The sequence below is a fragment of the Cololabis saira genome, chromosome 5 (assembly GCF_033807715.1).
Source record: "Cololabis saira isolate AMF1-May2022 chromosome 5, fColSai1.1, whole genome shotgun sequence".
Taxonomy (NCBI): domain Eukaryota; kingdom Metazoa; phylum Chordata; class Actinopteri; order Beloniformes; family Belonidae; genus Cololabis; species Cololabis saira.
This window is the reverse complement of record NC_084591.1, coordinates 21,053,540-21,197,718: the sequence shown is the minus strand read 5'-3', so window position 1 is coordinate 21,197,718 and position 144,179 is coordinate 21,053,540. Positions and strand designations below refer to the sequence as shown.

The window sequence follows — 144,179 nt, the reverse complement described above, 5'->3', positions numbered from 1 at the left end:
ACCTGTTTTCTGGACTGGACATAATATGTAGTTCTTGGACTGTGTTCCCAGGTGTCTTTTCTGCTCTCTCAAAAGATGTGCATAGATGAGTCTATTCACCGTTGTCAGGGGAGTAGTGTGTGTGTACTTCCAGTATGGCAACAATCCTTTCATAACCATGGCAACTCACTGTTTGGTCCTTCCTCCCCTTCTTTTCACCCTCCAACCCCCCTTCCTTTCTCTCTCTCTCTCTCTCTCTCCCTCTGCCTCTCTTTCGTCCTCCTTCAACTCTCCAGGTATCCAGTCATATCCAGGTTTTGGCCAGAAGAAAATCCAGGGAGTTTCAGTCCAAACTAAAGGTAAAGGTTCTGCGAGGAATCCACAACATTTTGTGCTTGAAGTCTGATTGATTTTTGTCCTCGTAAAAACGCTGTTGCTCACAGGAAGTGCTGTGTTTTACAATCCCAGTTTGTTTGGAACAAACGGAGCTGATTAGTGGAGATTAGAGCTCATGACTGCGCTGGATGAACAGGCTGAGAAGCCCCTGCCACATAAACGTAGACGGCTCTAATGCTCACGAACGAGCTGGATGCAGTGTTTGTCTCTCCGTGGGTCTGGAAGGATGCCTGTCACACTGACTCTAGTATCCTAGGTGTCTAATTAGGTCTGCTTAGGTTTTCCAGCATCTCCCGTCTCCTCCCACTCCTTCCTGTCGTCCTCCTCCGTCCCTACATACATCCATTGGTTCTTTATCTCTTCCCCCCCTTCTCTTCACTTTCTCCCCACCTTTCTTTCAGTCTATTAATCTCCTTCCCTCCTCGTCTCGTCTTCCCTCTTGCCGTCTTCCTTCCTCACTGTTGGTTGTAATTAACTTTCTGGGAGGCAACAAAGGAGCGCTTGTTTTCCCAGAAGGCCGGTCGGTACTCTGACCCGACGCTCGCCGTCATAAAATAATTGACAGGGGGTTGATTAAAGTCGCGAGTAACGATTACATGAATCGGTATAACTCTGACATAAACTTTTATATTTTTTGCGTAGACAGTAGTGGTGTATAAATATGTTTTATTTCAAACAGCAGTTTGGTGTAAAAATGGAAATTTGATGATGCTTGGAGGAGATCTGTGGTGAATTAGTGCAACTTAACTGAACTGAATGCAAAGTAGCCTTTTGTAAAAGCTAAGCTACTCCACTTTTTATTAAAGAAAGTGTATTCTTTGTGCACTTTTCTAATTGCGTGTCAAAAACATACCGTGTTACGTGATCCTCCCTATTCTGGTGGCGATTCAGGAGCTTAACCTGAAACCGGGCCGGCTTGTCTGGAGAAAGTTCAGGTCAAAGATGCTATCAAGCCCTTCTGGTTCCTGGTATTTGATATGAAAATCCAGCATGATTGCCGTCTCGGTACCTTCGGTAACGTCATTAACTCTCCCAGGAGGAGATATTTCTCTCGGTGCCAATTAACTTGAGCGAAGCTGCCAATTAGTGATTCTCCAGCTACTGCGGTGCCTCCAGGTCCATTTCATTCTGCTGCTTCTGCTCCACGTCGCCTTTCAGTTCAGATTTCATACATGAGCCCACGAGTTCGATGGCTGTAAAACAACCAATCTGCAGGGTTTAACTCGGGTCACGAGTGGCCATCCCCCGAGTGGATCAGCAGTCCAGTCCTCAGAGATGGTGATGTGGTTCACTTCCCCTGCCGGGCTCACCGGGGCTCACTCCCTCCATGGGGGGCACTCGGTATAATAAAAGCCCACTCAGTGAGAGGAAAAAAGCTTTTAGGGCAAAGTCATATTCACCGTTCAGCTGTTAAACCGCTCCAGCTGCTGATGTTCAGCGTTGCGTGAGACACATTTACCTCTCACTCGGGGCTCATTATTGATATTTCCGTGAGTTTTAGCAGGAATTAAAACATTTAAAAAAATCAACAATCTGTGGAATGTCATGACGGCGCTGCGGAGTGAGAGATGATGACGATGGTGCTGTGGGCTCTGTGTTGACGTGCAGGACCAGAATGCCAAGGAAAAGGCTCTGCAGAGCATCTCGTCCATGTCCTCGGCTCAGATCGTCTCCGCCACTGCCATCCACAGCAAGCTGCTGCCGGGGATAGTGCGGGCCAGCTTCCCTGGCAATGCACAGGTAACACACACACACACACACACACGCACGCACGCACGCACGCACGCACGCACGCACACACACACACACACACACACACACACACACACACACACACACACACACACACACACACACACACACACACACACACACACACACACACACACACACACACACACACACACACACACACGTGTATGCACACACACACACACACACACACACACACACACACACACACACACACACACACACACACACACACACACACGCAGAGTGGCATGCTGCATTTATTTTGTACAAATAAATACATGAGGAAAGACATTAATATTATTACAGCACCTTCTGGCAACAGGTTGTAACTGCATTATCCTCGATAACAGTACAGCATATTCCAGTAAACCCTCAAACACTGATTTTAAATGATATATCCACAATAAATGCTTCACTATGTCATAAACAAATTTGGCTTGCTGGCCTAACAGCAGCAAAAAAGATAATTGTAGTAAGATGAAAACCACCACACACGCTCAACATCTCCCATTGGTATCTGAATTTTCTTGATATTATCTATCTGGAAATATCTACAGCCCCAATCCAGAATGCAAAACAACAAAATATTTTATTTTGGCTTATGGCAGCAGATCAAATTAAAGCTAAACTTGAAAGATGTATTTAAAATTGATATAGAATACCTTGTTGCAGCTATCCTTGTCCAGCTTTTGATTTTATTATGTTTAGCCTTTGTTTTATTTTGTCCTTTTTCGTTTTGTTTGTTTGTTTGTTTTTTATTGTTGTATTATCTTTTTTTTTTTCTATTTTCCTTATTATTAATTATTAATTGTTTCCATTGAATGCTTAGGTCCGAGGGCTGGGTTTGTTTGACATCGTTGTGGATGCCACCGTTTATTATAAAAAAGAAAGAAATATAAATAAAAACATTTACAGCAATATGTTGTATAATCTGGTGGTCACATAAGCGTGCTCACACACACACATACACACACACACACACACACACACACACACACACACACACACACACACACACACACACACACACACATCCTGGGCCCGGTGCATTAACGTGTGTGTGTGTGTGTGTTTGCAGCTGTGGCAGGGGATGATTCCTGGAGGACAGTCCAGCTCCACCACAGAAGAGTGAGTCTCGCTCAGATTACACATTCCTGTCCAACATGAAGCGCTCACGTCTGCTCTTATCTGTGATTGACAGGCTCTTTTCACTAAACGCTTTCCTCCTGCCAGACCGTTTGCTCGTCTAACTCCCCTCAGTCGTCTCAGACGCTTGTTTTTAGCCTGTTCAGAGTCTGTAAAGGAAACTTCACAGCAAATAAAAGCGCGACTGACAAAATCGTCTCAGCCGGAGAACGAGAAGCACTGATGCTGGTGAAGGCGGGTAACGTGAATGATTTATTTAAGTTCCCGTCTACAACATTTTGGGCGATCTATTGACGGAGTGGGTCACGTGTTTCTGGGTTAGCACTGTTGCCTCACAGCAAGAGGGTTCCCGTTCAGATCTATTGCCTGTTGCGTGTGTTTAATTAATGATTCTTACTGTGAGGCAACAGCCACTGGGCTTCCCGGTCTTCTTGATCAATGTATTCTTAGCCAGTTATCAGTAATCTTGCTGATTATGGTGACAAATTATTTATCGCCAGTAAAATGCTCCGTCACGGTCCAGTGAATCTTTTTCAAGCGTCTCGCTTCCTCTGATCGGCCAACCAAAGCTCCGAAGATCTTCAATCTACTACCCCGACACAATTACTGATGATGCTCTCCGTTTTTTCATTGATCCGTTAATAGTTTCATCCTGTTCTGCTGATCGGTAGTGAATAAAACAGCAGATTCAAAGTAGGAATGGGTGATATTTTACCGTTCACGATAAACCGTCAAAAAAATTCTCCACGGTAAGAATTTGTCATCTCGCAGTAAAAACGATAAATTCCCGTTGATGACGGAAGGAAGGAAGAAATGAGCCAGAAAGAAAGAAAGAAAGAAAGAAATGAGCCAGAAAGAAAAAAAAGAAAGAAAGAAATGAGCCAGAAAGAAAGAAAGAAAGAAATGAGCCTGAAAGAAAGAAAGAAAGATAGAAATGAGCCAGAAAGAAAGAAAGAGAAAGAAAGAAAGACAGAAAGAAAGAAAGAAATGAGCCAGAAAGAAAGAAAGAAAGAAAGAAAGAAAGAAAGAAAGAAAGAAAGAAAGAAAGAAAGAAAGAAAGAAAGAAAGAAGGAAGGATAAATTCCCGTTGATACGTTTTTGTGTAACAAACATGGCGGAACGGGATCTTTTATTAATTCAATTTAATTGGTGTAGTTTAGTAGCATTTAGTATTCTTTTAGAGCAGTGATTTGGCTCCAAAGACTGAATGTGGTGATAGATTTATAGTTACAAAGGTGGATTGGTATTTTTTTATCGTCATTTTTATTGTTATTGGAATAAATGCCAGAAATTATCGTGATACATTTTTTAGTCCATACCGCCCATCCCTAATTCAAAGCTTCAGTGTCGTTTCCTTCAGCAGAGCAACACGTTGATGTTGTCAGGTGTAAAACTGGAGCTGGTCCACTTTTGGAGTTGTAAACATTTAAATGTTTTTTTTTGTTTTTGTCAGAATCTCATCAGCCTCGTTGATTAACGTTACTGTACCAGCCAGCTGCATGTGCACATGCATGACTGTCTCACCTGATGATGGTGCATGTGATTAACTCGCCTCACCGCCACCTGGAGTCCGTCCGTCCCTATTCTGGCAAACACCGATTACCGTTACTGTCAATATGAAGACCGCCCGTAGGGTTTTAAATGTGTCGGCGGCGGATGTTCAGGCGGCCTCTCGCTGTTCTCTGTCACACACCGGCGCCTGGTCACGTGGCCCGCAGCGGCGCTAGCAACCGCTGCGACGTGTGAATGAAATGATGATAATGGTGGTAAATGGGGCTGCGTCTGACCTCGGAGCTGCTCTTGACCTCAGCTCTCCTGCTTCTGTTCACACCACACCCCATTTTTCTCTTCTCGCTGTAATGCGGGTCCAATAAGACGGATCCCACTGCGTTCCGTCTTCCCTGCATGTAATGGTCTCCTGTCTTGTCTCTCCGCCTCTCAGCATCAAGCCGTTTTCCCAGCAAGCCTACTCCGTGCAGACAGCGGGGACCACCACCATCTCAGGTGAGAGACCCGGGGATGGTAATTGTCTTCTATTCAGGGGACGGGTGGGCTCTCTCTGGCTCCTGCCATTTCTGCTGCTTCCTCGCCGCGGGGGGGGGGCACCGCACCTGGAGCTCGAGCACTCCTTTCTCTGACTTGAGAAGAGGTCAAAAAGAGGGAAACAGTGTCAATCTGACTTCTGTCACACAATCTATGACCATTAAGTCTGGCTTAGCTCTGACAGCCTCATTGAAATATAAGATCTGAGCACAAATCTCCATTAAAAGAAAATAGTTATCTCTTTTTGTGATCCCCACCTGCTGCATCGTCCCCGTTGCCTTGTGTAGTTCTTTTGCATATGCCAGCGTCGCAGTACTTAATCTTGTATACTGTAAGCTGTTTAGGATAAAAGCTAAATGACTAAATGTGAACTGACACATCTGAATATCGAGATCATCATTTCCACGTCTGACATCTGACTTCCGAGCCGAATGGAGCGGACGACAAGTGCTGCCACATACCATATACATCACATACGATTCTCCCGTATGATCAGATTGACTTCAGATTGATCGTCCACGGACGACTCCCGGATGCTTCGGCGTTCGCCCCCAACTCTGTGTTACCTGTCACATTAACGGCACTTATCAAATATTACAAATGCAACGTTTAGTTCAACGGACATTTGAGGAAAATCCTGAAACCAGCCTCATGTCACATGTGCTGGCTGCAACCTACGACGGAGTATTAGGGCCAAACTAAGACAAAAAAAATTGGAAATTATGAGAATAAAGTCATAATATAATGAGAATAAAGTCGTAAAATTACGAGAATAAAGTCGTAATAGAATAAAGTCGTAATATAAGGAGAATAAAGTTGTAATATTAGGAGAATAAAGTCGTAAAATTACGAGAATAAAGTCGTAACATTACGAGAATAAAGTCGTAATATTACGAGAATAAAGTCGTAATATTATGAGAATATAATTTATGAGAACTCTAACAGGATAAGCTTCTTCTCGCTGTGTTAAAATGAGGAATATTGAGCATCTTGTGAAGTTATATTTATATATTTATAATATATTACGACTTTATTCTCGTAATATTATGACTTTATTCTCGTAATTTTACGACTTTATTCTCGTAATATTATGACTTTATTCTCGTAATTTTACGACTTTATTCTCGTAATATTATGACTTTATTCTCGTAATTTTACGACTTTATTCTCATTACATTATGACTTTATTCTCGTAATTTCCTTTTTTTGTTTTTTTGTTTGGCCCTAATACTCCGTCGTAGCAACCAGTAGTCGTTGTTCATGTGTAAATGTAACCGGCGACGCCCACGAGGACTGAACCGCTCGGAGGTGGAGAACGTGTTGTTGTGCTTGATGCTCAGCAGAGAGGCCTTTTCAAGCAGGTTCACTCATCACTAACCGGACATGATGAAAGCTGTGACTTTATGTTAAACTGTGTACGTGTGTGTGTGTGTGTGTGTGTGTGTGTGTGTGTGTGTGTGTGTGTGCGTGTGTGTGTGTGTGTGCTGTTTAGCGTACGAGCCTCCGGCTGCAGCCCAAACGCACCGAGAGCCGGCGTGGCACGGTCGCTCCATCGGCACCACCAAACTACGACTGGTGGAGTTTTCATCTTTCCTGGAGACACAGAGGGACCAGGAGGCAGTGAGTGCACACACACACACACACACACACACACACACACACACACACACACACACACACACACACACACACACACACACACACACACACACACACACACACACACACACACACACACACAGTAAAAACACAGCTCCAGTGTACAATAAGCACTCCCTATTGTCCCATAAACAGAGATGACAGATAACCTTACAGCGGAGAACAGCATTGAAGCCCTTTGTGCGTCTGCGTGTATGAATAACCTTTGTAAGGCTCTATCTCTCCGTCTGCTCCGTCCATCCGTCATCCTGCCACTCTGTGGATTCATTGTCATTTTTCGACATTAAACTCTGAGACAGCTGGCATTCATCTTGTTGCGTTCTGTTTGGACATTACATGAATATGTTCAACAATGACTCTCAAATAGATTCTGTTGTGAAAGGCCTTCATGTTTCTTGCATGATTCACACAACTGTAAATAAACCCAACCGAGGAAGCACAGAAAAGGATGCTTATAATATGAGATCCAACGGTTGACTTTAACTCGTTATACTCTGAAGCCTCCGGTACAGGGGGCACATTCCATATAACACTGTAAACCTGAGATTCATTTAAGGCGTAAAGGGTTTAACCTCTTATTGGAAAGCTGATGGCGCCGTTGAACAGTTTGTATTAATTAGCAGAAAGATATTTTCTCCTGCTGCCATCTGTAAATACCTGTACACCTGCATTGGTTGCATTTCACCTCATGTATTTAAATGGGTTAAGCAGGAGTGTTCAGGAGGGGGAGCACCCATCCGGGATTCATTTACCGTACCAATCCACCCCAGGAAGTCAGAACTGAATAAGAAAAACAAGCCCTGAATGACTGACAGGTCCTGAAAGTGTGATTTCACTTAGTCCTCGATGTCTTGTGTTTTTTAAAAAGCAAAAATAAAATGGTCAAGTGGAAATGGAATAAAGTTAAAGCTGGCTGACTTTAATGTGAACCAAGAATAGGATGCTGGTGAATTTACTGACTTTGCTTTTCTCTTATTTGTTCCTATACTATTTTTTCAAAGCATCAGTGTTTGGAGTTATAAATACTGATTAATTCTGGCTGGTTTTGAAGAGCAGCCGTGGACAGAGGTGCTTACAAGCATAGCTGCTCTGTGGGTGTTTGAGTTTAGTGGCGCCAGATGATTGTTGTTCTCCCAGAGACTCATGTTCTGGGTCTCTGGGAAAGCACCTAGAGACAACTTCTGTTGTAAGAGACGCTATATAAATAAAATTGAATTGAATTGTTGTCCCACAAACAGCTTCAGGTTTGAGTCCGTTGCAGGTAAAGCTGTAGGTTCTGCTGGAGCTTCTGCTGGAGCTTCTGCTGCTCTTCCTGCCAGAACCACGACGTTTTCAGACTTCTAGCTTGTAATATAACAGTTTTATTTTCTTCCCTTTTTGGGGTCCTTTACTCTGAATTTAGAGTCGATTGATTCTGTTACTCTTCTTTAAAGCCTCTCATTTCTGTTTGAGAGTGCAGGACTGAGAAACCAACGAAATCAGACCTTATCCCTCACCTTCACCAGCAAGTGTTTCAATGTCACGGTTCCACATTTTTGCTTTTGTCATCATTTATTTTGAGTTTAGCTGCAGGCATGGCTGTCAAAGAAATTTCATAAAGACCAGGATTTATACAGGACAACCACACTTATGCAAAGCTTTTCAAAGACAGGATGCAAATAATGTTTTTGTTTTAGTGTGTTAGTCGTGAAACAACAATTTCACGTACCTGGTGACTCCCCAGGTGTTGAAAAAACAACGTCGGCAAATTGATCAGTGTTGAACGTACATTTGCTGATGACATTAAAAAAGAACCAAAAGAAAACAAAAATGGTTTCATGGCAGAAGTTGAAGCTTTTTCTGAGCCATAAATATTGTTGTTGAATAATTGATTCTGATCCTTGACATTAGCATGTGATTAGAATAATGTAAGTGTCTTTCAGGTCTAAACTACGTAATTATCTTTGGACGGACACCAACGCCACGGTCAGAAGACTGAAGCGCAATAATGAAGCTCTAATGACAACTAGATTATATTATTGGATTTGTATTTCATGACGGAATTTAAACATTTCGGGGGAAAAGAACTCTAGAGCGTTTGGTCCCAGCTAGTGGTCAACAGTGGTACTGCAGCGTGACTCAAACTCAAGTTGTAAAATAGATGCACATGATGATGCAGGAGAAGATGTATTTTGTTTCCCCCCATGCTGAATTTGGTTGCCTTTTTTTCCTTCCCTTTATTGCACCTCCATCTAATTCACACTCGTCTCTGCTTTTAGTACAACAAGCACCTGTTTGTGCACATCAGCCAGAGCAGCCCGAGCTACAGCGACCCGCTGCTGGAGTGTGTGGACATCAGGCAAATCTATGACAAGTTCCCGGAGAAGAAAGGCGGTCTGAAGGAGCTGTTCAGCAAGGGCCCACAAAACGCTTTCTACCTGATCAAGTTCTGGGTAAGTGAACGCTTAATCTACGTCACGTACACGGGGATTAACTAAAGGTCTGATGGGAGAATCCTAATGCTTCTGTACGGGAACGAGCTCCTTTCATCCACCCGATTGCTTTCTTGAAACTATTCTGGCCATCAGCACGGAGCCCAGTCCAGAAGTCTATTTTTCCGTGCGGCGCCGCGTCTTTGTCTGCTGCTCCAGGTGTGTGTCTGTGCTCCGTCTTTCCACCTGGGATGCAGAGGTGGTGGCTTGATGAAAGCTCGCTGGCTTTGTTTGAACACCTGCTCACCTCCCGACTCACAGGTTGCTCGGTTTCCACCTTCAGGTTGTTTGTGTGCCACTTTGCAGGTTTTTCCTCAGAACTGTTCCGAGCTTAAAAAGCAAAAAAAAACAATTGTCTCCAAATGACAATAACAAACAGCCGGTTGTTCTGGGTAACGTTGCTCTTTGGGCAACCCTGCATATTCAGGATCCAACAGAGAGCTGCATTGAATTCCATGTGTTTTGACACAGATTTTATTAAGAGCTCAACAAATTACATCAACTGCTTGAAAAACTGTTTTCTTTACATATATTCTGCATCATGAGCTCAGGACACACCAACTGTTGCTACAGTACTGAGCATAGTAGTATCTAATGGCTGATGCAGGCACTCTGGCTACATACAAACTTGTTGTATGTAATATTTGTCGTAAGGACAGATCCATACCTGTGGAACTAAATAAATGATCTTCATGTCTCAGCATCTCTGCAGCTGTGGGCGGTAACCTTGTAATGTGAGGATGTTTGTCTGTGAGAGACGGTGCATGCTTTCCTTATACTTGTTGCTGAAGCGATAAATGATAGGAAGGTAATAAACCCTGGGTTGTTGTTCATACACCGGCTCAAACAAGAGAAGAAACTCGAATCTTGCAGGCTTGATGTGCCTGGTTACGGTTGCTAGGGCATGATTGGTAAATCTCTATTCAGAGGCGGGGTTTATTGAGCGGCTGCACAGAGAAGAACATGAGCTGGTGAGGCGGTCACATCATACAAACAATGCCGAGGAGAGCAGGAACCTGTAGGGCTGTGAAGTGGCTTCAGAGTTCAGTCGGTGCAGAAGCGATGAGGTGTCCTCGCAGCATGAAAAACAAAGTGTGTTTGTGTCATGTAGAAAGCCTTTCCTCTGAATTTAATTAAAAAGCTCTCAGATCTACCACAATGGAGCATGTTTCTGATAATCTGCTACTTTAATAGAGCCGCTCCGATGTTTGTGCGCGGGGTTCACATGTGGTGCTTGTGTGCTCAGTCCCGAGACGCGGCGCTCCTTAGGGGACTCATTACAAATGGTACGAGGCTTCATCCATTTCTCCTGGCCTGTAATTCAGCTGCTGCGCGTCTTCACTGCTGATGAAGCATTTTTCTGCTTTATTGATTACATCGGAATATTGTTTAGGTTCGCACATTGTAGGTTGTGGATCATAGTTTTGTTTTTTTCCTCCCACTGCAGATCATACAAGTGTTTGTATAACAACTATTCAGAAAGATCTTCAAGCCAAATTACATTCAAAATACTTTTATTCATGAGAGTAATTGGTTTTATTTGCAGATTGTTACATCTCTTTCTTTAGAGATTTCTCCAAACCCACAAAAGTCCATGTTAAAGTCTTTTTAGCAGGTAGCTAATGTGTTCATGTGCAGTGTTATATTATTGGAGGTGTGAGAAACAGGACCCCGAACATCCTGAAGGTTTCCTTCTTTAGTTGTGCTGGAACCATAAAGCACTGTAAGAACAATAAATGAGTGTAAAGATTTTGATTAATGAGTTATTTTGCATGAGCCTGGGTTCTTCCGTAGGTAAAAGAGACAAAAGTGAAAAGAGTTTGCTTTTGTTACATACATTTCAGAGGCAGATAGATTAGATAAAAATGAGCAGAAATATTAAATAATTACACATTAAATCCTCGTTATATTTAGTTACAGATAAGGAGTTAAATATATCACTGTTTAGTTATTTTATTTTCACTTGAATTGCAGTTATTTCCTGAGTTATAACTATAGTGCAGACACTCCAGACGCCAGCAGAGGGCGCTGCTGCTCAACCTCATCACTAGAACAGAGGCAGTGCTGCTTGTTACATTTCCTGTTTCCAAGATCTGCTCATAGACTTTTATCACCCTCTTTACTGAACTTATAGTCCCTTTGTTGCCGTTTTGCTTCCAGGCGGACCTGAACTATAACGTGCAGGACGACCCCGCGGCCTTCTACGGCGTGACCAGCCAGTACGAGAGCTCGGAGAACATGACCATCACCTGCTCCACCAAGGTCTGCTCCTTCGGCAAGCAGGTGGTCGAGAAGGTGGAGGTGAGGATGAGCGCTGGGGCTCAGAGCAGCACTGAAGGGAGCAGTACGGGGTGTTTTTGTGGAAATCTGTGTTTAGTAATTAAATCCAACAAGTGATGATGGCCTGGGATCAACTTAAAACACCTCAAACATCACCTTAAACTGAAAAGAGGGAAACACCGTCTCAAGTAAGAAAGGGCCTCGTCTGTACTGATATTGAAAATGGAAATAAAATGCGGAAGAATACGCAACTGCTATGTGCCGTTTCTTATCAGTTCGATTACCCGGAAAGCCGTTACACACATTAACAGTGTTTGTATAAAGTTATTTTCCTAACTGCCGGAGCCCCGTGAGGCCGTCAGAACACTGGATCCTCACACTGTCACTTCACAAGAACTGAAAGCATGCATCCATGCTTTGTTTTATCAATAAATGAAGAGTATGAAGACAATGAAGACTTTAGGACTCGTAGATGTCCATCATTCATTACGAGGAACAGTTAACTAATGTTCAAACCCGAGCGACTCAGTAAACACAGGAGAAGCTGCAGACTGTGAGGAAGAGGAGCTCTACTCTTGACTGGACAGGTGTGACCTCCAGCCTGCAGAGCACGTTACCCTGATACGTTACCCTGATACGTTACCCTGACACGTTACCCTGATACGTTACCCTGATACGTTACCCTGACACGTTACCCTGATACGTTACCCTGACACGTTACCCTGACACGTTACTCTGACACGTTACCCTGACACGTTACCCTGATACGTTACCCTGACATGTTACCCTGACACGTTACCCTGACATGTTACTCTGACACGTTACTCTGACACGTTACCCTGACATGTTACCCTGATACGTTACCCTGACACGTTACCCTGATACGTTACCCTGACACGTTACCCTGATACGTTACCCTGACATGTTACCCTGACACGTTACCCTGACATGTTACCCTGACATGTTACCCTGACACGTTACCCTGATACGTTACCCTGACACGTTACCCTGATACGGTACCCTGACACTTTACCCTGACACGTTACCTTGACACGTTACCCTCACACGTTACCCTGACACGTTACCCTGACACGTTACCCTGATACGTTACCCTGATACGTTACCCTGACACATTACTCTGATACGTTACCCTGACACGTTACCCTGACACGTTACCCTGACACGTTACCCTGATATGTTACCCTGATATGTTACCCTGACACGTTACCCTCACACGTTACCCTGACACGTTACCCTGACACGTTACCCTGATACGTTACTCTGATACGTTACCCTGACACGTTACCCTGATACGTTACCCTGATATGTTACCCTGATACGTTACCCTGATACGTTACTCTGATACGTTACCCTGACACGTTACCCTGACACGTTACCCTGATACGTTACTCTGTTATGTTACCCTGACACGTTACCCTGATACGTTACCCTGACACGTTACCCTGACACGTTACCCTGATACGTTACCCTGACACGTTACCCTGACACGTTACCCTGATACGTTACCCTGATATGTTACCCTGATACGTTACCCTGACACGTTACCCTGACACGTTACCCTGATACGTTACCCTGACACGTTACCCTGATACGTTACCCTGATACGTTACCCTGATACGTTACCCTGACACGTTACCCTGACACGTTACCCTGATACGTTACCCTGACACGTTACCCTGATACGGTACCGTGATACGTTACCCTGATACGGTACCCTGATACGTTACCCTGACACGTTACCCTGACACGTTACCCTGATACGTTACCCTGATACGTTACCCTGATACGTTACCCTGATACGTTATCTTGACACGTTACCCTGATACGGTACTCTGATACGGTACAGTGATACGTTACCCTGATATGTTACCCTGATACGTTACCCTGACACGTTACCCTGATACGTTACCCTGACACGTTACCCTGATACGTTACCCTGACACGTTACTCTGATACGGTACAGTGATACGTTACCCTGATATGTTACCCTGATACGTTACCCTGACACGTTACCCTGATACGTTACCCTGACACGTTACCCTGACACGTTACCCTGACACGTTACCCTGACACGTTACCCTGACACGTTACCCTGATACGTTACCCTGACACGTTACCCTGACACGTTACCCTGATACGGTACTCTGATACGTTACCCTGATACGGTACTCTGATACGTTACCCTGACACGTTACCCTGACACGTTACCCTGATACGTTACCCTGATATGTTACCCTGATACGTTACCCTGATACGTTACTCTGATACGTTACCCTGACACGTTACCCTGACACGTTACCCTGATACGTTACTCTGATATGTTACCCTGACACGTTACCCTGATACGTTACCCTGACACGTTACCCTGACACGTTACCCTGATACGTTACCCTGATACGTTACCCTGATATGTTACCCTGATACGTTACCCTGACACGTTACCCTGACACGTTACCCTGATACGTTACCCTGACACGTTACCCTGATACGTTACCCTGATACGTTACCCTGATACGTTACCCTGACACGTTACCCTGACACGTTACCCTGATACGTTACCCTGACACGTTACCCTGATACGGTACCGTGATACGTTACCCTGATACGGTACCCTGATACGTTACCCTGACACGTTACCCTGACACGTTACCCTGATACGTTACCCTGATACGTTACCCTGATACGTTACCCTGATACGTTATCTTGACACGTTACCCTGATACGGTACTCTGATACGGTACAGTGATACGTTACCCTGATATGTTACCCTGATACGTTACCCTGACACGTTACCCTGATACGTTACCCTGACACGTTACCCTGACACGTTACCCTGACACGGTACCGTGATACGTTACCCTGACACGTTACCCTGACACGTTACCCTGATACGGTACCCTGATACGTTACCCTGACACGTTACCCTGACACGTTACCCTGATACGTTACCCTGATACGTTACCCTGATACGTTACCCTGATACGTTATCTTGACACGTTACCCTGATACGGTACTCTGATACGGTACAGTGATACGTTACCCTTATATGTTACCCTGATACGTTACCCTGACACGTTACCCTGACACGTTACCCTGACACGTTACCCTGATACGTTACCCTGATACGTTACCCTGACACGTTACCCTGATACGTTACCCTGACACGTTACCCTGACACGTTACCCTGATACGTTACCCTGACACGTGACCCTGACACGTTACCCTGACACGTTACCCTGATACGGTACTCTGATACGTTACCCTAAACCATCCCGAGCCCGTCAGGAGTGGAGGTCACGCCGTTCCAGTCTGGACTGAAGCTGCACTTTACCCCCCTCTGCAGGAACATCCTCTGGAATAGCAATGACTGAAAGGGAAAGAAGGGAAAAAGTTAATGAAAGAAACAAATGACAACAAAAATAGAGGAAGAATATAAAGAAATACAAGACCAGAAATATAAACGAATAAATAAAATGTTATTTGCTCTTATTTGTTGTCATTGTTGAGACATTTATTGATTCTTTATTTGTCGTTATAGACTACTTCCTCATTGACTTCCCTTTACAGATTTTCCTTTAGTTTTGTGGCGCTCCTGTTGTTCCATATTCTGGAGCAGAAGACAGTTTTACGTCGTGTTTTCACAGACTGAACAGGAAGCCTTTCGCTGACAAAGTCATTTCATCTGGCAGTGACCGTTTCCTTCTCCCTCTTCTCTGGCAGACGGAGTACGCGAGGTTTGAAAACGGGCGGTTCGTCTACAGAATCAGTCGCTCTCCCATGTGTGAATACATGATCAACTTCATCCACAAGCTCAAGCACCTGCCCGAGAAGTACATGATGAACAGCGTGCTGGAGAACTTCACTATTCTGCTGGTGAGGACGGCGGCCGGCGCGTGTGCTGGCACAAACCCAACGTTGCCACTACGTTTGCTTCGTCCTGCAGTCATTCATATGCTTCATTTGTTCCATTACATTTGTGTGAATGAAGGTTGGCCACACTCATACGGTACTTGTGGTTGTGTGTCCAGGTGGTGAGCAACAGGGACACTCAGGAGACCCTGCTGTGCATGGCGTGTGTGTTCGAGGTGTCCAACAACGAGCACGGAGCACAGCACCACATCTACCGACTCATCAAGGAATAACACACAGTCTCTTAAGCAAACACATCTATGGCCTTGGCTTGGTGATTTATGGTGAATATTGGGGGAAGAATCCCCCCTGAAACACAGAAACTCTCCGACAGCCCCGTGATTCACTGAGGAACGCTAATGGCTGCATTTTCACTGCTACTCACGAGGAAATAAGTGATGATGGATCATTTAGAGACGGCACGCACTACAGGAGCATTTCATCTCAAAATATTAACCACAGACTCACTATCAGTAGTTCAGTAGTTGTTTTAAATTAAAAGAAGCACAGTGACAGTGCAGCCATGGAAACCTCAGCAGAAATAACTTGGGTGGTTTTCCCAGAAAAAAAAAAAAGATACAAATCCCGACTCTCATGCAAGTTCTCTCACTCAGCCGTCTCTCCGTCTCTCAGCACATCCGGACTTTGCTGCTGTGATGACGGAGATCAAAGTGATATTTCTGTCATGTGATTTTTGGGAAAATCAACCCAAAGAGAAGAAAATAGACAAAAACAAATCTTGTGGCTTTCTCCCCCCTGACCCCCACCCCCCCCGTGACAAAAGCGTGTGCTATCTGCAGAGAGACTGACGCACGCTGAAGGTCAGACCCTGTGCATCATCAATAACCGCAGGAAGCGGCTGGCGGAGGACGTGACACCGCATTAGCATATAGTAGGATACACCGTAGAGGCCGGCCTGTACAGACACAAACTCAACATCGTGCAAGTTGAATTCTTGCACAAAATAAAGTTTTCCCAAAGAAAAATAATCAAATTTTTACCTTTTTGTATGTTTTCATTAAAAGAAAGAAAAAAACGCCTCTAATCTTTGGGAAATTGTTTATTGATATTAGCATATAGATTATATTTTAAGTCCATGAACACTAGAAATTATGTTAATAAAGTATAACTGAGAAATTCAGGTACCTTGTTGTGCAACAAGTGACTCATCTAAGATTTAAACAAAAAAAATAATACAATCCCTAATATTTCAGTATGAGCTGAATTGGCTGCAGGAGAAAAGTCAACAATGAGATATGGAGGCTTGATTACACGCGGGGAAGGAGAGTTTGATCAATACGTGTCGATACAGTGAGTGGCCTTCGCTTAAACATGTCAATCAGAAATACGGATCGAAGAGGAGAATCTAAGGATGCAGTTTTTGAATTTATTGTTTAGTCCTTGGACTCATTCATGGCATTCGGACACAAACGTTTTCTGTCAGCTTAGACAGAAACATCCCTTTCTGATCCTGCTGCAGGTGAACTTCACCTGCCAAAAATGTTGCTTCGCCCACGTTTCGGTTAGATCGCTCTGAACAGAAGTGTCACGTTCACCGACTAGAAAAACAGGTCCGGCTGAAGTTGTTTCCGAGTCAGAAACCAAAAAACTGCCGGAGTTCACCGAAGCGGGCATGGTCTGGTTCGTCTGTCACGCTCAGCAGCTCGAAGTGCCTTTGGCTGGAAACGGGGGACAGTCCTGTCCTGTTCCACTGCACCCCCGATGATGTGGTGTTGTAGACGATGTACAGAACCAAAACACGATTTCATGTACTTTGATAACAGTTTTGTCTCAGTTGTCTGCCCTTTTATTTCTATCAGGTGTCAGCGAATGTGCTCCCGGGCCGCCCGTGCAGGTTGGGTTTACCGGTTTCTTAATGCTCTGAAGTTGATGCCACTTTCATGTTAACAGGTTCATGTGTAGTTTAACATTAAGACTTGAACCAAGGGGAGCAATAAGCCCGACTCTCTGACAGAAACAGTTAATTGTTCCTCTAAATCAAACTAAGATGATATTCAACTGAGTTGTGTTCAGATGGAACCAAAGCATGTTTTCAAGGCACTTCACCTTGTAAAGTGAATACTTTACATTATATATATATTCTGGCAGATCAAGCACTTACAATTATTGGGGGGGAGGGGGAAACATACTTTACAGAAACATACTTTATCATCCACATGTTTCTGAACAAAATAAATCTGGATGTTAAAAACAGGCCCCACTCCTCCCTCTCAGTAACCAACTCAATATTTCCATATATCTACGGGACAAATCGGCTTTAATTAACATTAACATTTAATTAACATAAGCATATTTTCCTGAAACTTTGCTAAAATGTCCAACCGAAGTTAACTCAGTCATTACTGTGCTGGGTAACATCCCGGATGCTGTATCCTGCACCTTCTGGAACCCCACTTTAATCCATTTTTAATAACATTGTTTGCATTTTCTTTTAATCAACTCCTTAAATTATTGGCAAATAAAATCTGCCCAGAAAAAAGGATTTAAATTGATAAGCTTATCATTTGTATATCTTCCCCCACCACATTGGCCATTCTCACCTGTTTTGAATCGCCTGATATTCACTGTGTAAACATGAAAGTCGTATCACTTTTCTCAACGTGCAAGAAGGTTTATGTGAGCGTGCAGCCAAGCCGGCTGGAAGTGGACATTTACTGAGGCATGCGGGTGACTTCAGCAGAGTCAACAGAGCGCTCGGGCAGTTCCCCAGTGCTAGAAATTCCTGCCAGACTTTAAGCAACGGTGCAAGATTTTTCTTTTTTCTTCTCTCTGGCTGGAAATATTTCTAACCAGGTGAACTCAGAAATGTTGAAGGTAACATGACATGTCTGTAAATGAACGAAGCTCAGAGGCTTTCACGTATCGTACAAAGCGCCAACGCTGGCTTGTTGTATCCAGAAGATTCAGTAACTGCAGACCTGAGCATTTGATCTCATCTTTGGAGGTAAAAAGGTTTTTAGGTTTCTGAAAACCATTTCCTTTAGACTGTGTTGACCTCGAGACCCCTCCGAGCCTTTCGAGCCTTCCTGAGTTTGTTCTCACGCTGCAGCAGCTTGTTTAGACAAACCGCTGCTCCTTCGGGGCATCGACATGTGACATGCAGGTGAAAACCTAACAAACAGCCTCGACGAGGCTAACGTTGCAATAATGACTGTCTGGACATCGTCTACCACCTGCTTACCAAAGACAGCCATCATGTGACAAAATACGCAGGAGAAGTAACGCGAACTAGACGAGCCTAGAAACCCCATCTGAAGACATTTAAAACATAAATGGACAGCTCTGCCCATCTCAGTTGGCAGACTGAGGATGGACTTTAGCAAAATACTCTAAATGTTTGCCAACCGTGACCCTAATAATCCAGAGCCTGTCCCGCTCCGAAGGCGTACTCTGTGTGACCTCCATGCCTGAAGTCTCAGAGTCCAGTCAGCTGTAGAGCTTCTCCGTCATCGTCGTCTGTGTTCTTAATGTCGTCTTGTTTGTGTAAGTTGGGTATTTATCTTGTATCCCGGACCACGTGTGGCGCAGAGACCCCGTCTGTGATCGATCTCCAAAACGGCCTTGAATCTTTTCACTCCGGTGCGCGAGCAGCGCGCCTGCTTGTGCACGGAGGCTTTTTGATAAGGTGCTTTGTATAAAAGTGACAATAACGTTTATTACAGATGTTGTGTATATCTTTGATATTCTAATGTTTATCCTATTTTGTGAAGAAGAGAGAACATTTAGAGAAAAAAAAATCCAGAAAACTAGTCATGTTTGTCTATTGGTGCTGCACAGGGTCTGATCTTTGCTCTTTAACATCCCCTCAATATGGCTAAAAGTATGTTAGATATTTTCTAGCTTTGTAGAGACTTTGTACGCATATGCTATTCAGTTTAAATAAATGGTCAGTTCTACGCTGTGTTCTTGTCTTGTTTTTATTCAGTCACCTCGAGAAGACGACGGGCTCGGCTTGAACGTTTTAAAGGAGGCGGCTTACAGATTCTTCTGTCTGCTGCCTGACCTTTCACAACATCAAGAACCGTGAGATCAAACAGACTTTACATTCAAGTAAAGCTTGAATCTAAAATCACTTATGAGTGAGCCAATAACGGGTCAAGGGCAGGACTTGTGGGCTGATTTGATCAGATTTATCAATGTTCAGGTACGCCCCGGCCACTGGCGTCTCTGAAACACTAGGTGTCGCCACAGATGCAGTTTGACCTTTTAAGCAGGTTTAAATGTTTCTGTTACATCTCTGCATTGTTGGGTTTTAAAGGGTTCTGATGCCTTGAGATGGACCTGCTCCTCTCTTTCCTCCAGCTCTATCTGGTTTTCAAACATGCCCTTCATGCAGCCCATAGTAAGATTCAGAAATCAATAGGTTCACAATCAGTGATCTACTTAATGCTTTTTTTTTCTGTGATTACTTAAAATGACAGGAAATGTTTGCCACATACTGTACATCAGCCTTCAAAGCTCTCCTCTATGGAAAAACTACCAGTGGCCCACCAAATTTAAAAAAAATATACTTTTACCTGCCATTGATTATGTTATGTTTATGTACTAATTACTCGGGGGTCATGTTCTGGGTCTCTGGAAAGATCCTAGAGACAACTTCTGTTGTAATAGACGCTATATAAATAAAATTGAATTGAATATCACTGAGAACCCTCCCCACAGCCGGGTGCGTAGAAGCAACAGAAACTGGTGCCACTCAGTCCCCCAGTGACTTTACTAAGGTTGATGCAGGGAACAGTTACCTCTGGGACTGGGATCGAGTCTGATAGGTCAGACCCACATCTGGAAAGATGTGGGTCTGAAAACGATGCATAGCCCCCCAACGGTTGCATAAAAAACTGCCTTTGCCTGCAGTTGGTCGGCACCACGACCAATCAGAGAGACAAGCAAGGTGCTGTGTTCAGAGCAGTCTTTAACTGTCGATGCCAAAGCTGATCAGACGCTAGTCCTCAGCTGCAGCCGTCTGCACCGTCTACATCCAGATCACGCCACCGCTCCACCGCCATCGTGTTAGGCCCAACCAGAGACTGATCTGATTGGCTCCCCATGACTCTGCAGCATAGTTAATGAGCTCCACAGCATGGTAGCTGGAGGTACCTGCAAAGAAAATTAAAATTTGCTGGTGGTTCATGTAGATTTCTGAGCTTGTTGGGATTTCATTACCAACTACAACACGTTGGACGAGATTTTTAAGTCACTGTTGAGTCTAGCAGAGAAGAAAAACTCAAATTGACTGACAAAGAATGGACACCAAATAAAGCAGCAGCCCGACTGTCTGGCTGCATTACAGCTGTCCACTGAAGGGGTTTCACTGATTTCATTGTTCTGGATCAGGTTTGGTAGATTCTTGGAAATCACAGTAAAAAAATGAGGAGAAACTGGAGGAACCTTTTTTGATGACATGTCTGATTCATGTGTTACCATCGATGCTCAGAGACAGTTTCAGCAAAAATGAAAAGAATGACTTTTATCCAGGTTCTACAATACAGTAAATATCAGGTGGTCACCGACTATTGGGTCGCTGCTTAGAATGTGTCCATCTTTGTGATTTGTAAACTAGTTAAAACATTGTGTTTTTGATTTAACTGTTTTCTTGCTACTGCAATAGATGCTGTTTTTAATTAATTATTTTTCTAAGATCAATAAGTTATTTAAATTTGGAGAAACAAACAACTGCTAGGAAGCCAGAATCGTTTGGTCTGCACCATCTCAAAGCCGGAAGACCAGAACCTGGTTCAAGTACAGCGTGAATGGAAACTCAAAAAACAAGCCAGCTACAGTGGTCTGGGTCTGGATGCTGCACCTGAACCAAGTCTTTGCCAGCAAACATTCACATCACCACCCAGTGACATGGGTTGGTCTGGATACGAAAGAGTTTTCTGAGTCTAAATATAATGTTGTTCCAGATCCACGGCCACAAACAAAGCCAAACCCGGCGTAAATGACGGAGATGCCACCACAGACACCTCCGGCCTCCTGTTGCCCTAACAGCATGAGACACATGTCTGTATGCAGTTTGTTAAAAGTTGGTAAATTAAAAACAATGAATGCAAATAAAAGCCTTTGGTTATTTTGTCAGTGTTATGAAGCATTCAGCTGCTCTTCTTTTCATGAGTGCAACTGGTCCAGATGAAACTCCTCACCCCCCCAGGCCTTCACTCTCAGTCTGCACACTAAGATGTAATTTTCAATCCAAACAGCAGAGGGAGCCATTCTCAAAGAGTTCACGGCTCCAGCACAACTCTGGCGATACACGCACCGCTGTCTCCATCAGTACGCATTTACAGACCTTTTTATCATCATCATTTCTACGGATTGGTATTTATGAATAATGTATTCATTTACATTTTACACATTATGTCTCAGTAAAAGTCTGTGTTCTATCAAGGTGTTTAATTTCTTTATTTTCTCCAATCTAGAAATCTAACCTCTCTTTAAACATCTCTGCTGGCTGTGTGCTCCTATGTCAGGTGTTAATGGAAAGAAAAGTCAAATTCAACATCCCATAATATGTTTGAGGGTAGATAGGTCTGGTGACCTCACAGGAAATGAGACCAAAGATAAGAAAAGCGTTCTGCTTTATCTCACATCCCAGACGTACCTCCTACAATCCTCTTAACCCCAATCTCCTGTTTCTATTTCATTCCGACAATTTATGTGTCTGCAGATGCTGTAGAGAGGGATTTTGAATGTGTGTGTGTGTGTGTGTGTGTGTGTGTGTGTGTGTGTGTGTGTGTGTGTGTGTGTGTGTGGCGTGTGCACGTGCACTCGCATTCAAGTGTGCGCCCTCACGTTCCCAGATGGTTTTCTAAGCAGTTATTTTACAAACAAACTCGACCTGAGCAAAGGTTACAGAACACAAACACACTAATGGGTCATGTGAACACTTGTAGTTAATGTAATGCTGTATGCACACACACACACACACACACACACACACACACACACACACACACACACACACACACACACACACACACACACACACACACACACACACACATGCAGAAAAAGACCCTTTTAGAGTGTGGGGGACCATACAGGGCCTGAAACAGTTGAGAGAGCAGCTTACTGGGTCAGACCTGATGTGGAAACAGGCTGGAACCGCTTCTGCTCGGTGCTCGGTCCAGCTGAGCTCCGGAACATGCAGCCAAGTGGACATCATGAAGCTGTGCAACAACGCACAGCGCGGTCCACCTCCACCACCTCCTCCATTCAGGTCCGGGACACTTCTGACCCAAACTCAGGGCGAGGCAGGAACAATTAAACCAGAGCACTGATATTGATGACGTTAACTTTCACAATCTGCCACTTTCAAGCAAAGAATGCAAATCTGTCTATGCAATACGCAAAAATATGAGATTATAACCAACTTTATTACTTTCCTCAGGATGATAGAGAACTATGAACGAAGAGCTCGTTAGAAAACCAGCAGAAAGGCAGAGAGTTAAGAAGCCTGAATGGAACCAGGGGACGATCCAAGACCCACGCTGAAGCCCTGATTTGGCCAACATTGGTGACCATGAGGAGTATCCAGTGGTGGACAGTAACTTACTGTCCACCACTAGTAAATTTACTTGAGTACTGTACTTAAGTACATATCCAGAGGATTTGTACTTTACTTGAGTATTAGATTTCTTTGGTACTTATTACTCTTACTTGAATACATTTCCAAGACAAATATTTTTACTTTTACTCGAGTAAATTTCTAGGAAGGCTGAAAAGTACTCGTTACTTTCAGGTCTGCTCTTTTTTCTTCTTCCCTAAAATCCTATTGGACACAAGCTGTTTTTGTCAAAGAAGGAGACCTATCACAGTGCACGCTCTCCACTGGGATGTACGTAAAGCGGAAATACGTCAAGCCTCCTCAAAACGATACCGCCAAAGTAGCCTGCGTTTGTCAAGACAGAGCCGCAACAAGTCAAGACATAGCAGAGACAAAGCAGAGATGTAGTTTTTTGTAAAGCAGTGGTCTTTGAGGGGGATCCAGACTTAGTTGAATGGTGCAGGTTCATTTGGTTTCAGTTCATGATTGTTAATAAACTCTGCATCATCTGCTGTCCTCTTATGATCCCATTCATTTGATTTGTTTTTGGTGTTTCTGCAGGTTTTATATAACATTGTGGTTCTAAAAGCAGCACATCAGTGCAGCTGGTTTCAAAGAGTTAATTCTCAGAAACAAGAGTTAAAAGATCCTTAAATTAATTTAGAAAGAATATAGTAATTTACTGATGTGGAAAATAAGAAATTTACTCTTACTCTTACTCATTTACTTTTGGATACTTAAGTACCTTTAAAAGCAAGTACTTTTCTACTCTTACTCGAGTAATATTTTGACTGAGCTACTTTTACTTGTAACGGAGTAAATTTTGACCAGTAGTATTTGTACTCTTACTCAAGTACTGGGGTCGAGTACTCTGTCCACCTCTGGGAGCATCACACTTCAAATAACACAATACAGTTCAATAATGATTGATATGGGGCAGGTATTACCTCTAAACTGTGTTGGATATATAATGTAAACTGGCTGTATTTTACACCGCCGCTGCAGAGACATCGGTAACAGGAACGTGTGCTTCAGCATACTTTATCAAATAAGTTTAAGAACTGGGGTGCTAAAGTAACAACTCGTGTGCTACTTTTGCAGGGTCGATTTTTTGCATCTGTGTTTTCACCTGCTTGCCTCTCTGGTTCCGAGCGTCACAGCTCCTGAAACCCGTCCAGATCTGCGTCACGTGGCCGCTGCAGAGTCGCTGCCGTCAGTATAATGTTCTGCAGAAGCATCAACGCATTTGAGTTATTTGGAATAAGTAATATACCAGTGTAAAAACAATACACTTATTTTTATAAATTAGGGGGGGAATAAAACGATGCTCATAAAAAAGAGACTAATTGACTCGTCCTTGAGCAGCAGAGTAGAGAAAGTGGCACATCAACAGTTAACAGAAAACACGCTCATCGGAAAATCCTGTTTAGAATCTGTGGGATAAGTGTGAAGCAAACAAGTGTGGGAGGCAGCTCCCTCTCATTCATCCACCTGCACTTACACAGGACTTTCACTGTCTCAGGGCAGTTCCGTGTGTGTGTGTGTGTGTGTGTGTGTGTGTGTGTGTGTGTGTGTGTGTGTGTGTGTGTGTGTGTGTGTGTGTGTGTGTGTGTGTGTCAGAGAGAGACGGGGAGGCGGTCCCAGCTGTTCCTGCACTCCGGAGCGGCGCGTCCTGACGCACGGACGCTCTCCTCTCCTCTCCTCCTCTCTTCTCTTCCTCTCCTCCTCTCCGGCGCTCAGACCGATGCGCCGGGAGAACGCACGGAGGTCCCGGCAGCAGCAGGGATGTCATTGGTTAAAAGGACCAGTCTGATCGGAGCCGGGTCCGAACCCGGGATCCCTGAGCGCAGTGACAGGGAGACCTGATGACGAGGACGGGACTGCTGGACATGTTTCTGGAGCGTTTGACGCTCGTTATTCCTCTAAACATCCACTTTCCAGTGTTTTTTATACTTAGAAGTGAGAGGAATCACTAAAAAAACACTTTTTTCTTCTTTTTTTTTATTTTGGATTCTTTTTCATTTGTGTCTCCGGCCATGGAGCCGGAGGAGGGGAAGATCTCGGTGTGGGTGTGCCGGGAGGAGAAGCTGGTGTCGGGGCTCACCAAGCGCACCACGTGCGCGGACGTGGTGCAGGTCCTGCTGGAGGACCAGAACCTGCAGCAGGGGGTCTCCGCCGCCATGCTGTCCGGCTCCCCGCAGTCCTACTGCGTGGTGGAGAAGTGGCGGGGCTTCGAGAGGACTCTGCCCAACAAGACCAAGCTGCTGCGGCTGTGGGCCGCCTGGGGGGACGAGCAGGACAACGTGCGCTTCGTGCTGGTCAAGCACGACGCGTCTCTGCCCAACAGCGGCCCCCGCAGCGCCGAGGCCAGGGTGGTCCAGAGCCGGGACGAGTTGCTCAAGGGCACCGGCATCATGAGCAGCAGGACCTGCTGGACCGCCGCCTCCGCGGCCGCAGCCGCCAACGCCAACAACAACCTGTCCCAGGACAAGCAGAGGCGCATCGTGCGCAAGGCCTTCAGGAAGCTGGACAAGATGAACAAGAAGAAAGAACAGACTTTGGTTTGGAAGGATAAGAGCTCGGTGGAGAGGATGGAGACGCTGGTGCACCTGGTGATCTCGCAGGACCACACCATCCGCCAGCAGGTGCAGAGGATCAGGGAGCTGGACCGGGAGATCGAGCGCTACGAGGCCACGGTGCACTTGGACCGCATCAAGAGGCACGGGGTGAACTATGTGCAGGACACGTACATGGTGGATTCATCTGCAGATAATGCTACTGCTGCTGCTGCAGCTGCAGCTGCTGCTCCGGTGCGCCAGGACGCGGAGGCGATGGCGCAGTTGGAGGATTACGCACGGCGCTGCGAGGAGGTGGTGCGGCTGCAGGAGGAGCTGGTGGAGAGGGAGGCTCTGGTGGAGAGCATCACCGGGGAGATCCAGGAGGAGCTGAACCGGAGGTGGATGGCGCGGAGGAGGGAGGAGGAGACGGGCGCGGACGCGGCCGAGGACGCACATAAATGTGCGTCCTCGGCCGTCTCCTCCTCGGAGCCCAAAGCGGAGTCTCTGTCCGAGACCGAGCTCGGGGTGGAAGAGGAGGAAAGGGTGAAAACCCAGCTGGACACCAGTCTGTACATCGGCCTGAGGCTGAAGACGGACCTGGACGCCGTCAGGGGGGACCTGGAGCTGAGTCTGGCGCTCTGGGAGACTAAGGAGAGCGAGCTCTTGGAGCTGCTGGCCAAAGTGGAAACCATGGAAATAGAGCGAGCAAACACGACTGTGGCCGAGCAGGGGAAGGGGGAGGAACTGGGGGCTGAGTCGGGGTCTGCAGAGGACGGTGGCGGCTGGGGGGAGCAGATCCGAGACCTGGCAAAGGCTTGTGACGCCAACGACGAGGACTCGGACACGGGGCTGAGCTCCATGCACAGCCAGGACTCGGACAACCCTCCCGTGTGCGAGTCCCTGGTGTAGACTAAAGTCTGACTGCAGGCATGGTGGACCCTGATGTAACTCCAAGCCACGGACTCAGGGGGCCAAGTGTTGGCAGGAGCCCCCAACTCAAACGCATCTCTGTACTGACTGCAATTCTAGAGCAATAATTTCTATATGTAGTCTTTGCACAATAAGCTAGATGGGTCAGCATGCACAGATGGAGGGTTGAGAGCTGTTGCTGCTCCTTGTGTGACCTTTAAGCTCCATGACGGAAATCAGCAAAGCACATCTTATGAGGAGAAGTAGTCCAAAAGAGTATTATAGCAAGCCGCTTCTGATCTATAGTCCCGGGATAAGGATAAACATGATCCCAGTTTGCAAACAGATAACAGCTGTCTTTATTATCAACGTGTTTCAGCAGCTAAAAAGCAAGGCAAAGTGTTATTTAAGAAGAACTTTGTGGGAAAGACGGCCAGCAGGCGTGATCTCTAACAGGTCAACATCAAGTATATGTTCATGTTCAGTGCATAAAGTAGTCTCTCCATCCCTGTACAGGTCAACACGTGATATAAACGCTCTCTCGAATAACGGCACGGTCAAAGTGGGGTCATTTACTGCAGCTGCGAGTGATTTTTCTGCAGATTTTCTTATTGTTTAAATCCAGAGCAACACGGACCCCCAGCTCACACATCACTGTTCCTATGTGGAGTCTGTCTCTTACGCATAATAAGCACCTAAAACAATTAATAAACACGCATAGAAGTGATTGGAGGTATTCCTGCAACACATTTATTTACAAACTTCTTCTCAAATCTGTTATTTTGTCCTCACAGTTCATCTGGGACTCTCGTTCACAGTCGTGTTTCTCAACTTTGTGAAGTATTGAGCCTTTAAAACGTAAGCTGTCTATCGTCTTACACATTTCTATATAGACTAGCACCATTTCAATGAAGCACAGTTATATCTGCTCTGTTTGTTATAATCACATCAAAGCAATTATATTTGAGGGAAACATTCAGTAACAGTGGACGTCTCGGAAAGAGATGTCTTTTAAAAACAGATGGAAGCAGCAGAGGCTGAGACATTCGGACTAGTCGCCGGCTTAACATCCTCACACTGTGGATCCTACACTTCCTATAATGCCGGCATGTGAATTAGACGCTCATGCTGCCTCAGTTCCCAGTAAGAGACATCACAGGAAACGTCACCAAGCTACTTAGCTGGAGTGAGAAAACACCAGACATCTGCTCTCCCACCCCGGAATGACTGTTAACAGATGAGTTGAATTGAATGAAATGACATTTTTAAAGTTCCCCTTTAAATCTTTTATTTGAGGGCGGGGGGTGGGGGGGGGATTATTGTTATAACATCAGATTGGCTGCTCTAAAGGGCTTTATTTCCACGAAAAGCTTCTTAGTCAGCCATAATCAAATAATCAATGTGAGCAGAAAAGAAAAGCCTTGTGTTTATATCGAGAATGAAAGCATGGACTTATTCCTTATCAGAGGGATGGGGCATGTCGTCGTGTAATTTCAAAAGCACTCGGAGTACAAGTGCAAGTCTGAACATTAGGATTCTGCCATGCAGATCATGTTATGTCTAACCAAGACGTTTATGCAAACATACTATGGAGAGTTACCTAATTTTGTCTTCTTTGGCTTCCGTAGTTCCCTTAATTCCCAGCGTAGATGTAACCGAACAAAAGTTACACTTATTCAAAGCAATAAAAGTGAAAAATGACCTATCTGGGTCTCTGCAGCTCTGGACGAGATGGGACTTTCACGTGCTTCCAGGCGAAACGGCTCCGTTTTGAAACCCCTGAACGCTGAGACGCCCAGAGGAAACACCTCAGGAGTCGGTTTACTTTTTAACTTGAAAATAGTGGCTGCAAAGCAAATGTCTTCCTGCTGCGCCTCCAGGTCCAGCGGGCAGACAACGGCATCGAGATCACACTAGAAGCACACACATGTTTTAGCATCACCTTTCTGTGAAAGCCTGTGTGTTTTGTCAGGATGTTATGTCAAACTGCTCGACTATAATAATAATGTCCTTGTAACACCTCGAACAAACCGGTGATGATGTTTCTGTGGAACTAGCTGTGTCCGAATGCTAAGATGACCTGTGTGTAGCTCGTTTCTATCACTTCATCAGCAGCAGTTTGGGCTCAGGCTGTGCTTTTTTCCAGGTGTGTGGCTGTAGATCAGCGGTTCAGAGACCGTGGCGAGAGAAGTCGCATGCACTGTGTGTAAGCAGCGTAACGCCACTCAGCACATTATCACACATGACTGTTAGTGTTGAAATAAACTGCAAAACCTGGATTAGTGTGTGGCTTTATTGGGTGTGACTGACTGCCCTGGAAGCATTTGTACGTGTGAGAAGCTCAGTGCGTTCACACTTAACCTGAGGTCCTCCCACCCCCCACCTACCTCTTGGCTAAATGTCTTCGGTGCACAAGCCCGAGTTTACGTCTGTATGTTGAGAGTGGAAAGATGGTTTACATACTTGAGCCCAGCAGAGCTCAACAATGCGCACGTGTTTGTATAATGTGCATTTCCCCTCCTGTTCCCAGGCCGCCGCGCTCAGCATGCATACTCGCGTTTAATCGCTGCCTCCTGATCACTCTGGCGTGAATTCCTGCATTAATGATGAGAGGATGAAACAGAGTCCTGGATGTACAGAGCGCAGCTGTAGCGCTCAGGTTACAGTTTAGTGACACGTCCCTTCACATGCTCCTCAGGGGGAGTGGAAGGGGGTCACAGTTCACCCACCTTTAAAGTGCCATTCTCCATCGCTGACCCCCCCCAGATCAATGGATGCTGCTCACAGCAATGATAAACTACGTCTTACGTTTTCAGCATGTTGCAACACATGTACCTCTGGACAATCAGCCGGCTCTTTTGTTTAAGTTTTCTTCAGGAGAAACAGAGGGCTGCAAGTCAGCGATGCTATTTTCACCTCCATCACATTTTTTCCCGCCTAAAAACAAAAACGTGAGCATCTACAAACTGAAAAGATTCAGACAATCTGCTTCTGCTTTTTGACGTTGTGCAGAGTTTCTCAGAAATGGTAAAGTTCTCTTGGACTAGCTTTTTTCACGCTGCTTTCAGAGGGCTAGAGGTACTAATATTAATCTGTACTTCCTTTTCATGTCACCGTTCGGACAGAGAAGTAAACTTGTTAGATGTGCAGACACGTGCACGCTCCTTGTTCATGACTAACAAGTGAAACTGCTTTCAGGCCGACCAAGGGAATCTCAGAAATTCGGTGGCATCTCTCCTTCGCTGTGGAAGCAGCTCGTGCTCACAAAACATTTCTGGAGGCCTCAGTTAATAGAATCACACAAACTGTCCAAATCTTCACTTGAAAACTTCAGCACAAGTTGGACAAGTTTAGCCAAGATAGTGAAAACTTAAAGGATAAGAAGAAACATCTCAGGTTTATGAGTGTAAACTTTCATTGGGGACCAAATCAATGTGAACTGAAGTAGTTTTGAGATTAAATGAAATTCATGTTCTCAGCAAAATGGCAATTATTATTAACACCTTTGGGATGCACAAAAACAGCCTCTCTGCTTCTGACGAGACTCAAGTCATTGCACTGAAGTGAGAGTCTGGGTTGGGTCCCGACAGATGAACTAAAGTCATTTCAACTTTCTGGGTGTACAGGAAGTGCATACAAAGAGTTATGTGTACAGGAATCTGTCTGTTGTAGATTCATGACTAGATAGTGCCAGACAATCAACTCCAGACGTCATGCAGGCGTCTGTGAATAGATGCCAAGGCAGGAGCGTTAGACGCCTCTTCCTTCAACACTTGCCCTCTTTCCATAAATGTCTTATTAATGATCCGGCTCTACAGAAGCAGAGGTCATGACCGCGCCTCTTTTTGGGTCTATTGACTCTTTGCGCGACATCGGGAGTCGACTTGCACTGACTTATGACAAAATTGAGAAAAAAGGGGAAGATCTACCTGTAGAAACATTCTTTATGATAACTTTTTATGCATTTACAAAAGTTTGTCTTGTCACTTAAAATAGTATTTTGATTTATTCTGATATTAATTGCCCTGTTGCTGCAAACATATACCCAATTTTTATTCAAAACTATTTTGATTCACCTTAATTTGATCCCTAATGAAAGTTTTCATGAATCACCATCTAATAATAGACCCATGGTTGTTTAACAGAAACGTTGCTTCAGGTTGGAGTGGGCGCTGAATGACGACAACTGATAAGATGGTGTTTGCTGAATATTCAGCCCCGGATGAAGCCGGCGGGAGACAGCTGCCGTTTAGACGTGTGTCTGAATGTCAGCTATCTCAAGCTGAAGTTCAAGGACTGGACGGGGTGATATCATCAAAGTGAAAAGAACGAGTTCAGTTCAAACATTTAGAGGCTGAAAGAGAAGTGTGACAGGTGTGTGTAGTAACACTTTTGATGTTTGGAAGAGCTGAAGAAATCTAGTTCCAGCCATCTAGCATCTAGTTTAGGCACTGAAAGTAGTTAAGGAGTTAATATAAGAGAGAAAAGCTACGAAAACCGAGCCCAAAAGTAATCACTGAAGGCAGTTGGTGCTTTATTTCCAGTTGAAGATGCAAGTGGAAGCTGTACTCCAAAGAACTGAAGGTTTTCATTTAATTTCTGACAAATCTGTAAGGTATGAAAATGATTTAAACTCGACAGTCACTTGACAGGTTTAAATCCTGAAAGGGACAAAAGTGACGGTTCAAGTTTGGCCACTTGAGCGTCTTACGTAATGTATATCCTCTATCTTGGTAACCTAAAGGAAGTATCATGTTGTTATTACATGAATAAACGTCTACGTGGTTCTGCAGTAAAGAGTGAAAGAGTGTCACACTTGTACTCCGTCATGTGTAGGAGATATTTTCCCAGAACAACCGTCTCTCGGCAAAGTCAGCCGTTACACCACTGATCTGCGTCTTGTCCCGACTTGTCACGCGATACACCTGCTGTGATCTGATCTACTTTTCATTTACAGAAATGTTGTTAAACCTGCACATGCTCTAATTACCTGCTTGAATTCCTCAGTACTGCAAGCCTCGTCTTTGACTGACGTGACTCGCGTTACCTCCATCTGTTTTCATTACTTTGTCAAGCTTTGACAAGTTTGTTTATTTATTAGATTAATGATATGAAAGCAAATAATTTGTCCTTGTCTTTCTGCAGTCATCCTCCATCAGCACCAGGTTCTTAGCAACATGTTTGCTCCATTATTTTGGCTCCAGGTAACAGGCCAGGTTTTTTTTTTAATACAAAAAGTGCTAACTTGGTTTTTCCAGCTAGTTGGATCAAAAACAATGTTTTATATTTGACTCAGCAAAGCTGCAAAGTCCAGTGGTCAGCAGTGGTCTTGGAGAGGACTGTGGGCAGCGATTTTGTGTTAACCAAACAATGTCCCCATCTTGCGTAACAGTAAAAAGGCTGAATTTGAGATAGCTGAGGAGCTGGCGGAGGCTGCGTTCTTGGCAACGGCGGCGTCTGATCTGCCAGAGCTTGTAACTGATAGGCCGGCAGAGTTTCAGCCGCCGCCTGCTCGGAGCATTAGCAGCCGCCGCGGCCAGTTACCGGCTCCAGCCCCTCGGAGGATCAGACGCCGCCTTCAGCGTCGCCCGCTTTATCGTCCTGCTCCGTCTCTTTGGCTGTGCCATAGATGGCAAACAAATGTCAAAGGTCACCACGTCAAAAACTGTGTGTGCCGAGTCACTATTAAGAAAATCAAATCTCCCAACAGTGAGGTTTAAACCAGTCTCCCCTTATCTGTATGTGCAAACCTTCATGTCTATCAAAACTGACCCAAATACTGAAAGAGAGAAAACAAAATAGATAAACCTCTCAGTCCACAACAGCTAAATATCAACAAATATATACTTGGCAAAGAAAACAGAAAAAATATCTGATGAGATGACATAACTTGTTCATTTGTCGTCTATGACCATCATGCGTACCGAACCACCTTCCATATGTGTTAATCACACAATTTATTCAGAAAAGTACCAAAAGATGTACAGTAGCTTGTGGGAGAAAAAGTTATTTGCTTTCATATAATTAATCTAATCAATAAACAAACATGTTAAATGAGCCACAGAATACAACTTATTCTCTTAGTTTGACTAATTTTTTTTTTTTTTTAATTTAACCTTTATTTAACCAGGTAAGTCAGTTGAGAACAGTTTCTCATTTACAATGACGACCTGGGCAAGAGGCAGCACAAAGAGTCGAACACATACAATCACAGTGAAACAAACAATCAAACAATCAAACACGATATATAAAAACACACAACACATAAAATAATATGAATAAAAAGTGGCAGCGCTGGTCCGGAAGAGTTACAAACGTGCAATAATCACAGATTAGTGTTGGGAGTGTATTTTTGAAGGAGGAGAATGGGATGAATGTGTGAAGTTTAAGTGTTTGCTGCAGATGATTCCAATCACTAGCAATAAATAATAATCAATAATAATAATAACCATTAATCAGTGGGAGTAACACACTACTGTATGTTGCTGCTGGAAGTTGAATCTCTCCTCTGTGTGTGTGTTCAGTTGGACTGAAGCTGGCGTTCACGCCCTGCACATGCTCTGCAGTTCCTGCCCCGAGCTTTGACCCCAAACACGAACAGAAGAAGGTGCTAACAAGAGAGGGAGGAAAGGTTTCTGAAGACAGCTGCTCCTGCAGCCCAGGCTCAGTCCTCACAGGGAAAAGCAGACCTGTTAATGCTGCTCCAACAAACCCATCACTGATAGGATGCATAAACTCTCTCACTCTTTAAATATGCATGGATTTATTTTCTTCTTCTTACTCTGACTTCATAATTGTGGATCTTTGACCTCCTGGTGCCGAGCTTGGCATAAATCACTGCGCGATCATTCATTTTACTTGGAACGCTGGAAATAATGTGACTCGACATGCGGGCTGGAGGGACACACACACACACACACACACACACACACACACACACACACACACACACACACACACACACACACACACACACACACACAACAGCCAACAGAGGAAATGAGAGTGATCCGGCTGCGTTATGCAACCCCGTCTGTGTGAGCGCTGGACCCCCTGGTGTGTTTGGCAGGAACGGCGTTGGGTGCTATGACGCCAGCGAGCAGCAGCTGCTCACATTACATATAAAACACTATGATTTATATAACCACAACTACAAACACAAGCTGCTGACAAAACATGGGTGTGTGAACGATACTTACATGACAAGCCTTTACCATAAACCCAGAGAACGTCAGAACAGCGTTGTATAAGCATCTTATTAGCATTTCACGACAACAGAAGGGCTTTCATGCATGAGATACAACATTAACGTGTTCGTTAAAGGCAAAAACATGCTTTAATCTTATGTATAGATGGAAAAAAGACATGTTTGTGCTCTTCAAAGACCTCACCCCGAAGCCTCAGCATCTGATTGTGATGCAGGATTCAGTTCACTCGTGCTTCCATCAGTCTGTCCAGTCCTAATGCGCGCGGCTTTAAGCATACTGTATATGCAGAGGTCAGCGCGTGCGTGTGATTACAGAGGAAGGAGGGGATAACCATAGTTCAGCAGTATAGAGTCAATGGAAAACCTTGCCAGGGAAAGCTGCAACAAAGAAGCACACAACAATAAAACAAAGGCTTACGACTACACGGAGAACTTCATAAATGAGTTTCCCAGAGTCCCTCGGGGCTGATGACATGAATACACAAGCAGCTGTCCAGCCCGGACCAAAGAGGATAGTCTACACGCGTGCACGTGCTGTTGTGTGTGGAGTTAATCCCTGGCGATAGCTCAAACACAACTGCGTGGGTTTGGAGTTCAGCACAAGTCGCACTGACGTCCCTGCGTCTTCAGATCCATTATTTCATGTTCCAACAGGACGTTTCGGAGGAGAAGCATGTTATCCACATCTGAATCCTGCAGAATACTGTACCCAGAAAACACGCGCACTCTCATTTGTCCCTCTAAGCTGTGTGGATGCGAGGACGACTGCGAAAGCGACACCAGCTTGTCACACAGCTGGTGACGGATGCAGCTTAATTGATGCTGCTGATTAAAACAGAAAAGTCCTTTCCAACTAGCCACCTCTGTTAAAAAAATGAAATAAAGCAATGATAAAAATCTAATAAAAAGCTCTTTAACGGAAGAGGACATGTGATATTTTTTTATAGCGTCCTAACTGACGTTCAGATGTTTGTTAACAGATGTTTGAGCAGACTGGCCGTGTAACACGGCAGGTTCTGCAACAGCAACTTTGCAAACGGTCCATGTTAGAAACTCTCCATGTCCACAGTCCAGCATGTTTGTGTTACCTAGAGATGGTGTTACCTGGAGATGGTGTTACCTGGAGACGGTGTTACCTGGAGATGGTGTTACCTGGAGATGGTGTTACCTGGAGATGGTGTTACCTGGAGATGGTGTTACCTGGAGATGGTGTTACCTGGAGATGGTGTTACCTGGAGATGGTGTTACCTGGAGATGGTGTTACCTGGAGATGGTGTTACCTGGAGACGGTGTTACCTGGAGATGGTGTTACCTGGAGATGGTGTTACCTGGAGATGGTGTTACCTGGAGATGGTGTTACCTGGAGAAGGTGATGGTGTTACCTGGAGATGGTGTTACCTGGAGACGGTGTTACCTGGAGATGGTGTTACCTGGAGACGGTGTTACCTGGAGATGGTGTTACCTGGAGACGGTGTTACCTGGAGATGGTGTTACCTGGAGATGGTGTTACCTGGAGATGGTGTTACCTGGAGACGGTGTTACCTGGAGACGGTGTTACCTGGAGACGGTGTTACCTGGAGATGGTGTTACCTGGAGATGGTGTTACCTGGAGATGATGTTACCTGGAGATGGTGTTACCTGGAGATGGTGTTACCTGGAGATGGTGTTACCTGGAGATGGTGTTACCTGGAGATGGTGTTACCTTGAGACGGTGTTACCTGGAGATGGTGTTACCTGGAGATGGTGTTACCTGGAGACGGTGTTACCTGGAGACGGTGTTACCTGGAGACGGTGTTACCTGGAGATGGTGTTACCTGGAGATGGTGTTACCTGGAGATGGTGTTACCTGGAGATGGTGTTACCTGGAGATGGTGTTACCTGGAGACGGTGTTACCTGGAGACGGTGTTACCTGGAGATGGTGTTACCTGGAGATGGTGTTACCTGGAGACGGTGTTACCTGGAGATGGTGTTACCTGGAGATGGTGTTACCTGGAGATGGTGTTACCTGGAGATGGTGTCAGCTTCTCGGGGCCTGGAGGCCTCTGGGATGCAGCGTCATTGGCGATGTGTGTGTTGCATACCTGTCAGGTTTTGGATTTAAAAATAAGGGACATTTTCCGCCGCTGTCCCACCAGCCCAACCGAGGTCCTATTTTTTAAGACAGGTTTACAAAAAAATCTAAAATATCAACCTGTCAACCACTTACAAACTACAACTATGTGCTCAGAATCTGATAATCTGACCTTTGTTGACACTGAAATGCTGTGGACATCCCTGTGTATGTAATTCCTATAATAGAGCCTAAATGAAAATGCAAAGGGGAATTAAAGCACATTTATTTATTTTGAATATTTTCAGTTTATATACACATTGATTGTCTTCAAGTGAAACATTTAATTTGTCATTTTCACTCTTGTGGCTCTCTGGTGGATATCGTTTCTTCCCCGTGAGAGACAGTAAAAACGCAGTTACAAATCTTTCAGAACGGGTAACTGAGCCCCATCCTGCTCCTCTTTAGGAATAAAGAGTTCGGTTTCCCATTTTTAGAGATATTTACACAAAGTCTTCGCTGTTTTGGCAGAAATGTCTTCTCTCTCGTTACATCCATCCATCTCTGATTTGTTCCCGTTGTTGCCACTAACCTTGTGAGAACTGCCACTCAGGCTACAGCAAGTGGCAGATCAGTTTGTAGAGGCACAATAATGCTTTTTATATATATTATTATATTATAAAAAGGGAAATTTACGGGAAAATATTGATGCGGGAGGACGGCGGGAAAGACGGTAAAATACAGCCGTTTCCCGGCCAAAACGGGAGACTTGACAGGTGTGGTGTGTCGTGGTCAGATGAATCGATGTGACACATCTGCAGTGATCCTCCTAACATGGTGACATTTACCAGAGGCCTCATGTTTGATGTTCATGCTCATAGGTTAGTCTCACTCTGAGACTCTTGAAAGGGCCCTAGAATATAGAAATACATGGAAATTAACAAATAGTGTAAAACACAGAATCTTGGATTACGTAAAGAGAAGTGAGAGCTAGAATGAGTGTTATGTCAGAGGACAATTTACAAACACACATCCTGCGTACAGCAGGAGGCATTTGGAGAATGTTGACTGACAGTGGTTTCTGCCTGGGAGGCTTTTTTTGTTTTTAATCAACTTGATAGATGTCTGCAAGTTTGGTTTTCTCCAAGTTAATTTGTCAACAACTGCAGAAGGGGTTATATTAACTTATATGGCAATGAACCATGCGAGTTTGAGACCAAAACTGTAAACCTGGAGGTGGACGGAGAAACCACCCAGAACCAGTTACTGTCCAAACCAAAAATATTGTCATTCAAGTTGATCCAAGGTTTGAAAATATCAGGCTTGAAGAAAGAAAAAACAGAAGAGCTTGGGCTGGATCCTAGGCAGAAAGCAGTGACCCTGGCACATTAGCTCCCCCTCCATCATTAGCCTTTCCTCGGAGCTCACACCGAGCACTGACCCCTGAGTAACTAGTCGCTGAGCTTGTTATTTATTTATTGAGATGGGTTCTAACCCCGGGACACAATGTGTCTAAATACAAATCCTCCATGAAGTCCTTCACTGACTAATGAGTAAGAGGCCAAGATCATAAATAATGAGTCCGGAGCAGCTTGCAGGGCCAGAGCTGCTGTTCTGCCACGTCAACTCTCATTAAGACGTGGATTGACAAGAGAACGGAGCGCGATCACACGCCCGGGATCGCAGCGTGGCAGCAACAGCGTAAGCGAAGCTGTTGGAGTAAAGAGTAGCGCAGCATCAGAAGTCGGAGCAATAGTTTACAACCTTCAACGCCAAGATGCTGGATGGAAAGAGTCCTTCCTGTGAAGCTGTTCGGCTCCAGGTGTCATCACAACTTCTCTTACAAAGGTGTCAAAATCCATTAAGTTTATTTAACCATCCCATATAAAGCATCCATTTCAAAAAATGGTACCAAGAAAAAACAATAAACCAAATCCTTCATGCAGATCCATCTACTGAGTTTGATCCTGAGGCCAACTTATATTTTCTGTGATATTTTTGAGGAGAATTAATGTTATGATGTAGATAATCCAACAATTCCCCCAAAACTTCACATTTCAGTAATTTAAGTGGTTAGACACCAATAGAGAAAGAAGAATATACATAACCCCGCTTCTGTGGGAAATTATCTTTCAGCTTTACAGTGTGAGGTATTTATAATACTTGTCCACATTGAACATTTAGTTATCCATCTCCAGAGGTGGAAGACCTTCAGAGCAATGGTTTTCTACCAGGCTCTGCAGAAACATTCAAGCTTAAGTCCACACTGACCTGCTGTAGAAGTTCAATTAAACTTATTCCATATTAAAAACAAATGGGAGCTGGAGTTAAATATTATAATTGAGGAAGGGAAACAATGTGCATTGCATGTCATAAAGTTATCAATAGTAACATGTGGAAGGAGTTTGATTGGAAGATGAACACTAGGTTCTTTAAGACGCCCGCTGTGGTCTCTAAATTTGCAGGGAATCCAGCGGCGATATACTGCTGGATATACTGCTTTTTGGAAGGGGTTAAAGAGTGAGACAGATAAAGTTATGGGAATTAATATATTATTCAAGTCAGTTTCTTTTTGATCTGACTCCTGAAGTACACAAGAGACCAAGAGCACTTGTTACATATATACATTGACTGCTAGGAAAATGGTAACAATAAAGTGGTTGAACACACAGTCACCTACAGAAGCTAAGGGAGGTGTATGGAGGCTTTAACTGCTCAATTACAATTAAGGTCTGATGTTTTTGTGAGGAGATGGCTCCCTATTGTAAGTTACCTCTCCAACGGAGGAGAACCCCGGGTACGCAGAATGTCTTAATTGTCCATTTATCTATTTATTATTTTTCAGTTTTATTCAACTTTCTAGGCCCCACTGGCCCCATTTTGTTATTAATTTTAATGCTGTCATGTATAATTTGTGATGTTGTCAAGGAATGTCTGTTTTTTTCAATAAAAATAAAGTAAAAAAAATAAATAAAAAAAATAAACTTATTCCTACAATTATATTATTCTCATTTTTTAACCTAATAAGACTTCAAATCATCAAGTAAGAGAGGTCAAAAGATTTAAAATTGTGTAACATTGTGGTGGTTTCAGTGTAAAACTCTGGGTTTCATGTCTGTGTTAATACTGTGCGAGACTCCCGCCATCTGTCCCCGATCTCTGCACTCACGACACGAGGCTCGTGCTGGTTTCTGCCTCAGACAACAAGCTAGAAGTAAAAGTCTCTGGACAGCAGGACCTCACTTCTGACGACAGAGGGGAGAGACTTTAATTACAGCAAAGTAACTCAGACTCTGCTGCAAAGTGCAGCTTCAAATTTACACCCAGCGTATTAGAGTTTAACACGATGACCTTTGGATTGGATTGTTCCAGTTTGTTTTGCTGAAGTGCTCTGTCAGTTTAAGTCTCATTATCCAGAACAGGATGGTGTATAAGAGAGAGAGAGAAAACTAGCAGAGTGTGAGGAGCGAGAGCAGACGATAAACAACAGTGATTTATTCGGGAGGAGGAGGGAGTCCGGCCCTGACGTTTATGAACTCGAGGAGCCGGTTCTGCACTTTTCTGCTTTGTTTTATTCAGCCGCCTCGGTTATATGTAGTTTCTTCCCTCGTCTGCTAGTCAGTTGAGGCTCATGACAGGACGGAGGGATGATCACCGTTTCATGAAGGCCACTCGTCCAGACAGACGGAAGTCAGACTTCAGATGAACAGCGACGGGCTCCAGATCTCCAGATTTGTTTTAAACTGTGTGAATAAAAACAAACTTACCAGACCTGAAAACTGAACAGTCTGTTCTTCCTTCACACACTCTGAAGGATTCTTTGAAAGTTGTTGGCAGTATTTTAGATCTGGTTTCTGAGTAAAGACGATGAAATCTGGAGTGAACAGAGTTCTTGAGATCTTTCTGATCCTGTGTACGGAGCGTTTCCTGAGTCTGATCATCAATCATCTGATCACAGTTATAGTCGGGGCTCATCACAACCCACAAAACATTTGGATGTTTTTAAAGCCATCTTTTGATTTAAACTAAATAAACTGAAATCAGCACTTAATTTGCTGGGATAAATGTGCAATATGTCAAAATAATGTGAACCCTTTTTTTAATCATTTTTCCTTATTTATTTATCCTATTTATTTGGCTGTTGTCTCTTTCCTAAAATAACCATCATTCTAGAAAACCATCATACTCTTACACACCACACATAAACGCCCTAACACACACCCACATACACGGCCACATAGAAGAAATCTGAGCAAAAACATTAATTTTGTGGTTTTGTACTGGTTTTTTTGTCTGTTTGTTTTCTAGTGTCCCCTCTTGTCTTGTACCTGTATGCGTTTTTGTTTTGCGCACTTGTATTGTTACCCGTTTTGTATTATTAAAAAAAAAAAAAAAAGATGTGAACCACTTCTGCTCTGAAGGTCACAACCAATTTTAGTGCTTTTGGAGCAACGCTGAAGTAAAACAAGCGTAGTCTCTAGGTGTTGCATTCACAGCTCATAAAAAGACCCGAAACAACAGTCAGCGTGTGCACAGTCCCGTCAACCGCTGTTCCCTTAACTATCCTGTTGAACACACATCTCTTCAGCACAGCTGGAATTAACAATTTTCTCTATAGAAGTGTGTATGTTTTGTTGTTTTGCCAGTAGAGTATCACACACACGATGAAAAACAGAGGTCCTTTAAAGCTGAAGGTTTTGTGCAGAACTGTCTCCAGACACAAACAGTATATTACTTAGATTATTATTGATCTTCATATCTGAAAGAAATGTGGAGCCAGTAAGATGACATGTGACACATGAAAAGTTGTTTCCATCTCATCCTCTTTCTTGCCCCTTAGCTGAGAGGGTGAAGAGCTTGGACTTTACTCGATGTGTCCGCTGAGGGCGTTGGAGAAGCTCTGCCTCATCAGCTCCATCACACGAGGCACTGAGGCTTCACCTGTTGGAAAAAAGGAAAACACCAAAAGAGGAAAGGTGGAAAACTGGAAATGTGTGAGAACAGTTCATTTGGCGTTGTCCTCATCACTGGGATCACAGGAAGGACATCTGTTTCATCTATTTCAGTAATCAGTTTTCCATGTGGGAAGGGCTCAGTCGGAGTGGAACAATTACCGTCACTTTTAAAAGGAAATAAAGGGAGAAAGCAGAGGTGATGTAACTGACACAAACCTCTGCAACCTTTAAGGAGCCACATCATTTTCAGGAGTCCACTGCCATGTTTAGTTTTAGTTTCGTATGATTACATTTAGAAGTGTTTAGTAGTATTTTAAAAAGGTATTATCAAGAAACAGCAGCCATCATAACTAACATCACCAAACATCGCTTGTATTATGATGATGAAGAAAGTTGCAATAATTGGGCCAAAAGCAATTAAAGAGGGAAAAAAAGCATTTCTTGACCTTGGTGAGCACCTCAAAATAAAGATACCGTATACCACAGAGAAGCAAGGCAGTGATCCATTAGTACAGTTAACGGCACAACAAGCAATATCTCTTAAACCAGAGTGATAATGCCGTCTTGGCTCCTGAGTTACAGTTCAGATGTCAAAATGCACCAAAAACCCTCTGCGCTAAGTTAAGATAAAGTGATAACAGCTAGCTGTACCCCAACCATAGACCCATAGACTGAACAACAGTGGAGGAAGAACGAGGTCACGTGACCCATCGGTTTCTGAAGAGCCACTTTGCAGCTTTTGTGGAAAAACCCATCAAATGCTCTTTAATGTGTTCTTCCCAACTAGATGAACAACTGGCCTGAAACTGAGCGTCTAAGTTATCAAGAATAAGACTTGAGAGATGATCCAGATTTCAGTAGATTTAATTAAACAGTTGCATGCAAAAGAGTCAGAACATCCATGAGGCGTCTTGATGCAGAATGACGATGAAACAAAGGAAGCATAATGATTTTAAGGCTCAAAGGATGATTCATTCTTACGATTCGAGTAGACAAAAACATCTTTAAGGTCAGTGTTAATCTTTTTGGGGCAGAGTACCAGTCTGTACATTTAGCTGTGCCAAGGCTGTTATTTTGCTGCTCCCAGCAGTTTGGGTTTAATCAAGTGGCCAAGGCTGAATTTTCCATCACAGAAGCCCAGTTTTCTTTGTGCGGTAGCCAGGATGCTCGAGTCCGGAAGCCAACATGTCACGTGTCAATCAAAGTCCTCTTTGAGCCACCTGTAGACGTTTACAGCAGTATATACAGTTTCATTTGTTCTCGTGGGAAATCAGAAATGACTGTCTCATTTAGCCGATGCTGGGTTTGTACGGATGGCTGGTTGCTTTGCTAAGTGTGATAGCAACAATTACGGGGGAGGATGTGATAGTTGCTAGCAAACGTCTGAGTCAACTTTCAGTCTTATTGGTTGATAAAGTGCGTTTCTCCTGGCCTGGTACAAAAAAAACATTACGGTCAAACTCGTTTTTGGAACCAGTTCCTGGTGGTGATTCAAGGAACTGCAGTTTTCCATGATTCTAGGAATCATCAGCTGAGGAAGCTGGATAGCAGGAATTCATGCAACCAATTACAAGATGCAAGTCTGTACTTTAAAAACAACCAATTGCCCTGTACAAGCTTAACGGAGGGGCAGTTGAGATCAGCTGCTCTCAGTTGCAACGTCTGTATTGATATGGGTTAATTTTCCTCACTCCTATCAGAGAAAATACATCTGCACGTTTCAGCTTTTCAAGCTTTACCAGATTATAATATTTACCAGATCTGTGTGCTCGTGCGAGAGACGGTTAGTCTGGAAAGGTAAATAAGTTAAATGTTCCTACAAGGAAAAGGGAAGAGATGACAGGCTGCAGCAGAGAGAGTGTGTGTGTGTGTGTGTGTGTGTGTGTGTGTGTGTGTGTGTACACTCCCATGAGTTCCCACAGGTGGGTGTAATCAGAGATGAGCAGCAGAAACTTATCAATCATTTTCTACTGATATTTGAAATAGGTAATGATGCCTGACACCATCTGTGACACACACACACACACACACACAAACACACACACGCACACATGCACCCCTGCATTTCATTTACATCCATTGATTCTGTGAAAGAAGGTTATTTTTCCCTCAAGCAAACATAGTACTATATCTAAAACTAATACTACAGTCACAGATATAATAAACACAAACATAAAAGGCTCAGATTCTTCAGAAACGAGTAGACATGTTGAAACCTGGTGGGACCAGTGTTTGCGTGGTCAGTGCCTGCAACCGTGCTGTTAACATCAGTCCAACATCTGTCAGCCACCTGCCCTTGCAGGTGCTTTGATCCAACTCTTTATGTCCACTCTGTGGTCAGAGAGCGAGCCAGTTAGAGCGGCACCAGAGTTACTGGGGAACAGGAAACACCCACTCCAAACACGTTGTTCTGAGTCACTGATGAGCCACCGGACAGTCCAACAGGTCAAGAAGTAACTTTTGTTTGTCAAGCACCTTTCACAGACACCAGTCACAAAGTGCTTTACAATTGTCTTCTTTTCGAGTCCGTTGTAATCTCACATGTGGTTCTGCCAGTATCTGGTGCAGGTCACAGCTGTTGGGGTGGGTTTGTCCAGGTCCTGGGGGGGGGGGGGGCATCGTAACAGTCCAGTGGGTGGGATGTTGTCTGTACTGCTTCTGTCTGGTAGCTCCATGCCTTCATGAGTGCTTTACAATACAATTACAATGCTTTACAATGAAATGGCTGCGAAACAATCCTGTTTCGTGTTCTGAAGACAATTCTTTTGACTTCATGTTTGGTTTGTGTTGCAACATGCACTGCCAACTGTGAGAGCTTATATAGACAGGTGTGTGTCTTTCCAAATCAAGTCCAATCAACTGAATTCACCACAGGTGGACTCCGATTAAAGGCTGAATTATGCTTCTGCGTCAAAACGACGCCGTGTCTACGGCGTGTGGTTTTTGTACACGCAGAGGACACGCCGTCACATGCGCCGTCAGTGACGTGCACCTCCCGAAAATTGTAACTACGCGTCGAGGAGACGCCGACCACACGCAGACCGAGAGGGCTGTGATTGGTTCGTTTGAAAGCGAAGCATTTCCGGTTTCCGGTTTGAATCAGTAGTGAACTTCCAGGGCTTTTTTCTTCGTTTATATGTGATTTTTTTTGTTTTTGTTTTTTGCACAATAGTTGTCCTTATTTCTTTGATTTACTGTGACCGGAAAAAGTCGGATAAACCATTCAGAAAAAGATCGCTAACTAGTGGCCGCGGGGGGTACTGCACCGCGACCAAATGGAGAGACGGAGAACTCTGAACGATTCGTGACGGCGTCACGGGTGCGCCGTGTGCTCTGCGTGTGTGTGACGCAGAAGCATACCCGCACCTTAAGCTGTAGAAACAACTTGAGAGAGATCAGTGGAAACAGAATGAACCAGAGCTCAATTTTGAGCTTCATGGCAAACGTTCTGAATACTTACGCACAGGTGATATTTATAGTTTTTTATTTTTTATAAATTTACAAAACTCATAACAAAACTCCTTTCATGTTGTCATTATGGGGTGTTTTGTGTAGAATTCTGAGAAAAAAAAAGAATTTATTCCTATTATCAATATGGCTGTAACATGAATGTGGGAAAAATTAAGCGTTCTGAATACTTTCTGGACTGACTGTATGTTCGGCTGTTGGGCTGATTTTAGTTCCAAAACAGACTCCTGTTTCTACGCAGTTTTGGTTTTCCTACTACTAATGCTACTGCTACTACTACTACATCTACTACTACCACTACCACTACTATTTAGCAGACGCTTTTATCCAAAACGACCTACACCTGAGAACAAACACACCACACCAGTTTTCAAGTCATATTGCTTTGAAATTTCTCTCGTTTCTTTGACTGTCTATCTGTACCTGTATTCCCTTTTTACAATCTCTCCTCTTCGTTTGAGGATCAACTGGCATCGTTTGTCTCACACGCACGTTAAATTACCTAATTAATTATTATTTTTTTATTTTCTCAACTGACAGCCGTCTTGTTGGGTATACGTTTCCCATCAATCAGGTCGGTGCAATGGTACATTTTTAATAAAAAAGAAAACAGCTCATTTACCAGCCTTCAGGAGGCAGAATTCCCTTTGTTTTTGTTTCATTCATTTATTTTTTCTTTTTGCTTGTGATTGCAAAGACAACAATGTTCTGCTCTCCGTGTTTTCAAGGTGCTGGCACACAAGTCTGTTTCCTTTGGACAGACGGACGAGCTGCTCTCCCAGTGATAACAGAAAGCTCAGCTACCTGGCCGCGGCTGTAGCTACAGAAACACGACTGGTGCCAGTACTCTCATATAACTTTCAGAAAGAAAACACAAAAAAGCTAAAAAACATATTGAACATATTGCCAACGTTGAGCTTTTGCTCTCTTATTTAGCCCCAACAACCCCAACTAGTTATTATTTTGTACAAATTCCGAATTTGCAAGAAACCATGACTGTTTCCACCAAACCAAGGTACACATGTGCAGAGCTGCACATCTGGCCAGAAATGCTGTGGACAAGGGGCCGAGGCAGAGCGGCAGGCAGGATGTTCGCGTTGTCAGTGGCCTCACCATCTTATTAAACAGCAAATGAATAGAGGGAAATAGATGCCGCCTTTCCTCTTCCTGTCTGCCACTTCCCTTTTACGATACATCAGCTGCATGGGTGCATATGCATCATGTGGGAGTTTACAAGCTGCACCAGCACAGCTGGAAGTATTTCAAAACCTGAACTACACGTGTCTCTCTCACTCAGCCGTGGCTTCTACGAGTACCGGCATGATTAACCTACGGACAAATTTAGATAAATCACTTTCACACAGCCTGAGAAGACCAGCTGGGATTGAGATGACGAGCTTCAATCATGCAGGTTTATCTAAAAACACATGACATCATACTAAATATTCACATGAACTGCCAGAACCAAGAGTCAGAATCAGAGAATTTGGAGGGAATCCCAGAGGCATCAGTGAAAGTTGAGTCTCCTCCTGCATTGGACCCGGCGATGACTGCTGGTAACGGGTCACTTCAGACACACTGAGCCGTCTGGGTTTGTAGAAATGATACGCTTTGTGCTGATTTGTATGTGGAACAGGGACTGCAGCCTGAGTTTAAATGACCTCATGATCAGCGCCTTAGTGCTCAGCCTGAAACAGCCGTGGGTTATTCGGATCAAGTTATGGCGTGCAAACGTGAACTGACTAAGGCACAAATAACTCGAACTACAGGCTTTGGAGTAATCCGCTGGAGTTGCCTACAAATCATCTTAAATTAGCCAAAGACTCCTTTCTCGACAGTGGTGACGTTTCCTTTCTGCAAACCTCTGTTATACACTTAAGAACCCTCAAATCTCTCATATCTGTCATGTCAGCACCCTAAACCTATTATGCATTACACATTTAAGGTACTTATATCTGCTCCTGTGATGTATAAAGCTGTTCTGAGGGTTGGATCACCGTACAACTCACTGGCTGTGCTGCAGGGATCCTGAGATCAGAGGGACGCCCCTCCACTTTCTCCTGGAATAAAGACTGTGACTGCAGGTTAGTTCAACAGGAAGGTCGTCAGGAAACTGCTAGAAATCATTAACATCCAGTTACTATCCAGTTACAGATTACTCTCATTCTCTCAATTCCTCTCACATAGTTGCAGCCGGTAAATATTTATGACACTAAGGATTTTAATGCAATTTAATACAAAACTCTCACAAAATGATGACAACATTCAAGCCAATCTTAAGTTGCACATTAACGATATCATTGAACACTGTAGTACTTTATACTGTACCTTGACAAACTTGTGATACTGTGTCAGCAAAATAGTACTAAAAGTTTGAAGAGTTCCAAAGAGATGAGTGCGACAGAATCAATACTGTAGATAAAGCTGTTAATGTTTAGAAAGAGGCCTTGTGTTACCCGATCCATCCAGAGGTGTCTGGGCTCTGAGGCAGCACCCAGGAGAAATGTGTGTTCTGGTCTGGCAAGTAAGGACTGCAGATCTTTTTTTTTGTGTTTTTTTTTTTTGAGAGATGTTTAAAAAGTTTGTTGAATTTTTTTATTAAAACATTGAATGCAAACTTTGCACTCTGGACAAAAGACAAAAAGACCCATCCAGATTGTTGTCGGTGAAAAGCCCCAGAGCCAGAGTGATGGTATGGGGTTGCATCAGTGCCCTCAGCAACGGCCATTCACACATCTGTCATGGCAGCATTTCTGCAGAAAATTAATGTAATGTCATTGATTTTTTTTTTTTTTATAAAATCCCAGCTGTTTCTGGTGTGGTGAACACACTGGAGCACAGTCCAACACTCAGACAACGGCTCAACGATGTTTCACACAAAAACAAGGTGCCGCATTTCATTATTGCACAAAGCTATCTGAAAAAACATGTGCTGCTTGCGCCAAATAAAGAATGAATGGGGGCTGTAATGTAGGAGGAAACCCCCGCATGACATGGTGGGGGGGATGGATCATGTACAGTAAGGCAGCTGTACTTCTCATTACATGAATCTGAGGAACCTTTACACATCTTTAGGCCACAAAGGTAAAGATCAGAGGAAGAAAACAAAATGCTCCTCAGAAATGTTGGTGAGCAACATGAAGAGACAAGCTTCCTGTCCAGGAATCCAGCAGAAAGGAATTTTACATGTTCGCCTGGCGATTCTGCTAGGCTGTTTAGTCAAAAGTAAAGTGCTTTGTTAAGGGTAATTTACTAACTCAATGGTCCATGACTTGTGCTTTGACTAGCGTTCTCTAAAGGATATTCATCCCTGTAGAGATCTGACGGCTACAGTCACAGACAAAAAGGGAACAAACCCTTAAACTCTGGTGGAAGCAGTAATGACGTGTTCCTCGTCTTGTATCCATCTCCCCAGACAGCCAAAACAGTAATTTTCTACTGGGATTTCTTTTTTATGTATTTATTTCTATGTACATCACAAAGGCAGCACACATCTCATAATGGATCCCACTGGAAAGGAAATGTCATGCATGACATCTGGAATATAAACATATTCACTTTGATGCCAAATTAATTATTACAGCCGTGAGTCAGCTCGGGGGTTTTAAGGCTTCCCCCAGTCACAATATTTCAGGAACTACAGGGAAATGGGAATAACGCACCCGAGTTAATGTTTGACTACAGTTTGATGCGTTTGACACGTTACCTTGGAAACATTTAGTTTCCTGTAAATGCAAAAACTAAATGCCCATTTTGACTTATTTAAATTTCAAAGTAGGAGCTTCAAGTTCCTCTTACAGTCAGTAGCTTTTACACAATGGTTGCTGAACGTGTGCAGCCTAAGTGAGCACAGGTATGTGCCTGTGCCCCCCCACACCCACGACATTCCTCTACTTTTAATGGTTAACTACTGAAATATCTCACGCTGCATAAAAAGACAGTGAGAACTAAATTGTTAGTTAAAGGAAGGGATATAAATCAAGAAACAAGTTCCCACAATCAGTAATTCAGCAGGCTCTGGAACTACTGAACCAAGTAAATTGTTTTGCGTCATCCATCCAATCCAAATCCAATAAAGTTTGTTTTCTCTCTCTCTGAAACCATGCAGAATAAAAGACGGAGGAAACCAGCAGTGACATTACTGTGTTTTAAGTAGTGTCAACACCAACGTATCATTATGGTGTTGACAACTAACACACAAGCATGACAAGCAGTCATTACACTTTTATGGCAACATGGCATGACAGGTTTTCTGAAATGACCCACGACTCCTCAAACTGAGATCGGTGGCTACGCTTTCTGAAACACTGTCAACAACTGACTTGTGCAAAGTGCAGTCGGTCTGTGGAAGAGAAAAACAAGAGGACAAAAAAAAAAAAAAAACAGACCAGCAGTTGAATTATTCAAGTCTGTTGCTTGTTTGGCAAATATTTATTTATTTAACAATCTCTCTGCATTTCCAGCCTTACAGGATCATTTGTGCCGAACATCACATGATTTAATTAGTAGTTTTTACTGAACTACGGTGTCGACTTTAATCTAGGCACCCTTAAGTATGAGCAGAGATAGACAACACAAGCACATGGTTGTTAGGGGTCTGATTTAAAGCGACACTACGTAACTTTTCCACCTTAATATCATATTTCCAGAGTCATTGTGATGGTACATCAACTTCCAACAGGTTTAATGAACCTCTGTCATGGTCTGAGGGGGTCTGTATCACCTTCACTGGCACTATGTAACTTTGAGGAGCATGGTAGGAACCCTGCCACACTAAAAAACTACAAATCTTTACGGCTTTGACTGCTTTACGGCATAAGTCACTTCCCCCTCCTTCCCGATTCGCAGTCGAGATGAAAATGGGCGGGGCGTGGAGCGCAGAGCTCAGCAGAAGCTGGTAACCCGTTGCTGTGTTGTGGCTGCAGCAGCTCCACACAACAGACGTGGGGAAAGGATCGCTAATGGTTTAACTTTTCACCGGTTTCCTGCTCGGAGGCAGAACCACGGAGGCCAAGTTTCTGATATAGTGAAAGAGTCGTCGGCTCACTTGGATCGCGGCTGTAACGACCAAACACCTTCCACACAGTAAACCACAAACACTCACACAGACCGGGTCGGATAAAAACACAGGTTTTATTCCCCACTTCTCCAGCTAAACCCAGTTGCTGGCCAGCTCTCTGCGGTGCAATTAACCCCAATCTTCAGATAAAACTAGTTTGTTGAGGAAAAAATATTAACTCGATTTGTAGCTGCAGAGGAAAAAAAATAATCTCACGAGGAAAACAAAAATATTGCTCACGCCTCGGAGCCTCTTCAACATAATATAGCAGTCAAAAAAAAAAGAAAAGAGAAGTAAGAGGGATACTAAACATGTACTGTATGTTGTACTATTATACTAATTTATTGAAACACATGGCGAGTCAAACATTTACCAAAGCAGCTGCCAAACACTCCTAAACAAGGTAGTAAGACGTGGGTTGTGCAGAACTGCGGCAGTAATCCCTTATAAAGAGTGGAGCTCCGACGAGGGGCTCCATTCTTTAGTAGGGATTTCATATGGATCCAAACCGTTAATAATCATTATTTTCTCCATATACCGCTCCCTGGCTTCCTTGTTTAAGGTATCCTGGTAAATTCCAGTTCCTTTCCAGCAGTTTAACATCTTTTTTTTTTGCGTTCCGTCTAGTCACTTGGTGAAACAGAAAAGTAGTTTTGAAAGTCCGTCCCGTCTTCATTCACTATCAAAACAAATGCACACGACGGGACAGGATCTTTCCGGCAGTACGCGCTGGTGCTCATGGGAAACGTAGAGTTCTTTCTGGTAAAGCACTACCGCTTTTGTCCAAAAGATGCCGCCAAACTCAGGAAAGCTGGAAGTTACGTTGTGCTGCTTTAAAATGTTCCATTTTTGACTCAAAATGTTTCAATTACAGAAACCCTGTTTATAACAGAACAGAAACTTAAGCTTGTGTGTGTTTTCCCCCCAAAAGGTTGTCACATTTTTCAATAGTTGGTCAGTAAACTAAGCTCTTCTGTCCCCTACTTTGAAACCATTTGCATAAAACCGTCATTACTGAAACCTTACAGACTGAGTCAGCCGAGACACAACTGAACTGGAAAAAGCCAGTTTTCATCTGGAGGCCGACTGCTCCAGGATAAACCCAAAACAACACAATTAAAACAACCTTGTGTTATTAACACAAACAGTCCGTGACAAGTGCTGTGTACTGCAGCTCTGAGGAAGTTCCTACGGTGACGGAAGATAACTGCATGGTGTGATTTGTTTGTGTAGACATGCATCACGCACACGCCTAAAGCACAACATTCCTAAAAAAAGCAACGGCTTTGAATCAATAACAAACCACTAGAAACATCAATATTTTATTTGTGTCAATTATCTAAAATAACTTAAAAAAGTCTTCATTCTTTATGAATCAATTAGAAACATCAGTTAAAAAACAGTTGTGGACTTAACACACATGAGTGTGTGTGTTAACATAAGACAACATGTAATACACAATTTAAAAACAAAGACTTTCTTGTCTCGCTTTACAGCACAACAACATTTAGGTAAGAAAGTTCACAGTTATATTACATTCCTCTCCGTTCATCGGCGTCAGATCAGCTTCGACTCTCTGATGTTCCTGAAGGGCACACTGGTCTGATGTCTGCATGATAACTCTCTGAAAGAAGAAAAAAAGAAAAGGAAAATAACTAAAAATTACATTTTTCTGAAAAAACAAGACGGGCTTTAACAATTATATATTTTTATCCCGATTTTTTTCCCATTTTATCACCCAGTGCTTCTACCTAAGTGACAGTCCTGGGCATTGCCATCCTCTACCAAAGCAATTAACAATTATATTTGACCAGTTATGCCTATGATTCCTTTCAACTGGTCCAACATTAATTCAGAATTAAAAATGCTTAAAGGGATTGTGACATGAAAAACACATTTTTCTTGATTTTTTGTGTTTTGTTGGGTGTCTTGACATCAATTACACCCAAAAAACAACAAACTTTTAACATTCAGTGTATTGTGTGCTTTCTGGGATCCGCATAACTGTGCAAAAACGGCTCATCTGGTTTGGTGGCGGATCGTTACGTAACGATCCGCTAAATCACCGCCCCCTCCACCCAGCTCCCTGCCTCCGCTCCTCTCCAGCGCACCATAAAGGCTGATTTATGGTTCCGCGTTACACCGACGCAGAGCCTACGGCGTAAGGTTACGCGGCGACGCGCACCATACGCTGAACCCTACGGCGTAGGCTCTGCGTCGATTTAACGCGGAACCATAAATGAGGCTTAACAAGGAGCTGTTTAGAGCCTCTTTTGTTCTAATCACCGGAGGAAAACTGCTAAGAAGACCTGCGGCCACTGACTGGACTTAAGATAAGGGGACAGTGCTGCTTGCATGCCTTTATTTTTATGATTGTTTGCTGTGGTTCGCCCTCCTGCTTTTCCGTGCATGCTTCGCCTGTCGCTCTCGGCTTAATGCCGCGTTCCATTTACCTCGGAAATCGGAACTGGGAACTGGGAATAGCAGCCATCTTTGAATGGTAACTCGGGGGTGGTGAAGCTTCTCCCACTTTCCCAGTGGGAAATCCCACTTCGAGGGGCGTTTCAGTTGAAAATTCCGACTGGGAACTAGTAAATCCCCACTTCCGAAGACAAATGGAACGCGGCATAACTCTCCGACGCCGCTGTGAGCGTATGGCTGGAGGAGGAGGAGGTTTGGAGGAGGAGCGGAGCAATGATTGACAGGAAAGGGGGGAAAGGAAGCATTTTTCACGGGGCAAAAAAACACTGTAATAAAAAGCCAGGAAAAGAGTACTACAGTGAAGTTTTTCTTGTTACACTCTTTTAGACACATTTGAGGGATGTTGGCCAAGACTTTTAATAGTGTTAAAAGCATGTTAAAAATGATGTCACAATACCTTTAAAGATGGTGGATACATAAATGGAAAAGTTATATCATGCTTAAAAAAGTTAATTGGTGGAACCTTTCATAACTCAGATTATTCATAATATAATCATGTACAGGACATAATTCAGTAGCTTTCATAACCACATTTAGCAGCAGCAACTTAACATATTTTCTTTTCTTGTATGATGTGGAGGAAATCTGGCCACCTGTTTAAAATGTTGCTCTACTTCATTGAGGTTTGAAGGCGTTCCTTCGTTGCTTCATGCTGAAGAGGCTTTCGTACCTGGATGTTGGTGCTTTTGTCAGGCATGTGTCATCATTTATCTGATTTAATTCATTTTTTTCCCCAAAGACCCCAATACGAAGACAACGGACCATGAAAGTAAGCACATTTTCTTTCAAATGAAAGTGATATTTTAGCATGAACATGCTGCTTTAACTGGTAAAGTCCTAGGAGTGAAAAAGGGGTTCTTCTTCACATGACGGTAGAGGACTGTAGGAAAGTTGGACACTGTTCTGTTATGTGAATGCTAAGTAATTTGAACTGGAAACCATGTTTGCTGCATCCTTTGGGTGGATGAGGAGAAGACCTCTTGGCTTGTTGACATATTGCAGGTAAACTGAGTAATGCAGTGCTACTTATTTTGTGTTACTTCCTTGTTCTAGTTCTCAAAACTTCCAAAGAGTGGATTTAATTGTTTTCCATTTCCTGCATCTGTTTCAGACATTATTTACATCTCAATGGCACCATACTGCTCTGGAAGGACACCAAGACATTTTCTCAAGAGCTCAAATGGCGTTTTTCCTGCCAAATACAACTAAAATTCTCAACTACAAACATTTGCATAGATATCCTACAGTGCAACCTGGAACTACTCCAAAACTCCTAAAACAATGTGGAGTCACATACACTTGTAACAGTCTCTGTTGGGGGGGGGGGGTCTCTGCCCTGTCAACAACTCATAACCCAGCCTGCCATACCATGAACAACACTTTTGTTTCTTGGATTAAAATGTAAAGACGGCCTTTGTGAGTTTGAGTCCGTCTGCTCAGCTGAGAATGTGTTTCAGTGTGTGAGGAGTGATTATCCTGAGCGGGTTGGCCACGGTGGCTTTAGCTGCATGAGTTTGGAGACAGAATCAACCTGCTGCTAAAAAGCCTTTCACTGTGACCAACACTCAGTCTGGCTCTTCTACCAGTCAGAGACGTAACTCAGTGGAAGAATAGACACTATGGTCATTGTACTCAGACACCAGTTCCAGGACACAAAAGGGAACAAGTATGTCTGACTTTACATCCACTCAATTCTTCCTATAAATACTACAACCCTCTAGAGTAAAAGCGAGGGGGGACCACACATGGACCAGTTTTCCACATCTTTTTGGGATAGGATGATGCTGTTTTAGGTAATAATATGCAGATGAAATGCAGTCACTTTAGAGAACTGTTTTATATGTAGATTATAAGCCAAACTTGGGTCAAAAATAACTCTGAAGTTCATAACAGGAGAAACTTGAACTCAAAGCAAAGTCATCCAAAGTATTCATATGGACAATAAGTATCTGATATTGTTAGGGCCAAATAATTCACTCAGTTTCTGCTAAAATCAAAAGTGGAAAACTGCCGGTGAACCAGGTTTTGCCTCCATGAGCAGGTAACTCTAGTCAGTGGGGAGATCCTTGGCTTTCAGAGATAAATGAAGCTGGTGTGGTCAGCATTACAAGGGAATATGTCATTTTTCCACATCATGTTACCCAAAGTAGGCAATGAAGAGAGAAGACTCACATATACAAGCACTGTTAAGTGAGAAAGAATAACCCAGCGGATCACTGGCTCCAGAACAACATGGATAAAAAACTGTTTTATAAAAGTTGACAATTATTGGAAAGATGGTACAGAAATGTCTTTTATTTAAGATTAAATCATTAAAACTGTATTTTTTAAATGGGAAACTTAGTGTAAAGTAGAGTAAAAGAGTAAAAAAAAGACGACAAGCACCTACAGTAGCAGTTTCAATGTGTTTTTATGTGACGAGTAGCAGAGTTTTAATAACATCTTAAATGTAGAAGGAAGAGGAACAATTTAGGAAAATCTTACATCTCTTACTACTCAGTGTTAGATGTGTAGACTGGTACCAAAGAAATGTTTGAAATAGAGTATGAAATTAAGAGCGAGCTGACAGCAATCTTATCAACTAACAGCAAGATTAACTAGGTTTCCTATTTAAATAGGAAACCTAGATATTACCTTTTATGTCTTATAACCGTTATTAACTACATACGTTAACTTGAGAATGAGGCCCAGGAAAGCCTGTGACCTTCACTGGTTTTGCTTTTAGCCTCTTAGCCCTCAACAGTGACAATGCTCAGCAGAGTGATGCTGTTTGAAGTGTTGGATCAACTTTGTCAACTCAATTGTTTTGGATACTCAATGAGTTAAGTTTTTGACAAAAAAACACAACCTCATCATGCTCACCAGGGACTGTCATTATGTGGTTATTAAAATGTAGGATTTCTCAGTATTCTCTAAGCTGATAAATTTGTCGTGTCACGAGTGAGGCCCCAAAATAAATACGTTAATAAGTAAAATTAGACTTTGTCATCGCTGGGAATATAATATGTATGCTGAACGAAAGAAATAGCCAGTAGAGAGAAATAGCCGATATCAGTCACCAGTATGGGCCGATATCAGTCACCAGTATGGGCCGATATCAGTCACCAGTATGGGCCGATATCAGTCACCAGTATGGGCCGATATCAGTCACCAGTATGGGCCGTTACTGGTCAGGGCAGATCAGGCAAACAGCATCTGAATGATCGTAGCATCTCTGCAGCGAATGCAGTTTCCACTCACAAGATGAAATGATAGAAGTGCTACAACATTTATGGAGGGTGTCAAGTTGAGCCCACACCCCCGTGGGGAGGGAGTTAATCCAGACATGCCTGGACAACAGTAAGGCGAGGCTTTTCCTTATACGCACACACACTTGCTGAGTCGGCCATGTACAGTCTATGGTGTGCTCGTGTGTGTGTGCATGTGTGTGGGAAAGTGTTATCTAAGAGAGCATCAGTCAGGTTCAGGTGAACCAAGCTCAGGTTGCTTCAGTTACTGTGAGGCTGTTTGACAAAATGTGCACACAACTATAAATATAAAACAACAACAAAACATACCTGCAGCAAACACACAACCCAGACTGTATGTGTAGCTTCATGAATACAAAGACATCATGTTGATGTTGATAAAGCTTGAGAAGATTACCTCTCTACTCCTGCAGTTACACTGTAAATAATTTATATTCAATTACACTGCAGGGCGATGCAGGAGGCTGGAAACACTAATGTGCTGCACCAGTAAAACCATTTTCTAAGCTGTGACCAAGAGAATGGACTCGGTTACTCAGCTCTTTCTGCCTTGACTGACCTCAGAGCAAACAGACACCCGAGACCAAGGGCCAGCTCACTCCTGAGGTGGCTGTTTAAATGCAGTGTAGTACCGTGGACCAACCAAGAGTTATCCATCATGCACCATATTGACTTCTTTCATCATCGACTTAGCTGGAGACCAAAGTCCATTACATTTTTTATAGACTAAAATGTCCCATACAAATGTTGAATACCAAGTGTTTGATTTATCTGAACAGTGAAGACTAAAGTGATGCAGTCTGTGAGGCTGTAATTCAGTCTCACGTACCTAAGAAAAATGCAAAGCTGCAAAAAACTATTCAACAAAACATTCAAAACTATTGTTTTTGGCGTAATACATTGTTGGGCTTGAATAAATAAGTAACTCCATCCTAACTGCAGCTGTGGGACTTTTCAAAAGCCTACACCCTAAGTTTGTTAAAAACGATGGAAGCAGTGAAAAATGCAAAGCAGTAAAAATAAAATCTTTTTCCCTCCCATGGTCACTTGTCTTATTAAGTGAATTGTGCTGGTTAGAGAAAAAAGTGATCAAAAAGACAAGAAAAACTGCCTTAAATGTATAAAACCAGACCCGATAGTGTATGTGAATGAAAACTTCACACAGTTTCCCCGATATCAACCTGATATTAACTTGTCAAGCCTGTCCCGTCTGTCTATGTAATAACATGTAAAATTCAACAATGAAATCAGAAACCAACATTGGTTAAAAACACTGCCAAACTAAAGTCCCGACATACTGAACATACTGTAGGAGTGAAAAGACAATGGCTCAAGCTGAGGGCTGAACTCAAAACAAAAGTGACAGGAAGAGGGTAGAGGAAGATAAGGAAGCGCAGGGTCGTGTTACTGGGGGTTCCTCTTTAAAAGAAGAAGAAAAAAAATCCTTTCTTTGATGGTCCTCAGTGACGAGGACCACTCACGACTATATCTTCTTGATGTTTTGTCAAAACTTCCCTTCCTTACCTGTCTGCTAAGTTAGCTAACGTATATCCATTTGACAAGTCAGTGACAAGTCGTGCCTTTCTCAAGCAGAGACAAAGGACCCAGTCATACACCGCCAAGCTTTACAGCAGCATCTCCCTCATCCTGTCCTCAGCAGGTGTTCACAATAAGATAGCAGGTATCAGATACAATCTGAGGTATGGGATATAGGAAGTAGTGGCAAGTCACTAAAGAACTGCAGCATGACAGTTTATTTAAAACAAGAGAAGTGCAGATCAGGGTAAGCACAGGCGGAGTGGATGTCTGCAGCCACTTGTAGTGGTACCAAAATACAATCTCTGTTCACTTCTTCACTGGATTTGCTACTTGTTGAAATATGAGTAATGTACAAATCATAACAAGCTTGCTTCTTCTGCCCATACAACCTCCAACTCATAGCTAGCTCGCTAGCTACATACATCCATCCATCCCTGGAGGGAAAAACTGTTAGGACATTATATAAGCTCATCAAACGATGCCACAGCAAATTCACGCCACAATCAAAGCTAAATGTGGATCAATGAGATGTAAAAAGTCAGACTTTAAAGGGGACCTATTATGAAAAACACGTTTTTTCTTGTTTTAACATATATAAAGTGGTCCTCCCTCACCCTGCCAATACAGGGGAGACAAAATACCATGAAATTCTGCAAGGTCTCTGACCCCCACCTTACAGAGTCCCCCAGTGTCACGTGACCTTTTTTTGAGCCATTCTGAATCTGCGCCTATGGTGACGTCACCATAGGCGCTCATTTCCATAGGTTCAGCCTCCGCTGCTGAAACCACGCCCACAACCAGCTCTCTCTGCTGCTGGAGCGGCGCTTCCTTCAGCCAGTCGGACGCGGCGCCGCGGATCCGGGTTAAATCATCCAGGTTCCCGGGTGGTTTGGGAGCTGGGTCCTCGGGGATCTGTCCCAGGTCGGACCAGCTTCACCCTCAAAGATTTTCAGCCAAATCTGTCGGTTTGATCACCGGTAACGGGCGATGCGCCGCGGATGCGCCCCAGAGCCGATCTGTGCGCCCGCCGTGGGGTTGCGGCGCCCGTCGCGCAGCATCCGCCGGGCAGATCCGGCTGAAATTCCGCTGGAGTCCCTGCTACTAGTCCAGGCCGGTTCCTGCGGTCCCGGCCGGTCGGAACCGGTCATATTCCCCGGTTAAAGCCGCGGTGATGCGCGCTGCTCCAGCTTACTTTCTGGTTCCCAAAGCGCGGTCCGTCCGACTAAATTGTCCAGGTTCCCAGCCGCTTTGGGAGCAGGGATTTCTGGGGTACGTCCCAGGCTGGATCAGCTTCACCCTCCGAGATTTTCATCGAAATCTGTCGGTTTGATCCCCGGTAACGGGCGATGTGCCCCGGAGCCACGCCGGGCGTGGCTCCGGGGCCAGCGTTCAGCATCCGCCGGGCAGATCCGGCTTAAATAGTGCATAAATGTTATTTATATACAACTCATATTTTATTTTTTTAACAATAAAGTTGCCATTTGTGAAAATTCAGTGTTGTAATTTATTTACAGGCTCGGGCTGCTCTGGCGGAGCGACGTTTATTCTCCTCCCCTGCTACACGTCATTCAGGGAGCCAATCAGCACAGAGCCTCATTATCATACCCCCCCCTCCAGCACAGAAAAAGGGGTTAGAAGCAGTAAAACTAGAGACAGGGCCCACAGGCTGGATTTCTGATTTATGTAGAAAAAACAAGCTTTAGATTGTTTTTAAGACATTCAAGGCCTGTTTAAAATATACATTAAATGCCATAATAGGTCTCCTTTAATCTATCTTTTTTTGGACTGAGCTGTAAAAGCATTCCAGGTTAAAATTGTGAAGGTTCAGAGTTGCTGGCGTACTGCACCAATTCCCTGACTTCGGTCAATGCCAAATAAAAGCAGAAGCTTCATTTTGTGTTATGTTTATCTAGAAAGAAAAAAAATCTGTTAAACTGCAGCTTTAAAAGACAGGACAAGGTCTTCTAAGTACATACCTGGTAAATAAAAACACAAAAAGGACTAGAAGAAAAGCTGATAACTTATTTAATGCACACACAAGACCTGATGATTCTGGTTTTAACAGCTGCATACTGTAACAGAAACTTGTTTTATTTCAGCTTTTGTATCGAGAGCCAAGTCTCGTCTGTGCTGAAGCTCAGGGCTGTGGGGAGCTCAATAATGAGCTTTGCCAACAGCTTTACTTTATTCTTCTGTTAAAAATTCAAGAAAAATTGGGGGGGCGGACTATGTCCAAGTAAATTAATCACCAGAATATCTGCTTAACATGATCCTCGGTAGCGCTCAGGTCTAAGCAGGTCCCATAGCCTTGGTTATACACCAGTCAAACGTTTGCTGCTGATAAGTTAAAAAAAGGAACTAAAATGAGAATGATGATTTTTACTTTCAATAAAAACTGATACACAAATGAAGAGCTTTGTCCAAAACACTATTCTTTTGCACCATACTTAGATGATGAGTTGTCTCTTTATCTGGGCTCCATTTCCTCTAATGTTTATACCCTCTAAGGTGTTGGCATAATAGCCATTAATTCTGACCTTTTCCATTCACCGAGGTAACTGGCACTGAAACCAAACCCCGCCATTCTGAGGATAAGCAACAACCTGTGACATGTTTCTAGGTGCTACCACAAAAGCAGTGCTCTTTCTAGTTTTCAATGGGGGATGACAGATTCTTTGTCACACTTGAAGAAAAATGAAGAGTACTTCACACTCCATCTATTTTATTCCCCTCCTCGACTGTAGACACGAGAGGCAACCCTTTCCATTCAGCTCTCAAAACACAGTGGGGTGTGGTCCCTTCATGGCTCACTCATTTTTACATGTCAGTCCACCTTTCTACATAAATAGTAGGTGTGGTAAAATTCACTTACAGTATTTTTTGCTGCTGCTCCGAGGCTGAACCCTTTTCAGTCCAAGCTTAACTGGAACTCAGGTGTTACCAGAAATCTGGTCATAATCTTTGGGTTTTCCATACTAGTCTGATTAAAATTTAATCACATATCCAATTTCATGACTTCACTCATGCGATAACTAATATATTACATAAATGTTCTCTGTGACTGAAGGAACACAAAGTTCTGAACTTGTAAAACCTGTTTGGACATAAAAATGAGGTGCAGTGGAACAGCCACAAAAACAAAAACATTTGGAACAACAAACTTAATGACAATGACACCGAGTTGCACTAACTGCACAGTTAGATTACTTGTTATAAAAAAAACAACAAAGAGATTAAAAACGGGTTTTAAAAGACTGCAAAAATGTGTTTTCAAATAACTAAGTGTACTCAGCTAAAATGAGGAATTCAGTTTTATAATGGAATCGGTTGATGAAATGGATGCACCATGTCAAAAACTCAAATCAGAAAAAGGTTGGCATTTAAACATATACAGCGGTTTTTTATTGTTATACTCTATTTGTTAATATGACGACAATTACTTAGACAAGGTAAGACGAGGTAATTCCCCCTTGCTGTCCATGTTCCTGAAAAGGAAGGGAGGTTTTCTTGGTTGTGTGCGTGTGTATTTCTTTTTCCACTCATATGTGACCCTGGGAACATTATCCTTCACATAATTAACATGTAATGTGGTTTAAAGATGCTGTATGTAACAGCTGGGGATCGCTGGGAACCTGGATCAGTATCATGAATGATTCAGACTGATTGGTGTAGATAGTATCAAGGCAACCATAAAAAAACAAAGCAAACAAAAGATTCCAGCACATTTGACAAAATCCAAACTGGTAAATAAATGGAAGGTGGAGTGATGATGATACAGTATAATTTCTTCATAAACTAAAGCCATAACATATCCCACGTGAATGTGAAATCAACCCAGCTCGTTTGTTTTTGTCAAAGGAACAACAGGAAAGATGAGGAGAGATGTTTATATGCGTTCAAAGAAGTAGAAGGTATTTTAGTGTTGCCTATGATATAACATTTTACCATTAATATGATTAAATTACCAAGACTTTACACCCGCTTACGTAGCCACTTACACACCATCTCCTTCTATTTGTTTTTGTTTGTTGGTTTGTTGTTCGTCCTGCCTCGTCTTTTTACGGTTGTGTAACCTCTGTCTGGTCTTTTAGAAATGCATACTTTATTACAATAATTGTATGTTTTAATTTTACCAGGGATGCCTTTATTTCACAAATGAACGACCGTGTGAATTAATTTTGTTAGGGGTTTAAAGAACAAACCAATTTTGCAAATGTTTTTACAGTAAATTCAGCACTGTTTGTCGCACACAAAACCGATTTCCACCATTTATGTAAATGTGATTATTGACCATAAAAATGTTTTTCTAATTATATCACTTTTAAATGACTGTACATTGAACACAGATGAAAAACATGTCTTATAATTCTGACTTGTTTTCATAAAATGTGTCCTGTTAGCAGTCAGTTATGCTGTAATAACATGTCTACTCTTCATTTGCTTAACAAGCTGTGAGTGTGGTCACTCATCCATCCTGTACCTTTCCATGCCTGTTCAATAACACCACTACATCTGCACTTCATATACACTCCTCAGCCACCAACCGAGGTAGCCCTGGTACGCTGATGAAGTGGCCAGTGAGCATATATTCCAGTAGGTGATATGAATTTATAATCGACATTTTCACAAATATACAAATCTGGATCTCCCTTTGCATCCTTCCCTGCTACATGAAGCATGATCAACCCAAAGGCACAAGTCCATTAGCGTGCTCATAAAACATGTGTACACAAACAGATTTCCCCCGAGGGAGGTGGTAAGAGGTGAGTACAGGATGTGATAGTAGCTCCCATACTGCTGAGCAACAACACGGCGGGATCAGATTACAAGATTAATTTCTCTCACACACGAGAAACAGACACCCAAATTAGGATATTGCATTAACTTTCACTTTGCACAGCCTTCCCTGGAACCTGATCTCACACCTCAGCTCTAATTCTAACCAGGGCCATGCTTGGGACCAGAACCTCAAACAGTTTGCACTGTCACCCCCCCACCCCAAAACAAAAAATTATTAAAAATTTAAAGGAATAAAGAGTATGCACCCTTCTTGGAGGCAGCAGAGCCTCATGTGCTCTGATGTTATAATTTGGTAAAACTAAATTGCTCTAACTGGTTGAAGTAATATTGTTGTCCATATACACGTTTGAAGCGCTCTAGTGTTAATATCATCCATCTAAATATTTTGTAATCACTGGTCCAACTATCTACCCTGCACTGTGGCGCACACATGCACGTACCTACCCCTTTGATACCCCATGAGTACACTGGTCTCTTTGTAAAGCTAGCACAAAAGCTTGGATGTCTACCAAGCCCAAGTCTCAGTCAAGTATATCCGTCTTATCAAGAAATGGATGAGGGAACTAAAAACAAATAAATCAAATAAAGAAAGAATATGTAAGCAACTCAGGTTGTAGCTTGATTTAACTGAAGAAACATTCAGCTTGTGTGAAAACAAAGACGACATGCATGCATGAGGATTTATTTCAGTGCATCGCTGAATTGAATAAAGACGTAGATGGGAATTCATGCTGACATAAAACATGCCCTATACAGAATATGAAACACTCCAGCAACATACAGTAGTCAAGATCTGAAGTGGATCAAAAACACACGTTATACAAGAACCTTCTGATCTCGTCTCAGGTCAACTTCGCATGTACAGTATTCAACATTTGAAGTGGATTAACCCTTTAAAGCCTGACATATGAAATAACACACACACAAATATATCCTGAATTTCTTTTCATTTGAAGTGTTGATTATAAAATTCTTGGAACCAAAAACACTTCATATTTTGTAATAAAACAATTTCTAAATATTTTTTTTCGTTATTTATGGATACGTTAGGTAAATGTATGTATTTTTTTCTTTAGTTATTTTATATTTTATTATTTTTTGGGATGCTACAAAAGGTCTCAGAACTTCATGTATGAAATATGATACATCTGGCATTATAGGGTTAAAACACATCTTGCGTAAGGGCAGCGTGTGTTCAAATCACAGAACATTGAATGCAGGTAGAACAAGTTTCTTGGAACCTTGACAGTGATACTAAATCTTTATCTCATCTGTAAAGCTTGATTACCTGCCGACCAGTCTGTCCATCACAAACCTGTTAATGTTTTCACATTCGACAGGTTTGTCTGGCAAAAGTAGAGTAGCCTACTGTATATATGACATATTACAGCAGTAGTTGTCTGATAGTCTTATGTAGAACCCCCCCCCCCTCATCTAATTCTATTGTAGACAAGTAAAATGAGTATGATTGTTATGCATCTTCTGAAAGTGCAGCGCTATGCCAGGAAAACATGCGTCTTAACTTTGATATCAGGCACCTTCCAGGGGGAAACACATTATTGATAAATAACATTTAAAAAATAAAGTATATTTTTTATTTACATTTTTTAACCCCTTGTTAGATGCAGGAGTGTTTAAAGAAAATGGAATAGAAGCATAACAGTGATGCTTGCCATTATATTATAGTATTTCTTGGTAAATTAGACTATTTTCCTCAGTAATGCGACAAAATCCATTTTCATTATCCCTCATTCTCCCATGTACAATGCACCTCAAACCTTTCTTAATCTTTACTCTTAATATTAACATTTACATTAAAAGAATTTAGAAAATATAAATTAAAAAGCCAGTTTGTCCCCCGATGACGTCCTTGTCTGTGTGAAGTCGCATCGAGTGGAGGCTTTATTTCAGGCCCGGTGGGCCTCCCTCTAAAGATAGAGGGGAACTTTGCTCATCTTCCTGTGCATGTCAGTCAGATTTCCTTTTTTCCCCCTCTTCACACAAATGGAAAAACTGCATTCCAGTAATTTTTTATGCTAACAGGTTTACCTACATATATTTGCAATACAAAATCTACATATAAGAAGGATTAAAAGAATTTGGAACAGCTGTCACAAAGTTTACATGGCTCTAATACCAAGGTGTGTAACCCACTAAACAGGAAAAATCTATTTTCAGGATGTGGTGTCCCCACCCTAGAAATGCCATGGAAAACACACACACACCACACACACAAACACGATGTGGACCAATCAGGCTGAGGGTTACTGGGAACTACAGCTAGGGTTGACAGGGGAGCAGATGATTGGGCTGGGTTGATCTGCGCTTTTCATTTTTGCAATTCCAACTGGTACTGTCATAACTAGAAAGTCATTGACAACATTTTATTTTTTAAATCAAAATAAAATCTCTGGAAGGTCTTGGTAGGCCTGCTCTTTCAAAATCTTTAAACATAGTGCACCTTTTAAAATGAAAGCCATAACAACCTACAAACTGGGTATATGACAGCTTCAGATAATTTGAAATGTTGGGACTTATTAGCCACCGACTACACGTCTGTGTGATGATATTTGGAGCAAGAGAGTATTTGTGTTCAAACTGAGCACCAATATTCATCTTAATGGCTTGCGTCCTGAAAATATGAAAACTGCAAAATGATAAAGCGATTTACTGAATAATATCTTTATTAAAAAGTGACAGAGGTGGAAAACATGCAGCGACACCATTGCGGTCAGCACTTAAAAAAAAAAAAAAACCCTACTTCAAGCAACTACTTTTAGAGGCTGTAACAGCAGATAATCATATTCTACATTTGATTTGGCATAGATTTTGTTTTGGTTGCCTTTCCCGACACAATCTTGCCATTTATCCTGACTTGGGCCCAGCACTGTGAGAACTCTGGATTGTTGATTGGCTTTTTGCAACCTGGGGTTCATTGCCCAGCCCGAAGCCGCTTCCATACAAGACAGAGCTTGGCATCGTTAATCGAGCTTCTGAAAGGTGACTGACCATTTTAATCAACATCTACTTCAACAAATGCAGTCAAAATGTTTTGTTGTTTGATTTACAATCAACTACATAGCAAGTTTAGGTTTAAGATCTTATATATAATGATAACCATGCTAATATTGATAATGACTACAATTATAACAATCTCTTTTGACTTTTTATGTAGTACATTTTTACTAATTTAAATTTTTTTCGTGGGCCGTGTTTGATAGCATGTCTTTAAATATCACATCTTTAGCATTTTTTTTTTAACATTTTAAGTACATTTTTGTCTGTGGTTAATGCATTTAACATACCACTTACTGCTACTAGATGAGTGTTAAGACCCAAGAAACATGGGACAAGAAAAAAAACCAACAACTGACGTTTGGATGATAAAACGTGAGAAAAATCAGCATCATATGATGTCAGAACAGCACACCACCATTTATTACTAAACTTTAAAATTTACATCTGTATTTGCAAATTTGAAATCTAACATTTCGATTTAGTGTTGAAACTGGACATAGAAATATCAGTTTGGTACATTTTTAAATACTAATATTGTATAACAGGATTTTGTCGGATGTGGTGTTGATAAATATTTGTCATATTATACATATTAAAACATAAAAAAAAAAAGTTCAGACGGGCAGAAGAGATCCTAATCCCGATCCTGCAATTTTACTTTTCAACAAAAGCTAAGAGAAAAAAACCTAATAAATAAAGAGTGTGACAGTCTGTAAATCAATACATCAAAATCTTCTAAACCAGAGTCCAAACAAGCCAATGAGAAGGAAGGTTTCCTCTTGTTTCCATACTGACTTTAAGTTTGAAAACAGCTTTCTAATATACCGGTCAATAAAAAGGTTTATTTGTGAAGTTTGATCATTTTATGACCAGTTAAATTGTTCCCACCTTGTCTGTAAATCAACAACAACGTTAATAAATAATATCACTTAGCAATGTTAGCATGCATCTTTTGAGAAACTTATCCTTGCTAAATTGCAATGTCTTGCAATTTTGGATACAACCTATATACAATCTATAACAGCAGACAAAAGATTTGCAATTTTTATCAAGCAAAACACATTTTTGAAGTTATGTTATCTTGATATGTTTCTAATCTCTGACAAAATATATGTATTTCCAAAACAGGATGAGAGCTCTAAGCCAATGTAAAGATCTAAACCAAAACAAGTGAGGTCAGAAAACAGTCAATGGAACCCAAATAAAAGAGATGCTATTTTTACATTTTAATAGGTTTGTTACAAGGACATTTTTCCTCCACAGCAACATGTGTACTCAGTAAGCAGTACCTTTATTAAATGTGCTCATTGGTTAATTAAGTCCCAGTAGGAGGATATTTAAAAGTTAAATTATTGCTTGAGTCCAAGCATTAATTCATGCCCTCCGGCTGTGTAGCAGAGTGTGCTTTCCTCAAATTCTACTCCAAAACTGTGGTGAAAAACTATTTCACAAGAAACTAATGTCTTCAGTGTTAATCATACTGTAAGGGCTCTACCAGAACACTCTACCAGGAGACTGTAAGGTGCTTTTTACTAGTAGATCTGCTGAAAGCATCATATTGGATTTTGTCCACATGATACAAGAAAAATTCATTTGTGGATCTTACCTGATGAGGGCCGTGTTGGTCGTGTCATGTTGCCCTCCACTTGGAGAAGCACCAGTGGTTTGAGCAGTTGAAGCGGGGATGGAGGATGATGGAGGAAGGGTAGATGGCCACAGGGATGAAGGGAGAGGAGAGCAGGGAGGAGTTTGGCTAAGTGGGCCCTTTCCATTTCGGATGTGACGGAGGGACTTGGCTCTGACGTGATGGATGACGCTGTGGTTGCTGGACCGCAGGGCCGCCTTGCCACCAGGTCCTGAAAAAGATCTCTTCATGGTTTGTTCACATCTGGAAACAAAAACACAAAGTTCTTTTGTAGTTTCAAATGATTTCCAGGATATATTTCTGCAAACATATGAACTCTATTCTGACCCAGCAATTGCTATTACAATACAATCAACTAGCATACCCTGGTAACAGTCTAAGGCAGGATTACAGCTTTATTCCCACCTTGTTCTGATATGCTGTATGAGGTGGCAGTAAGCAACAGCAAACACTTCCATGAAATACAGAGCATTTGTTGTACGCATAATAATTCCCTGTAATGAGGCATCAGCTGGTCACGTCCATTTAGAATCTCCAACACACCGTTACAAACACATGAATGCATTCTGAATATGAACACAACTGACGCTAAATCCAAATTACAATTACAGTCAAGTAACAAAACTATGCTAAAAAGCTCTCATACTTGGATACTAACTGTAATACTTAAACTCACTTAAAAACAGCAGAAAACTACTTAAACTACTATGAATGCCACATATCTCATTTCAAAGTGAGAACTGCTCACTGTTAGAATGACTTCCCTAAAAATGGATATATTTCTTGTGGGGGCTGTAAGCAAACATTTTGAGAAGACATGCATGTAAAATAAAATATAATGGCCTTTTATCTGGGGATAAAACATGAAGCTGTGGGGAAACGATGCAGTTCCTTATACAGTTCTTCAAAAGGAAAATACCACAAAGACATCTCATAGCACATCTGGGTCCTGATATGAAGATAAAACGTATCACCCGACAGTCAGTGTACAAAGTCCATATGAACCTGCTGAGGCAAGTAAGAGAGCAGGGGAAATTCTCAAAGACAAATCCCACAAAAGGAACGTTGTGAATTCCTACTATTGTTATAACGTTCTCCTCCTGTAACTTTCCTGTTTTGTCTACCAGTTTCCAAACAAATTCAGCCTGGGGCCCTTTTCAAACAGGAGGCTCAGCCTTACTATCACTCTCAAAATATCCTTGTGGTTAATTAGCAAACATGTGTGTCAAATCATCTTCCATCGCTCTTTCCTTCTTTGAACTCAACAAATCAGTCCCTGTCTCCATCTCCAGTGGCACATGCAAGAGGTTAATCAACTTCCATTAAAAGGTCTTTTAAAGGCAGGGTGAGTTTTAAAGTCCTGGCACGGATGAATGTCCAGTCCCATCATCTCTGGCTAACTTGCTGCTTAATCACAATAATCCCTTCGCTGACCCCTAGCAGCCCCTGGTGACCCGCAGCTCAGTTCAAACAAGCTGAAGCACTTGACACAAGGAGCAAAGCTTCCAGGAATGACAAGTGTGCTGGAAACATGCGCACAAAACACGTGCACCCACACACACGGAGAAGGCTCCACAGACAAACACACACGTCACTAACACTTTTTTATGACCGGCGTGCTGATTGGAGGAAAAAAAACAACATTGCAATGAGAGGATTAGAAGACTCTTGTGAAATTCTTAATGCCACTGGAAAACAAAGTGGTTTTATCATGAAGAAACTGAACTGAAATAGCTGACATTTCTAGCCTTAAAATACCTGATTCACAAAGAAGGGTGAGGGTCCAGCATGTTCATTTGTTCTACCAGTGCACGTGCTGCATTACTGTCTGCATGTGCATGTAAGTTAGGTCTGCTGGGCTGACGCATCTTCATGCAGTAACAACTGAGAAAGGTAGGAATCATCAGGTAAAAAAGGTAAACAATAGTAAAGCAACGGCATTTCTGTAGAACAAGAAACGACAAAGAAATATGTAGCGAGTGTAAACAGTAACATGAACAATGATTGAGCTACAAAAACCATGTATTTACTTCAAATCTCAAATAAGTATGTTTTGTAAAACACAAGCAGAAGATTCCTGAAATGATAAAAGGTTTTCTGAATAAGCAACTAAATGAGGGATGTAAGTTTGCCAACACTTTATAAATCTGTCTCAAGTTGTGAAAACGGGACAGATCAGGTCTGGGTGCCTAAAAATAAAATCTGGAACAGTGCCCACATGTGTGTGTTTGCATGCAAATCAATTACACTCCTAATCAGCCAATCACATGGCAGCAACTCAATGCATTTAGGCATGTAGACATGATCAAGACAATCTGCTGCAGTTCAAACCAGCATCAGAATGGGGAAGAAAGGTGGTTTGCAGAAAAGCATCTCTGAACCTTGAGGTGGATGGGCTACAGCAGCAGAAGACCACGCCGGGTCACTCCTGTCAGCTAAGAACAGGAAACCGAGGTTGCCTGGTCTGATGATTCTCCATTTCTGCTGCGACATTCGGATGGTAGCATAGGCGCCGAATTATGTTTTTGCTGGTGGGTGCTGAATGTCATGTAGTGTAGTGTAGCAATTCAGCAACGTAGATTTAACAGCGGTAACGGACATGAACGCTGCACGCACACACACACAGACACACACAAATAATAATCAAATTCTAAACAAATTCGGGTGTTCATCTGAGGAAAAAGGAGGCTATTTTTCTATAGTTCATAACCAAGATCATTCTTTCTTCCATCTTGATCGTTTCTAATCTACAACAGTAGAATTTAATTTTTTTTAATTTCACCGTGCGCCCTGTGACGGCATCTGGGCGGTGTCCAATAGGAGAGAAGGTGGAGGGAGATAAAAAAGTTGCAGCTTGTAGATCAGAGACGATCAACATGGAAGAAAGAATGATCTTGGCTGTGAGTCTGTGAGGACCTGTGGGATGAGACTGCAGGCCTATCGGGACATCAATAAAAAGGGACAAAAGTGGAGAGAAATCTCCCAGAATTTGGACACACCTGGTGTGTTTAAAAGTGGTAGAAATGTGATATACTTTTGCTCTTTTAACGATAAAATGTTAATTTAAAATAAAATATAGCATTTCCATGCCTCATCTGGGGATCAATTGAATCATTGATCAATATATGGTTATGAAAAGACCACGTGTCAATACTTTTGCAAACTGAAGCACTACAGGTCCGCTAAAATGACTGACATGAGCTAAAAAAAAACAACATAGTTCAGAAAGGTTTTTTAATAAAATATGATTCATCCTGACCTGGCCATCATGGAGCTCCCGAACGAGCCTTTATTCCCCCAAATCCTGTCTTCATGAGGATTTCATGGACCCATCCCCTCCTTGCTGCTGCTGCTCGTCTCCTCCTCCTCAGAAGAAGAACTAAAGCCAGGGCTTTTCTTTGAATCAGGGACACATGCATTTTGCAAACCGAGCTGTACGTCCAAATGAGTGGGAAAACGGCGCCAGACCGGAAAAACTTTTTTTCAGTCGCCAAGCAACTTGCAACAAATGTGTACACAGGTGTATGCGCGCAGGCTCTGCGTCACTCAGACCCTGCGCTCTTGCGCAGCGGCAGTATGTATACACTTGAATGGGAAAGCCGGCGGCGGCTGTGCGCCCTTTATTTGAAAACCGCTTTAGCCAATCAGTGATTGTTGACATGGGGTCTCCCCTACTCTGCTCTCCCCGTGGGTGCTCGGCCATCTCCGTGGGTGCTCGGGCCCCGAAGCACCCACGGTTCCGGCGCCTATGGATGGTAGGGTCAGGATTTGGTGTCACAGCCTACCTGAGTGTTGCTGCTGACCAAGTCCATCCCTTTATGACCACAGTTTACCATCTTCTGATGCTACTTCCAGCAGAATAACGCACCATGTCATAAAGCGTGAATCATCAGACTGGTTTCTTGAACATGACAGTGAATCATGTTCAAGTATATATATTACATACACACCCCCACACACACACACACCCCCACATGAAATACCAAAATGCAAGCTTACAAAGTAGACTGTAGAGAAATGACTCACATATTTATAGATTTATGGGGACACAGACTTACAGAAATGTGTTAAAATTTAATTCAGCTGCCATCAGTGGACCATCGGCCGTATATGAGCACCGTTTCAATCCAGAGTCAAGTGTAAATAATAAGGAAAGCTCTGACATGACCACTTGCTTGTAAGTTGTATGCCTTTACCTTTCAGTTTTCCCACAGCCAGCTGCTGCTCTTGTGACAGGAGCAAAGTTAATGGCACCACTGCTCCCCTGCACAACAGACTGGTGAACACTTCCCCTTTGCTGGTTCCTCCTCCTCCATCTGCTCTGAAAATAAAACCAAAACACATTTGGTGAACTTGACCACAAGAAAGTGGAGCAGATTTTAGCATCTTAAGCATAGCTACTTCCATTATTACCTTTTACGTCTGTTTTTTTATGTTACTTTTATGAAAATCAGACACCCAAATTGTGGTTTAACAACCATAAAAAATAAAAAAATGATCTGGGACAAAGATGGTGGGACCCTCAACTTAATATTTGTTGTTGCACAACTTGACTCAACGCACTGGATGAATTTATTGTCAAATTGATACCACCTTCATAATTAGTTAAACTTGAGATTGTCTTTCTCTTGAAGGAAGCCACATCTGTGCGATAATGTTAAAATCTGATCAAGTGCATTAATCTGGAGATGCAAAGAACCCCAGAGTCCTCAGACTCTGGGGTTGAAGCAGACACTGAAGCAGACACTGCCTTATGTTGTAGGAATCTTCAGGGTATTGAAAATGAAGTTGCATAACTTCATTCATGCCATAAATGCTGATTCCACTGAACCAGGGACAGTAAGTAATTTGCATCCAAGTAAGTTTTGATCAGTCCTCGATCCCCCAGGCAGAGCAGCTGAAGATTGTGGCAGGGTGGAGGATTGGGCGTGGTCCGCGGGGAGCAGCACACAGGTGGCGCCTGGTTCGGCTGATTGGGCACACCGGTGCCCAATCAATCTCTCCCCCCTGCCTGGCTATTTAAGCAGCGGCTGCACACCAGCCAGGGGTTCTGCTGGGAGGAAGGACAGAGCTGCTGGTTCACGTGTGTCTGGGTGCAAAGAATAAATTAAGGATTTCTTCACTAAACCCCGTGTCCTCTTTCCTGTCGGCCGACCCCAAGTGGCAGGAGCGTGCTACAAAGATCAACAACCGTGGCAATTAGTGTAAAAAAAAAAAAAAAGGGGGAGAGGGGCTATTAAATTAATATTTATTGGCATACTTTGCAATGATGACATGCAAAACAATTTTCTTTTACTTAATCTCCGAAGGACAACCACATGTGCTGTCTGCAAGTCTGTAACACAATAGTCACATATAACCTTGTTGTATTGCACTAATAATCCTCTGGGTATAAAACAGTGTGAAGGTGCAGTTTTGTAGGACAAAACTGAGTTGGATCTTCAAAATAGCCACCCAGGAAAATGATTTCATGACTGTGGGATTTTAGATGCTGCATTATTTTTATTTCTGCAGCTTTGTCCAACTATACCAAAACATGACATAGTTGTTACCGATTGTATTTCCCAAGTATCACATCCATTTATCCCTTTAAGAAAAATAAATTTGACAACAAAAAATACAGTTGAAACCAGAAGTTTACATGCACTTAGCAAAAAGACAACATTTTTTGTGTTACTGTCTGAAGTTAAATCAGACTAGTCATGCAATTCAAAGGCAATGCTACTAAATACTAAAGAAATGTACGTAAACTTTTGACCTAAAAAAAGTAATAACATTTTCTAAGAAATGGTCTCTCATTATTTTGGCATTTAGCAAAATAATTTAGAAATAATTTTCCTGACTGACGTTAAATCAGACAACGAAAAAAAAATGTGTGTGTCTTTTTGCAAAGTGTATGTAAACTTCTGCTTTCAACTGTATAAACTCAGATCGTATTTGGCTCCATGGATCATGCTTTTCTTGTGTCTCTAAGACTACAAATCACTATACGGATAAGCTACTCTATTGCTGCTACTGTGCTGGGAATGAAACACAAACACTTGAGTTTAAATGTTCGGAAAAGCCTTTGTTAATAAATATTGTGAAAGCCAAACAGAGTAATAATACAGTTAAGCCCTGTTGTGTCAAAAGCAATATACATTCTGTGCCAACTTTGTGTGCTTTGCTCCTTATTGTGGTTTAAGCAGAAGGATTTGGCATCTAAATGAAGCTGTTGAAACCAGCAGCCTGACACTTGGTGCTTTGTCTGAGGCTTTCAGGCTCCTGATTCTCAGGGGATCACAATCACGACATAAAATAATCTAGATAAAAGCTGGTGCTATTTAGAAAAGGAACTTAGGGAATTGCAGATGGCAGGGTATAAAGATCAAACTTCCAGATGACTTAAGCTGAAGTGAAAAGCTACACCATAAAGGAGTTAAAGAATACCTTAGTGCACTACAACAAATGTTTAATTTCAAATTTGCATTAAAGGTTTTAATAAAAAGAAAAAGATTGACATCATCGGTACAAGTCTTAGGTCAAGTGAAAAATAACTGAGTGTGGAATATAATCAGGGGTGCACACAAGCCGGTACTCGAGGGCTAGTCTACTGCATGTTTCAGATGTTTCCCTGTCTGCAACACACCTGATTCTAATCACTGCTCGTCATCAACATGTCATCAAGGTTTACACAACTCTGTTGGTGACACAGCCTTGTCTATCAGGGTTGTGTTGAGGCAGGAAACATCTAAAACGTGCAGTAGGCCCTCGAGTACCGGCTTGTGTGCACCCCTGAATATAATCGATTATAGCATTGGGTTGTATTTGATTGGAGTCCTCTGGGTCTCCTTACTGTCAGTGTAAAATTCCTTTATCTTACTTTTGTTGCAAATTGGTTCAATACAAAATGAATTGAAAATAAATGTAGGGATGGCTTCCCAAAAGACTCTTGAACACATGGAGGTGTAAGGAACCAAATCACAAATCTTCATGCTGGAAGGCAACATCTTGAGCCAAAGTCTTTGCGTAATGTTATGCTAGATACTACTCACTTGCCCTAATTTACCTGTAAAACAAATTTAAATAAACCAATTATCCAAAAGATCAAAGCAAGAGAGATATTTAAACTTAAAGAGATATTAGCTGTAGCTAAAGTGTATTACCTGAGATTGTGTTACTGAAGCTGAGGTCTGACTCCTGTACACAGTTGAAGGACTCTGCCGCCTGGGTGTGGCCTGTGGTTGTGAACTCTTCTCTTCAACACGCTGTTTGCCCATAGGGTTGCAAAGGTACCGCTGTGCCATGCGCATGATACGTGTCAACACACTGAAACCTCCTGGAATTTGGGTTGACAGACAAAAAAAAACAAAACCAAACAAGAAGTCAATATTTGTAAAACCATTCACATTTTAGTGCTCTACCAAGAAGATCCCAATAGAAGCCCTCTGTATATGTTTCTAGAGTGTAAATGTATAAAATGTTATTTTGATGTTATAAAAACACTCCAATATGATACACTGCTCAAACAAAATTAAAGGGAAAGCAAAAATCAAACATCCCAAATCTGAATGAATTAAATATTCTACTTTATTCTTTACATAGTTGAATGTGCCGACAACAAAATCACACAATAATTATTAATGGAAATCAAATTTAGCAACCAATGGAAGGTCTGGATTTGGAGTCCCACTCATTAATTAATTATTAATTAAAATGGAAAAACACATTAGAGGCTGTTCCAACTTTGAAGTAATGTCCTTAAAACACGTCAAAATCAGTAGTGTGTGTGGCATCCAAGTGCCTGTATGACCTCCCTACAACGCCTGGGCCTGATCCTGATGAGGTGGTGTCTGCTCTCCTGAGGGATCTCCCCCCAGACCTGCTCTAAAGCATCCGCAAATCACTTAAGAAAATAAATAAAGGAGTGGTGGATGGAGCGAGACAGATGTGCTCAATTGGATTCGAGTTTGGGAACAGGGCAGGCCAGTCCATAGCATCAATGGCTTCGTCTTGCAGGAACTGATGTCACACTTCAGCCACGAGGTCGAGCATCGTCTTGAATTGAGAGGAATCCAGGGCCAACTTTACATTATACGGCCAATCCTTATAATTTCTACCTGTTGTCTATTCCATTTGCACAACAGCGTGTGGAATTAATTGTCAGAGTTGCTTCCTAAGTGGACAGTTTGATTTCACAGAAGTGTGACTGACGGAGTTACATTGTGTTGTTTAAGTGTTCCCTTTATCTTTTTTTTGAGCAGTGTACATTCACAGACCTATTCAGCAGACATGCAGAGCACCACTGAGTTACAACATCCTTAGGACAACACTTGATGATGCAGTAGTCTGCACAGAACATGACGCTTTCACCAAATAAGTCATCATTCCATTAGAGACCTACCCTGGCTGAAATGAATTTGAGCGTATATACACACGTACGTTGGTATTAGAATGTGTCCTTGTTCAAAGTGAATGTTATCAGTAGCTCGCCATGTTTACTCAGGGGACAGAATCTGTCTGCTTCGGCGAGCTGTGAACACAATGACTATCCATGTTTGTGTGCAAGGACACTCATGCATCCAAACACAGTCATGGACTCTGCTATATATATATATATATATATATATATATATATATATATATATAGTTTTGGCACACTTCCCTTTGATCTAAAAACTTTATTTCCATCTTAATTTCTACGCTCTTGAGTTAGACATCTTAGAGAACCAATTCCATACACAACAGATTCTCTACTTATTTATTTGCCTCCACTTCTCTATTAACGTATATGTTGTCTATGAAACAATCAGGCAAGTTTGTGGACCCGGAAGGATCTTTCACGTTTCTGCATAAATAAGAGTGGAATCAAACAAACAAATCTGGAAACTGTGGAGAAATCAGTTTTATACATGAAAAAATATTCCTGCAGTCTGGCAGGTTATTCTTTACATTGGGCATCTGTGCAATTCCTATTCATCACATCCAACATGTCAACTCTCCTTGCATGGAGGAAAAAAAAAATAAGTGACACCAAAACTGAGGTACTATTACTTTTATAGCATTATTTTTAATTAAGAAATTAATACTGCACTCCTTGTGGCTGCAACAGTAATTTCCAGGAAAAGGCAACAGTGTTGCTTATCAGAAGTTTCTCCATTCATGTACATTTATTTTGAGTCATAGAAGAATACTCAGAACACATTAAAAAGCCACATTACTTTACTGACAGAATATTAGAAAAATTCATGTAATACCAGCTGCTGCCTTTCATATATCTTTGATCTATCATCCTTGTTTTATGTTTTTGATACGTTTTAAAGGATGCATTATACATTCATTGAGGATATCATCATTCACATTTTCAGTGATGATGTCCAATAAACACCCAATAAAAAGGTGTCTATTACCAAATAGACACCTTTATATCTTGGGTTAACATTTACAATATCACTCCTGTGGACAGTAAACTACAGTGATTCATCTAAAAGGTTTGTCCCATCAGGCTACATTTTAGGCTTCAGGGACTCTTCTTGATGTAATTTGCCCAATTCAGTCATAAAAAACATGAACAAATTTGAATTTAGTTATAGTTAAAGCAAAGTCTAAAGACAGTCAGAAGCAGCGGGTGAGGTCAGTCCTGACACTGCCATTGTTATTTGAGAATAAGTTGCTTAATTCTTTGTTTTAACCACCAGACTCTCATGGTGGTTAGACATTACCAGAACAGTCTGGATTTGAAAAACCTACAGGATCACAGCTTTTTCCTTCATTACCATCTTTAGAGGCATCTCGGCTCAGTTCTGGGACTTCCACGTCATTCCTGTAAGTTATCCAGACTTGGTTGTGGTGTTCTATGTATGACATAGCTGCCTGCATCTTTTACCCTGATGAAACGTGTTGGATCGTCTCCACTTGGCGTCTTTTCTGGTATGATGGACCCAAATCTCATGTGAGCTTGTGCTACCATTAGCATTGCTTCAGTGGTGTCAGTTTCTATCCGCTGGTTGAGGTCGGTGGCAACCATTCTTTCAATCTGCTTGTTGCACATGGGTATCAACCCTTAATACAGTTTCTTTTCTTTAGGTTTCTTTTACTGCAGGTTTCATTTGAAGATCATAACTAAAGGCCATCTAATACGCCAAAGGTTTTGTCATAGCATAAAAAAATAAAAATAAAATAAAAAAATAAAATATTGCAGCACTTTCGTTATTAGTTTTTTTTGCATTGTAATGAGCTTTGCTACTGAGACTTTTTTCAGGTTAAAACACAGATTTTTTCTGTTATATTCTGTGACTTTTGAAATGTGTAATCATGACACTCACAGGGATAAGTAAAAGTAAAACAATAATCCAGTAAACGGGTAATGGATGAAAAAGTTTTCAATATCTCAGAAATCAGAAGCAGCATGAATATGTTTAAAGCAAATCTAATACCATAATTCATTAAGATTTCTTTCTTTACATTACCTGACGACATTACCAAGAATAGTCTTGCAGTGGAGCAGTTATTAACAAGTACCATTAAACAGGCTTGTACTTGTTAAGTTTAGCGTAGCAACCTTCCCTGTTGACAAGTCTAACTGATATAGTGCCACAGTCTGATCTCTTGTTAGCAGAGAGCATTCAGTCAGGCTGAGACGTATAGATGTGAAAGGTTGAGAGCTCCTGCACCGAGTAATGCATGAATGCACTTGAAAGCCTCAATGATAGATGTAGCAAACGTTTACAGTAGCTTCACACATACATTAAATAGACACAATATCCACACACACTCACCCCTTTCAGCTGTCTTTTGTCCCTCACTTGATGTCGACAGACTTTCTTTCTGTTTTCCTGCTCCAACTTGACTGGGAAGTGTGGCTTTCTGCTTTTCAAAATCCTCTGCAATTAAGCATGTCATTACTCATTAACAAAACAGTTCATTAATATATGGTCAAAACTATATGTAGACTTTTTAAATTGTGGGGCAGTTTTATGAGATTTCTTTATACCCGATACTGTACACTCACTTAAGGTGCATCTCAATTACCCCTAGATTTGCACTAAAACCAAATATCGAATAAACCTTTTTCCACTTCCAGGAAGTTGCTTTTAGGGCGATTCGACAATCCAGTTCATCACAAAAGTTTAATGGAAATGCATTTTGTGTATTTTCATGTCTCTGGCAGCACTGGATTTGACGTAGCCGGTGAATATAAAGCCATCAAAATCTAGATTCCAGCTGTTTTTGGCCTCATTGTGGCCTCATCATGTAATTGTGTCATAACACTACTTAATCGTTATACATTACATCAGGGCTTTGCCTCTGAATAATCATTTGAATGGTCATCTACTGCCTTCACCATCTGGCGATTTTGTCAACAGCGGTGGCAGCAATCGCAATAATTTATCAAAGACTAAAGATGTTTTAGTCCATTTTCTTCAACCTTGAGATTTTCTTTTTGGTTGTTTTGAAGAGATGTCATACAAGAATTCGAAAAACAGCGATTAATGGAAACACTGACCCATGTAGCATTACCTTTATTGAACTTTCCGAGATTCAATTTTCTTTTGCCCAAAAGTGTACCAAGTGTAAGCTTTTCAACTCCATTTTCCCCAATATTGTCCTACTATGAGTTTCACTTACACACAGACCTCCACGAGGGAAAAGGAAAAACATGTTTTAGAGAGTTTTATAGATGAATTAATGATAGACACTGAGCATTTTCACTTAAGTATGAGAACCCTTGCACAGTACTTTGTTAAAATCCAGGAAAGGCTGTCTCTGTCATCTCAGGAATGGCGTCACTAACCTGGCACATTTTTTCTTTTGCAAGTTTCTTCTGCTCTGTGCAGACACTTGAAGGGTCAACCAGGTTGGACAGATAGGTATCTTTTTAGGTAGCTTGATACTTGGTTCAGGTCCAGCCTAACTCTGGGTCCTCTACATGACAATAGGAGCTTTTCCATCCCACTTGTGTCATCTTGGAGTTGTGGTTTTGTTAAAATGTTAAGTGGTTAAAATTAGACCTTGTACCATGAAATCCTGGACATTCTGAATAAAGTTTTTATTCTAGACTGCTGTAAATAATCCCTCACCTCTTTCTTTCTGTCTGGAATGATATAAAAAAACACTTTCTCTGAGATAACTTCTCATATCTTTGCTCCATAGCATTGGGTTAACACACATCAATTCTCCAGACCAGAATTGTATAAATCTTCTGCTTTGTCTTTTATGTAAAGTGGCCTGAAATTACTTCTGTCATAAATTGGTGCTATAAAATATACTGAATACTGAATGAAATTTCAGGTTCAAGTTGAGGAATATTTCCAAACTGAGAACAGTTGTCTCTAAAGATGATTTTGAGTTAATCACTCATGCATGTGTGTCATCTCGTTTAGACCACTGTAACAGTTTATTTTCTTGTCTAAACAAAAAAGGGAACTGTTGTCTGCAGCAAGTCCGAAATTCCACAGCAAGGCTGCTGATTCGCTCTAATAGAAGGACTCACATTACACCAACCCTAAGAAACACTTCATTAACTCCTGGTACCTTTTTGATGCAACTTTAAAATCCTGGTGCTGACATTTAAAGCTTTGCATGGTCAGGCTCCCTCCTATATTAGGGACCTATTATGCCCCTACACCCCATATATCGGAAGCTGAGGTCATTGGACCAACACTTGCTTATCTTCCCCTGTTTTAAGACGCGAGGAGATGGCTCCTTCCAAGCCGTCGCACCGAGGCTCTGGACCCATCTCCCGCTGCCTCTACGTTTGCTGGACTCCATCAACGCTTTTAAGAGCAAACTTAAAACCCACATGTTTCTCCAATCATTTAAACATTAGTAGTGAGAGGGTTGTTTTATGACCATCATGTTGATTTCATGTACATTTTTACTTCAGGACTTTTTTATTGTATCTTTTCGATTTTTACTGTATTTTACATTTACTGTGTTGTGTTTATTCTTTTGTGAAGCACCGCGTAACATTCCCCCGTCTGTGAAAGGTGCTATAGAAATAAACTTTACTTACTTGAGACCAGCAGTATGAAAACAATGGCTTCTGACCCCTCAGAGTTTACATGTTATTTACAATAGTGTTTACAACTATTTGACTACAGCAAATAGTTGTTTGCTTCAGTATTAAGGCTTGAAATGTTGTATTTGGGAACTTTAGCTTTAGGCATTTTGGAGCTCAGTTTTCTGTCCCCTCAGTGGTTCTGATGCTGTCTCAGTAAGGTCATTCTTTTGCCATTTCTGTGAAGTGAAATGTGAGTGACTGAAGCAGAGCTTAAATAGCACTTTGGATAAACCCCCCAGTTAATTTTTTTACTCGACTAGTTCATTATCACTTGGTCAGAGGAGATGCATGTCCGGTTGTGGGTTCGTGCCATGTGGGACAGCAGGCTTGGGAAGGCGGGGGTGATGGAGACTTATAATTTGTTAGAACGTATATCAGTGACTGAGCTCAAGCTTCAGGGATAAGGTTTCTGCCAAACAGGAAGAAGCAATGATAAAGTGCAGTGTCTACTGGCCTAATGCAAGGCTTTTGCAGAATCCTGAGTAAGGTTATCTTTGATGTTAAAACAACTCAGTTTCCCAGACACACCCTCCCCCCCTCCTATAGCCCATGGCTCTCCCCCTCTGCCTCATGCCGCCCCCCTCCTTCCTCCCCACCGTCCGATTCATCTCAATCACTGTCAGACATCAGTTAAGGAAAGGTTCCCTTCCACAGCCGAATTCAAAACAGTAACATGTCACAGCATGTAGTCTGTTAACCACCCAAAGACTCATAGGATAAAAAAAAACAAGGCTTTAGCTCATCCACCGTGTGAAGAGAAAAACAAGAATGTAAAAAATTCAAGTATTGTGTGTCTGACAATAAGTTCACCACTGTTGAGCCAAATATAAACCTCTGTAAGGAACTGTGCTCCTCTCTCCTGCACTGGTTTGAACGTAAGACAATAACAGTACTGAAGCAATCTTGGCTTTGATACTGCAGGCAGTTCCTTTTGAATATTTTAAGCGCTCTGTTCTTTACATAACTGATGTCGCAGTGAATATGACTAACTTTGATGAAAGTTAAGCACAGAAGTTGTTGATTCACATACAATGAAGCTGTGGATGTACCAAGTCTGGTGAGCTCACCTGCACCACTTCTGGGTGACTCAGGGCTTTAATGAGTAGGGCAGAATGGCTGTATGAGTATGTAGGAGTGATTTATTGCTGAAGCTAAGCGTTGTGCAGACACCCCCCCCCCCCCCCCTAGTGTGGCCACACAGCACACTCACTCAAAGACAACCTAAACTGAAATGAGAAAAAAAAGGGGGGGCAACCTTGGTCCAGGACAAATTACATTTACCGATATAAAACTCAAACGAGATAAAACTTCAAGATGTGCAGTTTACTGTATCAAACTACAAATCAATCAACTTTCTATATTGGTTTGTAGTAAGAAGGGAAGCAGACACATGCAGCTCATCTTTCTCAAGGATCCACATTCTTTCACAGGTTCCCCAGGCTCTTTGACTAAGATATTTGGATCTCGTTACAGTAAGGTCGGTTACCTACCAGATTGGGGGTAAACACAGGTCACTGTGCTTGGTCTGAACAAATCTAGCAATATGTCAAGGTGTTAAGTAGAACTACAGGAAAAAAGACCCTGTAAACACAGGCAAGTATAGCTTAAAATACAAAATTAGCACCACATTTAAAAAGTAAAGCCATCACCATCAAATGCGAGGATTGAAACTCTTCGGTGGCTTCACTCTACGATCCCAGTAACTGGTAACATTACTCTGTCCGTAAGCTGTAGGATATGGTTGTATCTGGGGCTAAGCAGTATGATCTCAAATTAATATCATGGTTAATTGTATATTTTGCCTTAACTACAAGGCAATAGTACAATTCATTTAGTTTTTCTTTTTCTTCTCTTACAGATCGCAAGATTTTAGCTGTAAATATGCTCGGACTACTAAAATGGATATTTTTTTTCTAATGTGAGAGTACATATCTTTGCAATTTTTAAGCGAGTAAAAGTAGTATACTATAGTAGTAGTATAAACCAGGGCAATAGAGCAGACGATCCAGTGGGAAAGACGCTATTTCGATTTGGTCGCCAACAACTGCATGGCTACGAACAAGCTCCCAGTGACCAAGTTATGCACTCATGCAGTGGACAGTTAAGCTTAGCACCCAATAACACAGTTGTCTGCAGGCTGTAAGAAGCAAGATGTTTTTGAATGCCGACTGATGCTGTATCAGCCCTGTATACAGGAGGAGGGGCTGGGCCCTCCTGACACAGATGTCACTGGTGCCAGCCATCCCTGACTGGCGTAATGGTATTTGAGCTTCTTATGAGGTCACACAGGAGGTGTTCCCTTAGTGAGACATGAAATGACAGAACTGTAATTTACTCTTCTTCTCATCTTGTCTTCTTTGTCATTTTAGTTAGTTATTTTAACTCGTATTTCATTTGAGATTGGCTCAGGTTCAAAGAAAATCTCACAGACAACTGACAAAAACAGAAACCCCCCCCCTTGAATGCGCCATTTGTATCACTGTGCATTTCTTAATGTGCTGCAATGGTAAAATACCTTAAGAGAAACTGTAGACGGGTCCACATCAGACCAGGAGTGGTCTGAAGTGTGATTTACTACTGTGTAGTGCTACAGTACGTAGAAACATAGCACTGCTGAATATGGAGTGTACTGTATATACCTTACAAGTGTTGTATTATGAGTGCATTTCTGTATAACGGTAAACAGATGTACATTGTTAGGTACTTTGTACAACATGGATATGGTTAAAAGGCTGTAACATAATTCTTCGACCATTTACAATCATTAAAGTTCTGCATACAGCTGGGCAGGATTGAGTTTTCTATTATACAATTTAACCTGTATCTGTTTATTATTTAAAAAGAAAGAAGCCCTTTGCCTTGAGGAGTTTAAAGACAACCTCCATAGAAGATCACCTATTGTATATTCACAATGGCGTACAAACATACAAAAACAAATAAATCATACAACAGAGAGACGCAGCAACTTGTAGCTATTAAATTATAGCATATGATCTAACTGTAGACTGACTCAAACAGTTGAAGAGAGTGAGCTCAGCTCCGGGCTTTCTCTATGACTCAGGGAAATAATGAGACGGTATGAATGATGGCGTGTGTTTTTCTGCCCTCTCCCAAAGTCAGTCTCGGATGACAGAGTACTCTGCTGATTCCTCAATGTCCAGGAATTAATGCTGATGACAAGAAGCCTTTTGAAGGTTGCATTTGGGCGTGTTTGAGGCGTCTACTGTCCTCTGGGAGTTGGCAGGGCAGCACACCTGTAGCTGCCTGGGATTGAATAAGCTCTAATGTAAGTGTGAGCTCAGCAGATCCTGTAGCCTGGGAGCTCACTGACACTGCTCAATGGCAGCTTTGAAGTGCTGATCATTTACAGAGGAGGGAAAGTACTGGAATCTTTCAAAATTTCTCCAGGGGAGAAACAAGAAAGCCAAAACATTCCACTCCCTCCTCACCTGAACGACTCAGACAAGAATACAAGAGAAAACAGGATATGGGCAGCATTTACAACATGTGTTTGTAACTTAAGTGACAGCTGAGCATGTGATCTTCAGTGCCGTTATGCCAAAAGATGGCCAGTGAAGCCAAACGAAACTTTGATCTGAACAGAAAGGAAAATAAATAAAATATAAAGGCTTTTATGGGTTGTTGTCCAAACACTACAGATTGGACAATAACCCAACTATGTCAGAACTGGTAAATAACAACCAAAAGTGTTTTATTGGTTTGTTGTCATTTTTATCACATATGAGATCTGACTGGAATCAAAATTTATTTTGCTGAGTGGTTGAATTGAAATGATATAACTTTTTTTGTGAGAGAGAGAGAGGCAAAAATCTGAAACCCCATGTCTGTTCAGCATAAGTTATAAACAGTATTTAAAAAGTCTGCAAATCCGTGATTATTTCTGTTGTATGACACCTTTGTAAGTGCAGGCTGTAACTCAGGAGAAAACAGATGTAAACAGTGAGACCTCTGTTTAAACGTTCATCCGTAACGACAACACATCACTGGACAGTGTAGTAGCAGTTGTAATGAGCTATGTATATTAAGCTTCTGTGATTCATTCTCTTCCAGCCTTTGCTGTAACTAGCCTCAAGAGTAAAAAAACGTAATTTGAGTTGTAGGCCCCAGTACCGTTGAAGAACTTGTAAATGATACAAATGTACATGCTTAATAATTGAACAACAGGCATTTGTTTGCTATGCAATTGTGGTAAAAGTTCCACACAGGTGTAGGCTGGATCTGTAGGCACGTAGTCATTTATCTGCTTTGTTCATCACTAAAATCAAAGTTGTTTATGGCTTGCAGCCCTCAGTTGTCCCCCTTAAATTCCTCCAAAATCACAGTGGTTAAGAAAGAAAGATGGATGATTTAAAAAAAAAACAACAAATGACTTGATTCTTTAAGTAAAATCAGAAGAAGTTAAGTGTTTATATACAATAACAAAAGAATTTCCATTTGTCCAGAAAGGGAGGAAGACTTGAGTGTAGGCGAATACAAAGAAGCGTGGAGACAAAAGTAAAACAGAGATAAAAACGAGGTCAGAGATAATGAGAGAACGGGGACTTCCAGAGAGATAGCATGGGCCACTTAAAGAGAAACAAAGGAAAGAAAAACAAAAACATGTAATCAGAAATGAAAAAAGGAAAACTGGATTCTCCAACCTAGTTTAACAGGCACACTGACAGCAGTCATAACCACTGTGAAACCTGTACATCATTCTTCTGAAGACTTCAAACGAAAACGGTTCAGGTTTATTTGATTTTCTTATCCAAACTGTGATTGACACATTCAGGGCCAATCCCAATTCTCCTTCACTCGCCCTTCTTTTCTCCACTCGCACTTCTTTTCTTCCCTAACCCCTAAAAAAGAAGGGGGATATTTTAGGGCACTTGAGATCTAGGGCACTTGGCCCAGGTGCCTGTCCCATTTCTCCTACTCCCCCTCGTTTTCATCCCTAACCTGAACAGGAAGCTGAGAGCCAAAAGCTGTTTTAATTTCAGCTGTAGCGCTGTTAATATGGCACTTTATTAAGTTTTAATATTTTTTCCAGGCATAAAGGTAACCTTAAGATCCGCAACCGGGGCTCAGTTTATCCAAATAACGCCTGTTAAGAAATTTGACCCGATGTTTTCGGAGATGAGAATAGCCGCCGCCCCCGGGGAGCAGCCTCAGCTCACAGCCCGAAAACAGACGTGTCCGCCGGGTCAAGCTGCTCCGTCAGCCCCGAGAGAGAAACTCTCTCCTGGGACGCAGCTCCGTAGAGAATTACGGCGGCTGAAATAAATCAATTAGGAAGATGTTGGTTTAATAGATGAAATCTAACAGTTGTAGTTACGCCTGTTAAGAAACTTGCTCCGAAATTTAGAGATCCGGAGTTTGGGTCCGCGTTAAATCGACGCAGAGCCTACGGCGTAGGGTACGGCGTACGGCGCGCGTCGCCGCGTACATCGACGCAGACCTTACGGCGTAGGTTGCGTTGGTCTGCGTTGGTGTAACGCGGAACCATAAATCCCTTTATTCTGGCGTGATGATCAGCAACTTTATCTGAAAGTGTGTAAATTACCCAGATAACAGCTGGATTACTTTGTGGTTTCTGAAGACTATTATATCAGAAACATCCAAAACAAATCTGACGAGTCACAGGATTATTTCTCTCTATTTCTCTGAGACGAGTCTGCCTGTTTGCCTTCGGTCGGCGAGTCAAATCGACGCAGAGCCTACGGCAAAAGCATTCTGGGAGATTTTCATACCCCCTCGCTCGCCAAGTCAGCATCTGAAATCCCTCGATTTGAAGGGGCTATTCTCAGCCCCTAGCCCTCGTTATGCCCCCTCCCCCTTGGTGAAAAGAGGAATTGGGACACCACTACCTTCACGGGAACGCGCAAAAGTTAGGGTTAGTGAAGAAAACGAGGGCGAGGGGGAGAATTGGGACGCAGCCTCAGTGTGTTTCTTTGTTTAGTTTTTTAGTACAAGAGTGCAATATCAGAAATAAAAGCTGCAGAAATGCTGTAGGTCAACAGATGGAAGAAGTGGCCCATATCTTTAGCTGTAACAAGAATATTAACTTGACAGTTTTTGACATTTGGTGTTAAAGACAAAACTTGCATTGCTGAATACAGTACAGTTAAATATTTGGTTTATTGTAGGTTTTTTCCCTCCTCTGCCCCCGTATGCTTGCTCAGGATGGGGGTTTCTAAGCACGAGTGCTTTATTTTATTTATATTAATTACTTGGTATTATACGAGTTAGATTTACTGGACAAGGAAAATGGTGGAATGCCTTCTTTACATTTGGGAAGAGGGTCATCTCAAGTGTGGGAATTGAAGTTTGTCTGGGTTTTGCTCATGAGTAAGGGGAGAATGCAGTACGAGATTGACGCGTGGATGGGTGCAGCGTCTGGAGTAATGCAAACTCTTTACCAGTCTGCTGTGGTGAAGAGGAAGTTGAATCAGAAGCCAAGGCTATCTGTGTACCGGTCGATCGATGTTCCTACCCTTACCTATGGTCATGAGCTGGGGGTAGTGGCTGAAAGGATACGATGACGGCAGCTGCAACAAGCAGCGGAAATTAGTTTCCTCAGCTGGGTGGCTACGCTCTCCCCTCAATAGGGTGAGAGGTTCAGTCTTTTGGCTGCTCACAGGTCTTTTCTGCCAACACTGATCAACAGAACTTAGTCCAAAATGTGAACTATGTAACTACATTTAATGCTAAGTGGTTTGTTTATGCAATATGGACAACATTGCTAAGTTGTGAGAGTGCAGTTCAACTTTGGCTGATGAAAGAGTAAAGGAAGGGTTGCCCTATAAATGTGAGGCATTCCAAACACTGCCATGGCTTTACAGAGAAACTATTTCACTTTAACTGGTGTTGTCTGTCATTTGAGGGGGAAAAAAGAAAGAAAAGAATACCAGTATCAAACAAATAATCATCATATTGCCTAGAGCATTAGAAGATAATTTTGAAAAAAAATGACATAAATTCTGATTCAAAAGCAAAAGTAAAATAAATCTTTTTCAAGCTTATTATCAGAAAAGGTCATGAGAGATTACAAAAGTTTCTACTGGAGCAATTCCCATTAGGTATCAACTACTTTATTCCAGATACGTCCGACAGTAGCTAAGGTCTGGAGAATTAGAGTAAAACAACAAAAACTTTTAAAAATAAATCGTAGCTCATAAGAATGGAAAACTTTTAAAACTGTTAGCATTTCCACGTTCTCGTAGTGCGTGATAGCCCATGGGTACTAGACAGGTTACGGGTTAATGCAAACACCCAATCTTGTACTTGCCCCAACAGTCTGATTTTACTTCAGTGCCAAACGGGGATCAACTTCTCATCTTACAGACGTCATTAATCAGAAAGAGCCAGCAGCTAAATTATTCCTGTGGTTTTGTGTTTAGTATTTGTGATAAGTGACAGAAGAGTGTGGTTTATTAACAGTACTCTAGAATACACAGAGAGATTCAGTGCAAAAAGGCAAAAGAAAACAAACAAACAAGGAAATCAGGTGTCCATCCCATTTATCAATAAATCAATAGTATAAGGAAGGTTGATGTGGTGAAATTTTAATTATTACTTTTAAGGCTCGTATGGGGCTAGCTCCTGATTACATAGCTGACGTCCTGACCCCATACGAGCCTGAACGCACCCTGAGATCCTCTGGTGGGTCATTCCTGGCCATTCCTTGGTCCAACTTAATGACCAAGGGTGACCGTGCCTTTTCTGTTTTAGTCCCTCGCTTATGGAATGACCTGCCGGAGGAAATCAGGGTAGCTAACACACTCTCTTCTTTTAAGTCACTTTTAAAAACTCACTATTTTAGACTTGCGTTTAACTGATTGTATTATTTGTCTGTTTTTATCTCTCAATTGTGTCTTAATATTGTACTAATTGTTTGTTTCCTGTTTTTAATTGCATGTAAAGCACTTTGTGACTTGTTTTGGAAAAGTGCTCTATAAATAAAGGTATTATTATTATTATTATGTGGTGGGTGCTGGCAAACGTACATGGAGAGACAAGCAGGAGCAGGGGGAGTATTGGTTAAAAGGAACCCGTTTCATGAGTCATACAATCAAAACTCAAGTGAAGGGATTTTGAAAGGCCTGTTGAGATCAAACTTTACCGCATTATTCAGCAATAATCATGCCTGCCTCATTCTGCTGTACCTTTCACTTAAAAAAAAAAAAAATTAAAAAAAAAATTAAAATAAAAAATTGTATATATGTTATTTTATTTACAGCCATTGTTTTTCTACTTCATACTGCTGCACCTTTCAGTTTTTTTAAATTGTGAGATATATATATATATATATAATATATATATATATATATATATATATATATATATATATATATATATATTAATAAGTGCCACATTTGTTTATTTATTTACTGTTTGTTATTTTTAAACCTGGGTACAGCGAGCGAAATAACCGGAGTCAAATTCCCTGTTGGACAATGTTCAAACTTGGCCAATAAAGATGATTCTGATTATATCGCAGTTTACACTTGCACATTGGATCTAAATATATAAATTAGAGAGAGAACGCTGTATTGATTCAGGTGAACAATTTCTTTAATGCAAACAGCCTTTTAGACACTTTTCAGTCTGGCTTTAGACAAAAATCACAGCACTGAGAAAGCATTAATCAAGGTCTTAGATTACATTTATTTGAACACTGAATCAGCTAAAATATCCGTTGTTGGGCTGCTGGATCTTAGTTCCACCTTTGATACTGTGTAGACCATAAGATCCTTTTTGAAATACTGTAAAACTGGGTGGAGTTATCAGGTCTTGAAGGCAGCAGTTTTGTTGTTTCCATGATAATCAATCTGAGCTTTTTCTCATGACCTATGGAGTCCGTCAAGGGTCGAGTCTTGGACCATTGTTACTCAACCTCTGCATGCTTTCACTAGGTAAGGTCTTACATGACATCAAATTTGCTCGCCACAGCTATGCATATGACACCCAGATTTACTTATCTCTTTAACCGAATGACTAACTAAAACAGCCTCTTAACACCTCAAACAAATATCAAGAGTCAGAGATCTCATGTCCAGAGCAGATTTAGAGAAACTCATCCATACCTTCATCATCATACCTTCTTCTTCAGCAGTACTTTAATACCGGTACTCTTCTGTCAGGTCTTCCCAAAAAAGTGATTCTACAACTTTAACTGATCCAGAACGATGCTGCCATAGTTCTAACCAGAACCAGGAAAACTGAGAACATTACTCCTGTTCTGAGTTCCTTACACTGGCTATCAGTTACCAACAGAAAAGACTAAAGTGGTACTGTTAGTTTACGAATCCATAAAGAATGTGGGGCCAGAATACATTTTTGTTGATCATGTAGAATACATTTTTGATGATCTTGCAGAATATACACCAAGATCCTTAGGACGCAGTCAGCTGGTAGAACTGCTAGTAAAGCAAACTGGTTGAAAATGCATTTAGCTTTTGGCCGGGTTCTGGTTCTTGTAAAGACCTGTTTTTTTAGCTTCTACAGTATGCTGCACACAGGGGAAATAAAATTAAAATGTGCACAAACGCTAGACAATTTAAAAGTTAATGGTAAACTGCAAACTGCTGTTTTCCCAAGCCTTTTCCTCAAGGATTAAAAATATGATTTTATTTAAATGCATATTCGTTGAGAAAAACTGATTCGGAGAAGGGGCCAGACATCCACGATAAAAGTTGACTGGTGCAACACAGAAAATAAATAAGCAAAAAATAGAAGACAGGGAAGAGGGGCACATACAGAAAGGGAAGAGACCTGTTCACCCCCTGACCTTTATTGACCTTTGGTTTAAACCCCTACCACAGCTTGTCACTCAAGGCCTGCATCTTAATACGTTTTAAAAACCTCCTGAAAAAGGTCAAAGTTCCTTCCAAAAGGCCAATAGTTCAACAGGGCCTCCAGAGGCTGGGCTATGCAACAAGTACAAAGAAACTCAATTAAATGACGATGCGTTCAACTTCTTCTTCTTTTTTTTTTTTAAACACATTCTGCTGCCGTAAAACAAAGATGTAGAGGAACTTAATGACAACAACAGAAGCAGTTTGGGGTTTAGTGGAAAAAGGGAAATCAGCAGCTTCCCCGGGAGCACAAACGAGATAAAACCTGTGCAAAGTATCCAATCTGCCTCACAAAAATATGATATTTGGTACCAGAAACTAAAGCCTAGTTTTGAATTAAAGGTTGCCAGATCAATCACCAGTCCCTGTCATGTGCTGAAGTTGGGAAGTACACTAAACCTCGCATTGCCCCCAATTTAACGGGTCACTACCGGCTCACAAGGGGGTGTTTTCGTAGCGCTAATCCTAAACTTGAAATGGGACAGATTAGTGTAAGGAAGGGCAGCTGACGCAAAACCAATGCTGAATCAATATGCAGAACTAGTGAGCCACTCCGGCGACACCTAAAAGCACAAACTGAGTTTTTGTTTAGTTGTACATGACACAGCATATCTATTTGGGAAGCAACTGTGTTACCTAAAAAGGTCAATGGATAAACTTAAAATACAAGATATAATGCACGATGACAACTGTAAACAGATTGTGCTTCCATGATTATCACCCTTTCCTGTGGGCAAATAAAAGGTCTTCACAAATTACCCCATTACCATTCAGGGCTGTACTAATTACAACGGTTATTCATGCATGGAGCAAATAGCTATTTCTAATGTCTGTCTGTGAAGATGCATCATTACTTTCATAATAGTTACGATGAACCATGAGGTCATCAAAGAGCTACGCCTTTCAGTAGCCCCTATTACAATGGCTAATACCCCGCGTTTAACATGCAGGTCTAGCGTGTCGCCTGTCCTTTTTGATATTGGCCGACAGAGGGTGGCGTGTTGAGCTGGCCAGCGAATAACTCTCCCCCGAGGGTAGTCTTAACTGTGGGTCAAGTCTAATGTAAACAGAGCTAATGCAGGGTGGCGGGTCGTGGGAGGGGTTTATAGATCACATAAACTAGAAACAACCCACCAGGTGAGCAGCAGGATGTCACAGGTAGGAATTATATTTACAAGATGAGTAACTGGGGAGACGAGGAGATCCGTAAGTTCCTCATCCTCCGAGCTGAGGACGCCATAAACCAGCGTATGTCCAGAACCACAAAGGATGCTACATCTTTTGAACAAGTGGCCACAAAAATGACAAACCGGGGGTTTACACGAACCAGAACCCGGCCAAAAACGCTCATCCCGATGTTCATCCATCCTCGTTTTGAAAATGACACTCGTCTGACGCCACATATTACCCTGCTGACGTAGGGATAATACACAATTCAACACGCCCACACAGGTTACGTTATGTTTTGTGGATAACGCCTCAACTCGCTTTCAGGCCCGAGGTGACAAATAACATGCCCTGCCTTTATGTAACCTAACACTATTAAACGCATTAAATAGGCGTTCATCATTCAGCGATATTAGTGGGATCCAATCTACAAACGCCTGGTGATTCTAGGAATAGTGTAGTTGTCCCCATTTGAGTGTGTAAGAACTGCTGGGCTACAGCAAAAAATGATTCAGCAGCAATGACCTGTATTTTTTAGAATCAGATCATCATCTTAGAGAGAGGCTCCCAATTGTTTTTCAATATCTCCTTTTCATGTTTTGTTTGTAAGTCTGTTTAAATATCAAGTATTCTTGCACCTCCTGAAGACTTTGTCAATCTCATAGTCATTTCACGTGTGTGTTCTTTTGTCTAAGCTCATTTTTTCCATTCCATAGAAGTGGATAAAAGCTCTACTTACCTTATTTGCCAAGTCAAATATAACCTCAGTCTAAGTGTATGCAAATCTCCCTAACCTTTTTACATTTTGATGAACGTTAGCATAATTAAGGCAGTCCATTAATAATAGATACATTCCCCAGCTGAAGTCTGAGAGTCAGCTCAGAATGTCAACAAACAGTTTATGTACATGAATAAACACTCATACACACCAACGTACAGTACTTGACACACATTTTAGCCTTCCCTTTTACCTCAAATATAGCCAAATCTTTGAGGATAACCACAAAATGTCACAAAGTTGTATGGGATCATAATGTAAGAGCAGGCAATGCATTTGCACAGAGAATCAAGCTGTAAGGAAAATCTTCAGGGTCTAACCTGCAGAAGTATTCGGGGGCTTCACAGGATGTGAGCCAGAAATACTTTCCTCACTCTTTCTTCCTTCCTTCCCATCTGCAGCTTCTGAGCTCATTATCTAATATATTTATACAAACATTACAAATAATTAATATCACACAACACTAATCATATATAAACAAATCCCTAACCATTTCATTGGTTCTAATTTAATTAAGGAAGATTAAGCCAGGCAAAACTCCACTTCCAAGGTCTATTCTTTTACAGAGATGGTATGAGACAGAAGGAAAATACTTTTTCACATAAATCATCCTAACCAAAACATGATCATGGGTCTTAAAAAAAAGCTCAAAGAAATATAACACTGATCTGATATTACTCATTTAAACACCTGTTTCCATCATTTCTTACTGCCGATCTGTGAACCAACACTGATGAGTGACATCTGACTCATTCAAGGGAAAAAAAAAAAAGAAGTAAAATCAGCATTGTGTTTAAGAATATTCATAGTTCTGGTCCGAGTTCTGACAGGCAGATAGAGATAAAAGTGTCCAATATCCCATCGCAGGAAAAGAACCATGAAGGAGTTTCATTGACTTAATTGTTGAAAACATTGTTTTAATTACTAAAAAACAAAAATCATGAGAAACGTTTGTTGCTTAAGATGCATGTCTCATGAAGCAGCCCTGACACATTTGAACTCTGGCTATACAGTTTAGCATTGTTTTGAACCCATGCTGGTTGCACTGGCACCATATCTTTTGTTAAGGACTGGGTTATTGCCCTAGTGATGTCCCCGTGCTGTTTCCATGGAGCCAGAGGCCATGGCACAACAGATTAAATGGTAGCAAGAAAAATGGATGCAGTCTAGTGCTCGCGTCATGCCACAACCTTGTAATCAATCACATACCAATTACAGAATTGCATTTTATATGATATGATATACAATACAGGTCAGGCCTACCATGTACACTTTAAAATAATAACTCAAATTCCCCATCACCATGAAGTATGAATATCCAACCTTTAAATGGGTTTTAGAAAGGCCATGAAACATCTCCATATTCACACAGACCAGTTTTTTTTCACACTGATGTGGGCCACAATACTACTTTCTTTTCTTTTTTAAAGTGTTGCACGTTGTATGTCCTCAGAGCTTCTAGACATCGTAAATACGTCTCTGCTTTCAGGTATCTTTCCTAAGTGTCTAAAAACAGCTGTCATTAAGCCACTTAATGAACAGAAAAGGCTGTCTTTCAGCAGCTGTATAACCTCCTAACAATAAATGACTGTTTTGATGTCTTCCGGTCAGGTTTCCAGCCACATCACAACAACACTGAGACAGCTCTTGTAAAAGGTCTTTAATGAGATCCGCTCCAATACAGACAGTGGCAACATTTCAGTCTTGGTCTCACTGGATCTCAGCGCTGAATTTGACCAAGTTGACAATAATATCTTGATAGAACGGTTGAAGAACTGTGTGGGAATTTCTGACAGCACTTGCCTGGTTGGAGTCCTACATAGTAGACAGGGACTATTTTGTGTCTTTAGGTAACTACAAATCAGAGTTAACAAAAACATTTGGAGTTCCTCAATGTTCAGTTCTGGGGCCTCTGTTTAACATCTGCACACACCTGCCACTTTATTAGGTACAGCTTGCTAGTACCGGGTTGGACACCATTTTGTCTTCAGAACCGCCTTAATTCTTCATGGCAGAGACATACGCCCCCCCCGCCCACCATTACACCACCACCACCAGCCTGAACCGTTGATACAAGGCAGGATGGATCCATGCTTTCATGTTGTTGACACCAAACTCTGACCCGACCATCCGAATGTCGCAGCAGAAATGGAGACTCATCAGACCAGGCCACGTTTTTCCATCTTCTGTTGTCCAGTTTTGGTGATTCTGTGTGAATTGTAGCCTCAGTTTCCTGTTCTTAGCTGACAGGAGTGACCCGTGAGGTCTTCTGCTGCTGTAGCCCATCCACCTCAAGGTTGGACGTGTTCAGAGATGCTCTTCAGCAAACCTCGGTTGTAACGAGTGGTTATTTGAGTTACTGTTGACTTTCCATCAGCTCCAACCAGCCTGGCCATTCTCCTCTGACCTTTGGCATCAACAAGGCATTTTCACCCACAGAACTGCTGCTCACTGGATATTTTGGGTTTTTTTCTGACCATTCTCTGTAAACCGTAGAGATGGTTGTGGGTGAAAATCCCAGTAGATCAGCAGTTTCTGAAATACTCAGACCAGCCCGTCTGGCACCAACAACCATGCCACGTTCAAAGTGACTTGAAACACCATTCTTCCCTGTTCTGATGCTGATTTGAACTGCAGCAGATCATCTTGACCATGTCTAGTTGCTGCCATGTGATTGGCTGATTAGAAATTTGCGTTAACGAGCAGTTGGACAGGGGTACCTAATAAAGTGACCGGTGAGTGTATATGCTCCCACTTGCTCAAAGTACGAAAAAGGAACAAAATGTATTACCATAAGCACGCAGATGACAAACAAATCTATATAACCATATCGCCAGGAGACTATAATCCAATTCAAACTTTGATCAGATTAAAGAGCGGATGTGCCAGAATTTTCTTCAGTTAAATGAATACAAAACAGAAATAATAGTGTTTGGAGCCGAGGAAGAAAGATTAAAAGTCAGCACTCAGCTTCAAGCAGTAAAGCTACAAACAAATAGCCAGAAATCTGGGACTGGTTCTGGACTCAGACCTGAATTTTAACAACCACATGAAGACAGTAGTGAAGTCTGTTATCACCTAAAGACCATGAGGAGGATTAAAGGACTGGTGTCTCAGCAGGACTTAGAAGACCTGGTCCAGCTTTTATCTTCAGTAGACTGGACTCCTGTAACACTGGTCTCCCGGGTCTCTAGAACCTCCATCAACCAGCTGCAGTTGGTCCAGAACCTGCTGCCGAGTCCAGGAGTCCAGGAGACCAGGAGACCCGAGTCCTCACTGAGACCAGGAAACTGGAGCATCTACCTCCAGGTCATAGATCTTTACTGGCTTCCTGTCTGTCCCAGAACAGATGTTAAATCCAGCTGCTGGTTTATAAATCTCTGAACGGTCTGAAACCAAAATAGATCTCTGATCTGGTCCATGATGAACCAACCAGAACCCTCAGGTCGTCAGGGTCACGCCTACTTTCTGTTCCCAAAGTTAGAACCAAACAGAACGTGTATTAACAAGTATGATATTGAACATAAGGTGTACTTAAAGTTTTAGCACCATCTAAACCAAAACACTTAGAACCATATGAGGTAGCATTACACCAGTGAACTATTTTTCTGTGTAATTTAGTTTTCAGCTGGGAATGGGAAACGTAGAGCGTAGTGACCTTGACTGCCAGATCATGAGAAAAGTAAGCCAAAAAAACACCCCAGGACTTTTATATATTTTAAAGCAATTTCACTAAATAAGTACAAAGTGTCTTATACGCAGAACTGATAACCCTGGTAATGACGTAAGCAACACGTTATTACAGCAAATCATGTGAATGCCTTAATCTGAATATTTTCTTAATTGGAATAAGGCCAATTAACAGATTATTGAGGTCCATGTAAATGCACTTGTATAGCTAATTTAACAGTGACAAAAATTAAATAAACAAGCTGGTGAATGAGTCTTCCTGACAGAACACTTTAGACCAGGGGTCGGCAAGTAAGTTTGGCCTCGGGCCAAATTTTTTCGGAGCAACTGAATGGTGGGCCAGAAGAACATTACATCAATCAGGCGAAACGTGTTTTTTTTTCTACTAAACAAAACTTTTTTCCCCTTATCTATAGGCTACTAGTATTATTATACTATTATATCTTGTACAAAAAAGTAATTTAAGAAAGTCATTAGTTTAAATAAAGTAACTTGAATTTGCTACAGACTGTTATTAGTGTGTTATTACTGCTTTAGCGCTACTCTGTGGCTGCGTTATGAAACCGCTTATAAGTAACTTGGTGATAATAATATTATTTTCTGCCAAGCTACTAACAAATACAGTCCTTCTTTAAAATACACAGAACGACATTAAACACATGAAAAACCCATGACGCACCTAGATGCACACGGAGCAGCAGCTCTCTGTGTCTCCTGAAGCGAGTGAGAGGATATGCAAATGAGGCGGATTTTCCGACGTATTTTTAGACATATAATGGACGTTTTACCATTTAAAAGACCAACAGCAAAACTCAAGGTAAGTTATCAGTTGTATTTTTCACAGTTTAAACCACAACAAATACATCTTACCATTTCAACAGCTTCAGGAGTTTTGTCGGGAGTCTGTGCCATGGATCTATAATATTAACGTCTGTGCCTACGTCACTCCTGAATATTTGTGTGCACCTCTAATTAAGGCCCCCTATGCTACAGGTGACAGGGAACTATACAGAATTGTGTGCGTCGGGAATCATGAAGATTCTACTTTTATTTTATCTTTTCTAAATAAAGGCTTTGAATCTTCTATGAAATTGTCGTTTTTGTGATAGTAAATAATAATTAAAAAAAATATATATATATTTATCAGATTTTCAATGTCATCTGGCGACCCAGATATTATTGGAGACGGGCCAATTTTGGCCCGCGGGCCGCCAGTTGCCGACCACTGCTTTAGACTATGCATACACAAAGGAAAATCCCACCCTCAGGGACCAGGTAAAAAACAAAAAAACTAAACAACTTTCAATCTTGGGCACTGCTAATTCCCTGGTTCAACAGGCTAAAGATAATGCATCATTATTGTTCACCAAGTCCAATGCACTATGTACAATCAGCTGCTCGCTTCAACAGGTTGAACAAGGACCCAGAGCCAAAAGCTTGTATTCACTTTAATGCCTTCAAGCCCTTGAAAGAGTGAAAAACTGATGGTATAAATCGTTGATTTTCCTAAGCCCTCAAACTGCTCCAGTTCTAGAGTTATGAAAGAAAGCAAGGTCTCTTTATATTCCTCCCATTCATGCACAGTCAGAGCTATAGACATTGATGGAAAACTGTAAAGTGCCTCCTCAACACAGCTCAGTGAACCATGCATGATGGATCATCATTGCTCTGATCAAATCCTATTGATGTCCTCGATAACTCTCGACAGCAACCTAAGTCTCAGGCCTATTTTGTGGCCCAGGACATCCATCAATGAGGTCAAATATTTCAACTTTACACAACTCATTTCAAAGACACCTAATGGAGAAAGATAAAAAGACACAGGCATTGATCATATTGAAAAGAAGAAGCACCTCCAGTGCCCATGCACCTGGGAGAAAGATTCATTTAAACCTTTAAAATATTACACTTCCAGAACCAGGTTATGAAATGATGAAAGAGCTGACAAGTCTGCCTCTGCTTAATAAGGACAAGTTACTCATCATAGCCAAGCCTTTCAGCCCTTTGCAGGAGCAGAAGGAGGAGCTTAGTTAAACACCAAGAATATTTAAACACGTCCTCCCCCACAACAAAGTCTCAGGCAATGTGGGTAGTATTGTTCTTTTCATTGTCCAGCATAAAAAGCCCAACATTTTGCCCAGTCAACTTTAGCCAAGAAGCCTTCATACAGATATTCACGTTCTCATTTAGTACCTCAGTGTCTCCTTAGTCTCTTACAAGTAAATGTACATAATCAGCATAGGCCCCAACAATAATATGGACATCATCACTTGTCCCAGGTAAAAAAAACAAAAAACAGCCAAGTTATGCCATAACCCAGTGGTCCAGAACCCTCGGGCCCCAGCCCGGTACCGCTCCATGGGTCATTTGGTACCGGGCCACGCAGATACAATAAATAACTTCCATTATTTCCATTTGATTTATGATCCGAGTCTAAATGATGTTTTATTTTGAAAAATGACCAGATTTTCTCCGCTACACCAGTCTATGACTTACTCTTGAAGCATGTCAAGACATCAAGACCCGTGTTTCGCTACAACAGGACTAAAAACCCTGTTGCAGTTTCCGACATCTTATCCGTGTGAAGCAGGGTTTCCTGTAGTCACGACAACCAAACCGAAATTACGAAGGAGACTGGACCCAAGCACCACACTTGGGGTTTCATTGTCTCCCATTACCCCTAGATGGGACCGTCTCATTGCAGGAAAACTGGCTCAGGGCTCCCACTGATTCAGCGCTATTGTGAGGGGTATTTTCAAGCACTGTGTTTTAGTGGTGTGCCTTATTTTTAATGCAAGCTTTAATGTTACCATAGCGACCAACCAGAGTGTTGGGGCAGAGAGGATGTTAGTGATGTTCTGTTGTTGGCGCAATGTTACGTGGACGCCGCTAATAAAGTTGCACATGAATACAAATGGATTTAGGTTTATTATTATATATAGAAAATACCATCTTTTTTATCCCGTTCGTATCTTTTTATTTTGTTGTATTTATCTGCTACACCTTTTTCAGATCAGCACGTGAAAATATTGTCTGACATTAAACTGGTCCATGGTGCAAAAAAGGTTGGGGGCCACTGCCATAACCTATTCAGCTAAATGTTCAGTAGCTTAACTGTACAGCGGTCCTGAGAAAAGCGCTGCCTTTTTCTCCATACTGGGATTGGTCTACTGAGATCATCTCTAATCTTTAACAAACACTGCACCATTGTACAATTTCAACCATAAAATAATAATTTGCTGAAAGCCAAAAGTGCTAAAGTACAACAATGAAATAAATAATTCTGATCAACCTTATCAAAAGCTTTTTCCTGATCTAAGAAAATTAAAATTATAGTTATTGACAATACAATTGTCCAACAAATCTCTGATAAGGAAAATATTATCCATAATGCATCTGTCTGGGACACATCAAGACTGATCACTAAGATCAGAAGGTAGGTAGTACCTTTGATAGCAGTTTATAATCTGTACACAAGAGGCCCACAGGTCCCCAGGCCAAAAATCTACCTTTTTAGGAAAAAGGGAGAGGACAGCTCTATGACAAGACATACATATTTATTTCTTCTTTGAGGCAGGCCAGAAAGACTTCAAGCAGCTCAATTTCAATTTCACCCTAAGAAAATGCTACAAAAGAAAAATCCCCTGTGACCATCCCACCATCATCCCACCTAAAGCTTCAGTCAAATCCTTCGAAATCAGCATCCTGTCAATGTTCTTTTTCTCCAAGGCACAAGCAGTGGAAGACCAACCGACAAAGCAGCAGTATCCTAGGCAACAATCTTCTGCAGCTAAAACAATCTGTGATAAATACACTGCAAGGTTCTGCGTCTCCCTGGACTAAGTTGCATCTGGAAACCTCGAGCATGACATCGGCTTACTCTTTCCAACTGAAAAAAAAGGAACTGGTGGCATCCATTTTTTTTTTTTTATATACCAAGATAAAAAACACCTAACATAGACCTCTTTCACCCTCTCCTTCATAAAAAAGACCATGAAACAACTTAACATCAATGTTCCAATATACAGTACTTGGACCATCCTAGTGCACATCTCCCACTCCCTCCACACGCAGTTTTTTTCTTGGCTAATTCACTATAAAAAAGATGTCCAGAGAAAAAAAGAAACAAGCAAAACCCGTTACAGACTGTTATATCATTGGCTATACAATTTGGATGCTTATGCTTGCATCTCATTTTCAAAAGGTATTTAAATTGCAAAAGGTCCTACACAGACAGGTCTCTAATGATGGGAGTAGGTCAGCCCCAAGGCTGATTGAGCAGGTGGCATTCCTCCTGAACGAGCAGAAACAGCTAAGAAGAAAGAATGAATTGGAGTAAGGCTTACTAGAAAGCAAGCCTGAGCTGAAGTGTCATTATGGAGAGTAAGTACCCACAAAGGTGAGAGAGGTGACATTCTTCTGGGTCTAACCGTTGAATTCCTACTCAAATGGTGACCCAAGACTGGAAAAATCAAGAAAAGGGGACCAAACTATTTCGTCCAGCTCCAATTAAAACAGAACTTTTTTTTTTACAAGATACTATCAATAGTATATAGTGTTTCATAAAAAAAGTTACATTATTCTAGTTTTTGATACGGAAACTAAAGTTGAGTTCATCTCTGATAACTCTGCAATGTCTACTAAAATACAAATTGCTTTCATACAGCTGTCAACTATGAAGAGGCCCTTTGACGAGCAGGTTGTTCAGCCAAAAGCACAACTTAAAAAGAAATAGGTGAATATCATATCCTGAGTTGGAACATTTGTGTCTATTATATATCTATCTATCTACTGTATACATAGTAATCTTTTAGAGCCAATTCATGGTTTCCACATCCACTTGTGCACAGGGTCTCAGTGGTGTAAATGTCATTACATGCACCCGTCCACAAGGACCCTCTGCATTTGAACATTTCCAATCCTGTTGAGCAAGTGCTCCAAGTCTGCTGGCGTCTAGATCAATCAGATCAAAACAACCACACTAAAAAGGTAGACACAGCAGAACAACAATGCAGAGAGTTGTCTTCAGGGATATTTTTAAATCAGAGAATCAATTTATGAGCCACTTTCAATGATTTATCAGCATGTATGTAGTGCACAGACTGTAGACTGAAGTCCTCCAGCAGTAAAGAACAAATTCTAACATCGTCAATACATCCATACAAGGGTTTTATGTTTCAAGATACATCATGACAAAAATCAATCATCAACATTACGATTGTTGATTTCAGCTATAAATCTATAGAGCATTACGTCGAGTCTCGGAAAGTTAAGATCAGCCCATACATACATCAAGCAGAGTCTTAACAGATAGTTACCATGTCTGCATTTCCCTAGGAGGCACAGGTTGCTTACAGCAGTTGGTCACATAGTCCATATTTTGGCTTGTTTTATTATATATATTATTATATAGAGAACAATTTAAAAATCTGTCTACAGTCAAAATATACTATTTAATTCACCAAGGTGGGATATAGACATTTCAGTATTATAAGTGTCAAATACCATTGTCAGGAATAGAAATGAAAGCAAAATCATGAAATATGCAGGATACTCAGCTATTAAGATACCATTTTCAGTCTGAATCATTTATCATAAAGCAGAAAGCAAAGAGAGGGCAAATGGTGCAGGCTCTGCATTCACTTAGTGACTGTAGATGGATTCTGACAGTGCCGCCGCACACAAACACACATAAATATACAAAGCACTGCACTGATTCTGATGGAGCTAAAACCAGATGAACAAAGGTCAGCATGATGTGAATAGTGGGTTTTAAAAAGAAAGAAGATTAAGAATAGGTAGGTATAGAGTTCGCTGAATGGAAGCAAAATATTATACCATGTGTTAAAATTAAGCAAAAATACTAAAAATCATGAAATAATGTATGCTGCAATCGCAAAACAAGAACTGCAATTCATCAACATTATGGAAGATTTAATGAGTGCAGACCTCAGGCAGTCGCAGGAGCGTAGTCTACAATTAGCTGTTACATGGAAAAGAAAAAATGAATCAAATTAGACAAAAATTGAATCCAACAAGTAACCCAATAAAAAGATGGTTTAATAATTTGGTAGCTTAGCTGTGCTAATGACCAGCCAGGGAAATAGATGAGCTAATGGGAAACTACGCAAGATGTCTGAAGGGACGATCCTGAATTTTCATCCATTTTATGGAGTTTATGGCCAATGAACAAAGTGGATTTCGTCTTTTTCCCAAATTCGTATTAATTCATTAAATGAATGACAAAGGTTTCTGGTTTTAATTAAGTGATCAATGGTTTAAAAATGCCAACAACATTTGATAACGAAAAGCCAGAATTCCAGTTTAAAGTGAGGAAATCTTATAAAGGCCTTATAGAAGTGAGAAATAAGTGTCCACAGTTTTATACACTTCTCTCTGTTCTTTTTTTGTCATCAAAAAATGTAGATCTTCAAGATAAGTTAGCCTACCTCTTATCCAGACATAACTATCTGCCTGGTCATCGCAACAGTCCAGTTAATTAATAGATGACACTGCAGTTATATAAAATATCAGGGCGTATTTACATAGCCTAATAAAGAGAAAATGCATGCAGCACCTGCTGTAGGAGGTTGTTTGGGGGGCACTGGATAAAATGATTGCTGAGTCACTGCACTGAGGCTCAACCAGGAGGCGGACAGCCTGAAAGCAGTGCAGGTCTCATGGGAGCCTGCTAAGGAGAACGGGGCTCAGGAATCCACTACTACACAAGGGGGAGTAACGGCAAAAATGATCCATGCATTAAAAACACACCCACACCAAGGACAAGAGCTGGAAGAACAGTAACAAATAGGGTTAAGTAGATGGGAAGAACACCTGAAGTCTGAGGACAATAAAGTATAAAATAAAAGCAAATGAGGGCTACAGAAAGTGAGTACAATAGAGTCGTACACTGTAGAGGACAGCAGAACACGTCTTGTTCCCAGGGCTTCTCAGCCCCATAATTTGAGGGAAAGTTCAACTTGTTTTATAGATGCTGACTCAGCCTACAGTTGGAAGGGCCCCAGAAGCTCCATTGTCACAGTTCAAATGCTAATATATCATTCAACACCTCTTCTTACTCAGGCAGTGGTAAATGTATAGATCGAGGGAGTGGTTTGGCAGCCCTGGAGGATTCCCCCTTCTGTTTGTTCAGAATACACAAGAACTGCTGTGACCCAGGCCAGATATGGCATGGAAACCATCTGTATACAGCCAGAAAGAATGTGAAGGAAAGCAGTATATAATGTATACTACCATTGAGAAAGTTTAACATGTTTAAAGCTAAGCATGGGAAGACAGTGGCTCAACCTACACCACCACTTTTCATTCAGCTTACAGTTTATAATTAAGTACATAAAAAACTGTGATATCAGATTTTTAATGAGACAGTGACATGGTGATAAATTAGTCTACTTTATAAGATTATGCAGAAACAACATTTCAAAATGGATGCTTCACTCAGCCCCTTTTGTAAATCATAAAGAACTGGGGCAAGGGTATTGAGCTGATGTCTGCAGCTTCTCACCACATTATCATCATCTGTAGAAATGGTCATATTTGCAACATTGGTGAATAGATCTGAACCTTGTCAACTCCACTTAAGCGTATTAAAAGTAGAGCAAGTCTTAACAACCAGTTGCGTGCCTTCATTTGGGCATTTATTTATTCAAATTAATGTAAAAACATTTATTAGGGTCATATTTGCATGTGATAGTGCAGTCACAAATTTGTTTTAAAGAATAAATTAAATTGCATTACTATATTGTGATAGTGTTGTTGAGAAAATCTTGTAAATGTTTTACATGTCTCAAACATTTAAATACAAACCAGACTGCTGCAAAGCTACAATGTCCAAACGGTAAAAGGAAGCTTGCAACTATATAAAGGATAAATCCTGTAGGTACCAGTTTTACTGGAGGATGATGCATCATTCTGTGGCACCAATGTACCTCAGGAGAAGAAATACCTTTCCTTAAAACTCAGTCTGAACTTTACCAAAAATACAATGTGAACCAAAAAGGAGAACGGAGAGCACACATTCATTTATTAATGTGGATAGGATATGTGCTTGAAATGGCAGGAGAGAAAGAGATTGGGAGATGAGAAGAGAGTGATAAAACTGCATCAGAGGGGCAGTGAATGAGTCAGCTCATTTTGCCCAGCTGTCTTGAAGAGGCAAGGCAGTCTGACAGGCCAGCAAATAAGGATGACTCATCCTGATTCATTCACACACACACTCACACACACACACTCACACACACACACTCACACACAGGTGGGCTCAAACACAGCCTCAAGGTGATAGATTATCCCCACCATAAAACATGCTTTTGTGACTTCCAATAGCCTCAAAAGGACATTTCTCATACTCTGACTCCCTGGTTTTCTGAAACTCACATTTACTCAAGTTATTCTTTCACACCGTTTCTTTCTGTCACCCACAGATCCCCTTACCTTAACCACCAGCAATGAAAGTCTAAGCTTTACCCATATCCAATTCCTAAGAAAATTCTTTCAAAGAACGGAAAGTCCCTTTTAACTTGTGGAGCTGTCCATTTGGGTCCCAGTAATACTTTGAGTACAACAACAGCGGGCCAAAGAAAAATGAAAACACATATGCAGACACGGACATAATCTAGGACCCTTCAACTCTGCAGTTGTCCAAATGTGAGTCTTCCCTTCCCACCCACAGACAAGTATATCTGCTCGCTCACATTCACAAGACGCTGGCATTCCATCTGACTTCCCTGAGGATCAGACACCAGGGGTGATGGGTGTCTAGATGCTGCAGAGGTGATATCTGAACAGGTTTCAAAATACCAGAGCTCTTTTGATCTTCTGAGGCATTTAGGTTTACAGACATATGCACGTGGAAATGCAACACGGTGAAGACTGAGTCTTCTGGAGAGCGACCAACTGCATACATTCAACACAAACAGCCAAAAGACATTGACTAGGAAATAATTTTAACTTACATACATCATTTAATCCAGTAATATTTTTTTTTCCATTAGGACAAAACAAAAGACTCGAGATACTCTATATTTTTGAAGAACTACCTTAAAATTCCCAATTTAAAACTTCCACTCAACACATTTGTTTACTTTGCACTTGATGACAAAATACTGAATCAACCGAAGGTCAGGCGTCCACCACAAAGAACCAAGATAAACAACCATCCACACTCTATCCCATGGTCAACTTAGAACTCAGGGTTTTAGACGGTGGGAGAAAGATGGAGAAAATTCACACAGCACATCGAAAGAACATGGACATTCCAGAGTGAGAGACCCCTGCTGGGATTCAAATCCACTTGCTGTAAGGCAACAGTTGCACTGTGCACTGGTAAAATTGATACGAGGAGGCCATTTCCAGACATTTTTGTCTGTTCTAGGGTATTTTCTACACTACTTTCATACCCATCGTCTCACCAAACAATTGGTCATTACTGTAGATGAACAGGGAAAAAGTATCATGCGTAATACACATTCTTGTGCATCAGACCATGTCTTAGTGTTGTCCTTGTTAGTCTATTTGGACTCCTGATGCGTCTTCTGATTGTTTGAATTTCTGCAGCATTTCTGTGATGGGCATGTGAGCTTTGTGAATGCATACAAGTATTGCTGGTCAAGAACAAGACAAAGCTTCGAATCAAGCTATTGGCCTATTCACACGGGACTAATGTTATCCCACGACCTGCAACAATGAATTACACCTCGATGTCTGATAAACATTGTTTATGTAATAATTGCTCGGGGGCCATGTTTTGGGTCTCTGTAAATGCCTAGAGACAACTTCTGTTGTAATAGAGACTATATAAATACAATTTTACTGTGTTTTACTATAATTTACAGACATTAATCCCTGGATGTGTTGTCAAGGTATTTTTTTGTTTTGTTGAACAATTACTAGTGTCTAGTCAAACACTAGAGCTGGACTTCCGTAACAACACACCTTATTTTGACGGCTGACACAAAACTGAAAATGACATGTGGGTCCATGTCCAGAAGTTGCCATGGTAACGGTAAAATGAACCGTAGTTTTCCCTTTGGGTGAATGTTTGCAGTGTAAAGCGCTTTGGGGCTGTAGGAGTACAGCTGGAAAGCGCTATATAAGTGTAAGCCATTTACCATTTAGGCCTCAAGCGTCTTATGACAACACTGTTAGTAGCCGTCACAATTATTTACTGCATCTTGAAAAACATTCAGACACAAGGTTCACAACTGCAATCGGAGCATTTCAGACTTAATGTGCTGTAAACCTCGGATTTCCTTTTCCTTTTCTTCTGCAGCTTTATAGCAAATAGTTGTCTCATTTATAGTATAGATTGTTTAACAAAAACTGAAATTAAAAGTGATACATTCTCCCATATTAGATTATGTCTGCTCTCTGCACTATTTCACCTCCCGTCAAAATTCTCCATGCAAAATCACTTTTTGAAGAAGAAAAGTCTGCAATTTTATGTCATGTCTGTATATAAATATAATACAATACACCAAGTTCAAGCTTGTTTGGAAATATTGTTTTGAATGTTTGAAAAAAACAAAACAAAACCCCAAACTCTATTGATCCTGGAAGACTGAGGGGGCATGAAATATGGTTGTGGTGGGAAATCCTGCCATAGTTAGCTGAAGTCCCAAAACAAGGTCTTGCACTATGGACTTTGAGAGACTTGGATATAATCTTCCTTTTTTGCTTTGAAATATAACTCATAATTCTCTCTTAAAAAAAGTATATATATATATATATATATATATATATATATATATATATATATATATATATAAAAATAAAAAAGTAAGTAAGTTGGTAAGTATGCTGCGTTCACATTAAGATCAAATGCTGTGTGTGTGTGTGTGTGTTATATGTATGTGTGTGTTACCTGCTTTAGGTCCATGTTGGCCCTCATCCAGCACCAAGCTGTTCATGCATTTAATCTCCCAGTCTTGGACCTCAGTATTCCACAGAGAAGGAACCAACACATTGTACTGGGCTCTAAAGATGGACAAGGAATGGCAAGACAGAGAAAAGGTGATTTCAAAATATAGATATGTACCATATATATATATATATATATAAAAACTTAACTACTTGTAGCTATATATTTTAGACGACACCTTGACATGATGAAAATTCCAGGAAGTTTTAACATTTAAATTTCTTTTGACTTGCTCGTTCTGCCAAATAACTGATGTGTACATACATCCTATACCAGCTTAATCCTGTAGAGGGTTACGGGGTCACCTGGAGCATATCCCAGCTCATTACAGGCAAAAGGCAGGGGTTCACCCTGGACAGGTCGCCTGCCTATTGCAGGGCCACATATACAGACAGACAACCACACACACACTCCTATGGGCAATTTACTTACTTACTACACACACACACGTACAATACTTCGTAGAACTGGGACATGGGTTCCCATTACATGATGTGCAACGATAAAAGCCTCTGAGACTGACTGACTGAACAATTACCTGTACTGAGCTGCACATGAAAAAAAAAAAAAAAAACATGGCAGGGGACTTTAATTCAAGAATACTATGTAATATAAACTACTATAAAAAAAATCTAACAGGTCATAAACCCAAATAACCAATTTTAGATGGTCAAAGAGGAGGAATAAAATAAAATTAAAGCCTTAGCTGAAGCCTGTCTTATAACAAAGATGTTAACAAATGATGTGTCAACCTATCTAGATAAATGAGGGTGTCACTTTGACAATAAGGATGAATGAAGGCACAGAGGAAGAAAAGACTGGGACAAAAAAAAGAAAAGCGAGCCTAGGGAGGAGGGACAGACCGTAGAGCTTCATGGGATTTCAGTATTGGAAAGGAGGGGGCTTGGAACAGAAGAAGAAAAAAAGAAAAAAAGGCAAGCGAGAACAATGTGCACAGGGAGCAGTGGGGGACAGAGAAAGACAAGACTGGGAACAAGAGGTATGGACACAGATGATAAGACCGTGCAGATTTGTGGTATTTTTTACATTTGTGTCACATAAATAAGGTTTAAAGTTAATCAACACGATAAATACTGTGTCAAGCCAGATCAGGATTTATGGCATGACCACAATAACTTTTTTTTTTTTTTTAACTTTCCAACTTCCTTTCCAATTCAAATAGGCACTAATAGAAGTTCTTCTTTTACAGCATCTCTAATAAAAGATAAAAAAAAAGACTAAATGAAGTAGGATTAAGTTCTATAACCCTGCTAATATGATTATAACTGTTGTAAGCGACCATTAGCTGTTGAAATGTAGAGGGAAAATAATTTACACGGAGTTTATCATAGAGATGCATCTGTGTATAATGTGCACTTGACTGCCATCATTTGAACTGCACTATAGGATGAGTGCAACACATTCAGTTTTGTATATTGCATAATCAGAAACTGCTTCAAATTGTTCCATAAATCATTTATTGTAGGAGGGGATAACCAATTTTAAGTTGACAAAACAAGAGCATAGTTTTTTTCATTGGGTAACTGCTGACAGTATTTTGAGTTTGTTTCAGTTGAAACAAACAGTAAGAGGATGATGAATGTTTTCTTAAATTTAAATTGTTAAAACAACTTAGCAGCGAGAGAGGCAGAATTATCTGATTAGAAAACAAGCTGCCACCTTACACTGATGACATGGGTGTGTGGGGTGTCATTGTTGCAGCCCAAGACCGAGGTGACAGCTGACTGACAGCTACATAAGATGGATGAGCCCCTCAGCCAATCATTAATCCAAGAGGCTTGTGTGCCAGTATCACAATACACATTAATACTGTTCCGAGTAAAAGATTTAACCTTCTCAAAGGAAACGCAGAGATGCTGAAGATGGTCTCTCACTCACTCTTTCCCTCTTGATTGAACAAACTTCTCTCTGTAACACTCCATTCATCCACCCCCCTTCTTTCTTCATCAAGATGTTCCCAGCGTAAGGAGATCCTGCCCTCAGAGACAGTCCCACCACTTACTGATGACTTCTGACCGAGCTTTCGTGGCGATGCCAGGCAAGCAACAAGGACTTCTCAATGTGATGCGGTGGCAGGCTGCCCACTGACCACTGAGCTCGAACAAAACAGGTCTTTCAGGGCTACCCTTGATGTATGCATGAACAAACAATGCAAGATGTTCATTCATGAATCAAAATGTGTTAAAACAGAAATCATGTATCAATCAGTGCTTATGAGAGGTAGCAAAGAAATCATGCTAATAAAGCACTCTTAAAAAGGCACCATCAGTTCAATCACAGTCAAGATGTTTCCAACAATAATACTCTTAGGGCCCGATTTACTAAGATCCTAAATAAAGAGTACTAAATTGCGTGTGCACTGAAAAAGTTTGCGCGTGCTGCTGTTGCGTGGTTTGCGGGTGATCAACTAAGAATGCTTGCGCAATTGATAACAGGTGCAAACCGCAGTATTTAAATGAGGTGTTGCGTGTCTTAAGGTTTGCGAGAGCAAACTCTGCGCCATGGAGAGTCTGGATGGAAAGCAGGATAGTCGCAAGCGCAAAATGAAATTGAACGAGTTGGAGTTAGAGATATTAGTGGAAGAGGCAAATAAACACATTCATGAACTACAGCAAAGAAATTTAAACATTACCAAAAGAAACGCAATATCGGAGAAAACCTGATATAGAATGAATGCAGTTGGTAACACAAAAAACGGAAAAACGTCTGGTTTTTCATATTTCAATTTTAGGCACAGATCAAAAATACGAAATAGAAAAACGGGCCACAGGACTGAATTTGATTTTAATATTGAATTGGTCGGGTTTGCGTGACCCGGCGGTGCTCGGCATGATCTGAGGAGAAAAAGACAATCAGACACAGAGCTGGAGAGCGCTTTGATTAATCTATTTATGAGTTAAGTTTTTATTCAGATGTCCACAGTATATTGCAAATATTATATATTATATAGCAAACACTGACAGTAAATGTGTGACAGACGGGACCATCATCCGAAAGAAGAGAAGAGATCAGTCATCAGTCATCAGCGCAGAGACTGCAGCTTCGCCTGAATTATGGTTCCGCGTTACACTAACGCAGAACTGACGGCGTAGGTTACGCGGCGACGCACACCGCACCGAGACCCTACGCGTCGGCTACGCCGTCGATTTAACGCGGGACCATAATTCAGGCGAAGCTGCAGTCTCTGCGCTGATGACACACCGGGGTCGGAGCGGATTTGGTCATGATGTTTAACCTGTGTTTTGTGATTAATAAGCACGGGTTTTAATTAAATGTAATTTAATTTGGCAGTTTGGCACAAAGGCTTGGCCTGCTTGTGGGCGAGTGGAGGGGGGCACATTAAAAGAAGGTGGCAAGATATAAGGCGAAGAACTAAAGAAAAAGTGGCCTTTAATAAAACTTGTGCAACCATTTTTAAAATAGCATGCAGCAGAATAAAGACTCTCTGCGTATTCTTTGATTTTGGATGTCGCCTCCTTGCCACAATAACGGCAGCAGCAGATTAGCACCTTCCTTTCGAACGTATTAAATACAGATGCAATCACAATACGCGCAATTACTTTCAGGCTTGGTAAATCTCATTGCGTGTGGTAAATTAACCTATTTGCATCTTCCCCTCCCAGTATTTAGCACTTTCTGGCGGGTACGCCCCATATTGATTATTCATCAGGGCAAAAGTACTAAATGAACAGCGTGTGCAATTTTGCGCATTTGAGAGACGCAGTCCTCTTTGCACGCTGTTAGTAGACCAGCTGGCACTTTGGTTTGCGGGTGCTGTCAAGTTTGCACACGTTTTAACACACGCAAACCTTTAGTAAATCGGGCCCTTAGAAGGCTCTGCTGCGTACTTAGTACTATTCCCCCGGCTCATGATACAATGCTTCATCACTGCTTGTGACTAGGGATGGGCGGTATGGACTAAAAAATGTATCATGATAATTTCTGGCATTTATCCCGATAACGATAAAAAAAATACCAATTCAACTCCATCTTTTTAACTATAAATCTATCTCGCTCTCAGATCCACCATGTTTGTTACACAAAAACGTCACCAACGGGAATCCTTCCTTCCTTCCTTCCTTCCTTCCTTCCTTCCTTCCTTCCTTCCTTCCTTCCTTCCTTCCTTCCTTCCTTCCTTCCTTCCTTCCTTCCTTCCTTCCTTCCTTCCTTCCTTCCTTCCTTCCTTCCTTCCTTCCTTCCTTCCTTCCTTCCTTCCTTCCTTCCTTCCTTCCTTCCTTCCTTCCTTCCTTCCTTCCTTCCTTCCTTCCTTCCTTCCTTCCTTCCTTCCTTCCTTCCTTCCTTCCTTCCTTCCTTCCTTCCTTCCTTCCTTCCTTCCTTCCTTCCTTCCTTCCTTCCTTCCTTCCTTCCTTCCTTCCTTCCTTCCTTCCTTCCTTCCTTCCTTCCTTCCTTCCTTCCTTCCTTCCTTCCTTCCTTCCTTCCTTCCTTCCTTCCTTCCTTCCTTCCTTCCTTCCTTCCTTCCTTCCTTCCTTCCTTCCTTCCTTCCTTCCTTCCTTCCTTCCTTCCTTCCTTCCTTCCTTCCTTCCTTCCTTCCTTCCTTCCTTCCTTCCTTCCTTCCTTCCTTCCTTCCTTCCTTCCTTCCTTCCTTCCTTCCTTCCTTCCTTCCTTCCTTCCTTCCTTCCTTCCTTCCTTCCTTCCTTCCTTCCTTCCTTCCTTCCTTCCTTCCTTCCTTCCTTCCTTCCTTCCTTCCTTCCTTCCGCGTGGATTCAAGACAGAACCATAAATCAGCTTCACACAAAAACGTCATCAATGGGAATTTATCGTTTTTACCGCGAGATGACAAATTCTTATCGTGACGGATTTTTTTGACGGTATATCGTGAACGGTAAAATATCGCCCATTCCTACTTGTGACCTAGCTGTTTTTGGAAACTACTTGGCTGTGTGGCCTCCGTTTGTCCAAGGAGTACAGATCTTTGTCCAAGTCAAACAACCTTAGGCCCAAACTGTTGGAACTTTACTCTAGGAACCCCTCAGAAAAGTGAAACATACACAGACACACACACATGTACAGGTTTATCCAAAGCAACCTGGAACAGACGAGCACATCTGGGTCAATGTTGGATTTGGTCTCTTGACCAGGGAAACTTAAACATGTGAAATAGGGAAGTAGAATATCAGTCCAGCCATGTTCCAACTGAAAGACAACAGCTCTCTGCTTAGCTACAGGAGCCTTGGCTAAAATATGATTAACTGGATGTTAATCCATCTGCAGCAGTCCATCACTCCCATACACACAGGCTGTACACAAAAAACCCAATGACCCGGTTAAGTTGCCATAACTACAGCTGCACATCAACAAAACATGCCTGTCAACATGGGACGTTTCTATTCAACGGAGTAGAAGAGAGAGGATTCATATTGAAAGCAGGACTGGCTAGGAGAGGAATTACTTCAGCTGAAATGACATTCAATACAAACGTACAAAAACATGCACAGAAAAACAGACACGCCACTCTCCTATGAATACTCAATATAAACATGTGCTTGGTCCTGATAAACTGACTTTATTCATTCCATACCTAAGCAAGTCTATTTTATTTTTCTCTTTAAAAAAAAAAAAAAAAGCTTAAAATTTTGTACTCAGCTCTGCAGACTGTGTGGCACAGTTAAATAGAATCATTCATTAGCATATTCTGTTTTGAATGCGTGTCCCAGATTCTTCCTGTTACAAACAATGTGGAACATTCACAACCAAATACATGATACTGGAAATGACCAATAAAATGCCACCAGAAGATTGACTTAACACTAAAACAATCATATCTGTGCATGCATACACACACACACACACACACACACAGGATAATGTAAACATCACTTACACATCCACAGGTACTCTTAACAGCAGGGGTAATAATGCTCCTACATCATTCAGGTCCATTATCTGAGGCTCCAGAAGCTCAATGATGGTCAGAGCCGTACGAAACACAGCTGGGCAGCCTGAGGACGGAACATTAGGCTTTTTAAACATAATTTATAGATTAGACTGAGATTTTAGGAAATTTGCTTTGCTGCCAAACTAGTGTACATATATGGATGTGAGTTCATGTGTGTGCACCAAGCAACCAACCATATAGAAAGATGAGATCCCAGACAGCCAGAACAGTGTCCCAGCAGGGAAGGGAAGTGAAGAGAGTGAGGAACCATGGCATCACAAAGTGGACAGATGAGACTCCCACTGATTCCTGCAGAGAAGACAGGAAGAGCTGGATGTGGATGACTAAAAATGCATTCATATTTCTTTTTTCCCACCGCCAATTTTAGCCAAAGGACATTTTTACTTCTTCATAGCTGTGGCAACCATCCACACATGTCCATTAACAAGCCGGTTAGCTCAGAGGATGTCTTGGTGCTTTCCCTCACATGTATCCTGTCTTGAACAAGTCTTTCTTCTGTATAGTGTTGCAGCTTGGCAATAAAAAGAAAAACCCTTGAACAAAGTTTTCACAATGTCTATCTTTGCCACAAAAAGACGGATGGTGGATATGTGCTGCAAAATAAAAAAAATTAAAACATTTTAACCTGCCTTTAAATTGAGTCAGCATCCCATATGTCAGTTCTGGTGGGGTAAAGAATTAACACCACAAGGTGTATACAGCTTGCTTACTCCAACTCTGCTGAACACCTTTTTACTACGGAGGGATTGACCTCAGACCACTAATAGGTTTTCTCCATTTAAGGGAAAAAAGCACTATGCTTGAGGGGGGGGACATATGCATGCAAAAGTGTGGGCAGCTTTTCTCTTGGACCTGCTGAGTTGCTGTTAAGTGTCATAATCCCTTCAAAGTCACTTAAGCAGCACAAATAGTAGTAGGAAAAAAAAAAAGTGTGTGGATATACACCAGAGGCATTTTCAACTTCAATTGGTTACTGTGGCATTTTTGGAAACTGCAATGATCACACAAATTGATATAATGCTGTTATTTGTGGGCGTTTTGGTATAAAAGGGAACTAAAATGGGATATATATATATATATATATATATATATATATATTAGGGCTGTGCGATTAATCGATTGTAAATCTAAAATCGGATTTATTAATCAAAATCGATGTTAAAAAAGGAAAATCGGAAAATCGATTTTCCTTTTTTGCAGCTGGCTGCATTACAGACGGAGCTCATCTAGTCATCTTTGTTTGGTCAAGAAAATTGTTGTCACTTTACTAAACTCAAGGAGGATTTACAGTATCTTTCAATTGCACTTCATTCCCAATAGGGAAATTTGTTTGCTATTTTTCTTTAAAAATAAAGATAAAATATTTTAAACAATTTATTCCATTGTCTTTTGTGGTTTTACCAAAAAAATCGAAATCTGGTTTTCAGAGAAAAAAAATCGGGATTTTATTTTTGTCCAAAATCGCCCAGCCCTAATATATATATATATATATATATATATATATATATATATACACACACACACACACACACACACACACACACACACACACACACACACACACACACACACACACACACACACACACACACACACACACACACACACACACACACACACACACACACACACACACACACACACACACACACACACACACACAAACACACACACACATACATACACACACATCACCACAACATAACATATTCAGTGCCTTGTTTATTGTTTTAGCTGATGTTTTACACAGGATGCCCTCTGATACAACCCTCTCCATTCATCCAAGCATGCGACCACCATGATCAGATCACTAACTCCACCTCCTCCTAAACTCCTGGCTGCATATTCTAAAGGGAGGGAGGCAATATAGGGCTCAGAGTCTTGCTCAAGGACACTTCAATGCATGAGAAGGCTGAAGACCGACCCACTGACGTTCGAGTTGGTGGGCTAAACTGAAGTTGCCCCAAATTAACCACAAACTAAGCACCGAGGTTTTTCTACCTAAACGTGAGGTACTTTGACTAGACATGTTGACAGATTATAAAGGGCAGAAACATGAGCATTCAAAAGATTAGTTGCAGGGCTGGCAAAGCCCACCATCAGCCTTAGAGAAGTGCAAACACAGTTAATCATTTAGCTTGTTCCAGCTAGGAGAGAACCTCAGAGTGAATGCATTATGTAAAGTGCTGAAGTGTGAGACAGCTTTCTGCTTGAAAAATCAGATGCATCTGCTGCATTAGAAATTCATCACAGACCAGTGTCTGAAGCTCATTGTCAATTAGGATCAGAGTTTGAGATACAATGAGCAAGACAGCATTAATCTAGCCATGATGAATAATTAACCCACTTTCTTTTTCCATTACTATGACAGAACATCTGACCCGTGGAGACTTTGGCCTTTAATAATTTAGTTTTTGTACCCTTTTTAAAACTGAGATACCCACCATGTGCCGGAAAAGTCGAGGCTTCCGGTGTTTCAACAACTGGTCAAAGACTTTCGCCTGATGTTGGACCCTGATTGGAAAAAAGAAAGATTTTCATGACTTACTATTGATCTGCTACGTCACACTCAGTGATGTCGGAGATGTGCAAATTCAAAAGATGTGTTTCCATTACTTTTGCACCAAACTGGACCATCAACATATCTCTAAAAATGTTTTTTGCGATATTTGACTGTTTTTTTCCAATTCTAGATGTTGTTATTACAGGTTTTCCTTTGCAATATTTCAGTTTGCATGCTTCTGAAGTGCACAGTTAGCCTACTGAAAAAACAATGAACAATAAATATGCATTATTTGTGAGGGTCTATAAATTAGAGATGAACCTAAATGAAGAGTCATATCAACAAACTGGTAAGAATGATAGGACACACGTCTCCCTGGGTTAAAGAAATTATTTAGACTCTTATTAAAACTTGCCTCATCAGGTTTAACCAAAACATGCCACATGTAAACATGTAAAAGTGACTTCTAATGGCTGATATGACATTTTTGAGAACACTGAAATTGGGCTCAGACTAAACCTCAGCTGCAGGTTAAGTCACACGTACAAACAACAGTGCAATGGGCTTTAGGCAGCCACGTGAACGTTTTATGTCAGGCAGGCATTAAACATGCGTTCAACCTTTAAAGCTCAGATGAACAAGTGACAGTGCAACTGGCCCAGTAATTTGCTTCAGGGCATGAAAACGCCCCTCATCATAAAACCACGTACAAGTAGAAGTCACAGCAGTAGCTTTTGTCTCATTTGGGTAATAGTACAAATAAGTCAAATTAAGATGAAGTTTAAAATCTCCCAACCAGTAATACATAAACGGTAATTTTGTTCATCTGAAAGTAGTCTGTTTTTTAAACCTATTCTTACCTGGTGAGGCTGAGATCAAACAGGTCAGCCAGGTATTTTGGTTTATCCAGCAAGGCTGTCAGAGCCCAGAAGGCCTCTTCCTCTCCCAGATGCATCAGCAACACTGCAGCTATGTAGGACATCCCTGTAAAATACATAGTTGTTTTTCTTAAAATGGGAAAAACATTCAAATGACATATTTTGGAAAAAAAAAAAAAAAAAAAAAAAAGCGGTTACTCAGGAAATCCTAAACATTTCATTTGACAACATCTTAACAACTAATAAAATACTAAGTAGCTAAATACAACAGCAATGTGGAGAAAATTAATTTGAGAAAAAAACTTCCTTGGTAAATATCTCAAATTCCATGTCAACTTCAACGTCTTTAGATTCTTCCCGTTTCATTTTCGGCATATTGTCAAACATCAAAACTTGCATAGTGTAAATTTTTAATCAAAGCTGGATGCAGGTTGTCAAAATAGCTACTGAATTGAGTTGGAATGAAATAGATAATTCAGTTTTTTATAACAATGGATCTCTACTTCCATCAGCTGGCCACATTATGTACTGTCGATATCCTTTTCAAATAAGTGATAGTTAACAAAATTTAGCAACTGAGGGAACATAATGCTAAGCCAAAACACCATTAAAATGTAGTGCAAGACCCATAATCTGTTGATGACCACGTCAATACCTGCTGCTTGGACGCAGACAGAAAACCAGTCCTCACAGATTCACATATGGGTAGACTGCCCGGGTGGATTTTTAGCCACTTAAAAGTAGACTAGGTGATAATTTCAAGAAGCACATATTTTTTTTTTCCATTGGCTAAAATCATTTTTACATTTTGATAATAACTAACAAATTAAATAAATTGATGAGAGATTATTGTAAAAAAACAACAACAACAACAACTAAATAAAAAAACAAAAACAAGTGTCATCTGTGGAGGCTGGAGGACTGTAAAAACCACAACCAATTATTTTACTCTGAGGGAAATGGTTCATCATCCTTTTTGTCAATCAGCTGGTCTTTCTGCCCGTTTCTGTGATGGCTACATGCACTCAACTAACTGGTATTGTATGCAAGCAGGTACGACACTGCCACTTGCTGTTTGTTTAATAGCGAGCAAGTGGCTGAGAAATACTAAAAACCAATGTAGATCAAAGAAAGTACCTTTTAACATATTGCTCAGGCAGTTTGATGACTAGTCAGTGAGATGAAACATAAGGAAAGCTCAGGCTAAATTAAGCCAGAGAACAACACTGTGCTATACTGTACACTAATAGAGGATAAACATGTTTGTTTATATATATACGGTATATATATATATATATATATATATATATATATATATATATATATGAAGCCCATAAAAAGCTCTGGTGCAACCAATTAACCTCAGAAGTCACATATTTAGTAAAATGATGTCCACCTGTGTGTCACATGACCTGTCAATACATTTACACACACCTTTTTTGAAAGGCTCCACAGGCTGCAACCAGTGGTGTAAAGTAACAAACTACAAGTACTTTGTTATTTTACTTAAGTAAGATTTTTGAGAATTTGTACTTTTATTGATACTTTCATTTTTCTGTACTTTTACTTTTACTTCGTTACATTTTCAAGGAAATAATCGTACTTTTAATCCGCTACATTTAAAATTGGACACGTCGTTACTCGCTACAAATTAAAAAACAGCACAGCGGGGGCTGATTTATGGTTCCGCGTTACACCGGCGCAGAGCTACAGCGTAGGGTACGCGGCGACGCGCACTCTACGCCGTAGCCTACGGCGTAACGGTGTGCGTTGATTTAACGCGGAACCATGAGGCGGACGGGAAGGAAGGGGGGCGCGTGAATATACCAAGAAGGAGCCGCAGCTCCCGGGAGAGTTGCGCCGCAGAGGCGGGCCGGAAGGCCGGAGGAACCGCCGTCGCGTCGAGTACCGAGGAGGACTGAAGCCTGAATTATGGTTCCGCGTTAAATCGACGCAGAGCCTCGCCGTAGGGTACGTTGGTGTAACGCGGAACCATAAATCAGCCTTGAGCGGCAGCCGACGCGTGTCCATGCGCACCATTCTTTGATTCCACCCCTTCTAAGGTGGTTTTGGCATTTAAAAGTTCAAAAGTCTCATCCTTTATCAGCTGGGGTTGCTTAATGTTGTCACTGCATACTACAGGCTGGGGGTGAACCTGTCAGCGGGGCCACTGGGGAACAGCAGCAGTGATGAGCAAAGGGAGAAATTAAAATGGGTTAATGGAAACTAACACTAAAGGGGTCAGAATAATATCACCATTATTTAGAGTTGTAAGCAAATTCTTGGATTCTTCATTTTTTTGCAATCCTTTTGAAAATAATTTTGTACTTTGAATTTTGTACTTTGTACTTTGTACTTTGTACTTTTGTACTTAAGTACATTTTAACCCATGTACTTTTTGTACTTTATTATATTTAAGTTGAGGTACTTTTATACTTTTACTTAAGTAATTTTCTTAATGGGTACTTTTTACTTTTACTTAAGTAATTTTCAAGCAGAAAATTTGTACTTTTACTTAAGTACAATATTTTTGTACTTTTTCCACCTCTGGCTGCAACACCTAAGCAAGAGGCACCACCAGAAGAAAGTCATTACTAGCTAAAAAACAAAATGGAACGTTTTGAGTATATGAAAAGGCATGTAGGAGACTCCCAAAAACGTATGGAAGAAGGTGCACTGGACTGAGACTAAAATGAAATTTTCGGCCATCAAGGAAAACGCTGTGTCCAGCCCAAAGCCAACACATCACCCAAACAACACAATCCCCACAGTGAAACTATGGTGGTGGCAGAATCATGCTGTGGGGATGTTTTTCAGCAGCTGGGACTGGGAAACTGATCAGACTTCAGGGAAAGATGGATGGCGCTAATTACAGGGATAGTCTTGCTCAAAACCTGTAGCACTGTGCGTGATTTGAGGCTAGGAGGGAGGTTGACCTTCCAGCAGGGCAATGACCCCAAACACACAGCTAAAGCAACACTTGAGTGGTTACAGGGGAAACATGGAAAAGTGTTGGAATGGCCAGGGAGGATTTAGGAAGGATTTTTCACAAAAATGGGGGGGGGGGGGGGGGGAAGAGCCCACTGCTCTGAGGTTGATCAGGTCTAACATTAACGAGTATTCTGGGGGATTTGTTTACTAGTGGACATTCACATGCATCTGGAGTAACTGCTTTGGAGCTGGTCTATATGAGAAACACTAAACCCGAGAGTGGATAAAAAAAGAAAGTCACAAGACATATGCATTGAATACTTGGTTATGCATGGGAGAAAGCCAAGTTGTGTTATACTGTTCAAATTTCCTGTCAAAAGTTTGGATACACCTATCAATTCTAAATTAATGGGTATGTCCAAACTTTTGACTGGTAATGTACACGTTTTTGTTATATTCAACAACTTTTTTTTTTTTAACTCCAAGTACGGAAATGAAAACAAAACCAAACTGTCACACTGACTGTGAATGTGAGTCAGAGGACGCATGAAGATATTCCGCCCCATGCCTTGTAATGATTCACATGCAGGTTTAACAATAACCAAAAAGTCAATCCCTTGGACTATGATGGGCATAGTTAAATACGGAGGCAGGAAACACCATGGAACAAAGTTCAACCCAATCGTGTACATCCAAACTTCTAAAATGAACTGACTAATGTAGAACTACTGAGCAAAAATGGATAAAACATGCACTCAGTTACCTTGACTGTAGCCAACCTCTGGGTTGTATTTTGCATAGGCGATGAGGACTCTGAAGAGTTTAGCCTGACCCTCGATGGCTTCTGGGCTTTCCCCCATCAGAGACCGGTGGGTTGGAAAGGAACGCTCTGTTAAGAGTTACGACACAAAAGTTAAATTATTAGATTCCCAAACATTTGTTAAGCTCTATCCCTCACAGGTACGTGCAATAAATGCCCTTAAAGTTCACACACACACACACACACACACACACACACACAAAAAAATAAAAATAGTACAGAAATAATACTATGATACATAAAAATACTAACTAGCCAACAATTAATTCATAAATAACATTATCTGAAACCTGGAAACAATCACTTGTGATTATATGGCTGATGAAACAGAAAATGCAGGAATCTTGAAAACCCTTTACAATATTCAAAATATAATATAAATATACAATATCCACAAATAACAGAAAAAGGAATTTACTCACGCAGGTCGAGAGCGATCTGTCTGAACAGAGTGATGTCATCGACTGAGTAGCAGGGCTCAGAGCAGCTGGAGCTCTGCTGATCCAGATCATTCTGGGTGTCGCTCAGCGTGGCGATTGCAGACAAAATCCCATACTCACTGACGCCCAAATCCACGAGGGGCCCTCGTACCTCAGACAAACATATCTGTGGGGGAAAAAAGGTAGCCCATTACCTTGTTAGAAGATAGATCAACTTCATATGAATGAATGACAAAAACAGGGCAGTTAATATACATTTACTGGTTGTCTGGTCACACGTAACAGTTGAGAGGGATTTCCAAAAGGAAAAAAAAAGACATGGTAAAGCAGCACACGGAAACCTTTTCCAAATGTTGAGGTCCGTTCGATTGGCAGTGGAGGTTAAATGACTTAACAGTTTAAAACTGAATTTTCTTTGGTCTTTTGCTCAGTTACCTTCATTTATTCCTGGTGTAGTTACTCTAAGTGACAAGATGCCAACTGTAGCTTTGCAAGCTTGCTTCATCATTATTGATGTGTGAAGCTTGATGTGTGCAAAGTTACTTTGGCTGGGTTTTGCGTATGGATACGAAAGATCGATCCAGGTAGAAGACGCTGCATTAAAGTAAGAAAGCTTTCCTTCAAAATGAAAGTGAAACTAATATTTCAACATAGACAAAAGTCCTCTGTGTTGCTTTAAAAGGGAAACCAAGCTTACAAACAACACAGTGCGTTCGTTAAAGACCTGAATACAATGAAAATGGGGACATCTGCTGGACAAATTAGGAACTTGCATTTCTTTTGAGGATTAATTTCTATTACAGTGAAGTAAGAATAAGTTTTTTTGAAATCAAGAAAACAAAAATATCAAATCCTCAAATCAATCCTCATTTAGGAATCTTAAATTAACACACAGATGGACACTTTTTTTTAATGAGTACCCTGGTATAGATATATTGAACTGTTTTTTTATTTATTATTCTTTTCTCTTAATAAGGTAATGCAGGTTTAAAAAATAAAATGGGGTGGATTGATGTTTTACCTGGTAGTTGAAGTTACTAGTCTTGCTCAGGTGGTCAACATTGAGGAGGCACTTCCAGACTCGACCTCGCAGGCTCGGAGGAACCCCCATCCTGATGAACCGCTCCACCTGAGGAGCACGGGGGGTGAGGTGTGATGACTACATGACTACATGTTGGACCTCATGAACAACTCGAACTAACCTGACCCCGGGTTCAGGGGATGGTGTAAATAACCTGACCCCGGGTTCAGCGGTCGGGGTAACTAACCTGACTCTGGGTCGGGGTAACTAACCTGACCCCTGACCCCCAGGGTTGGGGTAACTAGTTGGGGTAACTAACCTGGGTAAGGGTAACTAGTTGGGGTAACTAACCTGGGTAGGGGTAACTAGTTGAGGTAACTAACCTGGGTAGGGGTAACTAACCTGAGTCGGGGTAACTAGTTGGGGTAACTGACCTGGGTAGGGGTAACTAACCTGAGTCGGGGTAACTAGTTGGGGTAACTAACCTGGGTAGGGGTAACTAGTTGGGGTAACTGACCTGGGTAGGGGTAACTAGTAGGGGTAACTAACCTGGGCCGGGGTAACTAGTTGGGGTAACTGACCTGGGTAGGGGTAACTGACCTGGGTAGGGGTAACTAGTTGGGGTAACTGACCTGGGTAGGGGTAACTGACCTGGGTAGGGGTAACTAGTTGGGGTAACTGACCTGGGTAGGGGTAACTGACCTGGGTCGGGGTAACTAGTTGGGGTAACTGACCTGGCTCTTGCAGATGAAGCTGGCTCCGGGGTTGGGGTAACTACGGTAGTTGGGGTAACTAACCTGGGTAGGGGTAACTAACCTGGGTTGGGGTAACTAGTTGGGGTAACTAACCTGGGTAGGGGTAACTAACCTGGGTTGGGGTAACTAGTTGGGGTAACTAACCTGGCTCCTGGGTCGGGGTAACTAGTAGGGGTAACTGACCTGGGTCGGGGTAACTACGGTAGTTGGGGTAACTAACCTGGGTAGGGGTAACTAGTTGGGGTAACTAACCTGACCTCTGACCCCCAGGGTTGGTGTAAGGGTAACTGACCTGGGTAGTGGTAACTAGTTGGGGTAACTGACCTGACCCCTGACCCCAGGGTTGGTGTAAGTGTAACTGACCCCTGACCCCCAGGGTTGGTGTAAGGGTAACTGACCTGGGTAAGGGTAACTGACCTGTGTTGGGGTAACTAGTTGGTGTAACTAACCTGACCCCTGACCCCCAGAGTCTGTGTAAGGGTAACTGACCTGTGTTGGGGTAACTAGTTGGTGTAACTAACCTGACCCCTGACCCCCAGGGTCTGTGTAAGGGTAACTGACCTGACCCCTGACCCCCAGGTAAGGGTAACTGACCTGGCTCCTGCAGATGAAGCTGGCTCCGCTCCAGTAGCTGAGCAGCTCACACAGCTCCTTCACCCTCACCGAGCTCAGATGTGGATAGCTGACACAAACAACAGGGAACCGTTTAATCCATTTGGTTTTTTATTTGGCTGAAGGTAAATCATTTTAGTAAAGACTTTGAGTAATTAATTGTTGATACAGCCAAGAAGGGCAACAAAACTTTACTTTAATTCCCTGAAATGAATTAAAAAAGCAACAATGTTGGAGGAGGGAATGTTTCCAACAGTTTAATACGTACTGTCAAGTTTTTAACTACTTTTTAACTAAGTTAAATCATCTGCTTTACAGGACCTGGTTAAAGCCTCTCCTCCCACCTGTAAGCGTGACATCGGTGATTAACCTGCTGCTGCTTTCTCTTGGCCAGAGCAAACCCGAACTCATCAAAACGCAAACTCTCACTGCGCCTCCTGCTAGAACTTCTCCAGCTGGTGTTACTGCCGCTGCTTCTCCTCCTCATCGTTTCCAAGCAGCACTTTGGGACAACAACGTGACAGCAGAGCAGTGTTTTGTTTCCTCTGGTTAGAGCCTCGCTAGTCGCTCCTGCTGCTCTCAAATTCAGCGGTTGGGTTGGCCCCGCCCCCTTCCTGACGTCATCGCCAACTGAAAAGGGGAGGTCCAACCAGATTGAATGCAACCGCTCGAGGTGACGTCATTACGTTATACGATCAAAACAAAAAGGGTAAATCCTGGTACTGTGTTCTGCTCCTAAAGTAAAAATTGTAATATTCCAAGGTTGAATCCTGATGACATATATGTTGGTAATATTTGCCCTTTACTAAGTGATAAAGCTACGAATCATTGCATAAGGTATACTATACAGAGAGATCTTGTTTATAAACCTGCAGCAGTTTTCTATTGGAATCATTTATATAATGAGATAGATTGGAAAAACACATAGGTCTTGTCAAGAAAATGTATTATTACAAACAAAGTAAGAGAGGTTACTTTTAAAATACTTCATAGATGCTATCCAGTCAAGGCCAATCTTATTCAATATAAGATAAACATTGACACACTGTTCTTTTTGTGGTAATGTGCATGAAACAATATCTCACTTATTCTGGAATTATACTAATATTCTCTGGATTGACCTTAATCATTTTATAAATGCTAAACTTGATTCTTCCTTTAAGTTGAGCATTCAACATGTACTATTTGGTGTATCAAAAAATGATATGACAAGCCCAGACAAAGTATATTTAATCAACCTTCTCTTAATTATTGCTAAATATCATATTCACTGTACTAAATTTGCTAGCCAACATCCAAATATAATTGTTCTCAAAGCTATATTAATATCGTATTCAGACAGTCTTAAACAGAGCGTTTTATTTTGATATATAATTTACTGTCCTTAATTTGTAACTGCATTTTATAATGAAGTTTTGTACCTTTTCTGTATATATCTGTCAATTATAATAAAAAAAAGGGTAAATCTTGTAAATCATTGGTAAATGACCCGGAAGTATCTGAGTAGCAGTCGTGCTGGCCGAAATGTCTAAAATACTTCAGAAAGTCATTTCAGCAACTTCTTTTTAAACAATGGACCATTATAAAAGGAAAGGAGATAATAATTCAACAAACCATAATTAGTATTAAAATAAAAGCAGGGGGAGATGGAGCAGATTTGATCCCATTTCAGTAGGTTGCTTCATATTATTATGCATGTTTATAATATTCTTTTCTGGCATGGGGTCTCCTCTGAAGAGTCACCATCATTATCTAAAATAGCTAAAAATACTGACCCTTTTTTATTCAAAACATTTCTTCTGTACATTTAACCCCAGCAAAGGCTTGCACAGTATATGTGAATAAACGTGAAAATGACAAATGATGAGTACATTTAATCTCCCAAATGACTCTGCAATTAATAATGTTGTTGGAGTTAATTTATATCATCATACAATGTTTAATTAGCAACAATGGGACTGTGTTTGCTAGGGATTTAAAAAAAAAATGGTGAGTTTTATGTTTAGTTTGATGCTCAAAACTAAGTAAATTCAAATTAATTTGTATTTTATTCAACCCATCTGACAGGGTGGATGAGCAAATAATAAATAATAAAAAAAAATAAATAAAAAAAAACAGGTGTTTCCGTCACATATCTGATGGGGTGAGCCTTTAAATAGGACACAGGCTGCTTTGTAAGGCTGGGGGCCGCTGCTCGGATGATGTGGGCTGGGTCACATCTAGTTTCAGTAACATAGGCCTCAATATCATTACCAAAAATGTTACATCATTTGCCTTTCCTATGATCACACACACACACACACACACACACACACACACACACACACACACACACACACACACACACACACACACACACACACGTAGATATAAAGTTATATTACATATTATTACACATTGACAGATCTTTTTTGTCTCTGTTGGTAAGTTGTAACCCACCAGTACCGGTTTTCTGAAAATGCAAGGTTGAGAATATTAAAAAAAATAGAGTTAACAGGCAAGTGGCTCAGGATGAGGCTGTATTAGAGCCTGCTGAGTTGTTTATGTGGATTATAGATCCATCTAAGAAGCACAGCAAAAGAGCCACACATCTCCAAGAAAAACATCCAGGACTGGCTGAAATGTAGCAGGAAATACACAAATTTGATTACAAAAAACTGGTTAAAAGTTATTGTCTCTGATAAAGCCCTTATTTTCTATCCATCCATCCATCCATCTAACCATCCATCCATCAATCCATCCGACTGCCGGTTTGAGATGAGGTATGGTTAATTATGGGGTGCAAAGTTATTGCCTTTCATGGTTTTCTTTGATATTTACTTTTTGAAAAATCTTTTTTACCGTGTAAGGCAGGCCTACTTTGTGATGCATGTCAAGCTCTGTACAAATAAATGTTTATTGATTAGCTGAGGCAACTTGTCAAATGAATATGATATCAAGGGACAGTTATTATCTCAAAGCCATCAACAAGTATTATTAATGACTTCAACGCAACTTTATAAAGATGCACAAAATATAAAAAATCTTTATTGTGCTGATACAAACTCTAAAGCCCATAAAATGCATAAAAAAACCCCTCTGTTTGATCTGTTTTTATCATGGATAACCATTCACAACAACAAAAGCACCTTCTACCCCTACAACAGACTCAGCAGTAGAACAATATACTCTTATAACCTTTTCAAGTTGTGTTTTATCTTGTTATTGTGATGAATCCTTTGGGATTGATTTTTAAGTGATAATACAAGTTTTGCCGCAGGATTCTGGATCATTTAGTACATATGGACATCATCCTGCAAGGGCTTAAACATTCCTGCGTGTCTCCACTTTGTATATCGTCTGGTAGCCGTCGTCCCAGGCATACAGCTGTTTGTCTCCGGGGTGATAGTGGATGCTGCTGTGGCTGGTGTACCGCTTCGGGAAGAACATCACAGGACTCTCGCTGCTATTTGAGGGGGACGGCACAGGAAAGCAAAAAACATTTCAGTATATGAAAAAGGCTTTCAATTAAGAAAGACAATGCTTCAAAATACAGTTTTTCCATTGAAGTGTTTACTGTACGTGTACACATTAATACGGGGAGCCGGTGCATGTTTGCTCTGCAGTGTTTGTGCCAACCTGTGGACGGTGTCATGAATGTCATACAGACACTGTATGGTGGACCGTCCTCCATAGCGTGTATTGTAGACCACATAAAGGGTCCCACAGATCAAGAAGGCTCCTTCAGCATCCTGACTTCTACACTGTGTATCCCAGGTATATTCTACCCCCAGAGTTCCTGAAACAACGACAAGCAAACAAAAGTCATAAGCACCACATAATATTCCCTATTTCCTGTATGGTCTGTAATGCTTGTAATATATCAAATAACTCAATATGAAAAGAAAAAGCAAAAAACTTTACACCAAATAGATATTTGATGTGAAATACATAAACACTTTAACATTTTGTTTACATTTTCTAAGGCACTTTCCGTCCTGTATAGCCATGGTTCTGCAGTTCTGATAAGGATTTATGCATGCTCATTGTATGCAAAGTGCAAGAAAAAATGCTTTTTAACAGCAGCCTCTGATCATCTTTACCTTTATCCAGTTTGGTGATGACCAAGTTTCCTCCGTACTCCACGTCAGCATGCAGAACCCAGAGGCCAAGCTCATCGACTGCCATGTCCAGGTACGTGTTGGGATTCAGACTGTAGACAGGAATACGGCCGGCTCCTGGAAGAAGAGTGCTGTCCACCACCGTGCCATTCACCAGATCCACCTTTATGTGAGAAGAAATGTGCAGAATGAGGATATTTTAAAACAATGCTGTCCCACTAATGGTTGCTGCCCTCTTTACCCTGAGGAAATGTTGACAATGCCAGTAAAATACTAAGTCTGTTTGATTATAAGTGTTTTATTTTGTTTTATTATTTGCAATTTTTTCCAGAGAATTAACTTGTTCAAAGAGTCGTGGGAAAAATGAGCTTTGCTTGGACAAAAATGTGCCTTTGGCACCGCAGTCTCACTGACCTCCCTTAACACTGAGAGGCAAAGGAAAAAAGGACAGAACCCACTCCCTGATGACTAAACATTCTCAGAGTATCCAAACTCCTGCCAAAAACTGTAATCCAGTTCAACACCGAGCTGTTAGGAAATCAGTGTCCTATGGCTAAACTCTCTGCAGTGGGTCATTTTTGTTTGTAATGCTGCCGAGTAACATCATGTCAGTTCAGCTGTTTGACTCTGTTCCTTTGTTTTCTCTATAAACACAATGCAGGAACAAGGAAACGCTTTGACAGCACGCAGTGCACAGAATGGAGTCATGACTGCCTCACCAGAGCCACAGACCTTCAGTATTTGGTTGGGGGTATCTGCCTTGTGGCAGTACAGGAATCCGTTGTAAACCACATGACCTGTGCCCTGCCAGTGGAACGGCAGCTGCAGCATCTTAACTGGAGGTGCTGAGGTCCTCTCAATGAAGTTTTCCAAAGACACATACTCCAGCACAGTGTTGTTATGAATTCCACTGAGCAGGTAGACCTGAAAGATGAACAGTTGTGATGCAGTCAGAGATGAGAGAAGGGGTTTTTGTTTGTTCTTTATGCTTTCATCCTTCCTGTTATATTATATAACTGAAACAGAGTACAATGGTATAACAGGAATAACACTTTATTGAAAAATATCAACCAAAATAATGTCAGTATATCGAATAAAAACCATTTTGTCACTATGTTAACAGACAGATTTGGTATCTTATCCCTATGAGCCATGACAGCGCTGATCGTGGTCATGTAGTGATAGAGTTTATGACATGGTGCAAGTCATCTTTATTAAGCATCAGTGAGGCTAAAACTAATGAGATGACTGTAGATTTGGAGGAAAATCCTGCAGTCATCTCTCCCTAGCTATCATCGACGATCAGTCAGTTGAAGTTCGTAGCTGGTAAAAAACAGACTTCCAAGCCACAGGTTGATGCAGGGTGTTAAAAAAAAGTCCCTCAGCATTTGTAATTAACACAAACCCCAGAATTTTTATGTGGATAACACTTTCATAGAAATGTTTTATTAAATCTGTTCTAACACTTACATTTGTCTGCTGGTTTGGACTAATCACCTTAAAAAAACAAACAAAAACCTGTTACACGGTCTTGTTAAAGTATGTGGCAAGGTTGCAGGACAGACGCTTACTAATCTGATTGACGTGAACCAAGCCAGAACCTTGAAGGAAGCCCGTGTTACTCTGTTGGACCCATGCCAGCATTTGAGCTGCTTCATTTCCAGCCACAGGTATAAAGTACTGAGGTGTCGGACCAACAGACGGACAAACTCATTTGTCCCGGCTGCTATCGGCCTGCTAAACAACTTACTTTGTGTGCGTGTCTTGACTATTGTGTATGGTGGTGTGATCCATGTTTTTTTCTGCTGGCTGTAAACCAAATTGCCCGTATGTGATACTAAAGATACTAATTAATTCGATGAAATCTTCTAAATACCTTTGCAGCTAAAAATAAAGACAAGGAAGTTATTTTGGCTGAGGATGTTATGTACTTGGATGTTGATCCTGGTGAGGGTTCAAACTTTGAGCATTCAAAGTCAGGTTACAAGCTAGAAAAAGGAAATTTAAAAATCACGTCCAGAATAACAGAAGGACAAATTAAAAAAGGCGCAACAGGATGGTCGACGTTTTCTGACAGCGATGAATCTTAGCAAATGAGAATGAGACAAGAGTTGGTAATGTTGCTCCTGAATTTGTTAACTATTGCTGTTAATATATGCTCATGTTGACGTTAAATAATAACAAGAGGGAAGCAGCGTCTCTGTATTCCTGCAGGTGGGTGGGAGGGAGGGGAGGACGTGGTTACCGTGCAGCTCGTTGGGTCGTAGGCCAGGGGTGATACATTAACTTCCCCCTGATTTGACAACCTGGGACCAGAAAATATGACCTCAAATCAAGGGAAGATTTTACCCCACTTATGAGTAGTGAATATTTCAGTATCGTTATGATTTTTAAATAGGTGGAGAGAGTTTTAAAGTAAAAAGTAAGTTATTAAGCTTATCTGAAAAAGAGGTGACTACACTGTGGTGCACTGCATGGTGGGTGGGGGCGATTTCAGACGCAGTCGCTCTCCCTTTGAGCCATACATTACTTTGCTAACAGGACTGCGCTGCAAGTGCTGAAAAAGCCAACTTTGGTCGCTGAAACAGTTTTTCTGTGGCGTTTACATTTTACCTCTCTTCGTTCATTGCCATCTTCAGAAAAGTCCACGTGTCCAAGCGTTGAGCAAGGTTTCTCTGTTATGCGAGCTGTTGGATTTATTCAGTTACTTCTATGTCTTGGTTCTCCTCCGTGTTGCTTTGATGTCCTAACTGGACGGGGTGGAGTCATGTGACAAGCAGTCGGATGTTTATAAGGGAGCGGAACATGAAATCTCACAGTGGAGAAAGTAATAATAAGAGAATTAAAGAAAGAAAACAACCAACACAGGCAGTTCAAAGGTTCAGAATCAGGTTCTGGCCTGTTTGACAGTGTTTCCTTGGATATGGTATTAATGAAGAGTCTTTCATTTCCTTTGAGTTCTCTTCTCAGCTCTATTTTTATGGCACTATTCAAAACTGTATTATTCTTTTCAGCAGCTCCCTGGAGAAGCATTCATTTCTGATGTATCAGCGAGGCGCTAACCTGACACCAGGGTAGATGAGGATAGGGAAATTGGCCCAGGGCATTAGAATTGTGCTTTACTGAAACCATTTTATCATTGGTCAACATTTTTGACCAACCCAGATAATGGATGTTCTCATAAAAACGGTCTACAGCACCATTAATTCGAACTGTTATGAGGAAAATGTCTCTGCCTGTGTATGAGCAGCTCTACGCTGAGTGTGAGGCAGATGAAAGCCTGCTGCTGAGAAAAAAAACTAAAGAAAAAGAACTGACAGTGCAAAAACTCAAATATTTCCAACCTTAGTTGATCTTTTAGAAGTGTCCTTGAACCAGAAACCATTAGTGTCCCCCGCTTTCTTCACAATCTTCAGAGACTTGATTTCAGTCAGAGTTATCCTGCAGTCTGAGCAAGGTGGAGAAAGGACAGGGCATGAATAGTTTCTAAAGACCTCCTTTGCACCATCTGTTTCAGTTTGTCTGGCTTGGATTTTTTTCTGCTCTTTGCCATTTCATTTCTTTTTTCTTTTCCAGGAAACTAAGCCCTGACCACCAAACACACGCATGTTGCATGCTCAACGAAACCACTTCCTACCGTTGTTCACTTTGATCTTGGCTTTCTTCTTCAGCTGCTCCTGCTCTGCCGCCTTTATCTGTTGTTCCAGCAGTGCCGCCTCCATCTCGATATCAGACTGGGCGGGAATTTTATTTTCCAAATATTCCAGCTCTCTCTCCACCCTGTCCACACGCACAGACAGACTGTCCATGTGGCTCTTCAGCTCCGACCTATTGAGAATAAAGAAAATGTGCTTTTCATGCAGTGAGTGGATAGTTTGAGCAGTGAAGTTCTTTTTTATCCCGTTATCACTGATTCAGGCGGTCCTAATTTCATTGACAAAAAGTAATTGATGATAATGTAACAAAACTCGAGTGATTAAACACAACTTGGCTCTGTTCAGTAAACCTGTGAATACAGTTTTGCTGCTGAGGCTCTGCTGCTTGGTGTTTTAGGACCAAAATGTGATGCCAATCACATAATGGAGTCTGGGGATTTTTCTGATGCCACCTAGGCTTAGGTGGAAACATAAAAACAACTAATCTAAAACCTGTGTCATTAGAGTCATAATCTGTGCCTACAGTTTACAAATCTGTGTGCTCAGTCTCGGGCGAGCAGTTCATTCTCCTTCAGGATTCCCTTTAGGGATCATAGGCTGAGCACCATTCTGTGTTTCACGATCAAAACACTGAGAATGCCTTGTGTGCAAACCACAATGAAAATAAAGCCCTTTAAACTTAGTTTATTTGTTATAGAAATACAGTATATTGGAAGATTAGAAGGATTTATACCAGTAAAATCCCTTGTGGAATAAACAAACTCACATGCACAGTTGTGTAATGTGTGTGGAGAGTTTTTAATTATGAGCAGATTCTAAAACAATGATAAACCTCACTAAAGCCACTGTTTTATGGGATTTCAGTTCACTTTTCAGACTTACAGTATGTCCATTTTATTTACAGTACAAAAAACAAAACAATAAAACCTTGAAAAACCACAACTAGTCACTGCAAAGTTGATATAACCAATAAAAAACACCTTGCTCATGTGTATCTCAGGAATATCTTATCGTGTTTGTTAGCTATTAGCCTGAAACTTCCTTTAATTTTAAGTTCACTGACTTTTATTAGATCGCCCAGCCTCTTTAAACTGTGAATCTCCTGATGTGAATAGATGTCTGCTGAAAATGCTCAAGAATTAAGCAACGACTACATTTTAGTACTAAACAGAACTACAGAATATTGTGTTTCTACAGATGCCAAAAAAAGAAAAGAAAGATACTTCAACGCAGCTCATCCAAAGCTTCATAGAAGTATTTTGTTTGTTCTAGAAGCATCTGGGTATGATGAGACGCCAGAAACATTGCAGCCAGATGATCTGACAGAAATGTAAATGTAGAAAGCTTAAAATGACATTTTCACGAACAAAGAAATGTCAATTTTGAAAGAAAAAAGGTCCAGCATGTTTGGGAACTGAATGAGTAACATTTTCACACAATGGATAGGAAGTCTTATGAGGGCGATCTTGTAGTTAAGTGTCCGTTTGATGTAAAACAGAAGCAGCAGCATCAACTCACCTCCATCTGAGCCAGTCTTCTCTCCAGGTACTGGATTATGAAGGTATCCTGGGAAGAGCCCTGGCTCCGGACTGAACTCAGGGACAAACACAGAGATAGGAGAAAGAGAGGAGTCACCCTGCCTGACATTACTGTTGTCAGCATCTCAACTGCAGCTCCAGGGAGGTCTTCAGGGTCTCTGCCTCTGAAATGGACTGTGGTGATAATGAGATACTCTCCTGTATTCCTACAGTACTGCTGCAATATAAGTCTTCAAAAGGAGAGAAAGTTTGAGTTACAAGTTAAAACAATCTTCCAGTCCTTATTTGCTTTAACAGATGAATTCTCTTTCTCCTCTCGATGCCTTCTGCAAAGGTTTTAGCTCTTGAACTTTCTGCTTTGCGTCTCTGATCAGTCGTTGCTCCAGTAGGTTTTGGACCTGAGTTAACCTCACCCACAGCCCATCCCAGTTTCTTTCTTCAACAGACTCTGCCTCTCTCCCGCACTTCCCCTCTCTGGATTTCTGCATTTGTGGTATGAGAGAGAAAGCCAGTAGAGGAGGGGGATAAAGAAACAAGAGAGAGCTGAAAATAACCACGACAGTTACACCATATTGGTGCACGATCCAGCAGTGCTTCACTCTAATCCTCTCCAGATGGCCCGTTGACACGTCGTCACTTCTCCCAAACAGCAAAAGCTGGCTCTGAAAAGCTCCTGGCTTTGTGCAGGGGCAAGATCCGTGACATCCTGTGAGAAAATCACACTCACTACAACCCCAATAAAAAATTAAAGTTGTAAGCAGCGATGAACGGGCCCTCGCGCATGCAATGTTCACCAATAAAGGTCAAGGACTCAAAACTAAGTCCAATGACACCACCCATGACTCTTTATGTCAAACCATTCAAAAGTTATGGCAGAAAATAGGAACTATCAAATATCGACCAATCAGAATAAGGGGCGGGGCTAATTTGCACCAATTATGTTCAAGGACTCAAAACCGAGACCAATGACACCACCCACGACTGTATGTCATACCATTCAAAAGTTATGGATGAAAGTAGGAACTATCAAATGTGGACCAATCAGATGAAGGGGGGGGCGCGCTTTTTGGCGTCTATCGTTGCCATGGTAACGCTTTTGACTGAGAAAAAGTAATGCCCATCGTCGCAGGATCGAAACGCACATTTTGATGTTGATGTTGTTTGATGATGAACACACCTGCACGTTACGATTGGGGCGAAGAAACGGCCGAAGAAATGGCATAAATTGCCTCAAAATTACACGATTAATTCAAAATGGCCGACTTCCTGTTCGGTTACGGCCATGGCGCCAAGAGAATTTTCTTTAAGTTGCGACATGATACAGGTATGTACCGATTTTCGTGCATGTACATCAAACCGTATTGTGGGGCTTGAGGCACGAAGTTTTCTAGGGGGCGCTGTTGAGCCATTAGGCCACGCCCATTAATGCAAACCATTAAATATCAAATTTGTCACCAGGCCTGGCTTGCGTGCAAAATTTGGTGACTTTTGGGGCATGTTTAGGGGGGCAAAAAGGCCCTCCTTTCGTCGGAAAAATAAAGAAGAAGAAGAAAGAAAGAAAGAAAGAAAGAAAGAAAGAAAGAAAGAAAGAAAGAAAGAAAGAAAGAAAGAAAGAAAGAAAGAAAGAAAGAAAGAAAGAAAGAAAGAAAGAAAGAAAGAAAGAAAGAAAGAAAGAAAGAAAGAATTCCTACAGATACAATAGGGCCTTCGCACTGTCAGTGCTTGGGCCCTAATAAATACAAAATAAGTCCTGACTCTGCTGTAAAGGTACATAGAAACAGAATACAATGCTTATTTCAAATATCATAACCAATATTTCATCCATAGTAGTACAGAAAATTGTCAAAAGTGAGACAATTTCATGGAAAATTTTCATTCACTCGTTTTGAATTTGATGATAGGAACTAGGTTGGAAAAGTAAGTGGTACTGCACATAAACACCTGGAGGAAGATGCTGGAACTCATGAGGTTCACTGACAACAGACCAGTGGCATGCCTGGGAGAGAAGAGACTCTCAGATGTAAGGATAAGAAGAGCTTCACTCATCTGTGAAAAACTGTAGGGACAGCCAGTCAAACACTTTCAGAATAATGCTCCCTAATGTAAACTTTCTTTATCTGTACAACATAACATGACCGAAAGATTCACACGCTGTGCAGACATCTCTGCACAGTATCAGTGACCAGGTCATGACCTTCGGGTCTTCAGGCTTCACTGCATTCAAAACAGATATGTTTCTTTAATAGAGACCACAGCAAAAACAAAGAGTTTACTGTCTCATCACACAGTTTGCTGAACCATCTACAATGCAGGTTAAAGCTCTATCATGCAGAGAAGAAGACAAATGTAAACATAGACATCTGCTGTGGGCCAAAGCTCATTGAAAAACTGACTGAGGCAAAGTAAAAAAAAAAAAAACTGTCCTGCAGTCAGGCAAATCTATATTTGATATTCTTGTTCACGGGATTAAGGAAGAGAGGGACCCCTCAGCTTGACGTCAGAAATCAGTTGAGAAACCTGCATTTATATTATGTGGATGCATCAGTACCTGTGGCAGCTCATCTGGAGCGGAAACCATATCTGCTTCCATCGAGACGACATCTCTTTCAAGGGCAGCCCTGCATCCTGCAGCGAGACGATGCTAAAGCAAACACTGTGTCTGCTACAAAAGTCACGGCTGCCGAAGCGGCCCGCCTGGAGTTACCAAACGGGAACATGTGGCACATCTTGGGATGGGAAAAAAAAGCAAAGAAGACCCCGGGCCGCTGAGCAGCTGGAATCCTAACAGACAAGAATGGGACAAAGTTCCTGCAGGAAGTGGTTTCCTCAGCTGCCAGAACAAACCAACACAAAATAAAAGAAATAAAATACACAAATGTCCTTATCACTTAGATATTTCCTAAATGCTTGATTTTGACAGTCTCAGTGCGGCATGACGAGTAACTTTAAAGGAGACCTATTATGGCATTTAATGTATATTTTAAACAGGCCTTGAATGTCTTAAAAACAATCAAAAACTTGTTTTTTCTACATAAATCAGAAATTCAGCCTGTGGGCCATGTCTCTAGTTTTACCGCTTCTAACCTTTTTCTCTATTTGGGATTCTGAGGGGAGGGGAGGCTATGATAATGAGGCTCTGCGCTGATTGGCTGGCTGAATGATGTGTAACAGGGGAGGCACAAAGCCTCTCCAGGCAGAAGAGCAGCGGCTCCGTACACAATTAAAGCGTGTCCCATGCGATGCGATCAAACTTCAGTGACAAAATCAATTAAATTGCTTTATTTTCTATTGGACTGTCCTAACTGGCTGCGTGTTTAACGGTTTCAATGTGGACAGAGAGCGTCCGATGTCACGCAGCTCGACGCGATAGTCGGACGCTCGCATGCAGTAAGACACGGGATCTTAAAGCCTGAATTACGGTTCTGCATTAAATCGACGCGTACCCTATGCCGTAGGCTCTGCGTTGGTGTAACGCGGAACCATAAATCAGCCTTTAGTTCCCTGACCGGATTATCTCGTCTTCACACTAATTCACACAGGAAGCTTTAATTGAATTCTAAACAGTTACACCACAGTTATTTACTCCGATTCCTCATAATTTCATTTCTTATGTTACAAGACAAATGAATCATGTTAACTGTAAAGAAATCACAACACTGAATTTTCACAAATGGCAACTTTATTGTTAAAAAAAAAAAAAATTACATAAGCTGTATATAAATAACATTTATGCACTATTGCTGGCTCAAGGAAGGACCGTGCATTTCTTCTGAAGGTGTCGTTGAACAGCTTCAGGTGCATTGCTTGGAAGATCTGAAACCATAAACAGAAGAAAATGTATTACAGTACTAATAGAGCTCCATAACACGGAGTAAAACCGGAGCTAAGCTGAATACTTAGCCCATGCAAAGATCATACATGTAAACAAATATAAATAACATAAAAAATTAACGTCACTTACCGCTGACTCGTGTGCAGTTGCCGGGTCCGTACTGTTGGTACTGATCCTTTTATGAGGGTAAGTGTCGATGCAAAACCTAATTTTTACTGTCCCTCGCTGTGGAAACAGCCACCGCTTCTGAACAATGGACGCTCCGGCCGGCGGAGTTAGTTGTGGGCGTGGTTTCACGCAGCGGAGGACGACCTATGGAAATCTGCGCCTGTCGTTACGTAACAACAGGCGCAGATTCTGAACAGCTCGTAGAAGTCACATGACACTGGAAGATTCATCCGGGCGGTGTGTACAGACCCTGCAGAATTTGGCTGCTTTCCATCTTCTCTGAGTTGGCAGGCTGAGGGGAGACCACTTTATATATGTTAAAGCAAGAAAAAACGTGTTTTTCATAATAGGTCCCCTTTAAAGAATTATTTACTTGTCTGCCATCTTCTTTCTTCCTGCTGGTATAAACTATGATGTTTAAGATATGCTATTATGTAATTAGTAAAAAAAAATGTATTCAATTAATTTACTTTATGTAAGATCAATTTTATTCTTTTGTGTAATAACCTGTTTTTCCATCCATCCACCCATCCATTTTCTGCCGCTTATCCGGAATCGGGTCGCGGGGGCAGCAGTCTCAACAGAGATGCCCAGACTTCCTTCACCCCAGACACTTCCTCCAGCTCTTCCGAGGGGAGTCCGAGGCGTTCCAAGACCAGCCGAGAGACATAGTCTCTCCAGCGTGTCCTGGGTCTTCCCCGGGGTCTCCTCCCGGTGGGACATGCCTGGAACACCTCCCTATAGTTGGAACACACTCTCCGGTCCCCCTTTTTAAAAAGAGGGACCACCACCCCGGTTTGCCACTCCAGCGGCACTGTCCCCTTCCTCCATGCAATGTTGCAGAGGCGTGTCAACCAAGACAGCCCTATGACATCCAGAAACTTGAGGTACTCAGGGCGGATCTCATCCACCCCCTGTGCCCTGCCACTGAGGAGCTTACGAACCACCTCAGTGACCTCGGCTTGGGATGTCCAGACTTCCTTCACCCCAGACACTTCCTCCAGCTCTTGGATGGATGAGCTCATCCCCGAGTCCACACTCTCTGCTTCCTCAATGGAAGGCATGTCAGTCGGATTGAGGAGATCCTCGAAGTATTCCTTCCACCGTCCGACGATGTCCCCAGTCGAGGTCAACAGCTCCCCACCCGCACCGTAAATGGTGCCGGCAGAGTACTGCTTCCCCCTTCTGAGGCGCCGAACGGTCCGCCAGAATTTCCTCAAGGCCGACCGAAAGTCTTCTTCCATGGCCTCACCGAACTCCTCCCAGACCCGAGTTTTTGCCTCCAGGTTAACATAGCCCGGTAGGACTCCTTCTTCAGTCTGATGACATCCTTTACTTCCAGTGTCCACCACCGGGTTCAAGGATTGCCGCCACGACAGGCACCGGAGACCTTGCGTCCACAACTCCGAGCCGCTGCGTCGACAATAGAGGTAGAGAACATGGTCCACTCGGACTCGATGTCCCCCGCCTCCACCGGGATCCGAGAGAAGTTCTCTCGGAGGTGAGTGTTGAAGACGTCCCTGACAGAGGGCTCAGCCAGACGTTCCAAACAGACCCTCACAATCCGTTTGGGTCTGCCAACTTCCTCCACCGCCAGCGCATCCAGGTGGTGATAAGCTGACAGCTCAGCTCCTCTCTTCACCCGAGTGTCCAAGACATGCGGCCGAAGGTCAGATGAAACGACAACAAAGTCAATCATTGACCTCCGGCCTAGGGTGTCCTGGTGCCACGTGCACTGATGGACACCCTTGTGCTTGAACATGGTGTTCGTTATGGACAAACCGTGACTAGCACAGAAGTCCAACAACAAAATACCGCTCGGGTTCAGGTCGGGGAGGCCGTTCCTCCCAATCACGCCTCTCCAGGTATCACTGTCATTGCCCACGTGAGCGTTGAAGTCCCCCAGTAGAATAATGGAGTCCCCAGTTGGAGCACCATCAAGTACCCCTCCCAGGGACTCCAACACATTGCGACTGAGCTGAGGGGCTATAAACAAGCCCACACCAGCTCGACGCCTCTCACCCTGGGCAACTCCAGAGTAGTGGAGGGTCCAGCCCCTTTCAAGGAGCTGGGTGCCAGAGCCTATGTGTGGAGGTGAGCCCGACTGTCTCTAGCCGGTATCTCTCAACCTCACACACAAGCTCCGGCTCCTTCACCCCCAGAGAGGTGACATTCCAGTTCCCTACTGAGAAGGTTTTGGTCCTGGGATTGGGTCGTCGGGGCACCCCGCCACGACTGCTACCCAGATCACATGGCACCAGCTTATCAGGGTCCTTCTTGCGGGTGGTGGGCCCACGTGGCCATTTCGGGCTGAGCCCCGCCGGGTCCCACGGGCAAAGACCCGGCCACCAGGTGCTCGCCTTCGAGCCCCAACCCCAGGCCTGCCTCCAGGGAGGTGACGCTGATCCGGGTGACGTAACGGTCCTAGATTTCTTCTTTTCCATGTCAAGCTTTTGAACCGCTCTTATGGCCCTTTTCGACTAGTACCTACTCAGCGTGCCCCGGCTCGGGACGGCTCGTCACGCCTCGTACCACCCGCTTTGTCCTCGTTTGTTTTTCGACACCCAGGTGAGAAGTGGGCGGGTTGGAGCGAAGCTGATGTGACGTAATCGATTGCGCAACCCCTTTGTTTGCCCCCGCCTGGTGGATCTGGTCGTTCCTTATCGCCGGTCTACATCCCTTTTTAATTCTTTCCTCAGCCACCAGGTTAATGAACATCTGTACCTCAGAGTTGGATCACCAAACAGACGTTTGCGCTGTATAATAAAATCGCTGCGAGCCGCGAGACGTTCTCGCACTGAGTCCCCGCTTCCTGATTCGTCTGACGTCTGACGGCCCCGGCCCCCGACCAATCTTGTGGCATGAATTGTGATGACGTCAGATCCAGGGCCGACTCAGCACGCTCAGAACCTCGGCAGAATAGATGTATCTACTTGGCCAGCCTTTACCCGCCCCGGTCCGTAGTGGAAAAGCGCAAGACGGGGGCGTGGCGAGTAGAAGCGCGCAGAGTAGGTACTAGTGGAAAAGGGCCATTAGTCTGGCCTGTCACCTAGGACCTGTTTGCCATGGGAGACCCTACCAGGGGTGTATGCCCCAGACAACATAGCTCCAAGGATCACTCGGGCAACACAAACCCCTCCACCACAGTAAGGTGGCGGTTCAAGGAGGGGATAACCTCTTTTTTACAGTGTAGTAAATATTCTAGTGACACACATTATGGTGAAATGTTTGGGGTGAGACACAAGGGATGAGAATGGATAGTTTCAATCCAGATATTTCAATAAAAGCACAAAGCAGATATAGAACTCTGTAAATCAAATTCAGAGATAAAATATTGGCGGTGTGGTTTTCAGCCTTATTTCTGATCCACGGAGTATTCTTTCTGACATCGTTCCAAAAGTTATCACTTTCTTTTTTCTGGTTAGCACCTGCTTTTGACAGCTTTTATCTCCATCTGGTGCTTTTTAGAGACACTTGGGTCTATTTCCTGGGCTCTTTGTGGTGACAGACAACACATGGTTGTTTTCTCTCTCCATCAAACACAGAGCTCTGCTGAGACGGTACGCAGAGACGAAGACCCCTGACGCGTTTGTGAACCAACATGTATGATCGAATCACCCTCTGTGGAAAAGAAGAAAAAGGAGGGAAATACTTAGAGAATACTCATTCTGCTGATAGAATAAAACAGCTGAACATCCTGAAACTGTAAAAAAAATAGATCTCAGACTAAAATAGCTGAGGCTGATGCCATTGTTTAGATCAAATAGAAGATGAAATGAGATAATCACCTCATAATTGTATTTCTAAAAAAGAATTGCAGAAGTCTCAGTGTAAAAATTAGTTTACATTTATACAAGAATGATTGCAGACCCGTTCTACCTGACAAACAAACAAGAGAGCTGGCGTTTAAAGCAATGAAAAGTAATTCAATGCGATAGAGTACAGACACAAATATGTTTGTAAAAGAGAAACACAGCAAAGAAGACATCAAACTTCCAGGACTGAAACCTTCAAACACTATACCTTGACTAAATCAAAGTACGGTACAAAATTCAAAGAAAAGAATGACGTAGAAACATGAATTAATCTTTGTAATTGAGTGATCAGAACTCGGAACAAGAACTAAATAAAAGCACACAGGTTTACATGTGGCTGCAGAGAAGCGGTGGTGGACTGGAGGTGGCTGGAGAAAAGTCTTATTCAGTTGTGAATCAAAGTCAAAGGAAACATAAAGATGACCAGCTGAAGCACGTCCACAGTTATTGATGAGATGAGGCTACACAGCAGGTAAATGACCAGGAGAGATGGTGGTCATTAACTCTACAGCGGATTCACTGGAGCAGATTGAAACTTTGGACACTTTTCTCATCCCATCAATCAAAAGTAGGCTTGGGGTTCGTAAAGTCCTTTTTCAGGATAATTCATCTTTCCACTGAGCAAAGTGTTTAGAACAATCTTCAGGAAAGATATATACAAGCACATGTGAAATCAATGAATTGTAAAGTGATGGAATATGTTGGAAAAAACAAAGCCAACCATGAACCACCCCGAACACAACAAGAATCCTCTCTGACAGAACCAGAACCACCCCAAATACATCAGAACCAGCCGACCCAGAGGCCGAACCACCCTGAACACAACCAGAACCTAGCCAAACACGAGCAGAACCACCTCAGACAGAACCAGAACCACCCCAAACACAAGCAGCAGCAAGCAAGATATGCATTAGGCAGCATCAAAGGGCAACAAATGTGCAGTATATGCACAGATCAAAATTTCCAAGAATTTTCTTTTTTTGTTTGTTTCAGAAAACCAAAAAGATAAGCCGTTTAATCAAATGGAGCTCTTTATAAGCCGGTGGTTTCTAGCCCTTTAATTTCTATTTTTGGTGTACCTGAAGATCCTTTGATCTCTTGTAGCTCGTAGACGTATTCTACTTCAGTGGAAGGACCAAAAACCTCCATCTCCCAATTCTTGTTTGAAACACCTGATGTCCTTTTTATATTTAGAGAAAATTAAATACGGTATTAGGGGTTGCTCTGATACGTTTTCTTATATTTGGGAACCTATTCTTTCTTTTGTTAATTCTTTGGCATCTTTGGAAGATTCATTTAATTTAATTTAATTTAATTATAGGGAAGTACGATATTGCTAACCATGTCTATTTTTTTAAGGTTCCTCTTATGTCTGTTTATTTTAATTTTTATTTATTCATTTATTCATTCACTTATTTCATTTTATTTATTTATTTTATTTATTTATTTATTTTTTGCTGTTGTTTTTTTGTGTGTCCTGTATTTTATTTTATTACTTTATTTTTCCTATTATTATTGTCTTCAGTCAGAGTTTGATTGGTAATTGGTTGTTACGTCCCCATAACATTGGTACTTACTTTGGGACCTGTTTATAATTACGTATTTTACAGTGTGTGTGTTTTGGGGTGTTTGTTATGTTAAGTTTTGTGTCCTTATTTATTTTACTGTTTTTTTTTTTTTTTTTTTTTTGTGTGTGTGGTAAAATATAAAACGGGGCATTCTGTCGAATCCTTTAAAAAATGTTTATTGTGTAATATGCATTACATGGACTACCCAATAAAGAAACATGTTTTAAAAAAAAAAGCTAATGGATTTGTGTCATCTCAATGATCTGTTTTAATGTCCACATTCAAATGAATTTATTTGTTTATCAATTGATGCCAAAGGTTGTTTCTTTTTTGGGCTTGTGGCTAGTGGCCCTTTATTCAAGTTGCAGACAGGAAGGGGGTAGAGAGAGAGAATGGGGATGACATGCAGCAAAGGTGCACAGGCTGGGATTTGAACCTGCGACCACTGCAGGAGGAATGTAGCCTCAGTATACTGTATAAGCTGCTTGCTAAACCCACTGTACCACTGAGCAGCCCAAATGTTGTTTCTTAAAAGATTCCTCTCTCCTCTTCTGCAGAGCTAAAACAGATTTCTGCCACAAGATGGCGTAACATCCACACAGAAGACCTCTGACATGAAAGTACAACCTGATTGACTGACAGACTATCTCAGAACAGTTTCCTCCTCACCGTTGACACTTGTGCATGTGACCTGGAACTAAAACCTGCTCTTACACCCTACAGTAAGTGGTAATAACCAGGATGATCAAGTATGCCCTCCACTGGGTTTACAAATACTCTGTTTGACTGTTTCCATTAAAATAATGTGTTAATTTTCACAAACTTGAAAGCCAAATACAAATGTCTGCATGTTTGCATCTGCTACTACCATGCCATCACCAGGAGCTGAATGGTGGAGACAAGTGAGGACAAGGGCAGTTATAGATAGATGGCCCACATCGATTCACTTGAGATGAGAACAGCTGATATTTATACATTTATTATTTTCGGTTTATGTCATCAGTTATTTAAATAACATTTCCTGTAATGTTCCTTTAAATGTTTTATTTAGAAACTGTTAAAGACAAATTGGGTTCTTTTTAATTTCAGTATATAATAAATATTTCAAATAAAAAATATGACTTTCTGTGAATGAATTCATACATCAGGCTTAATTTTCCACATGGCTACTTTGTCAGGAAAGGTTTCAAAACAGCTTAAATAGTCGTTAGAAAACATCATCAACAATCCCAAAACGTCACATTTGTGTTTATTGATGTGTATTAAAGAAAATCTTCCACTGAAATACACACACATAATGAAGAACTCAAATGTTTTATTGTTTTTCTTATCAGTCAAGATCATATGTCATACCTAGTTTGGCGTTTAGGCTCCACCCTCACCACTCCCTACAGATTGGACATATTCTGAGATCCTGCAGTGACAAACACCAACATCACCCCATCCTGAAGCAAGCAGAGTCTGTGGTTCTGGGGAGGTTTTAGAGCAGCAGTCAGCTCGGCAGATTTGTGCCTAATTTTGCTCCTTAAATACACAAAAAAACTCAGAGAGTGTAATTCAAATGGTTGGCTGCCTTCAAAAGTCATGGTGAGTGCCATTAAAAAAGAAGGTAATTGTGTTGTCATCAGCAAGAATTTATTTTTTCCTTTTAAATTCATGCAGCTCTGAAGTCTCGCATTGACACCATGAAATCCTAGTGGGGATGTATTGTCCTCATTAACTAGATTCTTTCCGTCAAACTTGGAGAGCATGTTAAATGTGGCAAAACGGCAATCTACACATAAATTAGACCTAATAGACGTAACAACCTGGAAATGTCAATGAGAGCAGGGCGCCACGGGGAAAACAGCTCCATGTGTCGCGCAAGAAACTCGTTCCTATTTGACAACCTCGTTCCTTATTTTGTGTTTGATCACAGGAGCACACGCTCCTCCAAACACGACTTTAAACATGAGGAAGATGATCAAACTCAGGTAGAAGCGTAGCCCCAGATACACGCTGGTGTATGCAACACAGTCCACCGGCGCCACGAGTGACACCAGATTCAGTGTCATTCACAAAACTCTGGTTATGTTTGTTCATGAAACAGCAAAAGAGAAAATAACGAATACGTGTCGGGAGAATACTTCCTATACTTTCATATCGATCACATAATTTGCCACAAAAAGAGTCACATTATGTGGTCCAATCTTGGCCTCATCTGAAGTAGAATGAGTAGAAATAATCGTTCAGTGTCTGTGCCTTCGCTTGTAAAACATTTGGTTATTTATCTTATGAGTTTTTCCGCCAGAGGCAAGGATTTTATTCTGTTTCAGGTGATCACATAACACTTAACCAACACTTTATAATCTCCCAGCTGCGCACCACGCACACACGTGGGCACAAACTACACAAAAACACACAATGAAATGTAACCTCATGAAAATTTCATGACGATTTGCAGAGGAGTCTTATAAAATATCCATGGAGTCTCAGCAAGATATCTGACTGAGCTCACATTCACGAGAGAAAACAGTCATCCCTGGAGCACAGTGTGTGTGTGTGTGTGTGTGTGTGTGTGTGTGTGTGTGTGTGTGTGTGTGTGTGTGTGTGTCATCGATATATATTTATGTAAGAAATGGACATGTTTACAGTGTGCAGACATGTATGGATATTATATTATTGATTTGGGTGACATGCGTTTTCAAATGCACTGATGAAAATGTCTCCATCCGTTTATGTTTATGTAACGCTGGTACATGTCAGGCGTTTGCATGTACGTACGCGTTCCACTGCTGATGTGCAGCCGCATGCACGTGTGCTTGAATGTGTGTCTGAGTGATTGAGGGATGCCAGCTACCCACCCCCCCCGGTCTCTTGACCTTTCCTACAGGTCTTTGTGTTTGGCAGATGATGAGGTTTTAATGCCAGGTGGTACAGACAGGAAATCAACATTTTTTAGTTTAGTTTAGTTTATTGGTTCTTTCAATTTCCACAACATAAATAACCCAAAGTAGTAAAGTGTAAATCGTCAGTGTAATACAAAAAATATATATTTTTTGGTATATATATATATATATATATATATATATATATATATATATATATACCAAAAGGTGTAGACTGAAGCCTAAGCTTATGACGCCTACCTTTTTCACAAGAAAAAAAAAAGTTACCTCTTATAAACTAGTGCATTTTGGATTTTGAGAATGAAACAAAATACATAAATAAATCCATATGAGAAGTTGCCCGAGTATAAACAAAATAAGTACACAAACATACAGCATATTCCATATGTCATTACTAAATATCTAACTAATAACTAACTAAATAACATGGGCCCCTCAATGTGGAGCACCTAAAGAGGAGAACAAAAAAAACTTTTTAATAGCCACATAAGTAAGTTTTAGGCGAGAAAAAAGACAAACGAATTTGAAATGTTGGCCCCAAATTTTGCTCTGAATTTGACTTTAGATAGGTAGAACCTCTTGAAACCTCCACATGCAAATCCATCCATCCATCCATCAATCCATCCATCCATCCATCCATCCATCCATCCATCCATCCATCCATCCATCCATCCATCCATCCATCCATCCATCCATTTTCTATACCCGCTTTATCCTTTGGAGGTTTGTTTTAAAAAAGAGGAAATCCTAAAAAATAAATAAATAAAAGCTTTTACTACCATCTTGATCAACGGTTTTTGTTGTGTTTTCTTGTGTTAGTGTTGTCCTGGTTGTTTAGCCTTTCATGGCGTTTACTGTGTTCTTTGTTTGAATGTTAGTGCCTTCATTTAAATTTCCATGGCTCATGTTTATGTGTTGTTTTCCCTTTTATTCTGAGGCAGTTTCTTTTGTCGTGCAATGATCTTAGTTTTCTTTTTCTTCGTTTCACCCAAACTCTGAATCCCGCTCTGCCAGCTCCTCGCCTTGGTTACAGTGAACATTCGTTTGTTTTGGACACCCTGATGCGACGGTGCCTCTGA

At 41.6% G+C, this 144,179-nt stretch overlaps 4 protein-coding genes across 5 annotated transcripts in view; 2 read left to right on the top strand and 2 right to left on the bottom strand.

The window, feature by feature from the left end:
* The window catches only part of tead1a (TEA domain family member 1a), a 50,016-nt gene extending 30,450 nt beyond the window's left edge, over nt 1-19,566 (top strand). The window contains exons 4-12 of the mRNA XM_061721177.1: nt 276-338; nt 1,984-2,115; nt 3,209-3,258; nt 5,219-5,280; nt 6,812-6,939; nt 9,237-9,410; nt 11,610-11,750; nt 15,471-15,623; nt 15,779-19,566. Coding sequence (XP_061577161.1) covers nt 276-338; nt 1,984-2,115; nt 3,209-3,258; nt 5,219-5,280; nt 6,812-6,939; nt 9,237-9,410; nt 11,610-11,750; nt 15,471-15,623; nt 15,779-15,892 — 1,017 coding nt within the window. The 3' untranslated portion in view covers nt 15,893-19,566. The remainder of the gene's footprint in view (nt 1-275; nt 339-1,983; nt 2,116-3,208; nt 3,259-5,218; nt 5,281-6,811; nt 6,940-9,236; nt 9,411-11,609; nt 11,751-15,470; nt 15,624-15,778) is intronic.
* Nucleotides 19,567-24,896: 5,330 nt separating this feature from the next.
* rassf10a (Ras association domain family member 10a) lies at nt 24,897-29,023 on the top strand. Its single transcript, XM_061721176.1, has one exon. It carries the CDS (start codon nt 25,263-25,265, stop codon nt 26,691-26,693), a length of 1,431 nt encoding a protein of 476 aa, XP_061577160.1. The 5' UTR covers nt 24,897-25,262; the 3' UTR covers nt 26,694-29,023.
* A 21,739-nt stretch (nt 29,024-50,762) lies between these two features.
* si:ch211-266k8.4 (growth hormone-regulated TBC protein 1-A) lies at nt 50,763-122,219 on the bottom strand. 2 transcript variants are annotated; one of them, XM_061722514.1, is made up of 15 exons: nt 121,880-122,219; nt 121,518-121,605; nt 120,169-120,276; nt 119,130-119,313; nt 118,651-118,776; nt 114,939-115,062; nt 114,020-114,089; nt 111,749-111,863; nt 111,501-111,618; nt 105,581-105,693; nt 76,922-77,026; nt 73,310-73,482; nt 70,361-70,485; nt 66,126-66,407; nt 50,763-51,057 (listed from the first exon to the last, which is right to left on the bottom strand). In XM_061722514.1, exons 1-15 carry the CDS (start codon nt 122,020-122,022, stop codon nt 50,991-50,993), a joined length of 1,941 nt encoding a protein of 646 aa, XP_061578498.1. In that variant the 5' UTR covers nt 122,023-122,219; the 3' UTR covers nt 50,763-50,990. The 2 variants fall into 2 exon arrangements, with proteins under 2 accessions (XP_061578498.1, XP_061578499.1); XM_061722515.1 differs by lacking the exon at nt 50,763-51,057 and having other exon boundaries at nt 66,270-66,407; nt 70,361-70,480.
* Nucleotides 122,220-124,005: 1,786 nt separating this feature from the next.
* olfml1 (olfactomedin-like 1) lies at nt 124,006-131,323 on the bottom strand. The gene is made up of 8 exons (XM_061722761.1): nt 130,810-131,323; nt 129,546-129,559; nt 129,273-129,463; nt 128,980-129,083; nt 126,368-126,559; nt 125,618-125,798; nt 125,154-125,313; nt 124,006-124,980 (listed from the first exon to the last, which is right to left on the bottom strand). The coding sequence occupies exons 1-8, from the start codon at nt 130,951-130,953 to the stop codon at nt 124,839-124,841; spliced, it is 1,128 nt and encodes a 375-aa protein (XP_061578745.1). The 5' UTR covers nt 130,954-131,323; the 3' UTR covers nt 124,006-124,838.
* Between the last annotated feature and the right edge of the window lie 12,856 nt (nt 131,324-144,179).

Bases quoted from the DNA above. Each gene is read 5' to 3' on its own strand.
- si:ch211-266k8.4 (XM_061722514.1), bottom strand. From the start codon at position 122,022: ATGAGGAGGAGAAGCAGCGGCAGTAACACCAGCTGGAGAAGTTCTAGC. The intron at 114,090-114,938 runs GTAAGAATAGGT...TTTTCCAATCAG, and splicing joins TTTGATCTCAGCCTCACCAG to GGTCCAACATCAGGCGAAAG. The intron at 105,694-111,500 runs GTAAGTGATGTT...GTCCATCTTTAG, and splicing joins TTAAGAGTACCTGTGGATGT to AGCCCAGTACAATGTGTTGG.
- olfml1 (XM_061722761.1), bottom strand. From the start codon at position 130,953: ATGCTGACAACAGTAATGTCAGGCAGGGTGACTCCTCTCTTTCTCCTA. The intron at 125,799-126,367 runs GTCTGTGGCTCT...TCTCACATAAAG, and splicing joins CCCCCAACCAAATACTGAAG to GTGGATCTGGTGAATGGCAC. The intron at 124,981-125,153 runs GTTGGCACAAAC...CCCCTCAAATAG, and splicing joins ATTCATGACACCGTCCACAG to CAGCGAGAGTCCTGTGATGT.
- rassf10a (XM_061721176.1), top strand. From the start codon at position 25,263: ATGGAGCCGGAGGAGGGGAAGATCTCGGTGTGGGTGTGCCGGGAGGAG.